Source organism: Lissotriton vulgaris, chromosome 2_1, assembly GCF_964263255.1.
Source record: "Lissotriton vulgaris chromosome 2_1, aLisVul1.2, whole genome shotgun sequence".
Classification (NCBI taxonomy): Eukaryota; Metazoa; Chordata; class Amphibia; order Caudata; family Salamandridae; genus Lissotriton; species Lissotriton vulgaris.
In genome coordinates, this window is record NC_141687.1 from 2,035,147,898 (window position 1) to 2,035,292,076 (window position 144,179).

Consider the following 144,179-nt stretch of genomic DNA (forward strand, 5'->3'; position numbering starts at 1 on the left):
TTGTTGTGTACTGGTTGCCCAACCTTGATATCACGAGATACATATGCAGTTTTGAAGCACATGGCGGGCGGGGACGGGTACTGATTGAACATTTGGACTTCCCTATTGATATTAAGTTCTGATGTGTTATTGATTACTGTACTATTGAAAGTTCAAATTAACGTCACCCATGGTACTTGCCCGCAAATGTATATCTAGATAATTTTATTGTAACTGGCCCTGTCGTACTTTAATTATAAAATGTACGTCCATCGATTCCGCAACTGTTTGACACCTTACTTCTTGCAACTTAATGGCCCGCCCATTACGTTCTTCTACAGTGTAAATGTCCCCTCATCATATACGATTCCAGTTTGCTCCGTGGCCGGCCCACGTGGTTATAGGCCCGTATTTGTATACTGACATTTTCACAATAATGGTTTTTAAAACAAAACATGGTAGTAGTACCTTTTTTGGTAAAGTTTTGAATAATAGCCACTGTTTTCGAATCAGTAAAAGGCAAGTGCAATAAAGCAGCCCGATTACATGACGGTTTAAAAGGTATAATACGCAGGAACGCAGAAAAGATAAATGGTCAAGGGCTGTTGTGTTTTCCACTCCTGAAACATAAAGTGATCGATAAGAATCCGATATTCATGCCTATCAGCGACTAAGACAGCAGGCCGAGCCTCTTTTGCTCAACGGCTCCCTCATGGGACGAAGAAACGCCCTTTTTCTCGAAATAGGAATATTTTACTTGCAGGACAGTTGTAAATTTCCCGGGAAAATACATTAGCCTGGAACATTGTTAGTGATAAACTGTAAATGCATCTGGGTCCTTTGCTTTACAAGTCAGAGTGAGAAAAAAAAAGGTGGGGCTTTCATCATTTGGAAAAAAAAAATGTTCGAAAGCAATGAAAAGCGTTATTTTTAGGTCATATAATCAAGCCTTTCATCATTAGAATAACAAAAGTAAAATGAACCAATGAAAAGTTTTATTAACAAGCCACATGACCTGTTATGCTTACGTTACGCGCTGCGCGCCGCGCTCTGGATCGTTTCCGGGAAGCTGCGCCTTGCGCACCGGAGCACTTCCGAGTGCGCTAACGCGGAGCGTCATATGACGCATTACGCGACAACGCAGGTCCAGAATATAGTCAAAATGTCTCCACCAACCAGCGGTCGGACCAGAACCCCTTTCGGCAGTCCAAAAAGGTTCCGTTAAATGGATGGTGGGCGAGACGCTGTAGCCGCAAGAGCGGGTGCAACTCAGCTGGTTGCGTGAAGCGCTGGGGTGTACCTGAGAAACCTCCACCTGGGGAGGTGGGGGAGGCTCGTTCGCGCCGCCTCTCCCTTCTAGTGCATCCCACGCCGTCTCCCGTCTCCTGGCGCAGGAATATGTGATGGTCGGACTAGGGCACCGCTGGACGTGTCTTCAGGTCAAACGGATTGTGGGACAATGTTCAGAATGGAAGAGTCACCAAAAGGCAAGAAGTTCCGCTTGACCCCGGGAGCCGGCCGCCTATGTCGGGGGCGATCTCAGGCCACACCAGGGCAACAAGACTTGGGGAGGGGGTCACCACCATTACACCGCCCCTCGGGGGCCTCCGTCAAGCGGTTCAGGGAGGCACCACATCACATTGATTTCCAATGCAGTCATGTCCACAAACAGCCCCCACTTACTTTGAGAATAGTGAAGCTACAGCAGGTGCAAATAAACTGCAGACAGTGTTACAAGCGCTGCTCGGAACCCTCAACTATGGCACCCAACATCCAGGACTTATGCCATTTATGCAAGGCAGTACATCGAAGTAACTCAGGGACCAAGGAACATACCATATCCAGAGTCCTTCCCACAGCGTCTGCCTTCCTTGTTACCTAATTATTGTTCTTTCACTCCCACTCCAGGCTTTTAGTCTGTGGATGGAAAACCATGAATCTACACTCACATATGAAAATGTTACTATTGATGCTTGACTGAGGCCAAGGAGATCAGAGTGCATGAGTCTCATGCTCGATCGATTGAGCTAGCCGGATCAGGCAACAAAAAGGTGGTGGTGGGGGTGGCGGCATCAGCAAGGCATCCTCACACACAACTTGTCGGACATCAGCTCTGAATGTACTGGGGACGAGTCTTGATGCATTGTGTCGTCCCAGGGTAATTTGCACAACGGTTCTCCACCCCTAGGCCGCCAGCTATGGTACCTCGACAGGAATAGTGATGGATGTTGCAGCAGGCTGCCATGTAAATAGATATTTAATAAAACGTTTTACCCTGTTACTTTCCTGGTGTGTTGTATATATTAATAATATTTGCATAGGGTTTGTCGTTATTTTGGGCGGGGTGGGTGGCGGAGCCGAGCTGTCTTGCAGCCATCATGGTGTCGAGCTCAGTTCATGTCACTAATTTCGTATTTCTCATGAGGGGTTGTTCCTAATGTTTCTATTTTAGCGAGGTCAAAAAGAGATCCCATTAGTGGCCTACTGATTTTGCTTGATTCCTTTTGTTTTTTTAAACGATTTTTCACTATCTGCAAAGACTAAACAGAGTATTGCGACTCTGTGTTTGTTTGTAAATAGAGAATGAACCAAAGAGAACCAATTCTAAAACAGTAAATGCTTGGATAACAATTAATGAAATGGAGAGAGAAGCAGGCACGACGGATTACAACGGGGGCAAAGGCCTGCGTTACCTACCCTTCACTATCTGCAAAGAGAGAATAATCCTAAAAGAAAAGAGGGGGGGATAGCGTTCAAAGCACATCAGCGTGCATAAACACGAAAATGTTTTTACCTACCACGTACTTGACATTTTAAAGCTTTTCATAGTTGCCATTAAAAAACCATTGAAATTCACTGAAAAAACCATAGGTTATAGACCATATATAGTTAGGAATTAGCCTTTACAAAACCTTGAAAATTCACTGAAAAAAACATAGGTTATAGACCATATATAGTTAGGGATTAGCATTTACAAAACCTTAATTTACTCGCACAAAACCATTGAAATTCGCATATATAGTTAGTTGCACTAACTATATATTGCGCAACTGCAATCCACTGCTGATGATGTCACATATTACATCATTCATGACATGGTCAGTGACATCACTGATGACATCACTGATGACAACTCAAATGACATCACTGATGACAACATCACTGATGACATCATTCATGTGATAATACGATGAACCTCTTCAGACTCTAATATAACCTTAGATTCACTCAGTGTAAACAGACACTCACAGACTGTCACTCATCCATGGAGTTACTCATACACCTAGTCAGTCATGCAAAGAATCAATCACACCTCCATTTCCTCAACTATACAGTTATACACACCTTATTTATTCAAACATATTGTAACACATATTTACTCTCTTATACAATCACTGATACAAGTTTACAATGATCCATACAGTCACTCACACATTCATTGGCTCTTATGCACAGTTATTTATATATGTCAATCTCACATGTACTGTGTTTTACATATGTACTTACTTTCACATGTAGCACTGAGATATCCATTCACTCACCAATACATTTATGCACACAATCAACCACCCATACAGCTGTTCCACATGCACTTTTGAACCCATACATCTAGTGAATCAACTGCTCACACATCTATGCACAGTCACACACCTCCCAGCCACCCACACACACACACTCACTCTCCCATACAAATACTTGGGCAACCAATCAATAACCCATATAGTTACTCATATAGCTACTGATCAACACATGCAGCATTTTACAGAACAACAGACATAATGATGCACAAATTAAGACAGTTTAGTCACTAACCCATGCACTCAGTGAGACACATTTAATCACTCTCTTATACAGTCAGTCATGCACCTACTAAATCCTTCATCCAGACACTTATACATCCACTCATTCTTCAATATGTTAGACTTATTTTTACTTTACAGAAACATACAGTCACTGGATGTTGTTATCAGTGATGTAATTTGAGTTGTCATCAGTGATGTCATCAGTGATGTCACTGACCATGTCATGAATGATGTAATATGTGACATCATCAGCAGTGGATTGCGGTTGCGCAATGTATAGTTAGTGCAACTAACTATATATGCGAATTTCAATGGTTTTGTGCGAGTAAATTAAGGTTTTGTAAATGCTAATCCTTAACTATATATGGTCTATAACCTATGGTTTTTTCAGTGATATATATATATATATATATATATATATGCATGCAAATTCGCCAACAACTGAAGCAGCCGCCTCAGAACAACAATCCAGGAATGACAAAAGAACAGACCCAATTTATGGTGCTTAATCGAGGTGATTTATTCTTGCCAGCAAGCCTGCCGCCGCCATTACGCGTTTCGCCTTTACAAAGCTTGGTCACATGGCGAGTTGCTGAGAGCCAATGCCGAACCTTTAAAGTGACAATGCGCGCGCAATTTCATAAATGGGTTCAATCAACATGAAAGAAATACTGCATTTTCATGTGCCAACATTTGTATGCATTTTACAAAAATACAATGTTGTATGTACAAGTGGCTTAATTAATAAAATATATAAATATATATATACACATTTAAAAAACCACTATTCTTGATAACTGTATAAATACAGGTTAATCAGTGCGTGAACGTGATCAAATGGCATATCCTATTTAACCACAAAATATTACTGTTCACATTGTTTATGTCTCTTCCCAATTGTACAAAGCACTGTGCAGAAGAAATAAAGCCCAAGTGGGCAATAACCCTGAGAAAATTGTGTACAAGTACTTCAAGCATTGTCCTATCATCGGCAACAAAGAAGTGCAGAATTTAAATAGTTTTCTAAAGTGCTAGTGCTGAGTGTTATAACTAAAATGAAAATTGATTCAAAGAAAACAGATTACGTTTTTTTTTTTTAAAACCCATATTTTGTCAATCCCCTGGCTGTTACGCCATGGGGTTACCTCTCCTTACTTGTAAAAAAGCTCTTAGATCAGATTATGAGGAGACAATGGTAATTCAGGTAATGCATCAACATTGCTTATTATATTAAAAACCAAGTACCCTCAAAACAGCACAGTTATATTATATTCCATGAGTTCTAAATTCATTTGATATCTTATGCTAATGAGGAATGAATATACATATGTCCCAACCTCCTATAGACAAGTGTATAGATCCTCCGTCGCATTGAGTCCCTGCGGTTGCTTGCTGTCTAACTCTAGGATGTATCTCGTCTCTAAGAGACGTAATTTTGCCTCACGATTTCCTCCTCTCTTCATTGGCCATACTGCATCGATGACAAAATAAGAAAGATGCACCGGATTGGAACTATGCTCCTGTTCAAAATGCCTGGCAACAGGATAGGCTTGGTCTTTATTAGAAAGAGCTCTAATGTGCTGGAGCACACGCTTGTGGACCGGCAGGCGGGTACTACCCACATACCTGAGTCCACACGTGCACTCCAGCACATAGACCGCATAGTCAGTCTTGCAAGTGAGGCGTTTTGTAATGTTCTTGGATATTCGTGAAAATGGGACACCATAGTTGTTCTTGTTGACCCCATATTTGCACGCCTTACACTGTGTGCATTTCTTGAATCCACTTCCTAAGGCCTTCCACGTAGTTGACATTTGAGGTTCCAAGGTATTATGGACCAAAGCATTGGCCATAGACTTAGATTTCCTAAACGTGAGGAGTGGTTTTTTCAATATCTTGTTGCCAATGACCGGATCCCCCAGTATGAGGTTCCAGTTTTGATTGAAAATCTTTCTTATGGCTGAGTGTTGTCGGCTATATGTGGCAATCATGCGCGGTCTGATAACATCCCCAGCAGGGGGGATCTCTGCCTCTCTATTTCTTGGGACCAGGGCAGTTTCAGGGGATATCAGTTGAGTCCTTTTCTGTGCAGACTCAACTAAGGATCTAGAATATCCCCTGGCAAGGAATCTACTCTTGCATGCCTCCTGAGCTAACTCGCATTCCTCATCACTGCTGCAAATACGCTTGATACGCAACATTTCCCCATAGGGAATGCTGCGTATCAAGTGGCCAGGATGGTGACTAGCCGCATGCAGGATGGTGTTGCCTGCTGTGGGCTTTCTGTATAATCTCGTTTGTATGCGGTTCTCAGCAATGTAGACTTCCATATCCAGAAAATTAACAGTTTTAGCATGAATGCATGATGTAAAACAAAGGTTCAAACCATTGACATTTAGCCTCTCAACAAATTGAATTGCCGCCTCCTCCGTCCCTCTCCAGACAAAAAATAAGTCATCAATATAACGTAAATAGGTGACCACATGCTGTTCCATGGTTGGTTGCAGATCCCCCGCCAGGACCTGTTCCTCCCACAGCCCCATGTGCAAACATGTGTAGCTGGGGGAGAAACAGGCCCCCATGGCGACACCTCTAATTTGTTGGAAAATTTGATTGTTAAACAAAAAGAAATTCTGCTCCAAACACATTTGGACCATGGATAACAGCATCCTATTATGCACCCCATAATATATGGGACGTTTGTTGAGGAAATGTTCAATTGCCTTGAGACCATCTCGGTGGGAAATTGAGGTGTATAACGATGACACATCCAGGGTCATAAGCAAAAAGTCTGGACCCCATACCAACTGTTCTGTTTTGCGAATGAAATCCGTAGAGTCTTGAACATATGACCCCAATCCCTTCACCAAATCCTGTAAAAAGAAGTCTATGTATTTCGATACATTTTCCAAGGAGCTATCTATTGCGGAGATTATGGGGCGCCCAGGGGGTTTGTTACAGTGCTTGTGGATTTTGGGGATTAGATAAAACGAAGGAACCACAGGGTGGTCTTTTTTCATGAATCAGAACTCGTCCTCCGTGATGATACCCCCACTTCTCCATGCTTGAAGTTTGGCTATTTGGTCCCCCCATGATGCTCTGAGGGTTGGCCAATTACTTTTTCTATAGCATGCAGAGTCATTAAGTTGTTTTTCCGCCTCCTCCAGGTCAAGTCAAGTCAAGTCAAGTCATACCATTTATATAGCGCACTACATACCCAGAGGGTTTCAAGGCGCTTAGGAAGGGGAGGTGGATTATTTGTCAAATATCCACGTTTTAAGCTGCTTTCTGAACGCAAGGTGATTCTGGGTGAGGCGAAGGTAAGCGGGGAGTGAGTTCCATGTTTTGGCAGCCAGGTATGAGAAGGATCTGCCTCCCATGGTGGTCTTGTTGATGCGAGGTACAGTGGCGAAGGCTTGGCTGGAAGAGCGAAGTTGGCGGGAGGGGGAGTAGAAGGAAAGTCGAGAGTTGAGGCAATCGGGTCCGATGTCGTAGAGTGATTTGTGTGCGTGGGTAAGCAGTCGGAAAGTGATCCTCTTATTGACGGGTAGCCAGTGGAGGTCTTTAAGGTGACCAGAGATGTGTTCGTTGCGTGGGATGTCTAATATGAGCCTGGCTGAGGCGTTTTGGATTCGTTGTAGTTTCTTCTGGAGTTTAGCGGTGGTACCTGCGTAGAGGGTGTTTCCGTAGTCCAGTCGGCTCGTGACTAGACCGTGGGTGACTGTTTTCCTTGTTTCGGAGGGGATCCAGCGAAATGTTTTTCTGAGCATGCGAAGAATGTTAAAGCAGGAAGAGGATACGGCGCTGACTTGTCTGTTCATTGAGAGTGAAGAATCCAGGATGACGCCAAGGTTCCGTGCGTGGTCTGTCGGGATGGGTGCATTTCCGAGGGCTTCCGGCCACCAGGAGTCGTCCCATGCAGAGGGGGATTTACCTAAGATGAGGACTTCTGTTTTATCTGAGTTCAGTTTCAGACGGCTTTGTTTCATCCATTCGGCGACTTCTTTCATTCCTTCGTGTAGGTTAGTTTTAGCGGTGCTGGGGTCCTTTGGTGAGAGATAGGATCAGTTGAGTGTCATCCGCGTAGGAGATGATGTTGAGGCAATTTGTCCACCAATTGCATGTAGCTCCAATTCCGTTTGGTGATTGTATGACGTTTACTGTTTGTGGCAATATGTAATTGTTTCAGCTCTTTTGTTACTAGGTCATGGTAAACGTCTATGTTATCATGTAGCATTGTGGGTTGAAACGTTGACTTGGGTTTAAAAGATGTTAAACCCGCCGCTGCATTTCCCCTCTCCAAATTACAATCACCCCCTTCATTGCCGATAGTTTCATTTTGCAGGGACCATATTGAATTCACGTCCTCTTGGTCCCCTACTGTTAGCAAAGTGGGGCTGTAGGTCTCAACAGGATTTTGTTTCTTGGATTGAAGACAATGAAATTTGTTCAGTTTTAACTTACGGATAAATCTATAAGTATCCATTCGTGCATCCGCGTAGTTGAAATTGTTAGGTGGGCAATATGACAGGCCCAGAGACAATACAGCTTCCTCTTGTTTGGTAAGTACAGTCTGCGTGAGATTGACTATTGAGTTGATGTTTCCGCTTGCGTCTGATTGCGTTTTTGGGATCGATTCCACCGTCCCCTTGGGGGACCCTTTGCTTTGCCTTTGGCGGCTCCTGCATTTTTTGCGGCGTTGGTTCCGCCTGTAGTTGCGCCTGGTGTTTGTTTTGTTCTTGAACGCAACGTGTCCCTCCGGTCCAGGCATAGGCAATCGACTTCCTCCGCCATGGTAAGCTTGGTAAACCCCAATGCCTGGTCCATTCTGTTGTCTCCCTCCGGTTCACTTTCGACGTTGGAACTTAACTCCGAACTTGAGATGGAGTTATCACGTGTGGCAGGCGCTTTATTTTGTGCCCCCTTTACTCTCGCTTTAACACCATCGTAACGTCTAGCAAACGTGAACATTTGGCCATTTAAATAGTCTAATCGGTCTCTTTCAAACTTATAGGCCTTTCTTTTCTTAATTGTTTCCTCTTCCTTATTCAAACGGACCATCATTTCCTCACGCAATTTTTTGACTTGGTCATTCATACTCAATCCTGTAATTTCTTCTTCCAATTTGTCAATCTCACCCTGTAATTTTACACGGTCACTCTGAGCGAACTTCACCAGAATTTTTAATAACTTGGCAGATGACTCCAAATTGTGTAAGAGCGGTTAGATAATAGGATTCGTGATTCTACATGCAATAAAGTCAAAAGAATCGACGTCTTAAAATCTCAATGCAAGAATGCCGTGATGGATATAATACGCACTCTGTGATAGGGTCGCAATAGGTCACGTGATCGGACGTCTGAAAGTAAACAAACACTCATAAAGAAGGCTATCGGGGATAAGAAACATTCGTACCAAAATCACTAATCCTATTATCTATCCGCTCTTACATAACATTCCTTATTTAGACCCACATTTATTACTACAGTCCTTGTTCGTTCAATCACATGACCATAGCGTAGGTCTATAACCTGCCATCTGATTGGTCCCCCTCAAACCTAACCGGTTCCGCGTTTGGAACTGCGAGAGCACCGCGCGTTACCTCCTCGGTAAGTCCCGCTGGGTTCACCTTATTCCGGTTTCTCTCATCCGTGTATCTTTACTTTTCATTCACGCACCCGAACGGGTTTTAGTTTTCAGTGCATTTGTCCCACGCTGCAGCGTAATTTACGTAGATGGCATGCTGCTTTCTCACATTCGTTTAGCACTTTCTTCAACACACACTCCACCTTGTTGCTCGCTACCCTAGCCATATCTTATGTTCTAGATTGTTTATCATTGTGAGAATATCTAATCAATGTTTTTATACCTTGCATGCAAGTGTTTCTATGCCACAATGTACTATAGTCTAATGATGCATCACTGTTTTGAATTATTTGAAGGTTCATTTTCTGAAAGCTAAGGTCCTGTATGTTTACATTCTAGGCCCCTGACGAAGGGTTACCCAAATTAACCCGAAATGCATTGGGCGAGCATGAAGTAATGCAATTATTCATTCATGATTGAAATTAATTTCGACTATAATTTGATCAAGGAATATCCTTTTGGAATGAAATAAATTCTAAATGATGAGTTCAAGGAAGATTTGAGTGTTTTCTTTGAAAAAAAGACTGAAGCATCACGAAATGTTTGAAGAAACTTGTTAGTTTCATGTAAAATAAGCGCGCCTTCCAGTGATTTCCCAATCACATTTTGGAACCATGAAACATTAGTAACACATGGGAAGGGTAGGCTAAACAATTGAATGAAAGTGAACACATTTCCTTAACTTCCTTGTGTTGCAGTGATACAAGTCTCACAAATACGCACTGAGATCACTTATTCGTGAGTATGGTTTAGTTTGCCAACTGGTTTCTTGGTTCATCTTGGCTTTTAATTGAAGCAAACTGTAAAGAAATATAATTTTAGTTTTTATTTTATGTGGCTACAAATTCCCGAAAACAACTAAATAGGCTAACAGGTTCATATAAATTATTGCTTTATTTAGTGTGATGCATGCTATGAGTGAAGTAGATGCAGGGATACCGCACAAGTTCATCTTTATTATCAAGTTCTTGTATAGTGCACGGCTACCCATCCAGGGTTTCCCAGCGTTTGGAAAACTGGTAGATCAACCTAGGGGGAACTAAAACAACCAGGCTTTCAGTTCCATACGAAAGGTGAAGCGGGAGGCACAGCTTCCTAATGTCGCTGGAAGAGGGTTCCATAACCTAGGACCAAGCAAAGAAAAAGATTGCCCACCCTAGTGAGCGTACCGACTCTCAGAACAACAAACGGGAACCATTACTAGAGCGCAGACCAGATAGTATGGATTGACTCATTTTTGCAAGTACCGTGGTAGCAAGAACGGATCTTATGCATATACCATAGTGCTTTGAATTTAATGCGCTTGGTTACTGGTAGCCAGTGGATTTGATGGAGAAGCCCTGATGATGAAGAGTTTTTTGGAAGGTGGAACAAAATCCTGGAAGAGGAGTTTTGAACCACCTGCAGGTACCTTAGGGTGACCTTCTCAGTCCCTAGGTATAGCCATAATCAAGCCTAGAAAGTATCATGGCCTGGATGACTGTTCTTTGCACAGAGAATGGGAGTAGCTACAGTATCTTCCTTAGCCATTTCATGGTTATGAAGCACATAGAAGCCACTTTTGTGGTTTGTAGCTTCATGGAGATGGTAGAGTTCAGCAAGAAACCGAGGTTCTTTACTTTATTGGTGGGGGTAGGTGGAGTTCCCAGCATGGCAGGCCAGTATTGGGGGCCCCAGAGTCGGTGGTTCTTGCTCAGTACCATTACCTTGGTCTTGTCGCCATTTGACCTCAGGGAGTTGGTGTTCATCCAGGAGATGACCAGGCTGAGGCAGGAGTTCAGATCTTCAGAATGAACTGCCTGTCCTGATGACTAGAAAAATATGATCTGGGTGTCATGTGCGTACAAGAACAGAGCCAATCCAGAGCTTTTCAACAGGTCTGATAATGGGCAGACAAAGAGCAAAGGGTGAGGGAGGAAACCTGGGGAACCCCCGAGGTCAAAGGGAGAGATTTTGATTCTGTATTGGTTGAGAAGACCTGGAAGAGGAAGGAGCCATGCCCAATTGGATCCATCTTTCTACAAGAACAGCAGAATGCTGCACTGAGATCCAATAGGATCAGCACGGCTCTGCAGCCTGAATCCACAAGTTCTTTTATATGTTCAGTGACTACCAGAGAGTGGTTTCAGAACAGTGCTCTGCCCCGAAACCTGGACTGGGAGAAGTGGAGAGCATTCTGGGTTTCCAAAAATGAGGTGAGCTGCGAATTTACCTGTTTCTTAAGTAATTTACAGATGATAGGTAGTAGTGAGAGCAGTCTGAAATTAGACAAATTGGCAGGATCCAGATGAGGCTTTTTAGGCAAGGGGAGGACCATAGGGTACGTCCAGGCCTGGGGCAGCAGCCCAAGGTGAAGGGGGATGTTCAGAAGTTCTAGCACCGGCTACAAAGCTTGCAGGCTTAGGGTGCTTAGTTTAGCAAGGGAAAGAGGGTCTAGAGGTGAGCCTGATTCGATAGAAGCCAAAAAGTCTGTCAGACGGGGGTGGTTCAGTGGGAGTAGGGCCTGCATCCCTACGGGTGACTTGCATGTCCCTAGGGTGAGTATGTCCCTAGAGCAGGGTGGGATAAGAAGGGGACTGGGTCTCTCAAGCTTTAGATTAATGTTGTCGGCTCTAGTGGCAGTAAGACTGACCTAAATATCTGTTATCTTATTAATAATAAAGTCAGCAATCTCCTTGCATTGAACTTGGGACAATCGGGGGGAGATAAGACTTGAATCGGATACGTTTTGGACCACTTTGAAGAGGGTTTTCGAGCAGTTTTGAGCTTGAGAGACTTTTTCAGAGGAAAACAAGGCAAGTGCCTTCCTGCACTGCAACTGGTACTGACTCAGGGCGGTTTTGTATTTGGTTTTCAAGTCAGTCAATAAGCTTGCTCCAAATCCTTTTTAATCTCTTGCTGAACTTTTTTCCTGGTTGTAGGGACTCGCTCAATCACGGGGTGGGTGGGTAGTGTCGGGATGAAGATTTCAGTTTGGCTGGTAGTGTAGTGCTTAAGGAGGCTCAGAACCAGTTATCAATCATGGGTTGATCCATTTCGGCCTTGTGAGTTAGTTGGGGAAGTGTCCTTAGTAGGCATGCAATGAGCGTGGAATGTCCAGTTTGGGTCAGTTTCTGATCGGAGTCTTGGGCCTGCTTGTTGTTGAGGACGTGAGGGGGGAAAGACTCTAAGGAAGGGCACAGACCACAACAGCGGGAGAGAGGAGTATGTTGGTAGACCAGGCTTGTTAGAAAAAATAGGGTCTGGCAGCAGGGCCGGACTGGCCATAGCGGGCACCTGGCATTTCCCCGGTAGGCCGCTCTGGTGGGGGCCAGTTTTGAGCCCCTGGGGGCCATTTTTATTACCGGGGCTTGCAATATCAGCCCCCTGTAACAAAATCGGCCTAAACCAGCCCACGCAAACTGCTCAGCTTCACTCCCCCTCATCCGGGAGGGGGGGCGGATGAGCAGTTTGCCAGGGCCAGTTTCTATTCCCAGTCTGGCCCTGTCCAGCAGGTGACTTGCTTTATGAGTCAGGGCAGATTGATTAGATTGAGATTCATGGCACCAAAGTCCTCAATGAGGGTTTGACTAAGGATAAAGGTGACATCCTCTTGATGCATGTTGAAGCCTCCGAGTAGAGTAAAATTGGTGCTTTTTAGCATATGGGAGGAGATTGTGTCCAGAATAGTGAGGCACCAAGTATCTAGAAGGGTGGTAGATTAGGATCCTGGAGAAAGTAAGTTTGGGTGTAAGTTTGAGGGAGAGGAGTAGGGCTTTGCCTGCTGGGAAAGGGAGCTCCTCGAATGTACACAAAAAAGTCTTTATAGATAATTGATATTCTACCTCCTTTCTTATCTTCACGGTCTCTTCTAAGGATGTGATAGTTGGAGGGAAGAGCTGTGAAAATGTCTGGTGAGGAAGCCTCTTGTAGTCAGGTCTCTGTTGGAAATTTGGCATCTGGGGCCGTATGCACTAGAAGGTTTCAGATGTGTAACTTATTGCTGACCTGAGAGCAGCAGTTAATATTTAAAAAGTGAAAGAAGTCACTGTAGTACTGGTTCTTTCACAGAGCCATTCAAGGTGGCAGCTGTTAGGGAACACCAGAACAGCAGGGCGTGTCCCAGCTCCCTCTGCTCAATCAGGATACCTGTGACAGATCTGGGAGGTGGGGAATGCTGATTTGAGACAGTGAAGTGCTGAATGGGAAAAAAGGTGGCCAAAAAGATGCAATCTGCAAAATAAAACTTGTATTGGGAGCAGTTCAATCTCCCAGTAGCTCCAGAGATAGCGGCCCCCCTCAGTTTCACCCCAAAGAAGGACGTTGACCCATTATTACATATTAGGCTGAAATATGTAGCCAAGATTTGAGTGGTTGGATGGTTAATTATATCTCATTTAACATCCGTGTGCTATACATTTTTTATCATATCTGAGAATCTCTACCAATAAAATATCGCATAGGGGTATACCCCAAGGTATTTCAATAGCAATCTGTTGAATCCACCAAGGTGATATGTATCTACCTTGGTGCAGATATGTCACTAATAATGAAGCATGCTTCCATAATAAGTGGGAGGGGGGATCTATCTGTATTTTTTGAAAACCTCCTGTTCACCTAAGGAGTGAACCAGTGGTCCACTCCATTGACCCAAACATGTTTTGTGTGTTCAATTCTTCCAAGAGAGGCTGTGCTTGTGTAATATTAACTCTCATTCTCTTTATGTAATTATAGGTTCCCAGGGCTCACCATCAGCAAGGGCAAGTCCTCGTTGGATTGTCCCTGTGCTGATTTAGCATTGATCAGGGCCCTACAGATGTTAAGGGGCAGCTTTAGGGACCTCAGCATCTACATGACAGGAAATTCATAGAGGGCATGGGATCAGGACATCCATCCTCAGTTGGATCGCCTAGCTCATGACCTTGGGTTCTGGACAGCATTTCCATTCAGAAAAGAGTGTAAAAGAGCGGAGCGCACATGGCGGAAAGACTGGGCACCTATTAATAAATCTGCATATAAAGCTGCCCTTAAACTCTACAAATTAGCACGGCAAAAATCCAAAGCTGCCTTTTTTGAAGAAAAAATCCGTCTTTCCTCTAATTCTGCCAGAGAAACATTTAAAATTGTTAACCAGCTCCTTAAAGTCCCAGCCCCCACTCTGGTCCATAATGACCCAGTACTGAAATGCAATCAGTTAGCAGAATTCTTCGACACCAAAATTCGGAAAATTCTAGACAGCCTCCCTCAATCCTCGGCCACTGGACCCACCGAGACCCCTTCTCCTGACCCTGTCGGCCCCCAATTTGAGGCATTCAGTCTTATATCTAAGGAAGACTTTTGTAACATCTTCTCCTCTATAAAAAGTGGCTCGCCCTCAGACCCAGCCCCGATGCACATTTTAAAACAAACTCTGAACACCATTGCCCCTGTAGCCACCGAGCTACTCAACACGTCACTATCTTCGGGTATAGTGCCCCCTAGCTGGAAGCAGGCCAGAGTCAAAACGCTTCTGAAGAAGCCGGGATTAGACACCTCTGATCTGGCTAACTTTCGCCCTATCTCTCTGCTACCTGGATTGAGCAAAGTAGCCGAAAAAGTGGTGAATAGACAGATTTCAGAGTATCTGGAGTCTAACCACCTCCTCAGTGATTCTCAGACAGGCTTTCGCCCGGGTCAGGGCACAGACACCGCCCTTTTGGCGATGACTGAAGAGGTGAGATGCATCTTGGATTCAGGGGGATCGGTAGCTCTGATCCTCCTGGATCTAAGCGCTGCATTCGATACCGTAGATCACGCAGTCCTGGCCCAGCGTTTGGCCCGGCTGGGCATTACAGGATCAGCCCTCAAATGGTTGCAGTCTTACCTGGAGGAGAGATCATTCAGGATCTGGGAAAATGGGTCCATGTCTAAGGCCATCCCTCTCCAGTGTGGGGTGCCGCAGGGCTCCTCCCTCAGCCCCACACTGTTTAATGTCTACATGGCCCCGTTAGAGAAGGTGGTAGCCCCATTCGGGATTAAATCCATTAGCTACGCAGACGACACCCAGCTTGTCGTCTCGCTGTCACAACAAGAGGGCCGCTCAGCCGACCTCCCGGATTGTCTCACAGCCATTTCCTCCTGGATGTCTAGCTCGAAACTCAAGCTAAATGGAACTAAGACTGAGATCATGTTCTTAGGCAATCAATTCACCTCTCTGCCCCCTGAGATGTGGCCCGCCTGTATGGGAGATCTTCCTCCCCCCAAGCAACAAATCAAAAGCCTAGGGATCTGGTTCGAACCCCAACTAACCTTCAAGACCCATGCGCAGAAGGTGGCAGGAGGGTGCTTCGGCCTGTTACGGGCAGCCCGGAAGGTCCTCCCCCTCCTTCCGTTTCAATCCAGAAAGCTGCTGATTCAGGGTCTGATCCTGTCCAAACTGGATTACGGCAACTCCCTTTTCCTCGCTGCTCCCCTTGCCACTATTAATACTCTTCAGCGAGCCCAGAACGCTGCAGCTAGGTTGCTGATGGGGGCGCCGAGACGGGCCTCAGCCAAACCATTGCTGAGAGCCCTGCACTGGCTCCCCATCCAAGAGCGGATCACTTTTAAGTCACTCTGCATTGCCCATAAAACTCTGCAGGGCAAAGGCCCTCCGGCCTTGAGAGGACTGATCCGCCCCTACAAGTCGACCAGGGCCCTTCGCTCAGATAGAGAAAATCTGGCCATCATCCCGAGAGTGAGGAAGGCACGTACAGGAGGCCACCGGTTCTCACTGAATGTGTCAAACAAATGGAATGCCCTTCCTAGAGAACTTCGAATGGAATCGGGTCACCTGAAATTCAGAAAAGCACTCAAAACCTTTCTCTTCCCTACCATCCCTTAATTCTGCCTTCGCTTGAGTTCATTGGGTTCAGATAAGGATTAGCGCTGGGACGCTTCAGGGCAGCCATGCGCTCTATAAGTCCAAAATCAAATCAAATCAAATCAAATCAAATTGTGCATTATAGAACACTTCTCCATCTATAAGATGGTCATCCTGCTGCACCATTTGTAACAACTCCAGAATTACCCTTTCTCCCTACCACATTCCTTTTTTCAGGATATTAGACTTTCTCTTGCAGGACGTCCTGTGAAACCACCATTCCTTCAGAATTTCCCTATCTAAATGCTATAAATCGACATATGATGGGGGCATTGCTACTTTGTTTTTTACTACAGGACATTTCACCTAATAATCATTAATGAATGATGGTTTGATAACACAGAAGACCCTGATTTTTCCACGGAGAACTGGGCAATGAAGAAAACGCCTCTCTTATACTTGCTTTATGGAGGGGCTCCTCAAGGTCTCTTTCCTGACAAAAATGGTAGCACTTCAAGTTTGGCGAGACACTCACAGAACTTTAGGGTAGTTGGGGTGTTGAACAAAGAGACTTCCCTGTGATTAGATATACAATGATTCAAGTTTTGGGACACTATTGCTATCTTGAAGCTGGGAGCTGTCCTGTCCAGTTTAGTCAAACAATTATTTGCAGACCTGGGAATATTATCTACAGCATAGTCAGATTTTTTAAATATCTGCAGTTCCGGCATGCTTGTTTGCACTACATAGCAGTCCTGGAATAATTACTGGACCATAGCCCCATAGGGGCTAAGATCCAACTCGGCAATCTGATTCTCCGTGAGATATCCCATGTTTACTGTTCATTGGTGACTAATTTGAAAGACACATTTGCCCAATTACAGGTGGTGCGGTCTGGGGACTTGGGATCGTTAACATATGAAGATTGGAGGGAAGCTCGGGCCTCTCCTCGAGAAGCAACAACTGACTTACACTTTACACTCATCATATTGAAATACTTACATAGAGGCTTCTATATGTGGGAAAGGTTGTGGAGGATGAGGGCGATTGCTTAGCTGAACTGTCTGAGATGTGGGGCTCAGATGCACACTGTTGGGGCATGTGTTCTTCTGGTAGACGGTACTTACTAGTCTATAGCAAGTGCTGGGATGCAGACTTCCCAGAGATCCCAAGTTCACTCTCTTGAAAAAAACTGAATTATTTGCTACTTACAAAAACAATTACTATATACGTGTTGTCTTCGGTGAATCAGATGGGATCATTACTATTTCTCAGTCCTTAAGTAAAATAAAGTTGGCATTCCTGCCTTCTTGCCTTCAATTATCTTTTTATGCAACATTCTCCTCAGTTTTTATTCTATCTGTCTCTCTCCGTCCTTATCTTATTCTTTCTCTTTCTTGCTCTTTCTCTCGCTCTTCCTCTTGGTCCCTACATGCCTTTGATTATTTGGTGTTGTTTCCCTCATTGGTGTGCTTCTTTACCATAAACTTATTTTTTAAAGTTGTATATGTTTATTTGGGAATACAAGTGTACATGCGATAAGCACGTCAATTCACAGAAAACATTTTACGTAGGATGATCAAATAACATAACAGTAGTAATACAAATATATAGCAATCTCGAAATGATATGGAACTGTAAGACAACTAGGGACAGATGTACGACCCTTTTTGCGTCCGCAAATGGGAGATCCTCCCATTTGCGACAGCAAAAAAGGGTAATGGCATGTACAAATGCTATTTTGCGAGTCACTGAGTCGCAAAATAGCATTTTTGACTCTTGCTCTTAGGAAGGGGCATCTATACCTTATAGCGAGTCACCATGCCATGAACAATTGTTTTGTGACAGCGAGAAAATATTTTTAAGAGCAGGCAGTGGTCCCAGGGACGACTGCCTGCCCTTAAAAAATGAAACTGAAAAGTTTAATTTATCTTTTTTTAAATGCATCCCGCTTTCCTTTAAGGAAAACGGGCTGCATTTTTTTTTAAAAAAGACTCATTTATTTAAAAGCAGTCCAAGACCTGGTGGTCTGCTGACCCCAGCAGGCCCTATCCATGGGAGTGCTAGCCATCCCTAATGGGGGTAGCAAATTGCATCTGCCTCATTAATATTCATGAGGCATGCAATTTGCGATCCCATTAGGAATCGCAAATGTGATGCAATTTGCAACTCGTAAAGTGGTGGGTCGTACATCTGGCCCCTAGAGAAGTGCATATATTGAGAAGAAAAAAGAAAAGAGAGATATATAGAAAGAGAAGAAGTGGAAAGAATGTTTACAGAATAACCTTCACATAACAGTAGCTGTGAATTCATATAGGTTATTACAACCATATCATAAATAAGCAAAACCTTAGTATTATTTATTATAAAGAAGACAACATTATTTTTAAGGGAAGTCATGGAGAAAACGGAATTACAACTTTTGAGATAGGTAGTGAGAGGAGTCCATAAAATACCTTGTTTACCAGAGAACGGATAAGAGCGTATATCACATCTAGGAAGTCTATGACTGTGACACATCACTGTTAAATGTTGTCCGTAGATTTCCAGTTGGTTATAATCACCTGTAAATCGATTGCTAATAAAAGATCTACTATTGCTAATTCACTCACTAAAATAACACTCAATTATAAACCAATCACTAATCCAACCAAATACTCATCTAACTTCCTTCCTCCAAATCATCTAATAATATTCCCCTCAGTTGTTTGATAAGAACAGATAACAGCTGATTCTAACTATAAAATCATCCCAATTTGTTAAGATTCCCATTCTGCTAAAATGATTGCCCATGCATCACGTGATAAGTGAGGCGGGCGTGGCCTAAATGTAAAGTATTATGTTTATTTTTAATTTGTGTCCATTTGTTTAAACATCCATTTCTTTATGTTTTATTGTTTTGTTTGTTTAGTTGGAGGCTTCAAGATTGGTCTGCGGACGCGACCTCCTCTGAAGACTCCCACCATCAATAACTACTAAAAAAGCTCCTGGAAGCTCCAATGTGAGTCTGCATATGTGACGATCAGCAGAGGCTCCCTCTGTCTTGCTCACAATTCCGGCAAGAGTGAACACTGCCGACCATGTGCTACTTCACACGGCTAGGTCCCTCAGCTCGTGAGGAACTCATTCATCCTAGAGCATGTGGCCTACTCCGCATCCCCCAATGGCTACCCTCAACAGTAATTTCTATTAAATAACTTTCCTCAAAAACAAATCGGCACCCAAAATAATCAATAAAAACAAAATGTTGAATTTTTTAACATTGACCGCGTTTCATTGCAGCCACAAATTAACCAAAACAGTCTAGTAGACCGTGTTCCCCCAAATCCCATACAAATCACACCAAACTCAATTATATATATTAATATGGCTGAGATACCCGCCACCCCCTCTCAACACAATCCCCAAGAATGGGAAAACGGAAACGGTTCTGAACTTTTGGAAGGCGGGAGGGAGTTACCCTCCTGGCCGTATTTATTAAAATATGAAACAAAATTAAAACATTAAAATAACAGTTTCATATCATGTACAATTTCATTTACACATTACGATGTTCTTGGCTGACCTTAACACATCTCTAATACAAAGGTTCTCCTAGCCGATACTAAACATCCTGTAAATGCATTTCTCAAAATTGAAATTGTACATCCTAACATTACGGGCCAACGGCAAGGTCGTAACCGGTGTCAGATCCCTAATACCAGAACTCCACCCTCACTTGTGAGGGGCGGGCGCACAGAGGACTGTACCTCTGTGCCAACTTCCAATTTCCCTTGTCTTAGCGGGGGCCCCTGTTAACTCGACGCCATCTTAATGGTCGTCCGAGGACTCGTGTGAGGTGTCTAGAAGGTAGCGTAGACCCCCCTCCCACCCCACACAACTTACCACATCTGCCGTCGCAGATGTCCTGGCCCCGGGAAATTCCCAGGAGGGGCCCGTAGGCCCTCCTCCCCAGGGAGGGGCCTATGACCGCCTTCCCTTTCGGCGTCCCCATCCTTAGAGGGGACCGCCTCCCCGTTTGAGGGGCCAATGGCCGCCTCCCCCCGGGCGCTCTCATCCATAATGGGTGACGCCCCACCTCTAGGGATCTTCCAATTACTGCTCACCGATCATGACCTTACCGCCCGACCAAAAATAAATACGACAATTTAAGCTAAAGAGGAGAAAAGGCAATTATACTAAGCATTCAAAGTATAACTTCTACCAAGCATCACTGTTCAACTCTGGTGCAACTACTTAGCTGAAACAACATGCTGAAAAAGTAACCACTTTATTACATACCAATTACACTTTTACTCACAACTACCTGTAAAAGAAACAAAATCACGTCACTCGACTTTATTCAAACAAATCGCTGTCATCAGGGGCTGGTGGGTCAAAATTGGCTCTTCGTTCCGTCTCGAGCTCACGTGCAACGGGGAGGTGCAGCTTCAGAGCACAGGAACAAGAGGATGCTTCCTTGGCTTGTTGCTCCTTTTATCCTTCTTCGGGCGGGCGTGGACCCTCTTCCAATCCGCCTAAGGGGCGTGGCCAGCGGTGTAGGTGTCTAGGACAACCCCCTCTTGGGCGGGAAAAGGCGCGCCCCGGCTACGCCGCTTCGGGCATACCAGCCGAGACTCGCCTCCCGCCCAAAATGGCTTCCCGGGGGGATCGGGGCACTCCACCATACGTTCGGGGGGACCGAGTGGTCGCCCCTTTCCATATGGCTGAGATACCCGCCACCCCCTCTCAACACAATCCCCATGAATGGGAAAACGGAAACGGTTCTGAACTTTTGGAAGGCGGGAGGGAGTTACCCTCCCGGCCGTATTTATTAAAATATGAAACAAAATTAAAACATTAAAATAACAGTTTCATATCATGTACAATTTCATTTACACATTACGATGTTCTTGGCTGACCTTAACACATCTCTAATACAAAGGTTCTCCTAGCCGATACTAAACATCCTGTAAATGCATTTCTCAAAATTGAAATTGTACATCCTAACATTACGGGCCAACGGCAAGGTCGTAACCGGTGTCAGATCCCTAATACCAGAACTCCACCCTCACTTGTGAGGGGCGGGCGCACAGAGGACTGTACCTCTGTGCCAACTTCCAATTTCCCTTGTCTTAGCGGGGGCCCCTGTTAACTCGACGCCATCTTAATGGTCGTCCGAGGACTCGTGTGAGGTGTCTAGAAGGTAGCGTAGACCCCCCTCCCACCCCACACAACTTACCACATCTGCCGTCGCAGATGTCCTGGCCCCGGGAAATTCCCAGGAGGGGCCCGTAGCCCCTCCTCCCCAGGGAGGGGCCTATGACCGCCTTCCCTTTCGGCGTCCCCATCCTTAGAGGGGACCGCCTCCCCGTTTGAGGGGCCAATGGCCGCCTCCCCCCGGGCGCTCTCATCCATAATGGGTGACGCCCCACCTCTAGGGATCTTCCAATTACTGCTCACCGATCATGACCTTACCGCCCGACCAAAAATAAATACGACAATTTAAGCTAAAGAGGAGAAAAGGCAATTATACTAAGCATTCAAAGTATAACTTCTACCAAGCATCACTGTTGAACTCTGGTGCAACTACTTAGCTGAAACAACATGCTGAAAAAGTAACCACTTTATTACATACCAATTACACTTTTACTCACAACAACCTGTAAAAGAAACAAAATCACGTCACTCGACTTTATTCAAACAAATCGCTGTCATCAGGGGCTGGTGGGTCAAAATTGGCTCTTCGTTCCGTCTCGAGCTCACGTGCAACGGGGAGGTGCAGCTTCAGAGCACAGGAACAAGAGGATGCTTCCTTGGCTTGTTGCTCCTTTTATCCTTCTTCGGGCGGGCGTGGACCCTCTTCCAATCCGCCTAAGGGGCGTGGCCAGCGGTGTAGGTGTCTAGGACAACCCCCTCTTGGGCGGGAAAAGGCGCGCCCCGGCTACGCCGCTTCGGGCATACCAGCCGAGACTCGCCTCCCGCCCAAAATGGCTTCCCGGGGGGATCGGGGCACTCCACCATACGTTCGGGGGGACCGAGTGGTCGCCCCTTTCCATATGGCTGAGATACCCGCCACCCCCTCTCAACACAATCCCCATGAATGGGAAAACGGAAACGGTTCTGAACTTTTGGAAGGCGGGAGGGAGTTACCCTCCCGGCCGTATTTATTAAAATATGAAACAAAATTAAAACATTAAAATAACAGTTTCATATCATGTACAATTTCATTTACACATTACGATGTTCTTGGCTGACCTTAACACATCTCTAATACAAAGGTTCTCCTAGCCGATACTAAACATCCTGTAAATGCATTTCTCAAAATTGAAATTGTACATCCTAACATTACGGGCCAACGGCAAGGTCGTAACCGGTGTCAGATCCCTAATACCAGAACTCCACCCTCACTTGTGAGGGGCGGGCGCACAGAGGACTGTACCTCTGTGCCAACTTCCAATTTCCCTTGTCTTAGCGGGGGCCCCTGTTAACTCGACGCCATCTTAATGGTCGTCCGAGGACTCGTGTGAGGTGTCTAGAAGGTAGCGTAGACCCCCCTCCCACCCCACACAACTTACCACATCTGCCGTCGCAGATGTCCTGGCCCCGGGAAATTCCCAGGAGGGGCCCGTAGCCCCTCCTCCCCAGGGAGGGGCCTATGACCGCCTTCCCTTTCGGCGTCCCCATCCTTAGAGGGGACCGCCTCCCCGTTTGAGGGGCCAATGGCCGCCTCCCCCCGGGCGCTCCCATCCATAATGGGTGACGCCCCACCTCTAGGGATCTTCCAATTACTGCTCACCGATCATGACCTTACCACCACAGGCAGGATAGTTGACCGGCTATCCGGACCCCCACAAAACTCCTACTTAAAGGTCTTGGCTGCACAAACTCTTTAACCAAGCTACAAAGTCTCCTATGAGTAAAGTATTCCCCACCCGGGACAAATGGACCCCATCCTCCAGATACATCTGGTCCCCCTTGATACATCCATGAGGAATAGAATGCAATGTACTTGTACGGAACAACCTACCAAGTTTGTTATTCACCTTCTTCACCGAATGGTTTAAAGCTGACACAGAATTAGCCCCCCGCCATACCTTCCGCGGAATCATATGGGACCATGCAATCGTGCACCCCGGGACCCTTCTCGCCAACCAACTTACTGTGGATAATATCAATTCGAGAAGTACTCGTCGACCAGTGGTCACCAAATCATTGCCCCCAAGATGCACTATGATTACAGATGGCGGTGACCTTGTCCGCCCTAACAAACCCTCCATAAAAGTTTGAAACTGTTCAATACAGAGCCCGCCCCTTCCGTGGAAGGTCACCCTGTACCCGTATTCCCCAGCCATGTGAACCATGTCACCTGCTTTGAATACGTCCGCGGCACGCCTCACGTATGAGTGGCCCACGACCCACACCACTCTTTCCTCAGCCGGTGATCTTTGACCGCTGGTTCCCAGGTGTCGGGTCGACTGCACAGTCCGCCCCGCCTCGTAAGCTCGCGAAACTGTAAACCAAAGAAAAGACAAGAAGCGTGAGTGCATGACATTAGCTTCACAACATGTGCAACCGCACATACCTTTTATAACAATTTGAGGACCAACGTCCCAACCGTTTCACTTTTTCCACACTCAAACCCCTGGCTGTAGCCTCTGTAGCAGCCCCTATCCGGAAAGAGTGGGTCCCAAAATCGCACGGGTTCAAGCCCGCAGCTGCGATTGCCATTGTTAGCACCCGCTGGAACTGAAACCTAGTCAGTGGGGTGGCGTCGGTGTGCCTCAGCAAGCTTCCCCCCCATGATGCCGACCTCAGCGCTAAATACTCCTCAACGCATGTTACCGGGCACATGGGGGATCCTGGAATCCGCTGGACAACCACACTGTCCCCGATCGCACCCTGATCGGTCTTGGACCTGGCAAATGAGACTACCATTGTCTCCCCCTTAATTTGAATGTGCTCTCGGCACAGACCTCCCCCCGTATCCTGCTTGTTCCTTGCTACCAGTTCGCTAACCCGCATAGCCCCATGGAATGCTAATGCGAAAGCGGCCCGGAATAGCACTGTCTCTGATTGAGATGAACATGTCGCAGGGAGTACGGACAGTAACAGGGCCAACCTTTCCAGACCTATCGGGTGCCTCTCATCCACTCTGCTACCCTCAAGGCGTTGCCACCCACGCAGCGCCTTCTGTACCAGAAAAGACGCTGTGGGGTCCTGGATGCCATGGGCCCGTGCCATGAACGAAAGGGCGGCCCGGTGCCTATTGGCCGTAGCCACTGATTTGCCTGCCTGATGTAATGATAACAAGAATTTCAGGACATACTCCTCTTGGCCCCAAAGCTCCCCCCTAGCTGAAGCCAAAAAGGACCAATAAGAGCGGAACGCCCCTTCATATGCCTTCCTTGTCCTGGGTGCTAGACTCTCTCCCACGAGGTCTTGTAGTCCGGGGCACCGAGAGACCAGAGAGCTTCGGGAAATGGTGCCGCCACTGGGTCCGCTGAGGGCAGAAAACCCCAGAAGGCCTGCATACGGGAACGAGAAAGCGCATCAGCTGCATGATTTAACACCCCTGGCACATGTCTTGCCCTAAAGTGGACGTTTAATCTCATACACAGCAGGACAATTTCCTTCAGCAATCTCAAGATCCATTTGCAGCGGGCTGCCTGACTATTGATACACTCAACCACGGTCATATTATCAGACCAGAACACCACAGAGCGATCACGAAACCCCTCAGGCCATGTTTTTAAGGCCACCAGAATAGGGAACAGTTCGAGAAACCCAATGTTACCTGTCAGCCCACTCTCATGCCACCATGCCGGCCAGGTTCGTGCTGACCAATGATCACCAAAGATGGCGCCAAAGCCCCCACTCCCTGCCGAGTCAGTCCACAACCCCAGCTCCTCGGAGGAAACCGCTGGTTTGTTCCACACGACACGACCGTTGAAATCCACCAGGAATGCCAACCATATGCGCATGTCCTGGCGAACCTCTGCCGAGAGCCTTGTGCGGTGGTGCCCTTCCTTAAGGCCAACCATGGCTTGAGCAATAGAGCGGGAAAAGGGGCGAGCCATCGGTATCACTCTAAGGGCAAAGTTCAGCTGACCCACAACCTGCTGCAACTGATGCAAATTTACTTTCGTCTCGCTAATACATGTTTCAAGCGATGCTTTAAATTTCGTTACCTTTTCCTTATGCAAACGGAAGCACCCCTCTTCGGAATCGAGCTCTATTCAAAGAAACTCGAGCGAAGTAGCCGGGCCCACTGTCTTACCTGGTGCCAATGGCACGCCAAAGCGCCTCATGAGATCACAAAATGCATTTAAAGCCTGTGCACATTCTATGTCCCCGGCTGCCCCCAGGAATAGAAAATCGTCAAGATAATGCATAACATGTGTAAACCCCGTTGTTCTTGTGAACGCCCACTGCAAAAAACTACTGAATTTCTCAAAATACGCATAAGATATGGAGCAACCCATTGGCATACATTTATCCATGTAATAGCGTCCCTGAAACATGAAACCAAGGAGACGCTGATCATCTGGGTGTACCGGGAGCAACCGGAACGCTGACTCAATGTCTGATTTGGCCATCAGCGCTCCGGGCCCCAGGCAATTCAAATTGGCGACGGCCTCATCAAAAGATGCGTACCGCACCGAACAAACTCCCGGGTCAATCGCATCGTTCACCGAAAGACCCCTTGGAGCTGACAAATTATGTATCAACCTGAATTCCCCTGGATCCTTTTTGGGGACCACTCCCAGAGGCGAACAAACAAAATTAGCAACTGGCGGCATGTCATATGGTCCAGCAACCCGACCTCGGGCCACCTCTTTCCCAATCTTTGCTTGTACCACCGCCGTATTCTGCTGAACCGATAGTTGGTTCCTACATTGTGCTTTACCCTGAAAATCCCCCGCCGGGATGCGGAAACCATACGTAAAAACCATCTCGCAACACCCCAGCGGAGATAAGATCCGGGTATTCGTTCAGCCAAGGGATCAGTGCCATGATATCAACCGGGGTAGGTAGAGGCGCCCCTCGGACTATTTCAGACCTGTTTGGCGCCTCCTCTACCTCCCGTATCACCAGTCTTGGCTCTGCACATAGTCTCGGGGTGCGAGGAATGCCCGCACCCTGCACATTCATGCCTGAACCTGCAAGACCCCTGTGGCCTAGTACATTTGCCTCTGTTAAAGCTCCAGCAGACCCCTTTTTTACCTGAGTTGCCATTATTCCTTGTGTTCTGATCATTGCTTGATCCCGCCCGAAAGGGCGCCCCTGACGAATGGCGGGAAGACTCGACCCCGTTTCCCCCCAAAGATGGCGACTTCGCCGTGCCTGACTTCTCCATTTTCTGCCAGGAAATGGAGTCGAAACAATCCCACGTCAGGGATGAGTCGTGCTCCTTGGACTTTCGAAAAATGCTATCATAACAAAACCATTGACTTCCCCCATATGTTTCATAAAATTCCATGATACGTGTCTGATACACGGCTAATTCCACCAATAATTCGGGCCTACGTTCCCCCATAATTGCAGTGAACATTCCAAACGCTCTGCCCCAATTACCTATCGATTCATCGTCTCTGAAACCGGCCATCTTGGCGCGCCATACACTCGGATGCAAAAACTCTTTTTGATTTTTTACATGCTCAATCTCATAGTGATCGGTCAACAAGGAAAACATGTTTACATATTTATCCGCCCATATCCTTTCTTTTACCTCAAACAGGATATGCTGAACAACTTTTTCCCTCCTCGAAGGTACCGATCCCTCCCCTGCCATCGGCAATGGCTGCTTACCTGAACCGGTAACTGTGACCGTAGTCCCTGCCGAACCAACGCCCGATACTGGTTGTTCCACGGGAGCCTGCGGGGAAACAAAAGGACACGGTGCCTTCGAAGCATCTTTCGATTGCCGCAACTGCTTCATTATCGCCCTGGCTTCTTCAGCCGTGGCCCCTTCGTTCTCTTTGCCCAACCATGCCGCCAACTGGGCAGCCAGCTCAGGAGGCATATCCTCCCCGTTCATAGGAGTGACCACCACAGGGATTGGTTGCCCCGCGTTCGGGACCGGAATCGGGGCCTCGATCGGGGTGACCGGGTGCGTCGGAGGTGCTTCGGGAACCGGGGCCTCCCCACCCGACGCTCCCCTCTTGGCCCTTCTACCTCTCCCGTTAGGGACCACTCCCGGCAATGCTGGTCCGATGACTCTCTTTGGTCCCCCCGCACCATTCATTGCCGCCATCTGCTTTTTCATGTCCGCCATGTCCTTCATCAGCATACGAAGCATCTGGTCGGTCCCGACCCTCTTTCCGACCTTCTTGCTAGGCATCGTCCACGTATACTCCTCAAGGTCCTAGGCCAGGAAGGTCCGAACTCACTGAAAGAAGAAACACAAAATTAAATTCTCAAAATTGGCTCTTCGTCCGTCTCGAGCTCACGTGCAACGGGGAGGTGCAGCTTCAGAGCACAGGAACAAGAGGATGCTTCCTTGGCTTGTTGCTCCTTTTATCCTTCTTCGGGCGGGCGTGGACCCTCCTCCAATCCGCCTCCGGGGCGTGGCCAGCGGTGTAGGTGTCTAGGACAACCCCCTCTTGGGCGGGAAAAGGCGCGCCTCGGCTACGCCGCTTCGGGCATACCAGCCGAGACTCGCCTCCCGCCCAAAATGGCTTCCCGGGGGGATCGGGGCACTCCACCATACGTTCGGGGGGACCGAGTGGTCGCCCCTTTCCAATAATTGGAGAACAGTACTTTCATCTTAATCAAAATCACCAAGTTGTATAAACACTCATCAAAGTTTCCACAATGAAAGCCATACTTATCTGCATGGAGCATCAGCAAAAAGGAAGGAAGATGGCTGGAGGTTCAAGCCTTTTATATTGTTGGAACTTTGTTGTTATTGTTCTAAGGTCCCTATGTATGACCATTGGCTTTTGCGACTCGCAAATTGGGAAAAATTGCGAGTCGCAAAAGCCAATGTACAATAGAGTCAAAGACACTGTTAGCGATTCCCAAAGGGGTCGCAAAATGCGAGGCTCATGGATATTAATAAGACACTCGCAATTTGCAACCCCTTTGAGAATGGCTGACCCTCCCAGGGATGGTGGCCTGCTGAGCTCCGCAGACCTCCATGTCTGGGACTGCTTTTAAATTAAGCAGGTTTTTTTATTGCAGCCTGTTCTCTTTAAAGAAAAACAGGATGTAGGTAAAAAAAATGAAACGTTTTTGTTTCATTTTTTAAGGGCAAGCAGTGGTGCCTGGGACCACTGCCTGCCCTTAAGAAATATTTTCCCATGCATACTTAAAGTAGGTGGTAAATTGAGATTGTTTTGCGACGGCAATTGTGGTTGCAAAACAGTCATACATAGGGCTCAGACTCGCGTTTTGGAAGAGACGCCCTTGAAACTCCCCTACCTAATAGCAAGTGCAAATCCTAATTAATGAGTGCATATAAATTGTGAGTCGCTAATTAGGGTTTGTACATGGCCTTTAGGTATTATTGCTTGCCCAAACTGGTCACAAACCCGTTTGCACATGCAAAAATACATCGTACATCTGGCCCTTAGAGGCTGCTCTGAGTGGTGGCAATACAGTAATGGTGCCAATAGAGGAGATTGCAATGATGTTAGCTTCCAGTCTTGCAATGAAATTAAAGATAGAATTCAACAGTGAAGCCATCAGAAACAGTCGCCTTACACTTTGCACACTTTTGACAACTGATTTTAGCTCATCTATTGTCAAGGCGGATTCAAGAAGAGAAGCATCAAAAGTAGTGCAACTTCTGGGCTTGAAATTTTGAAAAGTAGAAGTCTATAAGTACTTCAGAAGGACTGGTTTCCAGATCAAGGTTTGGGGCTATATACAATTTATAGTGTGTAAGGGATATCACCTACCTTCAGTTTAACTAATACCCACTGGCCTTCGGTGTCACAATCCTGGGATAGAAGTGTAGTATCTAAGTTTTTGTGACAGAGAATAACCACTGCATTGTTGCGAAGAACAGATGGGGAGAAGAAAATATCACCCACCCAACATTTTTATAACATGACAATTTCCTTTGAAGTAAGATGAGTTTCTTATAGTAATACCACTTGAAATTTTAATCTAGACTGTGACAATACATGTTGACGTTTCAACGTGGTTTCTCAAGCATGCTACATTCCATGCTATAACTTGATCATGAAATAGCTAAAACACATCACCATATACAAAGGTATAGACACAGGGCATGAAAGGAAGAGAGAATAAAAATGAGAAGAATAAAGAAAAGAGAGAGGACAGCAAGAGAGAAAGGAGATAGTGAAGAAAAAACTACATAAATCATTTAAAAACAAGAGAAGGAAATAAAGGGAAAAATCCTTCATTGTGAATTAAAGAAAAAAGACTAGAGTGAACATGCTGGAGGATAAAGAGGGTACAGAACACCTAACGAAGATGTGCCAATCCTAGATCCGATGAACAAGAATGGGAACAAAACCATTGTAAAGGATACTAAAAGCAATGCACTTAAACAAGTATGGAGAGCAAGAATAAAGGAGCCAAACTAGTCCAACTTAGGCAGTAACATAACAAGGAAAAATAAAAAACAGGACTATAGACTTACCACAGGTGAAAAAGAAAAAGGTAATGATAATGGACAAGACAAGGCAGGGATAATGAGGACAAAAGAGAGAATCCAATGTACAGCCTGTTATTTAAACAACATCGAAAAAAGAAGACAAGAAGGGTCATTAAGGGGAATCAAAGAAATTCAACCTAAAATAAACTAAAGAACCCTGTTAGAAAAAAAAATGAGAAAGGTAAGCAAAAGTAAATGAGAACACAATCAGGATTAAGCATTGGGGACAGTCTCCATATCCTCATGACTATGTTGATGTATGGGGTTTGTATGAGGTTTTGTAAACACCCTGGGTCTTTGAAGGTATAAGATTTGTCTTTATAGGCAATTTTGAGGAAGCACAGATATACTAAACCAAACCATAGCTAATGTTCAACAGAGGACACATCTCGAGAAAATGCTTCCTTCTTGCTGCAGTTCTATTGAAGCTATCCTGTGAAAGAATACCCTATTCCCTAACCAGTGCATGGTACAAAGTTTCTGGCTGTTTATAATATTTGCACCAGATCTGTGTATTGTGGAGAAATAACAATGATCCCCAAGGGCATGAATGAAAGGACATAAATGGTTTAGGACCTATGCAGTGCCCTCTTTGAATGCTAAGGGAACCTCAGTCTTGTAGGTGAACAATTGAAGGAATGGCCTTTTGCAAGAAAGCAATCATATTAGAGCCTACTGAATTTTCTGGTAAGCTGCAAAACCTGAGGTTATGTCTCCAAGTCCTTGTCTCAAAATCCTCTGTGATTTTCTGAAGAGGTACAATTTTGTTTGCCAAATGAGAAACATCATGAATAAAGTCCTCCACATTGCTGACACATTGTTCAATAGCAAACATGTGTTGCTTGTGAGAGGACCATTTGGTTTCAATACGCTGAAGGGATGCATTAGTCTCCTTAACAAAAGTCTTTAAGGTTCTAATATCCTCCATTATGTCCTCCAAAGTGAAAGGTTTAGGTAACTTTAAAGGAGAGTCTCAGGGCCTTATTATGAGTTTGGCGTTGCAGGAGCAGGACCTATCGGCTCCCGCACTGCCGAAGCCATGTTTGAACCACCCGCCAGATTAGGAGTGTTCTCATGTCTGGTGGGCTGTTCTTTGGCATTTCCAAGGAAGTGTTTATCAAATAGGCACCACAATGGGAAAATCAAAGACAGCACCTACACAGCTTGGACTGTTGCATTCCATGCTGTGCAGATACTGGTGTGCATTCAACATGTGCCCTTTCATGTGCATCCACGTGGAGTGATAGGCAAACAAATGATGGTCGGAATGCTGAGTAAATCATATATTCACCCCCAGTCAAGAGATCTGGGTTAAATCCATCATTCTTTTGCTCACCATGCCCCCCAGTTAAGACACAACCATATGCAAATCAGTGCTGACCCTGTGCCTCAAGGGAACAGTTCAGACTGAACTGCCAAGCCAGGTCATCCCTGGATCGGAAACAAGCATCCTGGGACTGATTTCTGGGTATTACCCTTCATCAGCCAGGCTAGCTTGAATCCAGTGGCACCGTGAGCAAGGGACCCACTACTGGGTATACCCATCCCACTTAGGGTGAAAAGTGCTATGCAAACAAATGATGGACGGAATGCTGAATAAATCATACATTCACCCCAGTCAAGAGATCTGGGTAAAATCCATTGTTCTTTTGCTCACCACGCCACCCCAGTTTAGACCCAGCCATATGCAAATCAGTCTTGACCCTTGCCTCATGGGAACAGTCCAGATCAAACTGCCAAGCCAGGTCCTCCCTGGACCGGAAACAAGCATCCTGGGACCGGTTTCTGGGTATTATCCCTCATCAGCCAGGCAAGCTTGAATCCAGTGGCACCGTGATCAAGGGACCCACATCTAGACATACCAATCCTACTTAGGGTGAAAAGTGCTACGCAAACAAATGGTCCCCCAAAATAATATCATGAGTTTCATATTGCCTCATTAACAGAAAGTAGAATGTAATCTGGATCCATCCAGACCGTCAAAGATCCCCAGCAGCATCCGCAGTGGGTCATGGGCAACTTCCCATTCCAGGGCTTGTATGAGTTCCCACTCCACCCCTTCCAGAACCTCCCTATCACCGGGCAAAGCCAATCAGCGGGTGTTGAGCCGCATTTCAGGCAGTATGGGGAGGGTCGCAAGCGGGCACGGAAGAATCGCTCTGGGGTGATGTAAACCGCGTTTAGGTAGTAAATCTGCGCTAGGCGTAGCCTGGAGGACGTGGTCAGGGTTCTGGGCGCCATAAGGGCATCTATCCAATCCGCCTCCTCCAGGGGGCCCACCCAGTCCTCCCACCGAGCGCGCAATTTATCTAAGGATGCGGGGCCATTATTCACTAGGGAGCGATAGATGCGGGACACTCCTCCCTTGCCTAGGTTCCCCATCATCACCTGGGCCTCCAGCGACTGAACTCTGGAAGGGAGGTTGGCGAGGGGAGATGTGCGTGGATGGCATGGCGCAGCTGCAGATATTGGAAGTGCTGGGCGTGGGGAAGGGCATGGCGCTGCTGTAGGTCTGCAAAGGCATGGATTTGGTCCCCCACCCAGACATCTCTGAGGACCGAGATGCCAATCAGATCCCAGCGGCGGAATCCATTCAGGGACGAAACCTCTCGGAGCCAGGTGCCATGCCAAAGCGGTGTCTGACAAGTGAGTTTACGATCCCACCCCACGTGGCGCAGGGCGGCACGCCAGGCCAGGAGGACCGTCTTAGTGATTGGTGCTATGGTCTGCGGCACCGGGCTGCTGTATAGGAACGCCTGGATTTGTGGAAAGTCCGTATGATCAAGCTCTACACGGTATGCTGGGTCAGACCAGTCGCCCAGATACCAGTCGTGGATGACTATCAGTTTAGTGGCAAGGTAGTAGAGATAGAGGTGGGTCACCCCTAAGTCCCCATCGAAGGGGGGGATACGGCGCCAGGAATATACGCTGTTGTCCGCCTCCCTAGAGGATTCGGGACAAGGTCCCATCAAGTTCGTGGAACCAAGTGCGGGAGAGGGGGACGGAGATGTTTTGTAGGATGTAAAGGAAGCGGGGGAGGACCATCATTTTGAAAAGGGTGCTTCTCCCTAGGGGGTTGAGGGTAAGGGTTTGCCATTTTTTAAGATTCGCCTTCATCCGGACAACCAGGGGCGTGATATTCAGTGCGCTTGTGTTGAGTTTAGTGCCTTTTTTCGCTTCATCACCTTCCTTGCTGTTTAGAACTCAGAGTTTTTTGTCCAAGGGAGTCCCCAGGTATCATCCCCTTTCCACCCTCTGGGTTTCTCACATGCTTAGGACGGGTTGGTTTTCTCCATCCTCCTCCTCACTAACCCACACTTGATCAGATGTATTTTGTACACAACCATTTATAGTAGGAATAATAGGAATGGGAATAGTTTATGTCCCCGTTGTAACCTGGGTGCTCTCTGTTAGATTTTCTCCTCTGGCTTCAGCATTCAGTGTCTCTTCCACAGTGCTTATCTGTTTCTCTATTGCCCCCACCGCACCCGTCAAACAGTTCAGTAATAAGGAGCGAGTGCGCGTGGCCTTCTGGGAATCCATCTTCCTACATAGTCCTTCGCTGGATTCTGCCTTTCTTTTCCTCATATTGGTGGATAGTAAAATATATAGCCAAGTTCGTCAAAAGTCACCGGGTAGTAATAATATCCCGCTGTTTACCGTGGTTATAAGATTACAAAGCCTACTAAAATTTGACGATTTAGTATATAAGGCAACTTGGGTGCTTGGGTAGTGTCAAACAACTCCTTCAAAGATAGCCAACAAGCAAAGTTAATACGATAGCCGAATTAGGATAGCTGCATCGGGTACTCACCACGCCAACAGAGCATCAGAGCCAAGGGAGCTGGCCCAGCCTGGCCTCCTCTGGTCTCTGACGGGCTTTACCCGGGCACGCCCGCGCATGTCCTGCGCTGCGGGAGCCGCAGCATGCTTTTAAAGTGCCTGCTGGCGTAAAGCACTCTTTGGCTTCTGTGCGACAGCACTGGAAGTCGCTGAGCTGGCTGGGAGATGTGGATCCTCTGCTCTCCTGGTCCGCTTCCCCTCTCTTCTTTTTTTGACCCCCAACGAGGGGCTAAACAGCAGTGGCAGTTTTATTTAGAGTCAATTGTTGGACATGGGTGTCTGGGACAGCTTTAAACAGGGATTCAATATGTTTTCAATTCTTGGCTCCGCAGTTTAAAGGGATCAGGAAGGGAAGAGCGTTGGTCTAGTGACAGGATAATTAAGGGCAACCTCAAACAACACCAAACAGGGGTGTTATGTTCCTGAAGGTCCGCCCCCGATGTCCTGAGGGACGGACAAGTTGGTCATGTGACCGCCCTATAATAAAAAGAGGTCGAGCACGTGCGAGGGCGTTCAGATAGAGACGCGCTGACCGAGCAAGCAACTATATTCCCAGTGTCTGGCTGAGTTTATTCTAGGGCCACGTGTTAGGCCTAGTCAGGGTTAGATGCCCCTTGAGTGTAGGTCCCAGAGAGATCTCCCTAGGGCTATCCTGTTCCCCCATCACCCGACACAACAATTGGCGACGAGGGTGGTTGTCGATCCCCCGCTCGGGGTGCGTGTGTGTGTCCCTCTTGGGGTGAGGCGGCTGCGGGCACTCCCACGTGTCCGCGGTGCTCGTGCCTTGCCACCACACACCCCCCACTCTGCCTGCCTGGTGGAAAGACTCTGATCCCTGGCTCTCATCAGGTGAGCGGCGTTGGCTTGCATCTTCCTGCGGCGCACAGGAATCTGATTGGTCGCGCGAGGCGCTCCCTCCGTGGACCCTCCACGCCTAAGTGCCACGCCGCGCTGGGCTGCATGGGTGTAAACCGCACCGAGATACGCCTGGCCAGGCGCTCCGGTTGCCGCCGGATCATCTCCCGGCTGCCCACGGACATCCTCCAGGGCGTCTAAAGCGATGGCTAACATTCCGCCCATTGAGCCGTTTGTGGTGGAGGGTGCGCCCTCCACTCTCGCACTGAAGTGGAAAGAATGGGTGGACAGGCTCTTCATATTCTTCGAGGCCACCAAGGTCCACAAGGAGCAGAAGCGTGCCATGATTCTCCATCTTGGTGGCAAGGACATTCATTCTATTGCCCGCACCCTTACGGAGGCAACTCCCAAAACCCACCACACACTAATAAACGCACTCAATGCGCACTTCGAACCTATGGCCAACCAAGACTATGAACGCTTCATTTTTAGACAAGCGCGGCAACTGCCCGATGAATCACTGGACGCTTACCACTCCCGGCTAAAGAAACTGGCACTAACGTGTGGATTTCAGGACGTCACAGAGGAAATCAGAGGCCAGATAATTCAGGGTTGCACCTCTGCTAAACTACGCGAGAGAATTCTCGAGGAGTCGGGGAAACCCCTCCCAGACATTCTCATGCTGGGCCGCACGAAGGAGCTGTCCAAGGCCAGGGCAGCCCACATGGAAGCTGCTCTACAGGCCAACATGAAAGTGGAACCGATTAACAAACTACAAGTCCGCCCACAGCCCAAATGGGTGAAGCGAACAATAACTTCGCAGGGCGGAGCTTCGGCGCAATCATGTGGGTACTGTGGAGGCCCGAGACACCCGGCGCCAGAATGTCCAGCACGGGGCAAGATATGCTCCGGGTGCGGAAAAATGAATCACTTTGAAAAGGTGTGCCGGTCCAAAAAGTTCAGCAAGCCCCGACAGACCATACATACGGTGGCGGAGCCTGAAGGCGCGGAAGGAGGACCCAGCAACAGTGATATGGACGACGACGAGGAGGAGCGGTCCGTACACAAGGTGCACATGATTGGCACGGCCACCCGACGCACCAGGACACTACCACAGTGTGCAATACAAGTGGCTGATCAGGATATCATGGCAACTGTGGACACGGGCGCCTCGATAAATCTCATGAGTGCGTCCCTCTACGGAGACATGGCTACCCCTCCCAGCCTCCGCTCCACTCCGATCACCGTTTTTGCCTACGGCCAGGACGTTCCCCTCCGCATTCGGGGTAAGTTTAAAGCAGCAGTCCGGCACGGAGACAAGATCACGCGTGCCAACATCTTCGTGTCGGAAGAAGGTCAAGGCATGCTCCTGAGTTATCGGACGGCAGAAGACTTGGGAGTGGTCTCTTTTGCGTTTGGGGTGCATGAGGAATCGGTGCAACAACTGATTGCAGACTTTTCTGACCTGTTTGAAGGGATTGGCTGTTTCAAGGGTCGGGAAATACACCTGCATGTGGACCCCACTGTTCAACCGGTGGCCCTGCGACACCGGCGGGTTGCGTTTCATTTGAGGCCACTGGTCGAGGAAGAACTACAGAAGCTGGAAGCAGCGGGTATCATTGAGAAGGTGTCCGGACCCACCCCCTGGGTATCACCCATCGTGGTCACAAGGAAACCAAAACAGCCTGGAGCGGTCCGGATATGCGTGGACATGCGCCTCCCCAATGCGGCCATCAAAAGGGAACGACACATCACCCCTACGATCGACGACCTGGTCGGAGAGATGGCCGGACCCCGGTGGTTCTCCAAGTTGGATCTCCGGGCGGGGTACCATCAGCTCGTGCTGGATAAAGAATCCCGGAACATTACGACGTTCTCCACCCACATCGGACTGCGCAGGTACACCAGGTTGAGCTTTAGGATATCTAGCGCTGCCGAGGTGTTCCAGAATGTTATCCAAGAGCTCATTACTGGTATACCGGGGGTAATCAATGTCAGTGATGACATCATGGTGCATGCAAGAACAATTCCCGAACACAACCAACGCTTGGCGCAGGTGTTCCGCAGGCTCCGCAGCGCTGGACTCACTCTGCACAGAGACAAATGCGAATTTCTTCAGACCAAACTAGGGTTCTTCGGGTACGTGTTTTCAGCTGATGGCGTCAACCCTGATCCCGACAAGGTCAAGGACATCAAGGATGCACCTCCGCCTACCACTGTCACGGAAGTCCGAAGTTTTCTCGGGATGGTAAATTACTGTGGTCGCTTCATAAGAGACTTAGCCAACCTGACCCTCCCTCTGCGTGACCTAACCAAAGACTCCACACCATGGAACTGGGGACCTGAGCAGGAAAGGGCATTTCAGAACATCAAGAGTGCGCTGTCCAGCAACACCACATTGGCATTTTTTGACCCAAGACACTCCACTCTCATTGCGGTAGATGCCGGACCGGCGGGATTGGGGGCTGTTCTAATGCAGAGAGCCCGAGACGAGATAGACTGGGCCCCTGTTGCTTTTGCCAGCCGGTCCCTCACGGACACAGAACAAAGGTATTCCCAAATCGAAAAGGAGGCCATTGCGATACATTGGGGATGCCGGCACTTCCACTTGTATGTATATATCAAGCCTTTCACAGTAGTGACGGACCACAAGCCGTTGCTGTCGCTGTTTTCAGGTACCTCCTCCAAGCCACCCCCCAGAATTGAAAAGTGGATATTGCAATTGCAAGAATACAACTGTGCAATCGAGTACCAGCCAGGGGCAAAGAATCCTGCGGACTACCTGTCACGACACCCCAGGGCGGCCACCCCAGAGGAGATGGAGGAAGCAGAAGAGACGGAGGCCTATGTGCAATGGGTCGTGGCCAGATCATGCCCGCGCCCCATATCCCTGGAAGAGGTTGTGAGCGCCACGGCTCAGGATGCCTGCATACAGCGGGCCAAGGATCTGCTCCGAACGGCCAACTGGCAGAAAGCCAAGGAGAGCTGGAAAGTACTCACACCAGAGGCCCAGAAAATCATGGACAGTCTGTACCACGTGAGGGCTGAACTGAATGAAGACGCGGCGGGGTGCCTCCTGCGAGGGCATCGCCTGGTGATCCCGACGGCTCTGACAGGACGGGTAGTTCAACTGGCACACGTGGGGCACCAGGGGATGGTCAAGACAAAGGCCCGGCTGCGGACAAAGGTATGGTTCCCGCTCATGGACGATATGGTGGAGAATGTGGTGCGAACATGCACGGCCTGCCAAACCACGGGCGACAGCCCCCGCGAAGCCCCCATCATTGTGGAACCCAGGCCCCGAGGTCCCTGGGAAAGGGTCAGCATGGATTTTGGTAGCCTTCCGGATGGAAGACGCACGCTAGTAATGATTGACGACCACTCTAAGTATCCTGAGGTCGAAATTGTCACCGGCACCAGTGCAGACTGTGTGATCCCCAAGATAGAAAAAATTATTGCCACCCATGGAGCCATGAGAGAACTCCGAACGGACAATGGACCGCCCTTCCAGGGTCAAGACTTCGCGGAATATCTCTCGTCCCTAGGAACGCGTCACCGGCGCATCACACCGAGGTGGCCTCAAGCCAATGGGGAGGCCGAGAGATTCATGAGGACTTTAAACAAGGTCATCCGCATTGCGCATGATAAGGGACAGTCAGTGGAAATGGCCATTTTCACGTTCCTCCGAAGTTACCGACAGACCCCGCACTCCACAACTGGGGTAGCTCCCGCACACCTCCTCCTAGGACGGGTAATAACTGACTCCATTCCCCATCACCCCCAGTGGGCACCTGAAATGATAGATGAACATACAGTGGAGAAGAAGAGACGTTCCGCATGTGACAAGATCAGCAAGAAACGCCGGGCTGTGGCCCCCCACTTCAAAAGAGGTGACCTAGTGCTCATCAAAAATCGGGCAACTGGTGGCAAATTCAAACTCAGTTACGAAAAACGACCATGGCGAGTCAGTGGTGTGAAGGGCACCCGCATCACAGCCACTCGAGGACGAGACAGGGTGACTCGCAACGTGTCTCACTTTAAACTCTATCACCCTTCGAGCAGCGAGCCAAGGCGCCAGCAAGGCGGCGGACAAACCGAAACTGCAACTACGTTGCCGTCTGGTGAATCAACATCTCAGCCCGAAGTCAGGCCACGTGACGAGCATCAGGTTTCGAGTGAAGAAGTGGGCGGTGACACGGAGGCCCTGGATGAGGCCCCAGATCCGGAGGGGGCCGACAGCGAGGCGCCAAGACCCGAGGTGGAAGTTGGAACAGAGCTGATGACTCATCGGGGGTCCCAACGCCAGCTACGTGACAATCCCACCCCCTCCGGCTAGCTGAGAGATTACTTTACGTAAGACTGTTCTCATTTACATATATGCACGTGATGTTTGAACTGAATGCACTGGCATTTGAAAGACGCTGAAGGCCTCGGTCCTGATGTTACTCAAACAAAGATTATGGTTAAAATGTATTTAATGTTTGCAGTTTGTTCTTTGGTTTTTTTTGTTTCCTTATTTTAGGAGGAATGTTATGTTCCTGAAGGTCCGCCCCCGATGTCCCGAGGGACGGACAAGTTGGTCATGTGACCGCCCTATAATAAAAAGAGGTCGAGCACGTGCGAGGGCGTTCAGATAGAGACGCGCTGACCGAGCAAGCAACTATATTCCCAGTGTCTGGCTGAGTTTATTCTAGGGCCACGTGTTAGGCCTAGTCAGGGTTAGATGCCCCTTGAGTGTAGGTCCCAGAGAGATCTCCCTAGGGCTATCCTGTTCCCCCATCACCCGACACAACAAGGGGTGCAACAAGAACTGGAATGATGGCTTCTCTTTCTTTTGCGAACATTTTTTTGTAATAAATTGGAGTCCACACAATTTGCCGTTATATTCAGTGAACGATCCTGAGAATAATTTTAGTCATGAAAATGATTTATTTTAAATTCTGTTTTCCGTTATAATTTTCTTTCTTTCATTCAGTTACACATTAATTACAAAACATTTGGTTGTTATAGTCGCTCTGCGTAGTACCTTGTACACAAGTGCACGATATACAGCTGCATGTAGGATATATTAGTTCACTCAGCTTAGCCAGTCACATTGCACTGATGGGATTTGTGTAACCTTTATCTTTATTATCTGACTTTCAAACCCTCAAAATAAAAGAACAGCAAGTACTGTTCATAAACACGATTGTCTTGTATAACAGTCCAAACCAGACCAATAAAATGTTGTAGTGGCCGAGTTGTGCATGGACTGTTTATGCAAAAAGACAGATATGAGCAATTCTTCAAAACGGAACAGTAAAACACGGAAAAAAAATTAAACAGAAATGGAAAATATTATTTAAACCCCAGGACTATAATGTACAGAAAGAGTAGTTTCGTAGCTTGACCAAAGAAATGAGCCCTTCAGAACTTTTTGAGCACCATATTCGAGCCAGATTTATCAGAGCATTGTGTTGGTGTAATGCCACAAAAAGTGAAACAAATGCATTTGTGCCAATGGCCACATCTATCCCCAGAGGAGGATGCCAGGATTTAGTTTAGTCTCTAGTAACTCAAAGATTTGGATTGACTTGTGGTCTCATTTACTCTGGCACTGAAACATAACCCTACAGAGTTAAAGAAGTAGTTGGGGGAGCATGAAGAAAAACCCTTGAAGCGCGATCAGCTGGACTGGCCAATACCAGTGAATTCCCCAACGGACAAGACATTTATCTGATTGATGGGGCATTGTCATAAAGTGGTTGAGGTAGTCTGGTTTCGTTCACATTGTTTTCTTTTATTAATTTTAAATGTCACCTTGTTCTATACTTACATTGTCCAAACATATGATTGTGATTGAAGCTGATGCAAGGAAAGAAAATATAAACTATACCTGATAAGCAGTATCATACTGAGCAAAGCTTCAATATCATCAGTGCAGCTAAAAATGGATGCTGTGCGATTCCTCGTGAAAGTGCCAAGCCACGGTAGGGGTAGTTCCCTTCTTTCGTTGAATATCTCTGTGGTTGCTCGTTATTCGTTTATTGCCCTTACCCACGGGTCTATTAGCTCATGTCTTTGTCAGTGCACTATAATCTTTCTTGGATGCATACATATTCTGCATATGGAGATGGCTGTTCAAGGCTTGATGAACAAACCACTGCATACTTATGCACCCATTGCTGACTGTAGGACATAAGTGTTCCAAGGCTTTCCTTTAGCTTAAAGGTGGCCCACGTTACTAAACCTTCCTGCAGGCTGGGCACCCAGCCTCGAGACCTTTATGTTCTTCCTGACAAGGTCTGAGGTTCAGGTGTGGTGCTGTTTACGGAGTCATTGTAAAGAAAGGGGTTTGATGAAAAAGCCTAATTAAGTCAAGGAGGGTGCCTATACATAGTTATCACCAGGACTTAAACTGTAGATTCTTCTGGTAATAGGCACATTGGTGTGCATAAACTGTAGGACCCTTATTTCCTCCAGGTCTCGTGGTAAAAACACACGAAAACAATCTATTACGAAATCACCAACGTGATTACGCATATAAATAATGTTGTGCAGTAGCAATAATTCTGAATGTGGTAAAAGCATGTGTTGTAAGGGCATGTGCAAGAATCGCACAGAGATTTTGCGAATGCACTCGAAAGGTTTGATCTAATTGCATGAGAAAAAGGCCTGTGATGCTCAAAAGACAAAAAACGACGGCCCGGATTTGTAAAGAATTTGCATAGGATTTGTGTTACTTCTTTAACTGAAACCTGGGCAAAATGTTGTTTAGGGATTTGCATGTGACGCAAATCTCAATTTGCATTGGATTGTAACCAAAAGTAACACAAAGCTGCCAAGGGGGTGTTCCATGGGTGGTACTTGGGAATTCCCAAGTAAACACCAATAGGTGTTGATGCAAATCTCTAGCTACAAAGAATTGTAGACAGGGATTTATGCCACAATCCTAGCCTCTTTGTATTTGTGCTGTATTTCTCCAGCACACCTACAATAGAGGAAAACACCTTAAGCATAGTTTTTGTACAGGAGGGACCCCTTCCTTTACATAAACTAAGCTTACTACAACACAGGCAGCCTTGCTCAATGGTGTTACCGTGTCTGCATTCGCGCATGGCAGCAAAAGTGCACGGAGAGAGCAGAACAGCATCTCTCTTTGTATATATGGCACTGCTTTGCTCTCCCCATGCATGCAGCACAACTTTACTTGCTGAGCTGCGTTGTGTGATTTCTTAGTAAATGTGGCCCACAATTTTTAAGTCTGTGGGAATGTAAAAGTGTGCAGGAGGCCCAGAGCACACACAGAGACACAATGACTACCTAGGGAGCTCTATTTTGAAATTTGCTGAAATTTACAACAACAGTGCAAACCTTGAGACCTGTAGGTGTTTAAATACCAGCCAAAATTGAGATTACAATTTAGTGTGTTCCTGCTCCTACAGACGCCCAAACATCCATCTTGAGCTTGAGATGGTTATCGTTGACTGCTCACAATGGCTGCCATATCTACCAATCTGGAAACAACTATTTAAATATTTAAACGAGGAGCTAGCCTTACTTGAGAGGAAGATGTCAAGTAAGTGCCATGTTAAGGATTTTGGGGCAAACTAAATATTTTTGTAGTGTGGAGTGGCAGCTGGTAACTTTCAGTAATAGCGAGGCGGGCACAGATGTGCACACTCACTTCCACCCATCCACAAGCAGGTAACAGAAGTTCCTGCTTCCTCTCTGTAGAATGCCACAGGCACGTGATCATGCTGGTGATGATCTTTCTAACGCAGGCATGATCACGCACAATGTTTTTCTTTAAATATGCAATTTGTCTCAAGTATCACAGCTGTGTTCCTTCACCATGGTTTCCATGTCCGCACGGTAGATGCAGTTGTGGTCTTCATTAAGATGGACTGCGGCTGGAGGGACTCCTACCTTATTTAATAAATCTTTAAGAAACTTACCTTTCAAGACTGAAATTTTCGTACTTTACATTTGGTGACGAGCGTGAACCGGCAGCAGCTCACCGCACCTTTCCAGTTTCACATACCCGAATATTTAAAATCTTAAACCTCAACCTCAATTCAACAATTCCAGCTTGGATTGTACTTTGTTGCACCTGACGACGAGCGGAGACCATCAATCCACACAAAGAAGCTGCGCAAGAATTTTGTAAATGTTCCTCACTTCACATTCCTCATCTCGTTAGATGTGCATGTCACACATGATGTTATGTGGCAGCCATTTTGAAATGGTCAATTGAACACTCTGCAGCATAAAGCCACGTATAAGCTTACGTCAATGTGGCAGCCATCTTAATTTGGTTAATTCGATACAGCAGCCATTTTAAAGGAATTTTCATTAAGTAAATGGTGGAGGCCATTTTGGATTGTGAACCTCTTCTTTTCTTAACAAATGTAGTCAGACATCTTGCTGTGCAAAGGTTTTTTTATTGTTTCATTAATATTATTCATACATTCAATAGAATAAAAAAAAAGAAAATCTGCAAAATTTAAAGACCTCAATCAGTAAAAAAAAAAATGTCTAACCTTCAAACGTTTGTGTAGATTCATCTGTTTTTACAGAACCCAGGCAAACCTGCACAGCTATGTGACAAATGGTATAATTCCTTTGAAAACCTTCTTGTTGCTATTGACGCAGATAAATTCAACGCAAAAAGGAAGAGGGACGTTTTATATAGCAATCTTGGCCTTGAGGGATAAGACGTTTTTAACAGTCTTCCTTTAACATCTTCAGGAAGGACAGGGTGAAAGATGGAATGAATACCTGGAAGCAGTAACTAGACAAAAGAACAAATTCTCTGAACAACCTAGCATTTTATTGGAAAGGTTCAATTTCAATAAAATAAATCAATTAATGGATGAGCCTGTGAAAGGATATATTTCAGCGCTCAGGATCTTTGCAACAAAATGCAATTTTGGCTCATCTATTGAAATCTCTATTAGGGATCAATTTGTCTTTGGGTGTGACTCAAAGGAAATTGAAAAACGTTTACTTTCCTATAGAGATCCAACACTTTGAGAAGGATTTGACATGCTGAAAACCATTGAGAGCTCAACTTTTCCAGCAAATTTATTTCTTCTGATGTAAACTGTCAACTTATTAACAATGTTGAAATGCCAAAGTCCATTGATGCTTTATCTTACGGATCTAAGACTAATAAGTCTATGAACAAAAAAAGTACTTTTTGTTACAGGTGTGAATCCAAAATCCATTTGAGTAATAATCCTGTTTGCCCTGCTAATGGTACAAAATACACCAAATGCCATGAGAGGGGTCACTTTTCAGGGGTGTGTAGAAGTCCAGGGAATGTCACCAGGGTTGGTTCTGTTGATATTTCATCTGTTTCTGAGGAATGTTCTTTGCCACATGATTTCACTAAAGTACTCCTGACCCCTGAAGTAGACACAATTGATTCCACTCCAATTAAGGGTCCCATTTGTGACGGTTACATTGGTAACATAAAACTCGACATGATGGGCTCCCATCGCAATAATTTCAGATACATTTTCTGAACAAGTTTGGTCAACTTCTAAACCTTTGGACACTCCTGATGTCTTTCCAAAAGCTCATTGAGATACGGACATTGATATGCTTGGCTTCTTCATGGAGAAAGTAAGATGTTTGGGCAGAGAAGCGTTTACCAAGATATATCTTGCAAGGAAAGGGAAATTAATTTTAAGCTGGCGTGATTTAGCTAAATTGGGACTAAAGTTGATTCCAGGTTCACCTACTCCTGTCAGGGTTTGGGATTTTAACTTAGCATGACTCTGAATATGAAGCTCTTACAGAAAAGGTTACACATTTTCCAGATGTATTTACAAATAAGATAGGTATAACTGATAAATTTGAGCATACGATTAAGTTAAAAAAGATGCGTGTCCTACGAACTCAGACCTGTTCCTCTATCCGATAGAGCTGATCTCAAAACCTTGCTGGACACCCTGGTTAGAGATAAGGTAATCTCCCAGAATGACTCATCTGAATGGGTCAGTCCCATAGTTATATTTCAGAAGAAAGATCATGCAATTAGGCTATGCACCGACTTAGCACTTTAAATAAGAGTATCCTCATTGATTGTCATCCTTTGCCTAAGATTAGTGACCTTCTCTCAAACATTTTTGGAGCCAGATTTTTTTCGCTTTTGGATCTTCGTTCTGCCTATCAACATATTCCACTCTCTGCAGAATCTAAAGATCACACAACATTTATCACTCCATTTGGACCTTATACATTTTTGAGACTTCCCTTTAGTTTGGCTTCTGCAGCGAGTGTGTTTCAGAAATTCATGGACTCCATATTGTCTGGAATCTCGGGGACACAAGCATATCAAGACGACGTTCTAATCTTTTCAAAAATATTAGCACAAGTCTATTTTAAGAAAAGTTTGGAAATCTTCAATAAGGTGGGATTAACTCTCAACCCTTACAAATGTAAAATGCGTAAGACAGAACTGGATTATCTTGGTCATTGTGTGTCTGATACTGGAATACATCCAAAATATTCTTTAGTAATGGCAATTCAAGATGTTCCTCCTCCCAAAGACAGAGATTCTCTCATATCTTTCTTGCCTTGGGGATGAGTGAATATTATTCCAAGTTTATTCAAGGATACTCAATCATTGTTCAACCTCTTAAAAATCTTTTTTAAATAAATGTTGTCTTCATTTGGGATGATGTTGCTGAAAATGCTTTAACTTCTGTTAAAAATTTCATCACTAATGCCCCAGCTGGATCAGCCTTTAAGCTGGGTGCAAGATGTTTGGTGACTGTGGATGCTAGTCAAAAGGGCACAGGAGCTGTACTTTCACAGTCATTCAATAATTGTGATTACACCGTGGCTTTTACCTCTAGTTCTTTAAAATTAGAATGCCAGTACAGCACAATTGAAAGAGAGGCTTTGGTCTGTTCGGGCCATTGAGAAATTTAAAACGTATCTCTGAGGAATGAGATTTTACCTCTTTACTGACCCTAAACCGCTTATTCATCTGCTTAATGGTGATGGATCTGGAAAAGCCTCTTCTAGATTGGTGAGATTGTTATCTCGTTTACATGAATATAATATTAAAATTAAATTCACCCCAGGTAGCAGGAATATCAGAGCTGACTTCTTGTCAAGAATGCCTATTCAAGATGATGGTACAGATTGTGAACACAAGGAAATTGAGTCAGTGGTTGCATCTTTAGATTACATTTTGCATGCACATTGCCTAATTTTTCGTGATGAGTGAATTACTGCTGTTGCAGAAGATAACAATTTGTGTCAAGATAGGAAATTTATCACTCAAGGATGGCCAAAAGAGAGGTGTCTTCCTTCTCCCATGAAACCCTTTTCTCAAGTCTCCAGTGAACTATCCATAGTGAATTGTCTACAGCCTCGTAATGATTTGGTTGTTCCCCCAATGTCAATCAGATCTAAACTTTTCCAAGCAGCTCATTCTGGTCACTTAGAGGTGGGAAACTCCTCCAAAAATCTCAAACAATATTTTTGGTGGCCCTCAATGGACTCTCAAATCGCTGCATGGATATCATCATGCAGTACATGTTTATTATTTGACAAACATTGGCTTACTCGTAAAACACCATTGCAGACAGTACCCTTTCCAGAAGAACCGTGGTCCAAGGTTGCCCTTGAGTTTTTAGGTCTATTTCACTAATTACCACCCGATAAGTGATTTTTGAAAGTCTAAGTTGACTATTTCTCAAAATAGATTTTTCTTTAGTTTGTTTCCAGTGCAAACGCTGCTTCAGTGAATAAAATCTTCACTTGTGAAGGTGAATGAATGAATGAATGACTACACATTTGTATAGCGCATGGCTACCCGGAGGCATCCCAGCGCTTCACTGACCCATTCATTCTGGTGGTTTAGGAAAACAGAAAGGTTTTTAGCAGCTTCCTAAACATGAGATGGTTCGCTTCCAGTCGTATGGTGTCGGGAAGCTTATTCCAGAGCTTTGCTGCCTGTAGGGAAAAGCGGCTGCCGCCCATGCAGGTTCTCTTTATCCTGGGAATCGCCAGTAAGTTCTTATTACTGGATCTTAGGGTTCGGGAGGTTTGGTAAGGGCAAAACATAGGTTGGATCAAGGCAGGACCAGCCTTGGTCATGGCTTTGTGTAAATTGGTCATGGCCTTGAACTCAAGCCTCTGTTGTACTGGCAACCAGTGAAGTTGGCGCAGCGCAGGTTTGGCCGAGGTCCTTTGCGGGATGTCCAGTAACATCCGGGCCGCACAATTCTGTACCGTCTGTAGGACCTTGACTGTCCCCTGTGGGGCCCCTAGGGAAACCGCATTGGAGTAGTCAAGGCGTGATAAGATCAGGGCCTGTACTAGGATCCGCCTCGCCTCGAACGGAAGGTGCCTAAGGATTTTCCTGAGTAATCTAATCAAGGCATAGCAGGTAGCTGCAACCTACCGGGCTTGCACCAAGAAATTCAGAGCTGGATCCAACCAGACTCCCAAACTCTTAATCTTTTCTTTTGGAAGAGGAGGTTGGCCGAGGCTACCCGACCACCATACCTCCACCGAGGAGGGAGCATTGTGTCTCAGCATCATGACCTCCGTTTTTGCTTCATTGAGTTTTAGGAAGGAATTATCCATCCACTCACAGACTCTGCTAAGACAAGAGGAGAGGTTGTCATAGGTTGAGTCCTGCCCTGAGAGGGTGATGACTAGCTGGGTGTCATCACCGTAAGTAACCAGTTGCACCCCCCAAGGAAGCACCACCTCAGTCAATGGTTTCATATAGATGTTAAATAAGGAAGGTCCTCCAAGAGAACTCGTAACAGATAATGGTACACACTTTGCTTCCACACAAATGAAAGATTTTGTTGTCAAACACCATATTAAACACCTCAAGGTAGCATTGTATTCCCCTACAGCAAACGGTCTGGTTGAAAGGGTTAATACATTTTTGAAGGAAGTGGTCCAAACAGCAATTGCCATTGGGGCTCAAGTTGATGTTTTCCTTTAAACAAAAAGTTTGGAACTATCACCATACTCCACACTCCCTTTAGTTTATTGAGAGAGAGAAATCCCAGAGCACAGCGCTGTCCAGATTGGTTAAGGGACACCCTATCTAAGGATAATCATTGCTTTTGTACTATTTCTGTGCTGATGAAAGAGAGCAGGAAACAGGCACAAATCAAACAAAAGTCACATTATGATGCATACCATGCTATAAAATGTATTGATTTTCAAGTGAACAATTAGGTTTTGCTTAAACTTCCTCACAAAGTCAAGAAGGGAGAATCTAGATATTCAAACCCAATCTGGATAGAAAACGTTGCAAAGGGTGTACTCTTTTTACATGGCAAGGGGTGGTGGTATAAAGTGACCTTGTCAAATTATACCAGGAGCAAGCATGTCACATTGGTACACAAGAGGAGTTAAGCTAGGAATTGGTTGGATTTGGGAAATGACTTTACTTCTCCAGACATGTCTTCTACAAGCAGTTTGCAGTACTTGGTGCAAGGATCCTTCCACTGCTGATAATTTAGCAGATTTGTCTGGTACTGACTTTAGTCAAGTGTTTCTCAAAATAATCACACACACTCTAATGCTACTAATGTGGTTGAACAAATTGTAACAAGATCCATGCACAATGTTTCAATGCCTGCTAAGGTTTAAAGATTTTTATGTTCATAAAAAAATTTTTATTATAAAAATGAAGATTATGTAGAATGCCACATGTGCTTGATCATGCTGGTGGTGATCTTTCTATCGCAGGCATGATCACGCACAATGTTTTTCTTTAAACATGCATTTGGTCTCAAGTCTCCCGGCTGTATTCCTTCACCATGGTTTCCACGGCCAGAAGGTAAATGCGGTTGTGGTCTTCATGGAGTTGGATTTCGGCCGGAGGGGCTCCTGCTTTATTTAATAAATATTTAAGAAACTTACCTTTCAAGACTGAAAGTTTCATTCTTTACACTTTCATTTGCTAACCTTGTTGAAGATCTTCCCTAAAATGTCACTGAGTCGGAGGGGGTCAGTGAGACTTGCTGATCCCACTCCATAACAAATTATGGAAGGGTAATGTGTGGTGTCACTGATAGGCAGTTAGTCCTGGGCACTTAGGGGCCTACACCTGAAGTGCACAGGGCTGATTCAGTGATATTCAACCTTGCCATGAGGGAAAGATCCTTAAAGGGCTTTGCCTGGATAAAGATGTCACTCCCCTCAGGGCTTTTAAATTCTTCAGACTGGCAAAACTTGGCTCAGTCTGCCAGGTGACTACGCATTTACGCATGTAAAGCGCCTGGCTGCCTTTCAATGACATGGTGATTGTTTGTTAGGCTGAGCTTTTCCTCAACCTGACTGGCACTCATGCTTTGAAAAAGGGGGTGAGTTGGGGTGTAGTGGGTTAGGGTACCCACGGCTCCCTTAATGACAGGCAGCCTCTGCCTTTCATGAAACAACTTGAACTTATTTTAGATTTTCAGCTACTTCAAACCGACATAATGTTGAACTATATTGAATTATATGTTAAATTGGGGGTACACATAAAAACCTGAATGCTCTAGCAGCTCGGCATCTGTCAGACATGTAGTGCTAAAAGAAATCCTGAGCAAGCACGGACACAGTTATTCCTTTTTGCGCTTGACTCTAGACTTTATTTTTGCAACAAGACTTTCCTGAAGAATATTCAGCATTCAACCAGTCTGTTCCTCCCATTATAAGAAAGGCAAGGTAAGGTTGTTTGACTGACTATCCTTACCTAGGTCTATTATTTGGCATACAATCACACAGAAGCTCACCACAATGCCCAATTACCTACAAGAAGTGTATTATGTTAAAACACCTCAAGGTATATGAAGGTGAGTTCAGCAAAATACTAGTAAGGCAGTCTGACCACCAGTGGCGACTCCACACCCCAACTACGCCTCTGACCCTTGAAGAGAGAGTAATGTTAATCTTTGACTTCTCAATCTGTTCAAGATCGTAAGAGGTATTTAGGCTGGACTCCTAGAGACATACATGACATACACAGCAGTGAGTTGGGTGCATTTTCCTAAAACATAACAGAATCATTATGCAGATGTGACATAGTAATGGGGCAGTAATTGTGGAATCGCGTACAAACAGTGTTTGAGAACTGTTCCACATTCATAGTCTTGTGCAAATTGCGCTTGCACCAGGGGATTTTCCTCATGTGTGTACCTCCAGATGTTATAGGGAGGAAATTCTGTGGTGAAAACTGTGATATAATATAGTTTAACTTTTTAGTAAGGCCTACACTGCACAGTATCTCCCCTTCTGATAAACAAAATGTGGTGCAGATTAATACCCCCCCCCCAAGGTTTAACACCATAATTTTATAATATTGCCTTTTCCCCCAAATTGTTTTAGGCCAATTTTCCTGCATGACTCAGGGAGAAGTTGAGTTGGGTGAATGAACCACCCACTTATCACCACATTTTCCTAGGGATGATGCACAGCATTACAAATTGTAGGACCCTCAAGTGTGCATCCCTCTGCATGTGCTGCCTGTGCAAGTAACCCCACCACTACCACCAATGCCATCACAATCCCTAAAGTGACTGCACTGATGTTGGAATGGAGGCCTTGACTTAGCAGCTACTGGATTATAATGGCCAACCCCTCTCCAGGCCATTGCAGACAGTGTTTACAGTCATTGACATTTGAGTGATAACCCAATTCATTCTGGAAGTTGTAATCTCATTTTGCTTTAAAACACCAGAAATCAATTATTTTCAGATGAAAAACTCAGGACTGGAGACAGTTTTAACAATGATCTGAAACCAGGTGGTCACACCAATCAGCGAACATCCTACCCATAATACAGAGGAGGCTTCAAAGGCTAACTCAACTAGTCCTAAGTTAGTCATCAATAAAGGGAATCAGAGTTCCAGTTACTTCCCCTGCTGTAAACTCTACGGCACAAGTGAATGGGCTACCGCCTATATCTGTCCATGATGCCATTCAGGAAATGTCCAGGAGAATTCACTCCATGGAAGCAGGCAAGTTGTCATTGGTGGTCAAATCCTTGGAGAGTGCAACTCTCCGTATGTCCACAGCGAGGAAACCATGACTAACTGTGCAGTGCTAAAAAGCAAAAAGCAAGTGGCAAAGATTGGCACTATGTCACTATGATGCCATGACTTCGAATCCAGTGCCAGATGGCATAGGAATATGGCTTTATTTGCGGTAGGTTTAAAAAAACTGATAAAGATCCAGGAAAAGAGCAAAATGACCATATTCAAGATGTTATTGTTCAATTGAAGAGATCTCACACCATCTACTGTCCCCTCTTCTCATCCATATATTCATGACAGATATCACAGCCAAGGAAATGATCAGCCCATGGTTCACAAGCTTCTAACACACCAAGGGGTCGATTCGGATCCTGGGAAAAAATCGTCCCTATGAATCGTATCCGGAGCCCTTTCCGTATGAATCGTACCCGTCCGTCCAAGTCGCGTAGTACGATCCGCATTCCGTGAATCCGTCCGAATCGTCGCAATCTGTACGTATTGCAAGGCTGAAACCTTGAACCGTACGACTCGTACACACGCAGTACGACCCGACGAGTATGATCCGGACCAGGGAATCAGGACGCGATTCATACGGTCCACGTCAGGTAAGGGTGATTCGTACGGAAAAGCGCACAACCATATACACACCGTACGGTGCGTACCCCCCATGATCGCAGGGGTACGGCGTGTACCCCTCCGATCATGGGGGATACGCGCCGTACCCCCGCGATAACAGGGTGTACGCACCATACACCCAGCGAACATGGGGTATGGTGCGTACACCCCGAGATCGTGGGGTACGGCGCGTACCCCCCATGATCGCAGGGATACACGCCATACCTCTGCGATCATGGGGGGTACGCGCCGTACCCGGGGGGGCGTTCGTTACTGTTTCGGGGCGAACTCTGCTTTTACGGCTATTTTCAGCTCTCGTAGGAAAAGGGTCGTACGGTGCGTACCCGATACGAATCGCACTTGCCGGGTCGGAAAAAGCAGCCGCGATCCGTACAGATGTCACGTACAGCGGGTTCAGAGGGAGAATCGTGCGGAGAATCGAGTCGTACGGTCTTTGTACGATTCGTATGGAGTCCTGCTCCTGGTACCAATCGTACTTCGTTGTACGTACGGGGACATTGCAGGGTACGATTCGTACGGGAAAAACGCTCCGTACGGCTAATCAGATCGCTTTTTCCAGGATTGGAATCAGCCCCTAAGTTAACAGCCAAGAAATTGTATTTGGGCAATGTGAAATGGCTGCCAAGACAAAGGAGCTTGGGGTTTGAGTAGGGATAGGATAATGCAGCAAGATGATGGGTATGTTGGAGTTAGGGTGTGCATTTAATGGAGCTACCAAGTTATGGGGGCTATTGGCTATAGAGAAGTGGTAGAACATTGCATCCATGGAATGGGTCTTGTTGGGTTATGTTGAGGATAGGATAAAGCTACTCCAACAAAGGTGGATAGGTGGTCAATATTTGCTTTTGTATTACATGTTCAACTCACTTTCGAGTTGTACTTAGTTTTATTTACAATTAGGTATTATTTTCCATATGTCATTATGTTCAGAAATAATTTATGATACTGTTGTGCCCAAAGCAAGTGGATTGTTGATGTGCACCATTTTCCTTCTGGCTCCTTCTGCTCTTCATTACTTGTATTTACTTTCTACTCCTCTTCAGACATTTTTGTACACCCCCTCACAAAACACATTATTTTTCATTCAACAATCTGGCAGTTCTTTAGTTATCCACCAGTGCAGTAAAGGCACATGAATTAAGAACATGCCTTTTAAAGTCAAAATGCAGGTTCTATTGTTTTGCATTCCTTCATGTATGTTATGCAGGCATGTACATTCAAAGTAATTGGTGCTTTCTGAGGGCTTTTAACCATAGCATCATAATTGTTTTCAGTCATCCGCAATGGATGCACAGATGTGTTCTCTAAAAATGTATATTTGCAATATGCCCAAAAGTAGTGAAGAGATCACTATTCAAATAACATCATTATGATAAATCAAAAACTTATTCTGAAATGCCTACATCATAGGAATTAAAAGTTATGCCTCATTACAATTGGATAGTAAGTTCATTTAAAAATCTAGACAGGATGATGAGAGTCCACTGCTGTGTGCACTGGCAAGCTATCTGTTAGTAATCCACAGCTTCTTAGTATTACGGTGATCACGCTCAACTTCCTAGTGGTTCATCGTCCCCAACCACTAATCACTAAATACACACTAAATACAGAAGGAGCGTTTTAGTATTCAAAACAAATTATTTATCTCATATTTCAAACTTCTATATGAAAAAGTCCCCCCCAAAAATCCTCAGGTCGAGTGATGTGTCGTTGGTTTTCTCAATTCAGATAATTCATCAATGGCAGCCAACTCCTCACAAATTTAATACAATTAAAAGCATATGCGTTTCGTCCCCATCTGGAACATCATCAGGGCTCCAACTAATTAGAATCCGCAGGTCAATATTTGACCTAGAATCTTGAATGATGTTGCAACACTAGTTCACCAGTGTGAGAACTTTTCTCAGTAAGTGATTGTTATCTTTCCAACACTTAAACTGTCTCTCTGCTCCAAGAAATCCTTCTTAATGCCCAATTCTGCTATCCATCTTTATCATAGCCACAATTCGTACTATTCAATGATTATTATTCAGATATCCATGGAGAATTCCATAATTGTGTGAGCTGTCTTCTTAAAGCGTATGAACAAAACTACTTCTCAGGTCCTCCAATCATTAACTGAATTCAATATATCCACGTTGTTTTCCAAAGTTGCACCGCATTTCTCGCTTCCGGCACGATAAATCGGTTCCTTTAACTAGGTGGGATTTTGATAAACATGTCCTCAATTATTTGATGGTAAACTGAATGTTTTCTAAAATAAAAAGCCTGAGTAACTAGATATAATATAATAAATATATACTCTTTAAATAATTATTGAATCGATTAACTTACTAACAGTACCTAAATGTGGCTCACATTACTGTTTTTATTTTTATTGGGTACAGTCTACTTAGTGTTTTTTTATATTTAACGTGAAAGCTCTCCATCATGATTAATAGTTTAGCAATTGACTCAATTTAATCACTACAAGGGCAGGAAAAATGTGATTATAGTTTGATATCAACAGGGAAGAACAATAAAAGATTGATTGGTAGAGTTGCAGACAAAATCTTAAATCAAATCAAGAAAATGGTCTCTTGGTCTGCTGGATGAATGTAGGTCCTTTTGTATTATGTATGAACCCAATATGTATAACAAATATAAACATTTTGTCCCTATAGTCTCATATTTCCCTTTTTTCTTCTAGATCTCATCTCTTACTACTGATCCATATTTTTCTTCTTTGAGACCCCTTATTACAATTGCCAGTGGAAGCCAGAACCATTGCTCCACATTCCGATAGCTGAAACTCTCTCACCCAAGATCTCAATTGTATTTGTTGTCAGCTCACACTGGAACAACAGAATGAAGGGGTAGGTCCTTGTATATGTCAAGTTCCCTGGTGCAGCTTGACTGTCATTGTTTCCGGACAAAGACGTTCTCTCTAGACTGAACTCTTGAGAAACCGATAAGGATTTCTTATGGAAATACATTGCGCCTTCTTTCGCTTCCTGCAGCTGAAACATTGTTTCTTTTTTTTCTTGTAAAATTGTGCGTTCAATGAGACATTTTAGGAGTAGTGCAAAAACACAATTACCAAATCAATAAATTTAAGCCTGAAGCTCAATGGATTTATTGCCACCCCATCCACCGCAACAGGATAACTGCCTTTCACTCCCTTTAAGACACATTACAGTTCTTGAACCAAGCACCCACAAGCAATGAAGTGTAAAGGCACAGGCCCTCTGAGGCAAATGCCACACACCTCTCCCCTTTAAACAAAAATGTAATCAATAAGCATAAATTACACAACAAAAAAGCTATTCCCAAATTGCAAATGTTGCATATTGACAACAGAAAACTAATTATGAAATCATAAGAAAACATATTGCATTCAATATATAACAACCATAAACTTAAAATTGCTTTTAAAGTGCAATCAATTTCTCAAATAGCCATGTTGATAGTTGGGTATCTGGAGACATCTTATTGTCTTAGTCCCAGTCGATGTTATGGTTTTTTCTCCTGAAAATCAGTTCTTTTTATTGCTAGCTTAAATGCAATCCACCATCAGAATGTTTGTTTGACACTACACACTCAGAACCCTACTCCTTCAAAAGAACTACTCTATTGAAATTCCAAATTCTGCCATCCTTTATAATGATGGTATTCTTAAACAACTTAATAGTTTTCCTCTGTGCATTATATTTTAAACCAGGTTGGGCTCCCACAAGAGTTTGAATTTGTATCCAGTCGCCTACCTTCACATTCAATTTTCTCACGATCTCTAGCCTCAAACTTACATTTTTGTTTGTTTAATCATCTTTTTTTTTGCTCTCCAGTTATCATCTACAGAGACATTCACTGAGCCTTTGTTCTAATCCATTCATACTGGAACTAATTTTGAATTGGGGTTTCTCATCTTAAAAGTTAAAAAAAAGGTGACATTCCAGTTGTCCTGTATCATTTGGGAAAAAAGATTATATGAATCCAAGTAACTCTGTAATTCTTTTTTCCAATCCAGACCTCTGTTTCTGGCTAACTGATTTCCCTCTTTAATGCCCTATTGAATCTTTCCACCATCTCTTTATGATCAGGATGATATAAAGCAGATTTCCTGTGTTTGATTCCATATAACTCTGAGAAATTCTCAAATTATTTGGAGCACAATTGTACCCCGCTGTCAGTTAGTGTGCTACTCAGTACACCCTCTTTCCTGTAGAGTCCTTCTAAAAAACAGACCACAGCTCCTCCACAGACACACACCACAATTCAGTCCATCTTGAGAAAAGATCAACAAAAACAAGCATAAATAAGGTATCGATATCTCTTCCTTCAATGGGCCACTAAAATCCAATTCCAGACCAATTTCTTGCCTGGGTCCTTTAGGAGGTTCTCTGCCAACCATGGGCTCATATCTTCTCTTATAAATCGTGTCACTCGCTTTGCATTCAAGATGTTCTTACATTTTTCTCTCCAATTCAATGACCAAGCTAAACCACCAAACATTCAATCTAATCCTTTCTTTAGTTTTGATAAGACCCTCATGGACCATAGTAGTTATTATGTTTCTAATACCAACAGGAGCTACAAGACTACCACTTCTTCTCAGGAGGGGAGAACATGGCGGCAGTCGGCTGACTGCAGCAGTGCTCCGCTCCGTCTCGCTCCCGGATGCCTGACCGGTAGCAGTTCTGACTCCGACTCGCTCATTTCTTTAAGGATACGCAGCAACATTAAGCATTAAGCACCTTTTGTAAACTTAAGTCTTTACTTTGTGAAATCAATTACGCGATCTCCTCGCTCTTACCTCGATGTGCCGGGTTCCCAGCGCAAGTCTCAGCGCTCAGGAGGGAGGACGCAGCGGACCGACCAGCTGCAGCGGAGACGAACGAGGAGGTGAACGCCCTTCTCGTGCCGAGCCCTCACCTGCGCGGTTACGGTGGAAACAACCCGCCCTGGAGCTCAGCAGAGCTAGGCGGATTCAAGGTCTTCTCAGGGTTTCCAGTACTAACGGAGCCTCTCGCATAAACAAGCTGACATCTGGAGTTAGCGTTTTACCAGTCATTAAATCAGACGGCGGTTTTGTTTTCCCGTGCACAAGTGCTTCACAAAAGGGCGATTCCAATGAATTTTCTACAGTTGAAAACAGCGTTAATGAGGAGATAATCAGCAGAAATAATCGCATATCCACAAGCCCAACTTTGGCACACATGAGCGCTGCAGAGTCTGCTAGGAAGCTAAGAGGTAAGAGCGCAGCAAAGGGTTTGGTGGGGACCAGCATATCCCGTAAAAAGAAAGTAAAAAGCGCGTTGCAAGCTTTTGAAGAAGAGGCTGGCAGGGAGGCTTTTGAGCTAGGAAAAAGCCCCCAATCTGGCGCAAAATTAAATCCAGATCAGGAAACATCCTCTTACCTTTCGACTGAGGTTAAAGCAAAAAGGGGAAGGAAACGGTGCAAAGCGAAACCCCCTCCAGCTCCCGTTCCTAAAATCACCCCATCTTTGCGCTCATATTTCAAGGTGGTCCCTCAAATCTTGAATATTGGAAAAGATCACTCCCAATCTAGCAACAACATTTCCAAACCCGGTTCAGAGACCATGGAAACCAATGTGCAAGTTCTGTCCCCTGAGACCTCAGCCAATTTAGTAGACAATCAGCTTCAAACAGATAGTTTTGACTTATCTCATACATTACGATCAGAGGAGAGTACATTTAATGAGGTTGAGGCAGAGAGTTCAGTGCTTAAAAATACAGCGGACCAAGCTACAATAAACTCTGATATGTTAAAGGCAGTGGATGAAACAACATTACCCTTTGTACCAGCTGATGGCTGTAATGATCCCATCAGTATCCTTACTGTTAACATTGAAGAGAACTTTGAGGCTGGAATATTTTCTGAAACCCCTTTGAAAACACCTCAAGAATTAAGCGATGCTGTCGGATCATGTTTAGAAACTATCTCTGTAGCCTCAGTACAAACAATGTTTGCGGCATTATCAGCGGAGATTAAGCAAGGCTTTGCCGAGTCTGCCTCTAATCAGAGAGAGATTTTGCGAGTCTCTTGATGAGAGATTAGGCACTCTGACGCTGAGAACCCAAGCATTGGAGGAAACTGTGGGCCAAATTTCGATGAGGGCCGAGGGCACCACGGAAGATATCGCAAGATTAAAAAAAGAAGATCTAGCCCTCTCGGAGAGAATGGAGATCTTAGAAAACAACGCAAGGCGTAGTAATATACGTATCTTGAATGTTCCTGAGGGAAGCGAAGGTTCGGATATTAAGAGTTACATAATCACTCTACTAAAAGAAACTCTAAACCTTTCCCAATCTATTGAGAAGTTAGCAACGGACATTCAACGTATACATCGGGATCCCTTTAGACGTAACCCCCAGCGGACTAAGCCTAGGAAAATCCTCGTAAACTTTCACACCTACTCATTGAAGGAGCATATCTTGAATCAAGCACTTAAGCTTAAGTCACAAACATTCAAAGGCTATAACTTTCAGATTTGCTCAGATTTGTCTCGCTTCACCTTGGATAAACAGTGGGAGCTGGGCCAAAGGATGGACGCTTTTCGTAAACTGGGCGCTACAGTGCAGATGGGTTTCCCTGCTTCTCTTAAGATTATGCTAGACAACAAAATGTACAACATTAGATCAGTGCAGGCTGCAGATGATCTTTTATAATCCTTTGGCAGCAGGAGACAAAGGGAGTAATACTAAGATGTGTTGAAACAACCAAAAACGAACTAAAGGAACGTCATTAACTCTTAATCTCTGAATCCCCATATGCCCGAATGCCCAAATACCTAATGCCTAAACGCCTAAAATGCATTGATTTAGGTAATGTTGATAAACCATACCATGAGTAAATGTAGACGTGAATTTACCTTGGGTAGTTTAAAAGAAAAAAGCGAAATGCTGAGGAAGAGGGAAAGGGTAATAAAAGGAGATTACAAAGAGTAAAGGAAAGGAAAAAAAAAAGGAATAAAAGGGATAAAGTTAAGGATAAAGTTAGGGAGGGAAATAAAAAAAAATTAAAAAAAAGGGTGAAAAAATAAAGAAAAAACAAAACAAAAAAACCCCCACAAAATACTCGTACTTAAGATAACCATAAAGTCTAAAGGCGAGTCACACTATAAATACTAAAGGCACATGGGGGCGAGATGGGGAAGAGCTAGGGGCACTTACTTCCGGAAATTTTCCGGTTGGTGAGTACAGGGTTTTCCCAGGGTGGGGAGGGGGGAGGGGAGGGCATGGGGGGTTTGGGGGGCACAACCACACTTCTAAAAATGAGCTCCAATCTTTTTGTGTAAATAAGTTTTTGAAAACTATGTTCTTCACTCATCTTAAGCCAAATAGCATTATTCTGCACGAATTGTCACCTAATCTTTTCTTTTTATTGTCAGTCCTATATAACTTAAACTTACAACATAATGAGTAAACTCAGAATATTATCCTGGAATGTTAATGGTCTCCGCACCAAGCCTCGTGCTAATAAAATCATGCAATATCTTCGAGATATCAATGCGGGAATCATTATCCTCCAGGAGACTCACTTAATTGAGAGTGAGATACTCGAATTGGTTCGAAGGAATAGATGGATAGAATCCTCGATTTCAACAACACAAGGTTCTAATACACGGGGGGTCTCGATTATTTTCAAAAAAATCTGTTACGTTTAAGATAAAACAGCCGAAAGTAGACACTGGAGGGAGATGGGCTATCGTAGCAATAGAATTAGGAGACATCAAGTTAACACTTGTGGGATATTATGGTCCAAATATTGATGATCCCTCAGCACTGAAAACCCTCTTTAACCACTTGCTTAGTTTCCCGTACCCGGTGATTATTGCAGGGGATTTTAACATTACTTTGAACCCGCTTCTGGACAAATCCCCTAACAGCAGACAGAAAATCGTTTCTAAATCCAGAAATTGTCTTTTAGGTTTAATGAACCAATATGACTACATTGACATCTGGCGGTTCAGAGAGGGTCAAAGGCAAGATTTTTCATTCAGGAACTCGAAATATAGACATAGATCTAGAATTGACTTTATTCTCACTAGTAGAGCTCTAGCTGAAGACACTACTTCAATACAATACACTCCAATGCATCTCTCTGACCATTCTGCAGTTGAGTTAGAACTAAAACTGGCTACGACACCTCTTAAAAGAATATGGTCCTTTGATAGATCTCTACTCTCATCAAGAGAGGATATCGAATTCTTACAATTAGAAACAAGATACTTCTTTAGTACCAATAAAGATACAGCCTCAATAGGAATAATTTGGGATGCATTCAAGTGTACATTAAGAGGTCTTATTAAAAACAAAGTAGCCTATCGTAGAAGACAGTATACAGACGAAATTACCTCCATTGAAAGTAATATTTTGGCAGTTCAGAACGATATAGACAACACCGTTCCTATAGATAATCACAACCTTGCCGCAAAACACGCAGAATTGGATAGGCTAAAGTTTTCATTGTCTGTAATTCTGGAGAAACGTGTCATGCAGAGATGGGAGGCAAGTAAACTCTCGCATTTCCAATATGGGGAGGGGGCAGGGAAATTACTTGCCTGGAAAACAAAATCTGACCGGGTCCGTAACAACATATCTTCTGTTACATCAGCGGGGGGCACCTTTTCTAGGGACGATGAAATCAGGGCAGCTTTCAGAAATGTTTTTCAATCCATATATCAGGACGACCTTAATCCTACTCAGAATGATATAATTAGTTGGCTCGAAGGTATTTCTCTTCCGTCTTTAACAACAGAACAGTCCTGTTCTTTGGAGGGGGAAATAACCATAACGGAGGTATAGGAGGCTATAAGGAAAGCAAAGAGTGGAAAGGCTGCAGGCACTGATGGTTTACCATGTGAAATTTACAAAAAACTCATCTCAGAGGTTTCTCTAGTCCTGGTTACTCTTTTTAACCAAATTCTTAGAGATGGCGAGTTACCACCAGAATCATGGAATAATGCCTCTATAACCCTCATCCTAAAGCCTGGTAAACCCTCCTCAGATTGTGGTTCATACCGGCCTATCTCTATATTTAATGCCGACTACAAAATTTTTACATCTATATTAGCTAATCGGTTGGGCCGGGTAGCTCCTGATATTATAGCTCCGAACCAAAAAGGGTTTATAAAAGGGAGACAGCTTTGTGAGCTTACGTATGAATTGATTGGTTCGATAGATATTGCTATAAAGGAGGCAATCCCTCTGGTTGTCCTCACGTTGGATGCCACCAAGGCTTTCGACAGGGTGAATTGGCTGTACCTGTCGGAGGCCTTGAGGAGGTTCAACGTGGGGGACAGATTTCGGAGAACGATAAATCTTCTATATCGAAGCCCATCTGCTTCACTGTTGATTAATGGAGGCTTGACGGAGCCCTTCATGGTCATGAGAGGAACCAGACAGGGTTGTCCCCTGTCTCCCCTCCTCTTTGATGTATATATCGAACCTTTCGCTCAAACCCTAAGAGACAGTATACTCATTAAACCTTTTTTTTATGGCGGCTGGGATAAGACGGTGGCACTTTATGCAGACGATATTATGATTTTTTTACGAGCTACGACGAAGCATACCCAGAGATAATCGAACAGGCCCTTAAATTTGGCAAAGTGTCAGGATATGAAATTAACGCCCTAAAGACAGAGTCAATGTCCTGGAATAGTAATACAACTGACAATAACGGGACATCCAAAAACCAAATTCGTTATCTGGGGGTGAACATAGTTAAGGATATTAACGCGATTGCTTCTCTTAACTTTAACAAAGTAGCTGCAGAGTGTCGGAAACTTATGAGAGACTGGTCTCATCTTCCGCTCTCTGTTTTGGGTAAGGTTAATTTGGTGAAGATGAGTATCCTACCGAAAGTTTCTTTTTTGTTTAACTCAATTCCACTTTTTTTTGATCCAAAACTAATCTCAAAACTACAGAGCGCGATCACTAGCTTTATTTGGAACAGTAAAAGTCCCAGAATCTCGTGGAAAAAAATTAGGCGTCGCAGGGAGAAGGGAGGGCTGGCTGGACCAGACCTTCAAATATACGCATGGGCGTTTCAGCTATCGCACACGCGTATGTTGCTTAAAACCCCTACATCTACAGGGATGGGCCCTCTTTTTTCCACATTATTGGAATGCGAAGGAGTAAATCAAGCTGGTTTTTTGTTTAAATTTGGCGACCCTAAATTCTTTAAGAAGATAAAATTTAAAGTTTTACAAGGGATTGTATCTACTTGGTACAAAGTTAGGCAAGCGATAAAGGTTGGTTACTAGTCTGCGAAGGCTCCGATATGGAACCTACCCGCTCCCCCCTTATGGACAATAGATGCTCTTAATAATCAGCTAATAGAAGCTGGTATTAATAGTTGGGATGACTTGTTTATGGATGGGTCCTTACTTCCATGGGACTATCTAATTAATAAAGTAGGCCCAAGTCTGTCGAGATTTAAATATATCCAGATCTCCAGCTGGTCACAGTCATATAAAGAGCAGCCAACACGAAGTAGCAAGCAGCCTATAGGTGGTTATAGCGATTTGGTAACTTGCCTTTTAGACAGCCCAGTGGCAAAGAAAGAAATTTCGCGTTGGTACAATAAAATATTAGATGAAATAGATGTCAACTTCCATTTACCGACAACACTGTGGGCTGAACTAATGCCAGGCTTAGATGTGGAAGAGCTTTGAACCGCTTCTTGTTCAATGCTTTGGGACCTAGTTAAACCCTCGTGGCTTCGTAGGAATCACCTCTTTACCATACATAGGGCATACTATTCTCCCCATAGGTTAACTAAGTTCTCATTAACAGGCCCAGTTCTATGTCCTAGATGCGGGTCAATCGCAGCCTCGGATATACACATGTTTTTAGAATGTCCAAATCTATCGGATTATTGGGACGCCATAAGGAATAAGCTATCACAATCTTTGGGTGAACATGTCTCTATAGGCCTCGCTCTTGTAATCTTTGGTCTGACAAGTAAAACCCGTAACGCAGCAACTAATTTGATATTTTATTCCATTCTAGCGGCACGTAGGGAGATATGTAGACATTGGAAAGATGCTCAACCGCCTACAGTACATGAATGGCGAACGTCACTCCTTCAAATCTCCAAACTAGATCTAGCCAGAGTAGGAAATCCCAATAGGAGAGCGTTCTGGGCCATGCTTGGATAGTAGTGAAAATACCTGTTTTTTTTTTTTTTTTTTTCTTTTTCTTTTTCCCCAGGTCCTATGATTAATGTGCGCATAGCCTATCCTAGTTATCAAGTCTAACAGTCTTGGTGCTAAAGGGGCCTCGATAATTCGGGCACTATCAACTAAGGTACCGCCTGAAGCAAGTTCATGCTTGGTCAGTTTATATGGTGCTGATGGGAATTGGTCTCCCTACTCATCGTATGAATTCCCCTACCAGCTATAAGCTGAGATAGCACAGTACACAACCAGTCGTCTCATTGCTCTGTGGTGGTTTTTTCTTGGTTTTGATAGATTGGAGCTATGCACGCAAATGAGGATAAAAAAAAAAAAAAAATTTTTAAAAAAACAAACAAAAAAAAAACAAAAGACTACCACTTCTAAAAATCAATCCGACATGAACAGCAAGCTTGTTTCTGATCATCCAAAATGCATATAATTTTCATTGAGTTTAGCTTTTGGAGGCCAACCTTTTAAGACATAGGGATTTATAGATAGTAAAATGTCATCCTTCTTTCACTTTTCTTCACCAATGGCACCTTCAGTCACAACACATACTTTTATCAGCCCATATTGTGTCATCAAAACAATCACAATCTGTATTTTGTTCTGAAACTAAACAAGTTATACAATACTCAGTACAATTCCGTACTCCAGGTACAGATTCAACAAAGAAAGTGTATTCCTGTATTTCCACAACACATTTGCGTACCTGGCTGAACACTATCCAACCCTTTCTTATTGAAAATTTCCTTTAAGACTTTTGATCTGTCACCACAGTAAAGATCCAGACCCATAGGAAATACTTGAATTTTTTATGGACCAGGAAACTAATAGGGATTTTTTTTATTCCAATTTGTATTTGTGACATGGTCGCAATAGTATATTCTTCCCCATTTTCGATATGTAACCAACTGCACCAACCCTTTCTTACTGGATTTTGTGACTACTTTAGTTGCCTATGTGCTCTACAAGCATTGAGATTAGGTGCCTTACGTAACTCATGTTTAGCATCTTCAAATTCATTCTGACATCCACTATTCCACTCAAATTTCACATCTCTCTTGTGTTATTGGAAAGATTATTTATAAATGTACTATAAAATTCCAACAAGCCCAGGAGTGATATAAGTTTATCTTTGTTTTCCAGCACACTGAGGTTATACCGATTCAGATTTTGATGTAACTCGTGGTGTGATTGTGTGTCCAGATAAAAGAATGAAATTCTTACTAAAGAAGCATTTGTCTACATTGAAATTCAAACCCATATCTTTAAATTTCTTCAAAACAGTGCAAACTCTTCTATTATATTCCTTCCAATGGTTCCCATGAATTCAAACATCTTGCTAACATTGTATTCCTTCCAACTTCCCAAGAATAAACATTTTAATCTCTGGAAAACTAAGGCCACTAAAACAAGACTGAAAGGCATCCTCAAAAACTTAAATGCTCCCATGGAAGTTATAAATGGTTTAAGACCTTATGAGTTAGGATGCAACTTGATCTGATGATATGCAGATGCAAGATCAAGGGTAGTACACAATTTAGCACCACAAATGGTAGATATAATTTCAGATGTGTTTGGTAGAGGGTACTCATCCACCACCACCTTCGTATTCAATCCCCTCAGATCCACACGCAATTGAACACCTGCTTAAAGTTTCTTTGTGGCTACTCTGGATGCCAACCATTTTGTTGCTTACACCAGTGTTATATTATCTTTGGAATCTGATCTTTCCAACTCCTTGTACACTTCTTGTACACTTCTTGATGCACACTCAACTTGACCTTGTAGGAGTACTGCATAGGTCCTGGTTTAAGTTTAATGTAATGAAGCTAATCCTTAACACATCCCAGTTCTTAGAAAATACCTCATGGAATGTATTTGCAAAATCAGCACACCCATTCTCAATTTCTCTACCCCCTACTTGAGTCTGTACATTAGGATCAAGAAATATGCCCAAATATTTTTGATGAGGCCACGCTGAGATATTATTTCCTTTGTAAGCCACATACATCTTTGAAAGAATGATATATTCTTTATATTTACTGTGCTCATAAAATAAGCTTGCATCCTTATTTCATGACCTCCATAACCCCCGGTTTAATAGTCATGCGGCAAGGGAGTTGTGTTGGGATACATTTTTTCAGAACACTACATTGTTAATAATCGTGAGCCTTGAGCATGAGTCAAACAACATATTAACATTTGCATCACCCACCATAACACTGGCAGTAGGATTATCAGGTGCATGAGTTTTTTTCCTCTTTAATATGTAACACTACCTCCTCCCCATCTCCTTTACTCTACTACTCTTACTTATTCTTTCTCCACTTTGCCAGCCTTATCAGAACAACAACACTTAATGAAATGACCTCTGACTACACAGATTACACACAGTTTTTGAGGCTTGACATCCACTTATATTCACCATGTGACCCACCTGTCCACATCTAAAGGATTTACCCTTCAAACCTTTAATGAGCTTAGAAACAGAATCTACAGACTTCAAAGTTCTTCTACAGAGTCCCATTTTCTTAATTCATCAACACATTTCAGCAGGTGTTCAACTCTCTTGGCTTTGGCTAATATATCCTCCAAAGGTGGTTCATCTTTGAGGTATACCTCTTCTATTATAATGTCGCTCTTATAGTTTAGAATTCATTCATCCCTGATACGTTCTTCTACTAGTGCTGCAAACTTGCAGGTACACCCATGTTTTCTCAGATATGTTACAAATTCCTATACAGTTTCATCGTCTTTCTGTATGTGCATGTTAGTGAGTGGTAAATAATGGTTATCCAATTTTTCCCCCCAGATTTTTGAGTGTGAAGTCTGTTTATTGAATATAAGACAAACAACACAAACCAAACAAATTGACGACTCATGTCCCTGTAAAGAAAGCATCGAATATGCCCACATACCATGGTACATGGCATACATATTGAGATCTAATCCATGCAAAATGCTATCCGGTTTTACAAAGTAACCTTATACCACAGTGGGAGGTAATCAAGCTCGCTTGAACCCCATCTCCATTTATCTAGACAATAGACCCATTGCAGGGAAAGCAGAAAAGGACAAGTCTAGAAGCGAAAAAACGAAGCTCCCAGTAACTTCAATGTTAAACATAAGCTGATCCATAGTGATGCAATGGAAGCATTGAGATGCTCTGTGCATGACAACGCAATGTCTACATTCTTCCCTTTAACTATGGGGGCCATTTAATTAGGCAAGCAACAGGGAGCTGTCATCAAATATATATATAAAGAATAAAACAAAAAATGGGCCAATTGTACGATTCACACAAAGAAGAAGAGGGGAAAGGGAGGATGCGCTGAAAAGGACCAAACTCTTGGCCAGGAGCAGGGGGGTCATCAGAATGTAGAAAGTCAGGTCGTCTAAATTAGATGGATCATTCTGGGGAGTCCGGTTTCTGGCCCCTACAGTATGATATAAGGGAGTCTTCAAACAGCTGCAAAGCCCGATGTCTGGGGGGTACCAACCGGGAATGCCTGATCATAGTTAAGTAGTGTATAAGGGGCTGCAAAATGCGGATCAAATGTGTATCCATATGATTAATGTGGGTGGTAAGCAGTACAAGGGCTAAGACCTTCCACAGTCATAGAAACCAGGTGGCAATAGGGGGGATGTGGTTTCTTCCAGAATAAGGCTATCGACTGTCTGGCCATTCCTGGCAAGTGGAGAATCAAACGCCAATCTGTGTATGTCATAGCATTTAGTGTTGAGGGTTTAATGCCTAAAAGCGTGACTGACAGGGAAGAAGGAATAGGAAATCCCACTACCTCTTTGATATGGCTCAGGACCTCTTTCCAAAACATCGTGAGATTAGTGCATGACCAGCAGATGTGAATAAAATCACCTCTATCCTTCTGGCACAGGTTGGAGGGGAGTTTGGGAACATTTGGTGTAAACGGGTTGGGGTATAATAACACCATATCATTAACGTATATGCTGACTCGTGTTGCGGTGTGCTCTGGTATATCTTTGTAATATCATTCCATAGACTCCTCCACCCTTCAGGAGATATCTCCCCTTCTAAGTCTGAAGCCCACCCCGTCTGAGACGTGGGCCAGTGTGAATGCTGTAAGACAGTATAGGTATTAGAAATAGGACCCTTTGATCCCTTGAAGTTACAAACCAGGGATTCGAAGGCGGTAAGTTGTCCAGTGGCTTCCTGGATGTAGGGTTGGGAGCTAAGCCAGTGACATATCTGTCAGTATTGCATTCGTGTCCCCCCTGTGAGTTGAAACTTTTGCCTACTATGGTCGAACGTGAGGAAGTCACCGTCCTGTAGGAGATCCTGAATAGCCCGGCATTCACCATCTGTCCATGTACTAAATGCCTGAGGCTGCAATGCTGGGGGGAACATAGGATTATGGGCTGTAGGCGTATTAGGGGATAGGAATGTCGTCCGACCTCGGTAAATGCTAACTTGTCCCAAATCTCTAGTACTTTTTTTTTTTAATAAATATTTTTATTGTTTTTTTTCTGCATTGTGCATAACAAACCATAAACAATCAAGGTGTACATTAAAGTCAGTCAATTGCGCTTTATACATTACATCACCATCCTTCCGCCGCCATACAATAGGAGTTCCATTTAATGATCGTCCATCATTACCCTTTCCTGTCTCACTCGTCACCTCATTCGTGTCTTGGTCCCGCCACCCCACTCGCCGGTCAGTACAGCTTGTCTCTATCTCGCCCCAGATTCTCACGGCGCCTGTCTGTCTCCCTGCGACTGGTGGTCTATGTCCCCATTCATGCCGTAATACGTTCTCCATTTACCCCACACTTTAAAAAAAAATTTGGGGCAGCCCCTAGCTTTATACGTGACCCTCTCCGCTGCCATGTATAAGTCCATCCCCGTCTTCCACTCCTCAATTCGTGGACCCTGTGTAGCGCCCCACTTCCTGGGAACGTCTCTTTTAGCTACCACTTAGGCCAGGGCTGTGAAGATGAAGTGGGGACAGCCCAGATCCACATCCACCGGTATACCTAGAAGGATACATTTTGGGTCCAGTGGCAGGGTTGTGTTCAGTACCTTTCCCAATTCCATCCTCACCTTCTCCCAGTATGTCTGAATCTGGGGGCAGGCCCACATAGTATGATAGAAGTCTCCCCGTTCATGCCCACATCTTAAACAACACGGGTCCCCTGCTCTACCCATCTTGTGCAGCCGGGTCCTGTCATAGTAGACCCGATGGAGGATTTTATATTGTATAAGTCTGAGTCTGGACTTGATTGCCACTTCCCGGGGATGCATAAGTGCTGATTCCCAGTTTGTGGTGTCAAAGGTTCCCACATCATTTTCCCAGGCCTCCCTCAATTTTGTCAAGCGGTCCGGGGCATTATTAATCAGGGTTCTATAGGTGTATGACACCGCCTGTGCTTGTAGGTGTTCCTGTAACAAACGTCCCTCTCGTGGCGCATATTCTTGCAAAGGGGAAGGGAAGGGGCCCTCCGCATTCCAAGCGTGTTTCAATTGTAGGTACTTATAATGTTGTGTGGTGCTGAGTCCGAAATCTGATTGTAGCGTTTGAAACGTTTTGAGGGAGGTGGCTGTCATTACATCCCCCAGGGTTGATATGCCCAGATTATCCCATGCTTGAAAGCCGCGGAGTTTGTGTAGCTCACGCAGCCACGTACAGTGCCATAGTGTGGTCTGTCTCGTGGGTGTATGGTGCCAACCCATGGTCCTGTGCGCACTGTGCCACAGTGCAATAGTCGTCTGGGTGGCCGGGGGCAATCCCGTGTGCGTCTTTCCCCCATACAGGTAATACAGTGGAGTGTGCTTCCCCATTTTATATCTTTCAAGCCTATAGGTGGGGTGAGCTCCGTCTGCGTGGAGCCAATCTGAAATTGGGGTGAGATGCGTTGCTCGATAGTACGCCTCCATGTCTGGCAGCGATATTCCCCCATTGTACTGATTGCGGCACAGTGTAGTGAGGGCAACTCTGGGCTGATTGCCCAACCACAATAAAGACCTCAGTTCCGCATTGATTGCTCGGAATACCTGCTGCGCGGGGGGGAAATGCTCATTTTGGAGAGCGTATAGGAATTTCGGGAGCGTGATCATTTTGAACATGGCCGCTCGGCCGAGTATGGTTAGGGGTAGTGTCCTACAGCGTTGGGCGTCTTCCTTAAAGGACAGAAGGATACGGTATATATTTTCTTTATACAACCGTTGTTTGTCTGGTGTCAAGTAGACCCCTAGGCACCGAAAGCCATGGGTTACTACTTGTAGGGCGTGGGGCAGGGAGGGCCAATTGTATCCCGACCTGGGACTGAAGATTACCGATTTGTGCCAATTGATGGTGTATCTTGAGTGCGTGCCGTACGTGCTCAGTGCCTCAAAAAGAGCGGGGAGGGTAGATTCGGGGTCAGTAACGTATAGGAGTATGTCATCCGCATTCAGGGAAATTTTTTCCTCTGCCGCGTCTGCCTCCGACAGACGGAATCCTCGTATGTCCGGATGTTGCCGCACCACGCAAGCTATCATTTCAATAGTGAGAGCGAAGAGGAGCGGGGAGAGTGGGAAACCCTGTCGGGTTCCCCTCTGTATTGGGAACTCCCGGGACAGCTGACCGTTCACCCTCACGCGCGCCATCGGGGCCGTGTATAGCAAGCGCACCCATTTCCTAAACTCCGGGCCAAATCCAAATCTCGTCAGTGTGGCCTCAAGAAACGGCCAGTGGACCGCGTCAAATGCCTTTTGGGCGTCTAGTGAAAGGAGGAGATGGGGTTGCTCACGAGATACCGCCTCCATCATCCAATCATGGGTTCTGCGCAGATTCATCCGGGTCGCCCTTCCGGGCATGAAACCCGTTTGATCCATGTCTATCACCTCAGTGATGACCTGTCTCACACGCAGGGACAGTACCGTCGCTAGGATTGTTGCTTCTATATTTAGGAGGGAAATAGGGCGGGGTGAGGTGCAGTCCTCTGGCGGCCTCCCAGCTTTGTAAATGGGGACTATGGTTGCCCTGCGCAGATCTGGGGGAAGAGTCCCCTCCTCCAACACGCCCTTAAAAAGAGACAGGAGGTGCGGGGCCAGCAAGTCTGTTTTACCGGGTTTCAGCCTTGTTATAGCCTGACTGATTTCTTTGAGTGAAAGGTCGCTTTCTAGACTGTCCCTGCTCTCCTCTGACAGTTCAGGCACTTCCACTGCCTCCAGATATTCCATTATGTCTGGGGTCTCCCGCTGGTCCCGAACTTTATAAAAGGCGCCATAATAGGCGGTAAATGCCTCTGCTATCCTCTCGTCTTGGCACACCTGCTCGCCTGTCTCGTCCGTAACGGATGCGACCCAGCGGGCTTCCACTTCCCTGTGGCTAAGCCATGCCAGCAGTTTCCCTGACTTGTCACTAACATCATACAACCTGTAGAGCGTGGCCAATCTATGCGTCTTTGCTTCTTGGGTCGCCAGGCTCTATAGTTAAGTTGGGCGTCTCTCAGGCGACGCTTACATTGGTCAGTCTGTTGGGTCAGGCACATCTTTTCAAGGGCAAGGATCTGGGCTTCGCATTCGTCCATCTCTTCCCTTTCCTTTTTCTTGGCCCATGATAGTCTGTTTTGTGCCCGGTCCCTGAGGACTGTTTTGTATGCTTCCCAAACTACCACCCCTGATTGGACCGAACCCGTGTTTTCCGTTAAGTAAATTTTAGTATCAGCCCTCAGGCCCTGACGCAATTCTGCATTTTGCAATTCCCATGCCGGGAGGCGCCACTCCCCTCTAGGTCCAGCTCCATTTCTCCCTATACTAACTTCTAGCGGTGAGTGATCGGATAGACCACGGGCTCGATACTCCACCCTCCTAATCTGTCCCTTGAGACCCAGCGTCAAGAAAATGTAGTCTAATCTAGAATACACCTGATGTGCCCCTGAGAAGTAGGAGAAACAGGCATCCTGTGGGTGCGCTGCCGTCCAGACATCCACAAGGCCCAGGGAGGGAGCGAATCTTGTGGAGTTCCCGGTCCTGTCAACCTCTGGGCACATTACGTCATTAAAGTCACCACCTACCACTAGTGTAGCATTCAGGGTTTCAAGCATTATGTCGGTGACACCCTTTAAGGTCCTGGCTTGTAGCTGAGGTGGTGCATATACTGAAACAATTATGAGTTCAGTTCTTGGCCACCTCCCATTAACTCCTACATACGTGCCCTGCTCATCTGCCCATGTACGTAGAATTTGAAAGGGTGGGGACCGCTTTATTAAAATGACCACCCCTCTGGACCCCGACGTGTATCCCGCGTGCGCCAGAATAGTGTAGGGTTTTCTTCCCAGGAAACCACACCTATTCCCACGGAGATGGGTCTACTGTAGGAGCACTATATCAGGGTGGATCCTTTTAATGTGTGCCTGTACCAAACTCCTCTTGATGCGGTCTCCCAGGCCATTCACATTCCAAGTGTATACCGTATAAGGGGCCACCAGGTGTTGTCCTTCAAGTGATGTCTGGGGGGGCATTTGTACTCTGGCTGTGTCGGTAGCAGTCTTCCAGCAACCCATGCATGTACAGCTGTTAACATGACTTCACTTTTTGCAAACCCATAGAACATTTCAACATTTCTGGACAAACTAACCATATCCCACCCCGGATCCCTCCCCGCCCCACCCCCCTTCCGTTGGGACTCAAGCTCCAGCCAGCGTCGGTCCCTCACAGTGGCAGGTGTGGCCTGTCGCCCACCCATGGTCCCGGTCCTTCACACTACAGTGTCAACAAGACTCCTGCCGTGTGCCCCCAAACTTTATAAAACCAAAGTCCTGTAAAACGGGGACCAGTTCAAGCGGTGTTGGATAGCCGACAAGAGCGTAGAGGAAGAGAGGAAGTGGAATATGAAGTAAAGGCAATAGAAGGTGCGAGGCGTAAAGAGAAAGGGGGAGAATCAGAAAAAAAGAAAGGAAGAGGGGGTGTGTGTCACACCTTGATCAGCGTGGCGCCGTGCCCGGAGGGGGTCTTACTTGCAGTGCCCTGTGCGCCCGTTCTATCACGAAACAGTCAGAGAACTTTTCCAAAGGGAAGGTGGTACGGAGCCACTTGTACAAGAAGGTCGCCATGTTTGGCCCCTCAATTCCCTCTCTAAATCCCACAAAGCGGAGGTTGTTTCTTAGCGCCCTGTTTTCGTCATCATCCACCCTCCATTGCAGGTCTTTGGTGGTGGCATGGAGCGTCGTGAGGTTTCCCTTGAGTTCTCGCATTCCGTCTTCTGCCTCGCTAATTCTTGTCTCAGTTTCAGTCACCCTCGCCGCCATATTTCTCATGTTGTGACGCAGGAGCGACACCTCCGTGCTGACCTCCCCTATTTTCCCCTCCAGGGCCTGTCGCGAATCCCTGATAGCGTGCAGGAGGGTCTCCATGTCCCCGCTACGCAGCTGGGTGTCCAGGGCCGGTGGGTGGTGCTGCGTGATAAATTTGTCCATTTTGGCCTGCCTAGGCGGTTTAGGTGCTTTGTCTCTGGTCATTGTCGGGTTGGTTAGGTACTGGAGGCGGACCCAGGCACCAGCGGTCAGGATGGTTTATCCCTGCGTTCCAGGGGCCCCGGCGTCAGGCTGAATGAGCCCCAGAATATTTCCTCCAGCATGCGGGCCTCTCTACAGTGGTGGATCATGCTTTGTCCGATGATGGGAGCACCGCGATGTACCTCCGAGGGTCAGACCACGGGTGCCCTGTGTGCTTCCCCTCTACTCGGGCCGTCTCCCAGGGTGGACTGGAGGGGATAATGGAGGGGAGCCGCCCATGCAGCGACTAGGCCGCTAGCGCCACAGGGCCCCACGTCCAGGTCACTTCCCCGCGTCCCCCAGCCCGCAGCTCAGGCCACTCACTCCGCCCACCGGCGAGGGAGCCAGGGGCCCTGGCTCACAGCAGCGGATCCCTGCAGCTTCTGCGTGCGTGCTCTTGTTCCCCTCATAGTGCGGGCCTTCCCGGGTGTAGCATCCAGCTCAGGGTATTGCCGTCACACAGTGCCTCCAGCCGCTCCCCCAGTCGCTCTCACCTTCCGGCCCGCACTTGGGCCCTCCAGGAACGCTACAGGACCACCGACCAAGACCCTCCTCAGACCTCCAAAGCGGCGCACCCCCGCCGGTCCCTGGTCTCTCCGCTCGGCCTCACACTGCTGCCGCTCCGGAGCCCTCCCGGTCGAGATCGGGTCGGCTCACCTGGACGATCGGGAAAGGTCATCTGCACCCCCTGCTGGCGCAACTGCACCCCGCCGTCCGGCAGCCCAAGCGGCGGTTCGGGCCCGTCTCCTCTTCTCCTCCGGCCGCCTCTCCAGGGCCTTATTCCGGATTTCGGACAGAGACGGCTGCCGCCATCTTGGATCCTCCGCGGTCTTCTAGACTCTGGACCGTTTTGGCCCGAAAGGACGGAGTTTGGCAGGATTTTTGCAGCCCGCGTTCTGCCGGAGGGATTCCGGATCTCAGGAGCAACAGATTACGATCAGAACAAGCCCTTATGGCCCAGGATTATAGCAGGATCACTGGCACTCGCTGGAGCCGATGTCGGGCACGTCTTACGCAGTCACGCTCTTGGCCACGCCCCCTCAAATCCCTAGTACTGTCTTTGAAGGGGTAGCTATATAGGCACCCCTAGCAGGAGCCAAGCCAGGTCCCACAAAGGTCTGCAGGATACCACTCAGTCTAGGTGGAACCAATGTTTTTCGATTTCGGGAAACACCCACTCCGATATATATTGACAGTGACAGGCCCAGTAATAGTCCAAAAGGTTGGGGCATGCTAATCCACCCCGGTCACGAGGCAGCATTAAAATCTTGTTAGAAAAGATTGGTTTGGATTTCCCCAATATAAATTTAGTAAAGTCACGTTGTAAGGCAAGAATATCAGCCTGTGGCATTGGAGAGTGCAGGGTCTGGAATCTTAGGTAGAAGGGGCATTTTAATGGTATTGATACGTCCTAACCAAGCAAGAGGGTGGCCCTTCCATCTGTGCAATTCCTCTCGTACAGCCGTCCTATATCTAGGCCAGTTGTCGAAAGTGTAGGGGTCAGGTCTAGGCCCAAGTACCAAATTGATACGTCTGTCTCTGTACCGAAATCAGATCTCGCAAGTCCTGGACCTACAAGGCCGAGCGAGTAAGATTACGGGCATGGGATTTATCAAGATAGATCTGGTACCTCGATGCGTCCTCAAAGGCCCTTAGGAGAGAGCCACAGCTGGGAGGGACATAGAAAGGGAAGATAATGAAAGGAGGGGCATTGAAGGTGAGAAGGAATTTGAAACAAACAGAACTGAATCCTAAGAGTGTTTAGTTAAAAAAGAGGAAAGAGAAAGGGAAAGCCAAAAACTAGTGCTGACCAACAAGTAAAACACCCAAAACCCATGTACACATAATCACTTTGAATTTGTAACATTTATTATCAAAAAATTATACATAAAACGATAATAGCTCTCACAAGGTTATACAAACCATGTTACAATTATAAACAGTGACTGTCACAACATAAAAGCCATATCAGATGTAAAAATGTACATGCGCCTTTGGTAGCCCACTTCATTGAACACAATCACAGACCTTCTGATTTACATCAGCAGGTGATCGAAATGATCGAGAAGCCGCCCAGGGGTGGCGACATTGCAATGTTATTGAACAGAACGTAATGCGGCTGGATTTTCCGGTGCAAATCTAATAACAATGATTTGAACACTTTAGAGGAGTGCCCTGCTATAGTATATAGTTAAAATCTGTCCTCCAACACTTCTGGTTCCCTTCCAATCTACCTTGTCACATGACTATAGTTTGAATGTGACATGGTCATGTGGATGGTTGTTATATTGTTTGTCACTGATTCATGTTCATCATATCAGTCAGTAGTTGTGATAATTTCTCTAACCAAACTCTTATGCATTTCATTATGTTTTGTGACCCCTATACCGATATCAGGAAACAGTTTTTGGTACCGCTGCTGAGAGAGGTGGGGTTTTTTCAAGTAAAGCCCGCACTCATGTATTTACAATCCATAGGCAGCACCCGGGTGATCTTCGGGGTTGCCTGTTTCCGGGTGGCTGCTGTGCGTAATAGAGCTAAAAGAATAGCGGCAATTGTTTCCAAGGCTGATTGAATATCTCCTGTTACTGATTTTAAATTTATATTTTGCTATTTTAACTTTTTTTTTAAATGTATGTACTTTTATGATGAATTTGGTTTAATGTGCTTTTATCTAGAGAAATGAAATGCTATAATCGCTTTTATGATTTTAATTAATCGAATAAAGTGTTTCTTGACTGACTGACATGTTCATCATAATTATGATTCTATTCTGTATATATTGATTTTGGAATCACAATATGTTCTCCACTATATTCTCTTTTATATTCATTTGCATTAATAATAATAATTAAGGGGATGTATTACATTTACATGTATACCAATTGCGGTGGTTCAAGATCATATTTACCTGACTAAATGGGAAATCCTGAATGGGCAAGTTATGCTTTCATTCTTATTATTGCTCTCATAAATGAGATAAATATATGAAGCCTACGTTCGACTGGCATACTATGGACATGTCTGTGCAAGTTAATAAATCTTGTATGAACTGTACATGGAATTTTCATTATTTAAAAGCATGTTGTATTCATCATTTAGTCATGCATTATTTACAGTTTAACTTTGTTTATTGAATTGATTCACTTCAGCTGAGTTTTTTAATTTCTACCCTTTTTCCTTTGGGCTTTATTTATTATATTTTTTCACTCTCCATGTTATCTAATTTACTCAATCCTTCACTCCTTTTTTCTTTCTGGCTTTCATCTATATGTTTGCCTTTTGACATTTTCTAATTCACTAATTGCTATTCCATTGTATGTAAGCCATGATGCCACTACTGTGACCTTTGCAGGAGTGAGCCTTGACCTTCCTCATCAGGTTTTTTTTCAGTTCCGATTTATTCCCTACAGTTTCTTTTGATGTTGGGCTGTCACTGTTTTTTCCCCAGTTAAGTTCTTTACCTCCACTACTAGGTTAATATGGCTGATGCGGTTTTATATATTTTTGACTATTCCAATATGCCACAGCACTTTTCAATATTATTTAGCTTTGTCCCTGCTAGTGGCGCTTTTCTTCTAATCAGATGTGATTTCTCGATGGTTGACTTTTCTGTATGTTTTAAGTCCTAGTTATGACTTATCTTAAAATTTTCTATAATGGTTTGTATGTCTTGTTAAAGATACTCGTGCGCAGTACTCTTTCTATGGCAATGCGTGGGACGCTATAATTGCGTTGTGCCGGTGCCGTCTCCCACCTTCCGATTTCAGTGGAGACGGCTATACAGACTGGGATGCTGGTGGAACAAAGCTGTGCTAATTTGTTAGTAAGTGTCTTTCCCTTTTTGCCTCCCCGGGTATTTTCCTATTGCAATCCCCCTTATAATTGTTTTAGTCCATGGCAAACTTATAGCTGGTAACGTTATGTTTATCTCTTCACTTAATATATTTCCCCATTAGTTTAGCTTCTTTCGAATGATGGGTGTTACACTATGGCTTGATACAGTCTATTTAATATGTACTGGCTTGATACAGTCTATTTAATATATCATGTGTCACACCAGTTATTAGCAGCATTACTACCATGCACGCTTCTTTGAGTGAGTTTAAATCTCCTTCAATCTTAGTTATATTCCAAGTCGCTAAGGCTTTCCTTTATCCAGGAATATATTTTGCACAGTTCATTACCCTGTAATGTTAAAGCCATTCACCCTATTGCTGCACTATGTTGCTTTGCACATAGTTGCTTTATTTAGATAGAATGTTCGATATTAGTCACTCTCATTTAGTCACTTTCATTGCTTGACTTTGTTAGCTGGCTACCACATATGCTGCTTTGGTTGTGTGTGGGATTTGCTTTGATTTTCACTTCCCCTTTTGTACATTTACAGTTTATATGAGCACACCGACTGGTTTTCCATTACCAGCATGACCGGTGGACTTTCTGACTTTGCGATATGGCACAGTATGAATTTTTATATTTTTTTAATATTTGATGCATCTATTAACAGACAATTTTCCATATTTTAATTCTTTTCACTCCTTTCCAATTGTGTTTTTGTCCCCATTAGATCCAAACCCTTTTTATAAACCTGGAAATTAAGGCTTCGTGGATCAGTATCAATTACTTCATATTTGGCACTGATATTACTTATAGGTAGGTCCATATACAGCTGATTCTATCCTTCCCTCTTTCATACATTGAATTATGAGTTTGTATTCATTGTTTCCTTTCCCTTTACATTTCGCCAGACTTCTCTGATTCATGGTTGCGGCACTGGCGGTTGCGTGTTTGATGAACCTCTCTATTGGAGGACTTACTTTTATCAATACAGGTTAATTCCCTTTACCAAAAACTCTTTGGTCTTACCTTGAACTACAACTATTGCACTCATCTCTTATTTCTTATTGCACTCTTTGGTGATATGCTCCCTTTATTACTGCCTCTTCTTTTCGTTTTTCTTTGGGTATATCAAATATGCAGCTGTTCACGGTTTCGGGCCATATAAGTGACTCCTTTTCTTACTTATGGTCATGAAAAAATCAGTTTTCTGATACCCATATATATATTTTATTAGAGATATTTTTTTGATATCCAGTGGACGCTCTTCTGTCTGATATTTTTTCCTGATGATGACCCTCTAATTAATTACAGGTCGAAACGCCATTGACACTAAAATGTGACCTTAAATGAAGAGGATACATTTTTTGTTGTGTGTTTCTATTTTGTTTTGGACCATGTCTTTGTAGTTTCCTTCAGCCACATCCTGTTTTTTTACACAAGTCACTGTTTATAATTGTAACATTGTTTGTGTAACCTTGTGAGCGCTATTGTTTTATGTATAATTTTTTTATATAAATGTAACAAATTCAAAGTGATTATTTGTACATGGGTTTTGGTTGTTTACTAGTTCGTCAGCACTAGTTTTTGGTCTTTCCCTTTCTCCTTCCTCTTTTTTAACTAAACGCTTTTAGGATTCAGTACCTTTTGTTTCAAATTCCTTCTCACCTTTAATTCTGTACTTGAACCACTGTTTGGATTCTAGTATTATTTAACCCCTGGTTCAGGTTCTAGGGTTTCTCATGTTGTTCGTAACTAATGAAAGAAGGAGGTCATCAGCAACAAGGAAAGCTTTATGTTCATATCCACCCATGCGTATACCCCGTATATTCAGATCCTGACGAATGACGATAGCTAGGGTCTCCACAACCAGAGCAAAGAACAGAGGGGAGAGCGGGCACCCCTGTCTGGTGCCCCGGTAGATGCGAATAGGGTCAGTGAGATGGCCGTTAAAGTGCATGTGGGTAGGAGGTTTCGCATAACGTGCCAATAATTTGGAGATCCTCGCCGGACCCAGTCCCATCCTCTGCAGTACTTCTCTAAGGAATCCCCAGTCCACTCGATAGAAAGCTTTTTACGCATCGAGGGATACCAAACAGACAGGGATATTTCTATAGTGTACATTTTCCACGAGGTGGGCTATCCAACGGATATTGTCCGCTCCTTGTCGATGGCGAATAAACCCCACTTCATCGGGGTCAATGAGACCCGGAACGTGTGGCTTCAGGCGGTTGGCTAAGATTTTTGTATAGAGTTTTGAATCTGTATTTAATAGAGCAATAGGGCGGTAGGGTATGGGAAAAAAAGGAATGTCCGGGTATAGATGCATCCAGGCATCGACCATGCCTAAGTCTGTGATGGTATTCCTCAGTGCTGTCGACATGGTCAGTGTGATCCCACTCTGGATCCCAAACCAAGTTAAAATCACCCCAGAGGATAACTGGGGTTGTAACCAACTGTAGGAGCTCCCTAAAGTGTAGGCACAGAAAAGCATCCTGGTTTTGGTTAGGGGCATCTATGTTGACAACAGTTAGAGACCATCCACCCCAAGCCATATGTACCTTAATTAATCTCCCGCCCTCATCTGTCATAACTTTGGGATTCATCACATACCAGCCTGGTTTAAAAAGAATCGCAACTCCGCCATTTTAGAAGAGGAACAGTCCCAATATTGAATGGGATATTTGCGATGGGACATAAGGCGAGTGTCACCAGGGAGCAAGTGAGACTCCTGAATAAAAATGACGTCAGGATCATGATGGAGGAGATTTCACCAAACCTGACACCATTTGTTAGGGGAGTTCATTCCCCTTACATTTAGAGAGAGAAACTTAATGGGGCTAGTAATAATATATCTGAAGGAGGAATATGACCACTGCAGCCCTCATAGTGACACCATAAGCCCAGGTCTCATCCCTCCAAACCCAATGCCCACCCAGTAGAATTAAGCACCCATCGCAAAGCATCAGCATAGCAGCACCATCCCAGGCATTACCCAGCAAATCACTAATATCGACTCTCATCCACCAGCCCCTAAGAACAGCACATCCATGAGGAGTAGGCCAACTGTTAAGAAAAAGTAAAAAAAAGATACAACAACTAATGGCCAACTGGGCCAAGCATTGTCAGAGTCCATCAAAAACAGCCCAAAGTCACACGAATGGGCCATTCCGGGAAAGTCACTCTCCTACAGGACTCTGAAGACCCATGCCTTGAGATGTCTTCCCAGGGGTCGCGTCAGTATTCATGGGCTTCTCCCGCGCCCGGCATCCGACGAGCTTCAGAGTGACCAGCTTGGAAACTTCTCCAGCTGACTCACTTTGCGCCAATGGCGTTCCGGGCTGGATGCAGTGTTCATCCGGGAAGACCAGGCCCACCCTCTAAATGGCAGCTGTAAAGATCGATAGAGGGGCCGGCCAGCCTCACGAGTTGTCAGTCTTCGCGGGCCCAGCATCCACTGCTCAGGGGGTCCTCGATGCTATGGAGCCCCTCTAGACAGGCTCACCACCTTCCGGGTATCACACCTGAATCACCAATCGACCACCCAGGGCTCAGCTGCCAGTCCAAGGGCTCAGGGAAGAGCGCAGGGCGTCTCTCGGCACTCCACAGCAGCCGATCCACCCTCAGGGACCGCTGCAGGCACCCAATGTATTAGTTCAGGGGCCAGAGGGCTCTGCCCAACTGCGGATCCGTGTCCACAAGATGGCAGCCGTGAAGTGCGCCGCATAGGACTCTCGGACATCCGCACTCTCAGGCGTCACTGTTCAAGGGGTCCCCACAGCAGCACAGCAGCGGGACAGTCACCTCTGCTCGGGACAGCAGTCCCAGCGGCAGGGAACAGCAGCGATAATGGGACTCAGTGGAGCGAAGACCCTTGCTTGCACATCCTACTCTATTTATGTCCTGGCTACACCCCCCCTTATCCAATTGTTTAATAACCTCTTCAAATTCATTCAAACCATGTCCTTCCTCTTGACTGAGCTCAGGACAGTTATCCAACACATCCGTGCCATCTGTTCCAAAGGTGTGTAATAATAGAGCAAATTTGCATTCCAAGATCAAACTGGTGCCACAAACTCTGGTATAGTTTTGTCTTCAAACACAACACCGATTTATTGGGGCCAAAGGGACTTTTTAAGACCAGGCTCTGACACGTTCCCTAATCAAACTTAACTACACAAAAGTGTCAAAGGGTCTCGAACGAAGTATACGCAAAGTGTGAAATAAACAAGAACACCTGAACACACCTCCCACGTGTATCTCTATCTTGGGTCACCCCGTCTAAAACCCATATAATGGTCAAATGAGCATGCCCATCAGTCACCACACAGAACCGCCCTACAACATTTGGGGTTCCTTCATGACCATTTATAAAAGAGCACCTAACTTTCACGGAGGAGGACCCAGATGGTAACAGCCCTCGCTCGGTCAGACATGTCTCACTATGGTCTTGCTACTCTGTTATGAGGGTGTTAGTGAAATAGAGTGACTGATGTGGCAGTGCAGAAAATGTGTATAAAACAAGAAAAAAGTGTAATAAAATTGGATGAGGGAGTACTGAAAACAATTTTTATTCTGGTGCTACTCACTCCTCCTACATTAAAAAGTAGTCAGTGACAGTTTTAATAAAATAACTGCCCAGATGTAGTATAAGGTCAACATGTTTCAGCAATTCTCGACATAATATGTCCTTGCTTTCTTCAGGACCTATGCGACTGATAGCTACTGCAACAAGGTGAAAAATGAACATAAAAGATGTGATCAAAACAATGATAATAAAGAGACGATGTTAGAACTGGCTGTCTCTAGTTGGCAGAGGTATACACTTCTGACAAATAGGGACACACCTTTTCTAGTCAGGGCAAGGGGATCACACCCTTCGATAACCCCTGCTCACCCCCTTGGTAGCTTGGCAGAGCAGAACAGGCTTATCTCAGAGGCTGTGTGTTAAGCAATTATGACCACATACAGTAATACAGTGAATACACTACAAATGGACACGACACAGTAGTATTATAAAAATAAGTATTTTTATATAAGGCTTAGCACAAGACCAAATAACGACAAACCTGTACACAATCGTAATAAATACTCTGGGAAGGGAAAAAGGATAGTTCAAAGGTAGTTTCTTCTTTAGCACAAAAGTCTTTAGTAGCAAGCAAATCTTCTTCTTGGCAATACAGTTCTTAGCAACGGTGTAACCCACACGGGGGCTACACGACGTCGAGGCAAAGTTAATCCAAAGGTTCGGCGTCGACCGCGAGGAGCGCTACGTCGAGCCCGGAGTCACACGGACCCCCAACAACACAGTACCTTTAGGAAAATGAAGCACACGATGATCAGCGGCGTCGAGCAATCCGGCATCGCGTCTTCGGTGTCGATCAGGCCTCAGCAGGCGTCGTCGGTGGTGCGGTTGCACAGAGTGAGCAGCGCTCACGGCGTCGAGAGGGCACACAGTTGATGCGATCAGCAGCGGTGCAGACACGAGGTCCTTCTGGAGCTAGAGCCGTACTCCCACTCACTGGCGTTGCTGCTGGCGTCGGTCGGGCCCGGCGGCCGGTCGGGCCCGGCGGCCGGTCGTCGAGGAAGCGGGACACTGGGGCCGTTACCCACTGCGTCGAGCTGGATTCGGCGACGTCCGTCGGCGTCGAGATTGCTGGTTCTTTCAGAGGTGCTGGATTCACGATTCCAGCAAATGGCACTTTAGCAGATGAAGTCTTTTAGCCCTGTGACTTCAGCAGGAGACTGGCACTCTTCCAGTCCTTGGAGATTTTCTTAGCAAGCGTGAGAGTACACACCTAGTTCCTCTCTCCTGGTTCCTTGGCAAAAATAAAGAAGCACTGCAGGATTCCCCCAACAACAGCACACTGGCAGAAGGGGTAAGCAGTCCTTAGATCAGCAGGCCTCTTGTCCTTGGTTACAGGGTTCCTTGTCAGAAGTGATCTAAATTCTTGGTTCAGGGGTCCTTCTCTTATACCCCTTTCCGGCTTTGATCCCTTTGTCCATGCCGGGGATTTCCCAACATCCTGGGTCTGGTGTGTGCGGAGCCAGGTAGAAGCACCTGGCCTATTCACTGAGCAGGGTTGGGTCCTCAGACGCCCCGCAGGAGGTGGAGCCAACATTGACACTGGCAGGAGCAGAGCCATCGGCCTACTGGCAGGAGGTGGGGCTAGGATCGTCCATGGCAGGCACAGAGCCATCAGCCGCTTGGCAGGAGGTGGAGCCAGCATTGTATCAGGCCGGGCCGGCTATCAACAACTACTCTCCCCCTACTCTCGACGTAATGTCCCACTCATCCCACACTGACTCATCCAGACCTGTGGAGCCACCCAGCTCCTGTCACACACACGCAAGACCAGCAGAAACCAGATATGGTTAGACAAGAAAATAGACACTTTCTAAAAGTGCTATTTTCAAACCCAGAGTCCAAAAACCATCCACACCAACGGATGCGTAATTAAACCCCGAGTTCAGGGATACCAAACTCGACATTGCACCATGCTCCCCGAGCCAGCTAGGATCATAGCATTAATAATCCCGGCGGCCCATTCTAACTAATGGAGAGCAGGCTACCTCGCAATAGTGAAGAACGAAGATGGCGGTAATTCACTATCAGGACATGCCAACTTGGTCAGGCGTGTCCTACCTTACACTTACAGTGCACCCTGCCCGTAGGCCTACCATAGGGGTGACTAACATGAAGTCAAGGGAAGGTTTGAGGGGCTGGCAAGTAGGTATACTTGCGCAGCCTGCCCGACAGCACTAGGCTGCACGTGGGTCTCGCAATGACCGACCCGTAGACATTCTTTTACGAGGCCGCTCCTGTGGGTGGCACAACACGTGCTGCAAGCCCACGAGCGGCATTTGTATTTACAAGCCCCGGCACTCCTGGTGCACTAGACGAGGGACTGACAGTAAACCAAATAAGCCAAACATGGATACAATAGATACATCAATTTAACCTAGGGAGCACTTGCGCTGTGGCACTGATCAGCAGTGACACCGCGCCCAAAGTATATACCAGCAAAACATCGTAAAACAGTCGAGGCAAACAGAAAAAATGGAGGAGAGACTCAAGCCAATGATGTCAGGTCTAACAGACGAGTAAAGAGATCACCTGAATTCACTAGGTGTCCACGTCATATCTTGTCTCTCGAATCGTGCATATTACTACAGATATAGAAAAAAGGAGATAAATGTGGATACCTGTCAACCAACATCGCGTATACATACAGACAATACAAGATTCCTGTGCATGAACCCTAATATTATGTACCAATCTTATGTACATTAAGCACACATTAGCATAGTGCGCTGCTGTCTCATCACTGGATCAATTTTCATATTCCAGAAATAGAGAAAGAAACATCCATCTTACCAGATTCTTAAGAGGTAGAGGCCTCACCCCAACTGGCCACGGCTCAGGAAAAGAGGGAAGCACCGCTCTGCAGAAAGGGGGGCAAGTAGACAGAGAATATGAGAACAAGCCCCTCCCCGTTTTCGGAAGAAACCGCTCAGCGCTAACTGCGAAGACATCCGCTTTGAATACCCTCGTTCTGACCATGCCCCTTGCCTCAGAAGGCTCACGACCGATGTTTAAGAAAAGTGGCTCAAATTAGAGAGACCATAGCTGTTTCAAACATTGGTGCTCTGTGTTTGGCCAGGGCAAAATGCTAAAATTGCCTTCCGGTCACAGAGATTCGGAGTTTTAATCTCAGACCGCATTCGTACACATGAAACTCACCTATCCGTCGGTACTTCAAAGCCGGCGTCCGAGCCGACTGGGGTGGTACCGGGACCAGCAGTCGCTCCAGTATATGACAGCGTGCGCCATTGATAGGAGCCGATCCCGTGACCCATTACGAATGGATAACCGTAACAACATTGCTGATTGGCTGTTGTTCTAGGGACCAGCCTATCATCAGTAACCCAAAGCGCAGTGCTGCCAATAGTGTAAGCGCTCTAGTCGAGAAAGCAAGATGCCAATTCCGACCATGTGACAAGTTGCCTAGGAAACCTAATGCAACAACCACCCATAGTTCACACGGCGTCTTGTGTCAATAAAGATTCTTATCTTATCGTCCCTTAGATATTGATCCGACAGAAGAACTGAAGAAAACCATCCAGTGTATGACTGAAGAATCTCTATCCGAAGGATGGATCACGCCACAAGAAGCGGTTTTCCTGTGTACAGAACATCCAGTAACCCCATATTTTTATGCCCTGCCGAAGGTGCATAAGAAGCAAAGACCGCCTCCGGGTCGCCCCATAATTTCGGGCATAGGGTCAATTCTGGAGCCCTTATCAACTTTTGTTGATCATTTTTTGCGCCCTATGGTACAAGAGATGTCTACCTATCTCAAGGATACTACCGATGTACTCCACCTACTACCCAAAATTGATTTTGACATCACCACTGATCTTTTTATTTCATCCGATGTGGAATCATTGTACACATTGTAGCAAGACCATAGTGAGACCTGTCTGACCGGGCGAGGGCTGTTACCATCTGGGCCCTCGTCCGTGAAAGTTAGGGGCTCTTTTATAAATGGTCATGAAGGGACCCCAAATGATGAAGGGCGGTTCCGTGTGGTGACTGATGGGCATCCTCATTTGACCATTATATGGGTTTTAAACTGGGTGACCCAAGATAGAGATACACGTAGGAGGTGTGTTCAGGTGTTCTTGTTTATTTCACACTTTGCGTATACTTCTTTCTAGACCCTTTGACACTTTTGTGTAGTTAAGTAGTTATGTCTTCCACTTGGCCCCCTTCATTGGAGGTTCACCAGGACTATCTAAGGAAGAATGATGGAGGTGTTACATTCTGCATGGTGTCAAAATGGTAAGTGTGGATAACGCATCATTTTTAGTGAAACATATGTCTCAAAATGAGAATTTTTTTTTGTTTATTTTTGCTTTCTTTTTTCCACACTATGGTCAAAATTGTTTTCCTCTACGATGGGAAGTGGTACACATTAAAGTAATAGGATTATTTTGTGATCACATTTGATGGAAAATGTTTCGGAAAAAGACAAACTTGTACACCACATTGACTTAAAATGAGCTTTGCAGTTAAATACTGGAATGAAGAGTTTGTTAAATAATCAATCAATACACCACTGACGTTTGTTCACAATAGGTTTGCCAATACTTAAGATGGCTGCCGGAAATGTTCTATTGTGTGAAACTCCCATCACTTAAAAATGCAGCCACTCATTTCCATGAATTGGGATATGCGAGACAACCTCCAATTGTACTGGAACATACTGCAGCTGCAAGAAATAACCTAATCACTTAGAATGGCAGCCAATCATGCATATTCAAGCTACAGTTGCTAAGAATAATTTTTCCCAAACACAGAAAAGGGTCGCCACACATGCGATTAGTGTGTCAGAACGCCCTTCACTCCAGATGTGGTATGATGTGCCCCATTCACAGAATATGGCCATCATTCATGTGCTTAGCACTCCCTCCATATGCCCTTCACTCCAGACATGGTGAGGACTGTGCCACGCTGAAACTCTCTCCCTGTAACTGATTTGAGTACTAATTGGGTAATGTTCTTTCCAGATAAATGGACAGGAAAAAATGTGCTTTACTAATCCTGTGGGGGATGGATTCCAGCTCTCACTCTACAGCCATCTAAAATGCTGCTATGGACTTCTGAAACTCAGCCACTGAATCCAGGATATTCAGCACATTGTGTTGAGGTAGAAAGTTGCTTGTTGGCAGTGTAACATACACACTTTACCAAAGAGGAAGGCAAGAAAGAGGCTCAGTCGATTTATTGCTATCCAATCCATAGCTCCAGACCAAATGTCTTTCCCACAATTCAAAACTCAGCAAAGGTCTAGAAACAAAAACCCAGAAACAATGAGGTGTAAAGGGACAGGACCTCTGAGGTAAATGCCACAAGTAGCGTCTTCATTCTTTAAATGAAAGCTATCTGATGAATTAGGTTGACCACGATTCATTAGGCTTTCAGGCTTTAGATTGTGCATATTATTCCTTATATCATCAGCTTCAGTCTCATAAAAGAGGCCTCATACACTTATGTTGTCTCTTTTACTTTCTTTTGTTGTGTTAATCTGAATATTTTGGCAGCAAAGTGACAGCAATCTCTTAAATGTGGTTCAATTTGTTGGTAGTTTTCCTCAGAGATTATGCTAGTTCTTCAATATAATTTTGTTTCTCTGAAGCGTTTTATGATGTTGTATGAGAAACTGATGTGTATACTTGTTTTTTCCAACCTTAAATCCAAATTTGGACTGGCCAGGCATGGAATAAGGCCCTTAATGCAAAAAGAGAGGTGTTTGGTTAATGCTACGACATGTCTAGTTTACTTTGTGTATCATGCACACACAAGATCTGGAGCCATTAGTTTGTGTTGTTAGTTGCAGGATTTTTCCATTTCATTTTAGATGCATTCATACTTAGGTCTACTCTTGTTACATTCCATGATTTTTACTGACTGGGAGGAAACCTCCTAATCTACCAGTTTTCCCTCCATGCATCACTTGTGTTCTTACTTGTACTTCTTTCCGGCATCTCCCTGCAAATATCTGCATACCACAAACTGTAATGTTGTTTCAAAATGTGTCAAATGTACATAAGCATATATTCATCTAGTCACTGACAGTCCCTGCTGCTACTTCACTGATCCCTCTTTATGACTCAGCTGGGATCTTTGTTCATTTGCACCTTCATTCATGGCTTACCCATCATGGTTCACTAATGCATCATGTGTTATTTGGCCTACAGAATGTCTGTTAAGACTTATACATCTTAAACTGCAGAGTGTGATGACATTCCTCCCCACTCCTCCCAACGTAATTCTGTTCATACATAAGTAGGCACCAATAGCAGGACCAATCTCTTGGTTGAAGCAGGAATAGAAGTGAGGGAGAAAAGAGACAACTAGGGTGCCACAGTCTTGTCTTGGGTGTATCTCTCAAACTTCAACATAGTGTTCTTACAGGTTAATGTCAAGCATTTACTGCAGAGGCGAGAAGTAGGCAAAGATTTACTACGGCACACAATCACAAGCAATGTCATACCAATTGTGATATTCATTATTATGCTTACTGGCTTCAAAATGGTGGGTTTCAGGGTACCTAGAACAATGTGGAGGAGGCTGGTATTGGAAATTGTGAGCTTTAGTTTGAAAGGCAATCCAGGAAGAAAGGTAGGGGTATATAATAGAAAAACAAAAGAAGCCAAATCATTATCCGAAAACAGATTACAGTTTAGGCAGTTTATTAGGGAACTGAGGAAATCGTACAATGGGTAAAACAACAAAAGTGAGGGATTTTTGTTATAGTGAACAAACTAGAGTGACAGCAAAGTCGCTAATGCTACGTAGAAACATGCCACGTAAATTCCCAATAGAAGTGAACCTTTTTTACAGCACTACTGCCACTCATAATCTATAAGCCTTGGCCCTTGATTTGACTAGGCTAGTAGTCCTGGCATCCCAGCTACCAAGGCCTGTCTGCCACAGTCTCAGAGAGATTCTTGTGCAGATACTGTTGCGTCTCCATCACAAAGCAAGTCCCAGTTTCGCATACCCCGCTTCTTCCTGCGAGTGCCAAACATTGTCCTTACCTTTTTTCCCCAGGTGAGCAATACTGCAAATATGTTCAATTTATGACTGAATCCTTTGCCAGGTGACATGGATTACTGTTTATGGCTCAGCTGGCAAGGGGTCGAGATGCCTAGACATGGCTGTGAATTCTTTGTAGAAGATAAAATACTAGAATAATTGGATAAGTAAATGTGTTGCTCTAAAGCAAACACTAATCTACCAGAACTTTCTGAAATTGGATTTATTAGTTGCATGCATTATATGTTAATATCCCTATCTATCCACAGGTAGCTTTCAAATTTTCACCAATGGCAGCATATATTTTTTCACTGTGAACTTAACTTTAAAAAAAAGTTGGCTGGACGGCGATGGAGTGAGCAGCTCAGAGACCTGCTCGGCTGATCACCATCCAATGCCATCCTACAAAAATATAACCAGTAGCCCTATCTACTCACTGAGGACAACACTGCACGGAGGAGACTGACTGTGCTCCTGCCTACTCTGGCTGCAGCCGATAATCCACAGTTTGAATTGCTGCACAATGGAACCGCGAGGCCACGATTCGAGATGGAGGCGGTCTCACGCTGCAGAGCACTGAAGGTGCAGCAAGCCTGCTGATGATACACTTTGGAGGCCTGCCTGAAAAGAGTGGGCGAAGGTGATGCCATTCATCCCGCCTCCCAAACCTGGTAGATACATTGCCAGCCCTGTGGTGTCCTGACCCATACAACAGGGACCTACGGAGGAGGTGACTCCATCCCAGGGCTGGCTTTTGGGCGGTGCGAGCGGTGCCACTGTACTGGGTCCCAAGGTCAGGGGGCGCCATTTGTGCTCTGAAATCAGTGCCAGTCACAATACCTAAAAGCCTGCAGTATTAAACACTGTTGTCCCTCGTTCTTTTCAACGATGTTAATCTTCGTAGAAATTAAAGAGAGATAACCGTGTTTAAACAAATCAGGAGACACGCTTTTGCCCACCGATGCTTTGCTGTAAAGTATATTGCTTTGCTGAGGAATCGGATTGTATCAACATTCGGCAATTTTTCATGTATTTGATCTCTTGGGCAGCATATGAAAGGTCAGAGTAGGTCAACTTTGTATCCTAAGCAAAAATTGTCCTGTTAAAAATAATATAGATGATAATGTGCAACTTTCTTTTTAAAAAATGTGTTCAGACCTTGCCTGTTAATTTCTTTCTTCTTCTGGGTCCTCCTGTGCATATTGTGTTCTATAATGTTAGTGGAACTTCAATTTGTGATTTATTAACACTCACTCAAAATAGTTATATATACAAAGCATTGACAAACCATCAGGATTTGCTGTTTAAGTGCATGCACAAAGAGGCAAAAATCAGTGCAACATGCTATGGTACACGGACCCAGGAAAACACACCTACAACGAACATTTTCTCCCAAGTCCAACAGATGACCATGCACACAAATCACCAAACATACAGTTATCAAAAAGTGAAAATACACCAACATTTATACACAAACGTGTCCAACTGGTTGCATAGGGGAGTGTGCATCAGTGGCACAAAGTAAGCTGCACAACAGAAAGCTGAGCGTGATGTGTATTAGTGAGGACAGGGTGAAGCATAGCAGTAGAACACTCAGATTTGCATTATAGTGATATGCCTGTGGGGAGGAGCAATGGGTAATAGGCATAAAAGTAGCACTAGTGTCTCAACTTAGGAGAGGACAAGGGCCCTTATTTATGAGGCATTGCGTCAGTTTTGCGCCGCCGGTGCGTCACTTTTTGTGACGCACCAGCGGCGTAAATATGCGCCTTGTTGCGCCATATTTAAAAAGTGACGCATCTAGGTAGATGCGTCACTTTTTAAACTCCTGCGCCACATTATACCTGCGTCAGGTATAATGTATGCAGAGGGGGCGTTCCCCCGCAAAAAGCCTCGTAATAGTGACGCAGTGAAATCTATGAGATTTCACTGCGTCACTTTTAGGACGCTGTTGCGTCAAAATCTTGCGCCTGCCTCACAGCAGGCGTAAGACTGACGCAAGCCCTTTCACATGGGGCTTTCCCCATGTGAAAGGACGCATTGCTGGAGTTGCATCACTTTTGTGACACACTCCAGCAATGCGTCACTTTTGCGCTTACAGATACGTCAGAAATACTGACGTATCTGTAAGTCCTTGCGACATGATGCGTCATACATTAAATATGACGCATCAGGAATGTCGCAAGGAGTGCGCAGTGAAAAGTGACGCATCGCTGTTTTCACGCAGCGATGCGTCACTTTTCATAAATGAGGCCCCAGGTGCTCAGCCTCACCGGAAGACTCATTGATGTGCCTTATGAAAGCACTGAGTGCTGCACATCAAAGGAGCACAAAGGACTGTGTTGTAATATCTGTTCGCCATCTAATACTTATTTTTTTACATGATATTTGAGCATACATTTTATATGCTCTAAAATGTATCCTGTATATTTTTAATATGCGGGTGAGAAACCATACAACTCAACACAAAAAATAATGTTTGTTTGTGGTGGGGGGTGCCAACAAAGATTGTCGCAAAGGGCGTCACAAACTCTAAAGCCAGCCCTGCTCAGAGGTATGACCTCCGGGTACGGGCGGTATGGGCCACCAAGACCAGGATAAACTTCCTGCCCCGGGCTGTCTTGGGGTCCAAAGGCCCCACAATGTCAACATCCACCCTCTCAAATATGGGTGTCCATGAAAGTAAGAAGAATCAGTGACCCTTTTGCTTTCCCTATCTTCCCACTGACCTGGCATGTAGGAGAGGATCTGCAGAATGTATCTGAGTTAAATCTCATCTGGGGCTACTAGAACTTGGTGACCAGCCTTGCAAAGGTCTGGGCTTGCCCCATATGTTCTGCCAGTGATCATGAGCCAGTCCCAGTAGGAAGGCCCTGTAACGCTGGGAACTGGCAAGAAATGGGATGCCCCAGGCTCAGGAACCTTAGGCTCAAAATATAGAAGATTATTCAGTAGATGCGATGAGCACCAAAGTTGTCTCCATTTGTCTGGACCTCAGCCTGGTCTCAAACGCCTAACGAGTAGGGTACTCTTTCTGTGCTTGGCAGAACACCACCCTGGAGAGGGCCCTTCAACTTGCCACCTGGCTAGATCAGGTAGTTCTACCAGGTCCTCAATATACTCTCCGGTAGGTTCCAGAGCATCACTTTCTGGATCTGCTTCCTACCAGTCTTCTAGAATCCCTGGGGCTGGGTTCATGTGTCTCCTGCCACTCCTCTTCTTGGCAGGTGCCTGGGCATTTGTTCCAGGCTCCAGAACCTTTTGGCTCTCATTTAGGCTGCCATGAACTGTGTGGTCAGGCCGGCTCACTCAGGCATTCCTAGCATCTCCAGGTGTGATCGAAGCTCCATCTCCTTCCAGATGGTGTACTCCATGTCATTACCAAGCAAACAATTCACAGGTATGGCTGAACTGATAGCTAACAGTAAGGAATCCTGAGCCCACCCCCATTCACAGGGAACCACTGGTTAGGGACCCTCGTCAGCAGTTACAACCTGATGGACTACATTGGGAAGTCTCTCTTCCGAGGACACCAGATGACACCTAACAGTAGTCATGTTAGATCCTGTGTCTCTCAGAGCCGTCCCCCTGCCAAATGATGGGGCCTACTGTTTATTATTTTTGGTGTACTGTTATAAGGTATGTAAGTCTTTGGTACCATCTCTCTGCCATCCAGAGACACTAGGGTAACCTATGCACTTTCTGCCATACTAACTGGCGCAACCTCCTCCCCAAGTACTACACAGGCTATCTCCTATGTCAACCCAACAGTAGGGGCTGTCGCCTTTTTGGAAAGCGGGGGTCCTCCTTAACGAAAATTAACCTGACACACTCGTAGCACTTATGGGAATAATTTCCTGAGGATTTCTTCTCAAGATAACCACCTTTCTTTTGGTCAGGATAAGAAGGGAATCCTTTCCCAAAGGACTGTTCTCGGGGCCTTTTGAGAACTCTTCATTTTTTTGTCTCGCCCTCTTTCTTCTGGTGGGAATCCTGTGCACTCTTTCAGTGATCCACCCAGATATCTTCTTGTGTACCCTGGTGCTGAGCCTGCAGTCCGCCTCCTTGGCAAGCTCCATAGAACCAGTTTGCTTCCTATCTATCAGGTGTTGGAGTTGCTCTGGAAAACAATGACTGAACATGTACTCTCCTGAAAACAGATTGTTCAACTCCTCATAAGTGTTTCCCCAACCATCCAGTGCCTTACTGAAATACTCAACAAAATCTACCCAAGACTGGTGGGATAGCTTCTGGCTGTCCCTAAACCTCAACCTGTACTTCTCAGTGGTATGTCCATATAGTCTAATAAGGGCTGCCTTCATCAGGGGTTATTTCATCTTGTCACCATTCCCTAAGTCCAACAAAGAATACCTCCCCTCTGTGGCTCCCTAATCCTCATGGACCCCAAGCCCCTCTAGGGCTAACTCATAGGCCTCAAACCATTTGTCTATGTCATCCACCACCACAAAGTAAGGCACCAAGTCGTTAGGTATGTGAACTCTCTTTTCTCTATGGCACACTGTAAGGTCGCTGCCACCATTGATGCTGGACCGTGTGAGTTGTTTGGCTTTCATGAGCCGCAAAAGTTTATTCTCTAAGGACCTTTCTGCCTCAGCCTTTTCTACAGCCAAGGCAAACTCTGCCCGAACCTTTCTCTCCTTCAGGGCTAGCTTTCTTTCCTCAAGGCCCTCTTGGTAGCTCCCTCTTCCTTGGCAGCCTCCAGTTTCAATTTGTCTAGCTGCACCTTCAGCTCCCCTCTGCTCTCTTGTCCTCCAGTTCCTCAGGGGACAGGTTGTTAGAGTAAACACTGCTCCTGGCAGGGGACATTGCTCCTGCGGGTAATGAGTTTTCCTTCCCAGGTTGCTGTAGCTCAGGGACTGAGGCCAGGTCACTTCCTTCCTCATTCTTCACCATGCCCACCTCCTCATTCTGAGGGTTTAAACCTCCTGCTAACCTTTTTCAGCCTGCATCCTTCTGACTTCCTTAAATGCTTTGATTGTAATTTGAAAGTCCAATTTGGGGGCTCATTTCCCACATTTAGCACTCTCTACTTGCAGAGCTTCGTCATCTTTGTCTTCCTGAAGATGTTAGTGTTGTTCAGCTCCAACTACTTTGTAGCAAAAAAGATGCTTATTCTCTTTTTGACCTGTGCTTTTGGAAATGAAAAAATAACATTCTGTGGTTACTGACATTTACATTTATACATCACTTGCTAAGAACTCGTAGTGCCTTTCTCTTAATCATTTATACATATCCTGTGTAGCATTATCTTGACAAGAGAATCATTTTTGTTCTGTCACAGTATCAACACAGAGTCCAGTGCAGCAACTTCTAAATGTGTAGAAATGCCCAAAGTCAAATTTTGCACACAAAGGCTTCCAAAACTTAACCCGATTTACAAATATATTTCTCTGTATTCACAAATATTTTCTAACAAATTCCCAAAGAAACAAAAATTCTTTGCGAAAACAAATACTGTATCTAAGTGGCAAGGTCCTAGCAGCAGCAATATTGAAGCAATATTACCTGGCAAGGATCACATGAAACACGAGGAAAGTTATACCAAATAATCCAAGATGGCCATTGCTGGGTACCAGCAATTTGAGAGTTCAGAAATTGCTGGGACATGTAGTTTGTCATTTCAGACAGTGTCAACTGAAACGAAGTAGGGGCAAGTCGATTTGGAGCATAGCACCAACATCCACTGTGCCTTCTCTGTTAAGCCATGTCTCCTGACATGCCTCCTCACAGAAATTGTTTTTAGTGTGATCTCCAGAGTAAAGCCAAGGAGAGTTTCAGCAAATGCTTGGTTGTGAGCTGAAAGTATAGTAGATTGGGTGTCATGCTGATGTTGGGTATGCAGGGCACTGGACCAATGTAGATTCCCATCTTAGGTCTGTATACTCTATGGTAGATTTGGCTGGGTAGGAGGTTTTGAGAGCAATAACTGAACCTCCACCAATTTCTTGGTCATTACATGTATAAGTAATTTGTAACTTTGGGTATGACATCATGTAATATCTGTGCTGCATTATCAGCACAGGCTTCAGTGATAAACAGCAGGTTAGTGTAGGAATCCACCATAAGTATTTAGGTGATCCTTGTTCATTTATCTAGTACTTAGAATTATGCATGAGCAGCTATGACTATCTTAGAGAAGTAGATTGGAGTGTGCTGTGGATACATTAAGAAGTTCGAGCTTGCCGGGGAAGGCAGATTAAGTTAATGTGTAACTCAATCAAGCTCAATAGAGATTTTACAGGATTTGGAACTTGATGGGTTGATTCATATGAGCCAAAGGTAGGTTGAAGGTTAGGGGAATGAGACAAGGTGCATGTTGAAAAAAATGGAACAGAAGGATGAGAAAGTGAGTAGAGGAGAGTATAAAGAAGTGCTTGCTGTAGTTTGAAAAAATTGGACTTGACAGGAATCCAGACTAGTGGCATGGAAATCTTTAATATTGGAATCGGCAGGTAGATGAGTGGGATGATTGGTAAGGGGAGGAGGAAAGTAAATATAAGTAGAGAAGACTTATTTGTGTACAAGAATCAAAGCAAAGTATGTACAAACTGTGATAGAGTGATGGGAAGAGGAGGCGGCATTGGGGGTACACAGACAGAACATCGAGTTTTAAATGTCAACATATACAAATATGGAGCTGGAAATATCGTAATGCAGGAATATCGACAGCAAGAATATTGTGGTCAAGAATATTGACTTGGAGGAAAGACTTATCGTTTTTTGAAAATATTGAAGTCATTAATATCGGTTGCAAAAATATAGTTGTTTAAAATATAGATGTGTTAATTAGTGTTATGTATTTTAGTATGTATTTCAAAAGCATGTGTTACATTTTTAGTAGTTATTCACTTTATTTTAATCAAATGTTCTGTAGCGGGTTGTAGGTTTAGAGTGGAATAGGGTGGGAAGTAATTTAATTATAATACATTAATTATATTTTTTATTGATTAGTATTTATTATATTTATATTTTATAGTGTTAATTGTAGGAATTAATGTAATATTTATTATTTATTATTTGGTTGTTCTTTATTATTAATGTATCAATTGGTAATTATGTTAATGGTGTCATTTTTTAGGAGAGGGTTGTGGGTTTATAGGGGAATAGGGTGGGAAGTAATTTAATTATAATAAAGGTATTAATATTTGTATTTATTAATATTTTTGTAATGTATATTTTATAGTGTTAATTGTGGGGATTCGTTGATTAATAACTGTTTATTAATTGCTGGTTAAATATTAATACTTAATTAATTGGTAATTAATTATGTTAATTGGGTTATGTTTTTTAGGAGCGGTGGTGGGTTTTACAAGGGAATAGGGTGGGAAGTAATTTATTTATAATTAATTCATAATTATTTGTTAATTAATGCTGAATAATTAATCACAAAGTAAATATTGCAATTGTGTAATTAAGTTTAGATGTGAGTTGTGGGGTTTATAGTGGTAAAGGGTGGGAAATAATATATTTTAAATTAATTATTAAGTTGTTGTTAATTGATACCTGTGGTTGCCTGTGGAAATGGGCTTACCACCCACCCCAGCAGGTACTGCCAAAAATTTGGGAGTAAAGTGGGAGGCTGACCTATTCTTTTTGGTTCAAATTCAGCAGGTGACAGCTGCCTGCTTCTGCAGATTGAGAAATCTGTGAAAATGTTGACATCTGCTGCCGGAGAATTGTGGTCATTGTCCATGCCACAGTGACTTCTCGACTGGACTACGCGAATGGCCTCTACTTGGGCTTGCCTGCCTACCTTGTTAAGAAACTCCAAATGGTTCAAAATGCGGCTGCGAGATTGATCAGACGGGTTCCATTTCGGCATTATATATCCCCGCATATCAAGGAACTGCATTGGTTGCCGGTAGCCAAAAGAATCACATTTAAGGCTTTAACCCTAGCTTTCTGGTCAATCCATGGAACTTGCCCCAGCTACTTGAAACAGCGGCTATGCGCCTACAAGTGGACTCGCTCATTGAAGTCTAATTCTCAGAACCTTCTCTGCATCCCACGAGTTAGGAAAGCTTGGCTGGGTGGCAGATCTTTTACGGTTGGAGAATCCATTTTATGGAACTCTTTGCCTAATATTTTGCGCCAGAGTGTCTCTGAATCGTAATTCAGGAAAGCAGCAAAAACATGGCTTTTTAGCCTAGACTAACTCCCTATGAGACTTGGCTGCTGCGCGACTCATGCCTGCCACCTGCTGCTATAGCGCCGCGACACCTCCATTGAGGTAGTTGTTCGCGCTCTATAAATGGCTGTATTATTATTATTATTATTATTATTATTATTATTATTATTATTACTACTGTTAAATTAGTTATGGAAATTGTTTAATGATTTTTCGGTGTGGGTTGTGGTGTTTATTGGGGTAGAGGCTGGAAAGTTACTTATGTTTAATTAATTAATAATTAGTTGATCATTAGTAATTCATCAATTCATATATATTTATGGTAATTGTTTTTTATTTTGTGTGTGGGTTTCGGTTTTATAGAGGTAAGGTTTTGGGTGTAAATTATTTTTTTTATTAATTACATTTCTTTAATTGATAATTATGTCAATTATGGAGGTACATTTCTTTTTAAATTTAGATGTTTGTTGTGAATTGTGTGGTGTTATAGGGTAGGAAATAAAAAAAGATTACATTTGTGCAATAATTATTGGTTTTGATTATAAATAATTTCTATTAAAATAGTTATTTAAAAATATATATATATATATTTTAAGGTATTTGTTAGATCTTTGTAACATTATATGTTTTTATTTTTTGTAATTTTTTTATATTTTAATATATTTTTTTGTTTTATAAAATCTTTAGTTGATATTTTGTATGTTTTTGATTTTGAACTGACTCCAATGGGAATATTAATTGCTATCTAACACTTTCCCTACTGTTGCACTCACTGGAATGGGAATAGTAATGTTTACCCCTCCGCTATCCAACACTTTCCCTACTGTTGCACTCACTGGACTGGGAATAGTAATTTTATTCCTCCGCTATCCAACTATTTCCTTACTGTTGCACTCACTGGAGTGGAAATAGTAATTTTTACCCCTCCGCTATGCAACTCTTTCCCTACTGTTGCCTTCACTGGAGTGGGAATAGTAAGTTTTAACCCTCCTTTATCCAACACTTTCTCTACTGTTGCACTTACTGGAGTGGGAACAGTAAGGGCTCGATTCCGATCCGGTGAAAAAAATCCCCCGTACGAATCGTATTCGTAGCCGAATCCGTACGACTCGTAAACACACCGTACGACCCGGCGAGTACGATCCGGACCGGGTGATCAGGATGCCATTCGTACGGTCTGCGTCAGGTAAGGGCGATTCGTACGGAAAAGCCCTTAATCACATACACACCGTACGCCGCGTACCCCCCATGATCGCTGGGATACGCGCCGTACCCCTGCAATCATGTGGGGTACGCGGTGTACACCCAGCGTACATGGTGTGCGCACCGTACACCCACCGTACATGGGGTACGGTGCGTACCCCATGTACGCTGGGTGTACGCCACGTACCCCACATGATCGCAGGGGTACAGTGCGTACCCCGGCGATCATGGGGGGTACGCGGCGTCCCCGGGGGGGGGGCCTTCTGTACTTGTTTCGGCCCGAACTATGCGTTTACGGCTGTTTCCAGCTCCCGTAAAAAAAGGGTCGTACGTTGCGTACCTGACACGAATCGTACTTGCTGGGTCATAAAAACAAGCCGCGAACCATTGCGATGTCACGTACAGTGGGTTCCGAGTGCGACTCGTACGGATATTTTAGTCGTACGGAGTCCTGTACGACTCGTACGGTCTTTGGCTCCTGGTACGGATCGTACTTCGTCGTGTACGGGTACGATTCGTACGGGGAAAATTGCTCCGTACGACGATCCGGAGCGCATTTTACCGGATCGTAATCGAGCCCTCTTTGTAACCCCTTCACTATCCAACACTTTCCCTACTGTTGCACTCACTGGAATGGGAATAGTATTTTTTACCCCTTCAATATTAAACATTTTCCCTACTGTTGTACTCACTGTAGAGGAAATTGTTATTTGTACCCCTCTGCTATCCAACACTTTCCCTACTGTTGCACTCAAAGAAGTTAAAAATGTAAGTGTAAAGACTAATACATATTTTAATGTTTTAATTTATAATATAATGTTTTTTATTAGATTTTATGTTATAGGTGTATGTATGTATATATATATATATAAACAAAAGAAGAGGGAGAAGGAGGTTAAACCAGACCAGGTCGTCCTCCGGTCTGTGTACGAAATACAGGAACCCTATGTCAAGGGTCCAGAGACCTGGTAGGTGTTCGTATGGTCACTGCTTATTGAGTCAGTGTGTACCAAAAATGTGTAAAAAAGAAAAATTTCTTTTTAGAGTCCCCTCACTCACCGGGGTTGCCCCACGGTGACATGCTTCATCATTGGGGCCATCCCAGTTCTCTACGAAAAGGGGCGTGCTGCGACAAGGCGACTACGCAGGAGCACTAGTTTTGTGAGATGACTATGTGTGGTGCATGTGTAATGATGATGGAGTGGGTGTGGAATTAAAATATACCGTGCTAGTGGGCCTCAACAATTTATTTTCGCTCCTAGTGTGGTATAAAAAATTAAAAAGGGGTAACACTGTCTTCTAACTTTTACTGAGTTAGATCAGTGTTAAAGGTCAACATGTTTCAAGCTCCCCTAAGCTTTTCTTCAGGACCATACAGGGTCCAGCCCTGTATTGCCACTCCTGTTTTTCAAATGAAAAAGTATTGCTAAAAAATACTTATTTACAGTGAACGCTGTTGTCAATAAACATATATATTACGAGCAGGTTTCTCCTTCCACTTCCACCAGAAAACCTCGGCGGCGAAGAAAGAGACACGAACCACTTCTGATCTCAGGCAAGATGTTTAATGTAACCAAACAGCAGTCGACAGATGACGCGTTTCGGGCTCAGGCGCCCTTGTTCACATATATATATATAGTTAGGATTTTTTCTCTATGCAACTTTTGAAAATTCTATGTCTAATAACTTTAGCGTTTGTGGACGGAATCGGCTGAAATTTTCAGGAAAATGGCACATTTTGTTTCTGAGCAGCCCCTCAAAATTTGGGGGGGGTTCTGTTAAGGGGGGGGCCGAGAAAAAAGGGGGGTCCCAAAACTCATTTTTCCCATTCATTTTTCCATAGGGCCTTTGGCCTCACTTTTAGCTCGAACGGCTGAATGGATTTACACGAAACTTGGCAAAATTATAGGGACTGTTAGCCCGATGTGCCTTTGCTGGGTCTCAATATATGTGCTCCAGTGGATTTTGAGAAATTAACATTTAAAAAAACAGATATATCTGTGACAGCGTCCCAGATAGCGCTCCAGATCGCGTACTTTTCGCGTAACGGAGCTTTGCGTAGCGAAGCTGATTGGCTCTCCGGTGTCTGTCAACATTCTAAACAGTCCGGTGCGGCCGCCATCTTGTCTCTCGGTAGGATCGAGAGACAAGAGGAGGAGAAAAACGAAGGGGGAATTTAATGAAAGGGGGCAAGGTAGACCCCTCTTGACCCCCTAGGAATGATGTTGTGGTTATTAAAGGGTTCCGTGGGGCAAATAATAAAAATTTGATTTTTCGCAGTAGAAGCGCTTCTCGGTTTGCGAACCGGGTCGCAAACTGGTAGCGAAACGTGAATTTGCCATTTTGTGTTTCGATTTAATTAAATTACTAGATGGAGGAAAAGCAATGTGAGTATTGGGTATAAGGGGGTATGGGAGACGTATCCTGACCCCCTATGTTTTCTGAGGGTGGTTGAGGAGGCTCATATATGTTGATACTTGTCTTCCAGCGGTTGCGCGTGAGCGTTTTTTTTTTTTTTTTTTTGCCGCTTGACTACTGTTAACGTTCGATTCGAAGGAAATTAGGAAGTGTTGATCGCCATTTTGACACTGCGAGTAAATATATTGTTAAAAATAATTATTATAAATTAATCCGTATTGATAAACATTGTGTGCGCCATCTTGCTTTTTTTCCAATGCCACACTTTTGTCGTGCACGGCAGCCATTTTAGATGCCTTGACCAGACCCACTCTCTGCACGCCGCCGATCCTCAGCATGGCTCCCCACCCTCGCAAGCATCTCCCCCACGCACTGGTCACCCCTGCTCTCTCTCATATGCATGGGCCATAAACCTCCCCCCATCTGCGCTGCTCTTCCCTGAGTATCACACCCTGTGCCAGCCGACACCTCCCTTTCACCCTATTCACTACCGCACCCTCTGACACTCCTCTTCCTCTGTGTCCGATTGTCCAGGCCGGTCCCAGGCTATCACCTAGCCCTGCAGATGTAGTTTATGGCCCCAGCTGTAGAGAATCACTCCTTTTTAAAGGAGTTACAGTAGATCAAGGCCCCCACCCGATGAGATCCGTCACACCACACGCGTTCCTACTATCTGATAACCATCCTGTATTGTGCTTGGGGAGGAGATTCTGACTGTGAGGGTGTGTGGGTCCGAGCCTGAAGCGGAAGATTCCAGGGATGCCTCTTTGTACATCAAAGTTTTTACAATTATGTGTCACATTAAAAATATATAGCACTCCAACAAAGTAGTAGGATTATAACACTTTAATAACTTATAAATATATACAACGCAACAAAAACAGTAAATACATTTAAACATTTTTTTGAAAAAAGAAGCAACAATGGTCAGTAGCTGTGTTTTGTGCGAATAGTCCCAAGGCAGCACAACGTGCTGAGTTCTGGACGGCACCCAGGTGATGTTACCTGGGTGCCGCACTGGTTTTGGTATCCTACAATGCTGCTCCGAAAAACGGCGTGGGGCGCCCCGGGGGGGGGGGAGGCCTCGTCAGTAGCGGTCTGTTGTGCGAATAGTCCCAAGGCAGCAGAACGCGCTGAGATGTGGATGGCACCCAGGTGATGTCCAGTAAGTTGCCGCACTGGTTTTGGTATCCTACAATGCTGCTCCGAAAAACGGCGTGGGGCGCCCTGGGGGGGGTGGAGGCGGCGTGAAGGGGCCTCCCCAGGTGGAGGCTCGTCTGCTGTAGTGGGGCGCCCCTTTACCGTTTCAGTTGCCATTCCGCCCGCTTTTGCTACACTGAGCCTCATCCGCCATTCAGCTGTTTATCTCCCGCTCTTGCGGCTACAGCGTCTCGCTCACCATGTAGTTGAGTTGCGCCCACTCTTGCGGTGCAGCGATAGGCGGCTGCCACAGGACTCTTAAAATGGCGGACGGCTCTTCGGATTTGGGCCTGGTCCACTAAAATGGCCCTGGGACACCTTGGAACTCGGACGCTTGTCTGCTAGGTCTTGGACCCCATTCTCGAAAGCGTCCCCTGAGCCTTGAAGATTCTACAAAAGTCTTGGGGGCCCCCGACTCTTGCAGGCTTCCGGTGGGGAGCGGCTGCCATGATTGCTCGCGGAATGACCACGACGGAGCCACGAGATGGTGGTGCTCTCATGCTGACACCAGCTTCAGTCTGAAACATCCAGAAACAAGGAGGGGCTTTCATCGTTTGGGAAAAAAAAATCTTTTAATCCAATGAAAAGTGTTATTTTTAGGTCATATGATCAAGCTTTCCATCATTAGGAAACCAAAAGTAAAATGAACCAATGAAAAGTTTTATAAACAAGTCACATGACCTGTTAGGCGGCATAGGGCTATAAAAAGCGTAGAAAATCCGTTGGCACGTGAGGCGGCGTCAGTAGCGGACCGATGTGAGAATAGGCCGAAGGCAGCACAACGCGCCAAGATCCGGATGGCAACGAGGTGGTGTCCAGCAAGTTGCCGCACTGGTGTGGCCATCCTACAATGCTGCGCCGAAAGTCGGCGTGGGGCGCCCCATTGGCCTGTGAGGTCGCGTCAGTCAGTGGGGGATGTTTGAGGATCTGACTGCATTGGAAAGCAATGTGATGCTGTGCGCCGCCCCCAAGATGGAGGCTCCTCGGCTGCAGTGGGGCGCCCCTTGGTGTTTCACTCGCTATCCAGCTGAGTTGCGTCCGCACTTGTGGCTGCAGTAGGCCGAAGGAAGCACAACGCGCCGAGATCTGGATGACACCGAGGTGGTGTGCGTCGCCCCCAAGATGGAGGCTCCTCGGCTGCAGGGGGTCACCACTTGGTGTTTCTCTCGCTATCCAGCTGAGTTGCCCCACGCCGACTTGTGGCTACAGTAGGCTGAAGGCAGCACAACGCGCCGAGATCTGGATGGCACCTAGGTGGTGTCCAGCAAGTTGCCGCACTGGTGTGGCCAACCTACAATGCTGCGCCGAAAGTCGGCGTGGGGTGCCCCGTTGGCCTGTGAGGTGGTGTCAGTAGCGGACCGATGTGTGAATAGGCCGGAACCAGCACAAGGCGCCAAGATCCGGATGGCACCGAGGTGGTGTCATAGTTGAGAGTTCTGAGCAGCGCTTGTAACACTGTCTGAAGCTTATTTGCACCTGCTGCAGTTTCACTATTGCCCTGGTGTGGCCAAATATCGCCCATGACATAGGCGGCCGGCTCCCGGGGTCCGGCGGAACTTTTTTCCTTTTCCTTTCTGCATCTTGTCCCACAATCCGTTTGACCTGAAGACACGACCAGGTCCCTGAATGTGTGTAGGGGGATGCTATTGATTGAATCAAAATGGCGGCTTCACACAAAGCTGACTTAAGCGTTGCTGCTGATGCTATACAGACAAAAACTGGTTTTCAGTTTGTACATTCTTCAGGATTTTTCCATCCAAGGCTGGTTGAGAGTTTGTAGAACAATGGCTTCAGATCTTGCCCTCCCCTCTTTTGACTGATGGTTCTTGTTGCCTAACTCTTCTGTTGTCATTTAACTGAACCTTTTTTGACTGCCGAAAGGGGTTCTGGTCCGACCGCTGGTTGGTGGAGACATTTTGACTATATCCTGGACCTGCCCGGCCTCGCCCAAAATGGCGCCGGTATAAATGGGACTCGTAACTCCTTGTCGTGTACTGGTTGCACAACCTTGATATCACGAGATACGTATGCAGTTTTGAAGCACATGGCGGGCGGGGACGAGAATTGATTGAATATTTCGACATCCCTATTGATATTAAGTTCTGATGTGTTATTGATTACTGTACTATTGAAAGTTCGAATTAACGTCACCCATGGTACTTGCCCACAAATGTATATCTAGATAATTTTATTGTAAGTGGCCCTGTCGTATTTTAATTACAAAATGTACGTCCACCGATTCCGCAACTGTTAGACACCTTAGTTCTTGCAACCTAATGGCCCGCTCGTTACGTTCCTCTACAGTGTAAATGTCTTCTCATCATATACGATTCCAGTTTGCTCCGTGGCCGGCCCACGTGGTTATAGGCCCGTATTTGTATACTGACATTTTCACAATAAAGGTTTTTAAAACAAAACATGGTAGTAGTATTTACATTGGTAAAGTTTTTAATTTTAGTCACTGTTTTCGAATCAGTAAAAGGCAAGTGAAATAAAGCAGTCCAATTACATGACGGATAAAAGGTATAATACGCAGGGACGCAGTAAAGATAAATGGTCAAGGGCTGTTGTGTTTTCTACTCCTGCAACATAAAGTGATCGATAAGAATCTGATATTCAGGCGTATCAGCGACTAAGACAGCAGGCCGAGCCTCTTTTGCTCAACGGCTCCATCATGGGACGAAGAAACGCCCTTTTTCTAGAAAAGGAATATATTTTTCTTGCAGGACAGTTGTAAATATTCCGGGAAAGTACATTAGCCTGGAACATTATAACATATATGTTTAAGAAAAAATAATGTTCGAAAGCAATAAAAAGCGTAATTTTTAGGTCATATGACCAAGCCTTTCATCATTAGAATAACAAAAGTAAAATGAACCAATGAAAAGTTTTAATAACAAGTCACATGACCTGTTATGCTTACGTTACGCGCTGCATGCCGCGCCCCGGATCGCTACCGGGAAGCTGCGCTTCGCGCACCGGAGCACTTCCGGGTGCGCTAACGCGGCGTGTCATATAACGCATTACGCGACAACGTAGGTCCAGAATATAGTCAAAATGTCTCCACCAACCAGCGGTTGGAACACAACCCCTTTCAGCAGTCTAAAAAGTTCTGTTAAATGACAACAGAAGGGACAGGCAACAAGAACCATCAGTCAAAGAGGGGAGGGCAAGTTCTTCTCTACCGGGTCACGTTGGCGCGCTACCGGAACTGATCGAATTGGTAGTCTACAGTGTTTCTGGATGTTTCAGACTGAAGCTGGCGTCAGCATGAGAGCACCACCATCTCGTAGCTCAGTCGTGGCCATTCCACGAGCAATCATGGCAGCCGCTCCCCACCAGAAGCATGCGGGAGTCGGGGGCCCCCAAGACTTTTGTAGAATCTTCAAGGCTGAGGGGACGCTTTCGAGAATGGGGCCTAAGCCCTAGCAGACAAGCGTCCGAGTTCCAAGGTGTCCCAGGGCCATTTTAGTGGACCACGCCCAAATCTGAAGAGCCGGCCGCCATTTTGAGAGTCCTGTGGCAGCCGCCTATCGCTGCATCGCAAGAGCGGGAGCAACTCAACTACATGGTGAGCGAGACGCTGTAGTCGCAAGAGCGGGCGGTAAACAGCTGAATGGCGGAAGAGGCACAGTGTAGCAAAAGCGGGCGGAATGGCAACTGAAACGGTAAAGGGGCGCCCCACTACAGCGTGTCTTCAGGTCAAACGGATTGTGGGACAAGGTCCAGAATGGAAGAGTCATCAAAAGGCAAAAAGTTCCGCCGGACCTCGGGAGCCGGCCGCCTATGTCGGGGGCGATCTTAGGCCACACCAGGGCAACACGACTTGGGGTGGGGGCAGGAGCCAAGCGCCCCCTCCCAGTCCGCGCCACCACACCGTATGTTGAAAATCTGAAGCCATTGTTCTACAAACTCTCAACCAGCCTTGGATGGAAAAATCTTGAAGAATGTACAAACTGAAAACCAGTTTTTGTCTGCATAGCATCAGCAGCAACGCTTGCTATCAGAGTGCATGAGTTTCATGCTCGATCGATTGAGCTAGCCGGATCAGGCAACAAAAAGTATAAAATAGTTATGTAAATAGTTATTTAATAAAATGTTTTACCCTGTTACTTTGCTGGTGTGTTGTATATATTTATAATATTTGCATTGAGTTTATCGTTATTTTGGGCGGGGTGGGTGGCGGGGCCGAGCTGTCTTGCAGCCATCATGGTGTGGAGCTCAGTTCATCTCACTAGTTTCGTATTTCTCATGAAGGGTTGTTCCTAATGTTTCTATTTTAGCGAGGTCAAAAAGAGATCCCATTAGTGGCCTACTGATTTTGCTCGATTACTTTTGTTTTTTTACACGATTTTTCACTATCTGCAAAGACTAAACAGAGTATTGCGACTCTGTGCTTGTTTGTAAATAGAGAATGAACCAAAGAGAATCAATTCTAAAACAGTAAATGCTTGGATAACAATCAATCAAATGGAGAGACAAGCAGGCACGACGGATTACAACGGGGGCAAAGGCCTGCGTTAACTACCCTTCACTATCTGCAAAGAGAGAGTACTACTAAGAGAAAAGAGGGGGGGGGGCAGCGTTCAAAGCACATCAGCGTGCATAAACACGAAAATGTTTTTACCTATCACGTACTTCACATTTGACAGCTTTTGATATTTGCTATTAAAAAACCATTGAAATTCACTGAAAAAACCATAGGTTATAGACCATATATAGTTAGGAATTAGCATTTACAAAACCCTGAAAATTCACTGAAAAAACCATAGGTTTTAGGCCATATATAGTTAGGGATTAGCATTTACAAAACCTAAATTTACTCGCACAAAACCATAGAAATTCGCATATATAGTTAGATGCAATAACTATATATCGCGCACCCCCAACCCACTGCTGATGATGTCACATATTACATCATTCATGACATGGTCAGTGACATCACTGATGCCATCACTGATGACATCTCAAATGACATCACTGATGACATCACTGATGACATCTCAAATGACATCACTGATGACATCACTGATGATATCTCAAATGACATTACTGATGACATCACTGATGACATCTCAATTGACATCACTGATCACATCACTGATGACATCTCATTTGATATCAATAATCACGTCACTGATGATATAATTGATGTGATAATACAATGCACCTCCTCACACTCTAAAATAACCTCTGTTACACCCAGTGTTAAATACAGAGTTTCATTTTTTGAACCATTGACACACCAATACCAGTTACTACATACGCACTCACTGATTCCTATGTCTACACACACATTCACTCATTCACCCATACAATCACTCATACATACAGTCACTCATTATTACAACACTATCATATGCACTCATACACCTATGCAGACACTCAAACACTGCCACTCATCCATAGAGTTACTCACACACCTAGTCAGTCCTGTAAATAATCAATCACACTTCGATTTCCTCATCTATACAGTTAAACACAGAACACCTTATTTATTCAAACATATACTAACACATACTTACTCTCTTATACAATTACTGATACAAGTACACATTGATGTGCACAGAGTCACACACCTCCCAGCCAGCCACACACACACTCAGTCTTCCATACAAATACTTGGGCAACCAATCAATATCCCATATAGCCACTCATATAGCTACTGATCAAACCATGCAGCAGTTTGCACAACAACAGACATATTGATGCACACTTTCAGACAGTTTATTCACTAATCCATGCATTCAGTAAGACACATTTATTCACTAACTCAGTCAGTCACGCACCTACTAAATCCTTCATCCAGACACTTATACATCCACTCATTCTTCAATATGTAAGACATATTTTAATTTTACAGAAAGATACAGTCACTGGATGTTGTCATCAGTGATGTCATCAGTGATGTCATTTGAGATGTCATCAGTGATGTCATCAGTGATGTCACTGACCATGTCATGAATGATGTAATATGTGACATCATCAGCAGTGGGTTGCGGGTGCGCGATATATAGTTATTGCATCTAACTATATATGCGAATTTCTATGGTTTTGTGCGAGTAAATTAAGGTTTTGTAAATGCTAATCCCTAACTATATATGGCCTAAAACCTATGGTTTTTTCAGTGAATTTTCAAGGTTTTGTAAATGCTAATTCCTAACTATATATGGTCTATAACCTATGGTTTTTTCAGTGAATATATATATATATATATATATATATGAAACAACGGAATTCCAGTAAGTCCAACAGAATTCAGACGAGCCTGTAATCCTTTTAGATATTTATTTCGGCACAGCAAGCGATCGAGGATAACGTGTTTCGAACAACCCTGGTTGTATGTATATATATATATATAAAAATATATATTTGTAAATTGTTAAATATTTATATAATTTAAAAATAAATTTAAATGAATAGTTTATTACTTGTTTTAAAGTAAATGTATATATTAAATTTTATATATGTATGTTTAAATGTATTTAAATTAAATATATTTCTTATATTTGTTACAATGTATATTAAATCTAAATGATGTCTGTAAGTTAATTTTATTATTTATTATATGTAACATTATTTTTTACATTTATGAAAAATCCATATTTTGGCCACCAATATTTCTTACATCGATATTTTTCTCTCGATATTTTTATACTTACAATTATAAATATCAGATGTTGATTTTTTTTACATCAATATTTATGACTCGATATTTGTGTAAGCGGATATTTTGGGCGTCGAAATTTCATCAGTGAACCGGTATTGGGGTCTTGTAAGATACAGCAGGAAATGGGTGATGGAGAGCATTGGTGAGAAGGGAGAGGGAGGAGAGTAGTTTGTCCATCATGGAGGAGACTTTTTTTTGTTGTTTAAAAAAAATGTGTTTATTGAATTTTGTCAAAGATACAGTATAATAAAATCAAGAATACTTGTGCTTACAATTAAAAAAAAAGTCCCTATCTGGGGGAACAAAAGAAACTCTGCCTTGCATTTCGTAAATAGTCCGATTAAACGTGTTCTAAGTTACATAGCGTACCTATACATTCTGAAAGATATACATTACAAAGTAGTGTTAGACTAACGTATATCCGGGGATCTTATATTTCAGTGGGTTAGCCCGAGTATCACTGAGCTTACTGCAATGAAGATATATATTACAACACCTGTTAACTGACTACTGCGGATATCATTTGCTTGTTTCTATGTTAGTATGCTGAGTGATGGTGTTCCGTCCATTATCCTGAAGGCGGGTGGTCTCACGGGTATCGGTACCTTCTTGTGCCTCTGTGTCAGTGTCTGTAGAGTCTGTTATGGAAAGGAGGTATGTTGTTAGTGGGCCCATATATCTCTGGGCCTAGAGGTGAGTGGGAGTAATTTAGCATAGCTGAGTGATTGCTCCTGCCATGTGGTGAGATCCTGTACCCCTTCTTTGAATTTGGGGGCTCAGCCTCTTCCCCACCGGCATGCTACCTTTCGTTTTGCGATGAGGAGGCCCAGGGCTATAAACTTGTTATGTACAGTGTCAACATTGGGTATGCATCCTAGTAAGGCTATGGCCGGTGATGATTGCAATGGCGTATTTATCATTTGTGCCATCCCCGAAAAGACCTGTTGCCAATACTCCTGGATGGTCGGGCTCAACCAGGCCAGGTGGAGAAAATCCACTCCCTCCCCCTACATCAAAGCACATCTGTCATCCTCCCTAAGCTTATACTTATTGAGCTTGGTTGGGGTGTAATATAGCCTGTGTAGAAACTTATAATGGATGAGTCACAAACGGCTGCTTGCCATTAGATCCTCTGTCTGCTTACAGCTACATTACCATTGTTCGTCCGTTAGTTGTCCCCCTAAGTCGTTTCGGTGTTTTTTGCGTATGTGGTAGTTGAGAGAGGTGACATGTTGGGGTGGTTCTGCGGTAGAAGTACGTGAAGCGGTGATAGTGTGGGTGGCTCTAGGGGAAAATGCTAGTGTAGTAGCTTTCAAGGAGCTGCAAAAATATAAACAGTTACATGGTGGTGGGTATGTCTGCGCTGAAAAACTGTTCCCTGTACCGTAAGGTACCCTCCATATGCAGGTCCCCCCACGTAATAAACTGCAGTCTTTCTAGCATTGAACATTGCCTCTTGTATGTGACCTGTAGAGATGGTTGGTAGATCAGTGGCATTTTGTATAACATAGGCGCATCCAGCCTAGCTGCTATTTTCCTCCTGGCTGAGATAGTGCATGCAACTGTGGTGGGGTCATGAGGTGCTCCCGTTGTGTCGTGTACAGGGATTTGTAACATGTCAAAAAGGGGTGCAGCTGCTTGGGGAGGTCCCTGTGCATCATGCCCTCTGAATCTTGGATTTCCGTTACATAACTTGAGAACCTTGGCTGGCTGAGAAGACCTACCAGTACCTTACCGGGGAGGTCCCCCTCTCCATATATGCATGCCTAATGATATTTGCCACAGAATTTGTATTCATGCTCAGCCGCATCTTTGTACTCTATCAGCTTCTCTCGTAACTTTGCCCTTCGCCTGTCGTGTCGCAGAGGTCCAATGCCTTTATGTCTGTTTCTAGGCAGTTAAGATCATTTTGGATATCTTTTAAGATACCTCGCCCTTAGAGATGCAGGATCCCCTTATTGTTACTTTGAAGGCCACCCAGACAGTGGTGAGGTTCAGTACGAAGTCCACATTCCGCTCGAAGTACTCTTGTATTTCTTGATAAAGCTTGGTTCTGAATACAGTATCGAGGAGGTGCAGTGGGTTGAGTTGCCAATAACCCTGGGCATAGTTAGCGTAGTAGCGCTATGTGTAGCTACGCAAAGTGCACTTGGCAATATGCACATTACCCGAACTGCGTAGTGTGGTAGGGAAATGCTGTTCACACTGATTTGCACAGTGCCGGATGCTTGTCCGCACTATGCAATCATTGCAATCGGCATCTTGCATAGTGTGAGCAGTCATTTTCTTCCGCTCGAGTAGATTTGTACTCGAGCTGCATCTTTCTCAATGCGGACTGGTAGTTTCTCATCACGAGTGGTAGCGAGCATACGCAACCACTCGCAATTAGAAACCTGACCTCCCCGCGTTGAGAATCTTGCCGGTAGATTTATTTTCCATGCTCGCGATCGGCAACTTGATGTTGCTGATCGCGAACAAGGAAAAAGTCTCGCCGGGATGTTGATATAGCTCGCTCGTGGTCGCCAACTTGACTTTGAGGACCGCAAGCAAGATAAAAATGCCAGCTTCGCTACGCATTTTTGCACTGTGCTACGTGCAATTCGCGTAGTGTGTAGTAGTGCGAACTACACACACTCAGTGAGTGTAGTGTAGTACTACACCCAGGGTTAGTCACCACCGGACATAGGGGGACTGATCCACAGGGGGCATCAATATCATCTCCACTGGGAAGTGGTTGGGATATGTTCTCGCCAGGTGGGTAACTATGTCCACCCAGCCAGCCATGCCCATGGACACAAACCAATAGTCCAACCTTGACCAGGATGAGTGTACAGCGGAATAGTGTGTACCCTCCTTGGTTGTGAGTGTCGGCATGTGTACAGGAGACAATTTTCTGAGACAATACCTGTTAACTGCTTCTGCATGACTTTGTAGTGCAGGGGGTATGATGGGATCTGTCCATAGCCGGAAACATGACCCTGTTGAAGTCACCGCCTCAGAGTAAGTAGGGAGGCGTGGCAGGTTTCTGGATCAGGGTCAGCGGACTCGATAATTCTCTCGCCTCGGTGCCCACTCTCATCAGCGATCACACTCGGCAACTCTGGGCATTAGCTTGCCTCATCTTCACTAACGGCCCCACCAGACCACCGGGGATGCCTGGTCTCACCCTGGAGACACCCATTAAGGGACCATCTCTCAGGGAAGCCAGGAAGGGTTTCGCAGCGGTCGAAGCGCCTTGGGACCCTACGGGTAAGTAGTGCGCTATATAAATGCCTATACATACATACATACATACATACATGGATACGATTTTTCTCTATAGGGTATTAAGGAATAAGAGATCATCTATGTTGGGGCCATAGCAGTTGGCAATGGTTATATCGTGGGAGGCAAGGCTTCCCCACATCAGACAGTAGCGACCCTGTGGATCAGTGAAGGTGCCAACTAGGATGAAGGGTGTGTTCCTTTTAGTGATGGGAAGCCCATTTAAATGCAAAGGTGGGGGATATGGTCAGGTCAAGGTGAGTTTCCTGAAGTAAGGCAACATGTATGTGGTGTATCTCCAGATATCCTAAAATCTGTCGCTTTTTACGTGGGTTATTTAATCCCCGGATATTCCATGTCATGCAATGGAGGTTATGCTGCGTTTTGGAAGTTACGGATGTTGAGTCTACTACTGTAGCCTAAGCTAGCTAGTACTTCTAGGTGACATACTCGTCGGACTAGCTTATACTTTGAAACATTGAACAAGGCAACAAGGCTCTCCCCCACCAACTCTGACATCCCCAACTTGTCGGGTATGTGTTCCCTCCCTGTCACAACTTCATAAATAGCAAAAAACAAACGGTACATAAGTGGGGTGTTCGCCCGTGTGGGTAAACCTAGGGGCCCACGACTTGCTGTTACCCCCCCCAAAATCCCACTCTTCCACTGCCTCGCTCTGGCCAGGCTGGCACCGGTTGCAGGAGGGGGCTAGGCGACCGGGCATTACAGTTCTTTCAGTCTCTTAAGTCGGTGAGTTCATGGCCGGAAGCTTGAGATTTTTTAAATTACCTGCTCGATGCAGTAATCTGGGGATGCAGGTTTAGTCCTGTGTCGACAGTGGGGACGTGGATCTAGAGCAAGATCTGTTGGAGTTTGTGGCCAGTGATGATTTACGGCAGCCTTTTAGGTAATCTTCCGCCTGTTGAGGGTTGAGAAACACAAGTTGCTTCCCCTGGTGCGTGATGCGGAGCTGTGCCGGGTATACCAAGGTGTAGAGGATACTCTGGGTTTGTAGTTTCTTCTTTACGCTATTAAATTTTCTTCTTGCGTCCTGTACGTTTTGTGTAAAGTCCAGGTAGAATGCTAATATAGTATTTCCGTATTCAACCTTCTTCTTTTCTCGCGCCAGACAAAGTACTGTATCCCTGTTGTGGTAGTTGAAGAATCGGACTATTACTGGGCGTGGAGGCGCCCCCCGAGGCAGGTGCGCATTCAGGGATCTGTGTGCTCTCCCCATGATTAGGTGCTTAGAGAAGGCTTCTGCTCCGAACAGGTCAATAATGAGAGTCTCTGTGAAGTCCTCCAGTCCGCCCGTATTGGTTGTTTCTGCCAGGCCAAGTATGCACACGTTGTTCCTCCTGGAGCATGCCTTCCGGTCCTCATTTTTATCCACAATGATTTTGAGCAGTCTGTCCATCTGCGATATTTGCTCTCTGCCACTCGTGGCACCATCCTCCAGCTCGGAAATTCTGTTTTCGCCTCCGTGATGCGGTTATCGTGTTGTTCTAGTTTGTACACCACAGAGTCTATTCGTGCGATCATGGCGACTAAATTAGTATCTATGGATATTAGGCTGTTTTTCATGGTGATCAGCAGTGTTTTCCAGTCCTCCTCCTGGCACTCGCCTGTCTCGGTCTCTGGCTGCAGGTGTGAGAAAAAATCCTAGGCCATCAAAAGACTTAGGTGAACAATGAAGCCAAACCAGTGGTCTAAGGAATAATCGAAAAAATGGCAGTTTATATAAAACATATATTTTTAATAAGTATATTAAAAATCATATAGTGGATGACCAAAGGTCAGACCGTATGATTGTCAGGATTTGGAGACAATATCGCGCCTGCCCAATGTTAAAACTACATCGCCCAGAATACCCTGTACTTTCTAGTGGGATAAAAGAGGGGGCATGGCCTTTAGACATTGCACGTAATTTGTTTTCTAGTGTGTTCCTGGAGGCGTCCTTGTTGCTGGATCCAGAGCGACTTCAGAGTAAAATAGGAAAAAAAGGGTAGGAGTTTCCACAGGCTGTGGGAACGGAGTTCTGCCGGTTGCTGTGAGGAAACACGGGCGGATTGTGAGTTGAACAGTTGGCGCCATGCAGTTAATTGGCGTTTTCGTTCTTCCCCGAGCTAGAGGGGAGAAACCTCGGAGGAGAGATACAGCAAGCTCGTTTGGGAAGTGCGAGACAAATCAATTCGAGTCGCGCAGGTGGACACGGTAAGCGTTGCTGTTTAAACGCGATACTCCATGGACATAGGCTGGAGTTGTTGAACCCTCGAAAAGAAAGCCTGTTTGAATATTAGAGGCAAGTCCCCTTTTTTATTAGACACGGGGAGTTAGAGGTAACAAAGGTGAAATTAGGAGCCTGGACATTTGATCGATAGCACTTCCGTGTAAGCTGCTTTATTTTAGTTGCATCAAAGGAAACGGGGAGGATTCACTAAGTGCCAGAGCGGAGGATAGTGGGGTAGCTCCCTACATTCTACCGTATCTGGAGGGTTGTCAATTTGTTTGATGCAAAAAAGAACATTGTAAATATTGCAACTGGATACAGAGCGGAGGATTGTAGTGGGTCGCTACATCATACCGTGTTGAGAGCATTGCAGCTTGGATTGAATACTGAAGTTATCCAAACAGTTTTCTTTGGAGACAGTCGTTTTGGGAGAATCACTTATCAGTTTTGAAGAACGTTTTTATTCTGGGTGGAACTCAGTTGTGGATATGATTAAGAGTCTTCATTTAAAACAGGTAGGGAACAGCTTCCTCGTGATAATACTTGATGCTAGTCAAAGAGGGGAGCAGTGCTTTCAATGAGACAGGTGATTATTTCACAAAGGGAGGGTAGCGAGAATGAAATGAGAATCGGATTAATGTATGTGTTGTAAACTTGTGTGTTTTCTCGTTTCAGCAATCCCTTCCCAGCTGTCCCCTTCCTTCCCCTCCTGGTTATTATTTTGCTATCTTTTTTCCCTCACTTGATCACTCGAACACCCATTGCTGCCATTAATCAAAAAACGCTGTAAAGCCAGCTCAGGCCGGAGCCACCAGAATATATGAATGGAGTCACCATTGTTTAATTGTAGCGTTGTTTATGGCAGCCTAATGTCCAGTTCATTGCAGGCTAAGGTGAGTTCAAAAAGATTATGAGAGTCTGATTAAATATCAGATGCTGGCACTTCTTTAACAACTATTAAATATCAAAAAGGAGAGCCAGGAAATAAGAGCTACTTGTTCCTTTCCCCTGTGGCAAATCTATATCAGTCAAAGAGAGCATGCTCATATAGACAGTTTTTAAACCATTCGATTACCAGTTTGTGTGGGAAAAAAACGATTGTTTTATTTTAAAAGAACCCTCACCCACCAACATAGTTGGTGGCATGCTTCATCATTGGGTTCCCACCCAGGGTGCCGAGTGCATCCCGGGTGTGCTGCAATGCCTGAATTACAGCGATGCCGGGTTTTTTTTTGTGGCAAATGAAGTGAAGTGATTTGACACCTTAAATAGGGAAAAAAGTTTTATTTTTTTTATTGATAATGGGGCCCTATGACAGGAATAAAAGAAAGGGCAAATACTTTCAGAGACTTTGGGGCCCATTAGGATGGCGGGCGGATTGCCCCCTCCGGGCCTGCGGTGGTCACAGCCGGCCCGGCTGGGGCAATCCGCCCGCTATCCCTTTAGGTAAGACCCCCCCGCCATATTATTTTGGCTGGGGGGACCGCGGCAGACGGAAAGACTGTCCGCCGCATTTCCATCCCAGTCGACTTGCGACCGGGCAGAAAAGCCTGCAATATGGTGGCGGTGTCTGTTTGACACCGCCAGCCATATTACAATGTGGTTTGAGGAATGCCTTTCCATGGCGGCATTGCCGCCACGGAAAGGCATGCAGAGTCTGCTAGGGGGGCCTGTTGCGGGCCCCCAGGGACTCTGGGTGGGTGGGGGTGCACATGGGGGGTACCTATGGTACCCCCCAGCAGTTCCATGCACAACATGGCAGGGACTGCGCGGTGCCTGCCATGTTGTGCATGGAAGTGCAGAACATGCCTCCCTAACATTGTAAATGTAAATGTAGTATACTTGTAAAGCGCACAGCTGCCCCATCTCGGGGCGTCCCGGTGCTGTATAACACTGTGGAACCCTTCCGTATTTTTTTATTGATAATGGGGCCCTATGACAGGATTAAAAGAAAGGGCGAATACTTTTAGAGACTTTGGGGCCCATTAGGATGGCGGGCGGATTGCCCCCGCCGGGCCTGCGGTGGTCACCGCCGGCCCGGCTGGGGCAATCTGCCCGCTATCCCTTTAGGTAAGACCCCCCCGCCATATTATTTTGGCTGGGGGGTCCGCGGCAGACGGAAAGACTGTCCGCCGCATTTCCATCCCAGTCGACTTGCGACCGGGCAGAAAAGCCTGCAATATGGTGGCGGTGTCTGTTTGACACCGCCAGCCATATTACAATGTGGTTTGAGGAATGCCTTTCCATGGCGGCATTGCCGCCACGGAAAGGCATGCAGAGTCTGCTAGGGGGGCCTGTTGCGGGCCCCCAGGGACTCCGGGTGGGTGGGGGTGCACATGGGGGGTACCTATGGTACCCCCCAGCAGTTCCATGCACAACATGGCAGGGACCGTGCGGTGCCTGCCATGTTGTGCATGGAAGTGCAGAACATGCCTCCCTAACATTGTAAATGTAAATGTAGTATACTTGTAAAGCGCACAGCTGCCCCATCTCGGGGCGTCCCGGTGCTGTATAACGCTGTGGAACCCTTCCTGGCTCTCCCTGTGAGATGCCCCTCCTGGGCACCCCCAAGGTGAAGCCTGGCATCCCAGTGTTGTTGGGACCGTTGTGGAGATTAAGCAAGTTATTGCCCAGAGTTGCAGCGTGGGACCCATGATTAGAGTAGGCGACGAGGCAAGAATTATCAAGTCCGCGGACATTGAGCCCTAGACCTTGCCGCGTCGGGACTTGAACCCTGGTCCCGGGCCTGATCTCTGCTTCCGTGTCTGCCGCTTCTAACCAGTGAGCCACACTTCTCCACACTGTGGCGGGCGGTGCTGAGTGCACCACCTGCCACAATGTTAGGGATGCAGGATGCTCCCGACACTGTGGCGGGCGCAGCCTAATAGCACCCACGGGACCCCCGGCCTTATGGCGGGCGGTCCATTTACACGGCGGGATTGTCCTAATGGGCCCCTTTGACTCCTATATCCTGTAATTAGTCTACATGTTTCAGCCAGACATTTGCATATGCTGCTGGCTTTCGTCAGGGCCCAAAAAGTGAAGAAAGATTGGGCTGTTGCCACAGTCTTGTGTGAATCTAAGGCGCACATGCTAAAGTGTCATAGGGCCCCGGTATCAATACTTTTTTCCCCTTATTCAGGGGGACCCTATAGATAGTTTTAACCCCTTTGGGGCATTATCTTTGAATATCCCTACCTGCGAGCTGACAAACTGGTTTCCCTGGTCTCCCTGTGACTACCGCCTGCAGCCTTTCTGCCGCCGCAGCCGCCACCATTACTGCTGCCGCTGAGGGTCTACAATCCCCATCATCCCTAGCATCGGGAGCCGCCCACCAGACTTCCCACGTCCGGCGGCGCTTAAAAACCATGCACAGCCTCTGCATCGCGGCAACACGCGCTGGACTTGCCGGGCTGAGCCCGGGCAGAGGGCGGGCCGTCTGTCTGCAACCTCAGGTGATTAAGACATGGTAAGAACCCTTTGGAGGACTGAGAGGATTTTAAGCTTTAAGTTTTCTATTCTCCCCTGTTTTTCTTCATCTCTGGTTACTTAGCCTGTGCCTGTACCTTACACCTAGTCATACCCACAAAATCAGACAAAGGGGGGAACCTACATTTGAAAGCTAACGGGGGGGGTATTTTAGGAACTCTAGATAACTTTATTATTAGGGCAGCTGCAGCCCTTAAAAGAGAGATCGACCTCACTGTTAAAAGTCTCTCAACTGGATCACTTAGCTCAAAAAGATCCTCATTGGGCGCCATACAGAGCTGCATCACCCCCGAAAACAGAACCAGCCAGTGCCTCGTTGACCTAGGACTACCAGAGAGTAGTATTGAATCAGGCAGACAAAGTACCATCTCCCTCGGAAATTACACTCAGGACAGCATTGATACTCATGAGGAAAGTGACAATCCTGACCCAAAGCCTGCTATAAATACCTCCACAGCTACAAGGGCAGCCTCTAGCACAAAATGTACTGGGAAACGGAAGCAGTGTGGTGGAGGGAAAAATGGGAGGCGGTCAGAGATGCCCAAATTTGGGAACAATACCCCCCGGGTACCCCCAGCAATTTTCAACCCAGAGACCCGGTCATGGTAAAAAGGGTGTAATCCCCTCCAATGAAGGGTCATCAGTCAGCTACAATCCTAGCGCCTGAACAGGGAATGGGTGGGCTAATAGCACAGATAGAACAGATTGTTAAGTTATTAGTGTTGCCCCTTGTCGAGAGTATCTCTTGCTTAATTCCCTAGCAGATAGTAAGTGGACAGGGGATCAAGTTAACCAGCAATGTAAACAGACTGTCCCTGAGCATCCCCCGGTCTCCACAGCTGGACAAATTGGCACAGTATAGGAGAGAGGGCCACGAACAACTGTAGATACCAGATTAGCACCGATGAGGGTTACACCCAAGGAAATGGAGGGATGTCACGAGCAACCGGGGACCTCAGTATTAACTCAGAAAGAGGGAAATCAAGTAAGTCCAAAAGCTGATAGACTTAATCAGACCAATCATCGGACACAAGGTGAGGGCAGTCGCTCTTTCTTACATCTACCACCACAGAGCACCCCTTTAGTAATAGTTTTAGGAAACGTCCCACCCCTTCTTCCAGGAGTGGTGGAGGACTTCACGCAGATCAAAAACAAGGTCTCACACTGGTTATCTAAGAACACAGAGGCAGGCCAAACGGTTGGACACAACATAATCATGGCAAGGAGAGTAGCCTGGCTGGGTCGCTCCAGGAAAACTTTAACTGGAGACTGAATAGTAATACATTTTAACAGTCCAGTCCCAGTAGAAAGAATCCTCAGTGAGGTGGCAGTGGATACTTCCCGAAGGGGACAGGGTATAGAGATATTACCACTTGGGTTCTTCTACAAACTTGGACAGTGGGGTGTCACCTACTATAGCTCATACAGAAATAGGCTGCCCCATCCTATGAGACATTTTGGGTGGGATTCTATTACAGTGAGACATACTAGAGCCCCTATAAGGGGCAGCCCCGGTTATCTCAGGCACCTGGATGTCACCAACAGATTCAATGCTCTATCAGGTCTCAACGATTGCGACTGACTGCACGATTACTCACATAGTCTATCGCCATCATTTGGACCCTGGCATATGTCGATATGCTCCCCAGTGAAGACTAGTGCAGAGAAAGCTTCCTTTAATCAAGCGTCGAATCCAGGACTCAAGGCCAGAACGGTAAAAGAAGGTTCCAGGGAGGGTTACCAGTTGGGAACATCATCCCCTGTTTCCAATGTAGAGAGAGCTCCCATAGGTACCGTAGTAAACTCAGATTTCAATGTTCTATCTCTGAACATTGCGGGACTAATGGGAAAGGTCTCCGACCCCCTATGGATTCAGTTTATCAGTCACTATTCCATTATCTGTCTTCAGGAGACATGGGCAACTAACGGTAACATTACATTAAATGGATTTAGATCCTTCTGGGTTCCGGCTATTAGTTCTAAAAGCGATCGAGCTTCAGGAGGACTGGCCATTTTTACCTCCATTGCTCTGAAATGAAGCATAAGGGACTTTTCTTCACCTAGCAGTAATCATCAGGCCATTGTCTTAGGGAATAAGGAAAATAGCCTGTGTGTGATTAATTATTATAATGACTCCCATGGTAAGGGATGTGACATCTCTGACCTGCATAATTTTATTATTCAGTGTTGTGGTTCCATAAGAAGGAACCTGCTACTCGCAGGGGACTTCAATGTCCATCTTTGTGGTGATCCCATGTTAAACACCCTAACGACCATGGGATGCCCGTTGACAAACAGCTTACATTTTGAACACTCATATCAGGGTAGCGCCCTAAACCTCATGTTAGATGAGCTTGACCTAATGTTCACCTTGAGTGTGGCTCCACCGCTATCCAAACAAAAAGAACCGACCTTCAAGGGCAGAAACCGTGGAACCTTCATAGATTTTATCCTGGTTACCAGAAATATCATGCCCCTGCTCCTGGGTTTCTGCATAACTCCGAGTGCAGCGACCATAATCCAGTCTGTGTGCTGTTGGGAGGGAACCTTATGAACAAAAATGATGAATCAGTGGGAAAAAATGCGTTATTACCTGTTAATGGTGGACGGCGTATTAAATGGAACCAGGTCATACCATCAGCCTTTCTTGTTAAACTGAAAATGAATTGTGCCACCGAACTCTCACTGTGCCTAAGCGAGGACTCAATGGGTGAGGGAATCCTCAAAGCTTTTGAGAGTTTGGCTTCCACTGTGGGAAATATGCTACAGGCCCCAGGGGGTAAGACCACACACGGGGAGCACACATGGTTCTGCTCTAACTGTTCTAAAGTTGCCAGAAACTTGAAGAGGGCTCTTAAACTATCTCCCCAGAATAGACCTCTTATTCGCTCATTGCGAACTATCTATAAGAAAGCAATGGGGAAAAGGAAAAAGGAGCTGAAAGAAGAGCTCTGGAGGGAACTATTATTGACCCGGAAACTCTAGCCAGCAGCTCCAGATTTTGGGCCACTATCAACCGTTCCCCCTTAACAGCTTTAGGGGTCAGGAAGCGGGCTCTAACATCACAGAGGATGAGTGGGTTGCCTACTTTGAATTTTTAAGGGCACGGATATATCCTCTGTTACACCTTAAGAAAGATTGGGTTTAGACGCTATGATGTTCTCAGAAATAGAAATGGTCGAGGGAATTAACAAACTTACCAATAAAAAGGCGCCTTGCCCAGACGGCATCCCTCCCGATTTATTTAAATCCAGCCCGCTATTTTGTACCCCAATTTTGACCGCAGTGGGTAACGGTGTGGCCGAAAAGGGTTGCCCAACCTCCTGGGGAGAATCAACTATAGTCCCAGTCTTCAAGAAGGGTGACCACAGTTGTACCTTAAACTATAGGCCCATCTTCCTAATCGATTCTATCGTCAACGTTTTAGGGGGAGTAATATTGAAAAGGCTGACGACCTAGGCTGAGGCCAACAAGATTATCTCTGATACCCAATACGGATTTCGGTCAGGACACTCAAGCACGGCCCAATGCCTTAAGCTCTATATGATCCTGAGTAAGTACACACTTTCACGCCCAGGGACCATCTATATGGCCTTCATGGATCTTTCCTCTGCTTTCGACTGTGTCAACCGGGGAAAGTTGTGGCAGTTCATGGAGGCCATAGGGGTGGATCAACATCTGGTGAACTTTCTTAAGGATCTCCACAGAGATACAAAGGCAATTGTTAGATATTCAATGGACCTCAAGGTTACAAGAAATTTCAATACTAGACGTGGGGTCAGGCAAGGGGGCATCCTGGCCCCCTTTCTATTTAACTTATACATTAATGGCCTTGAAAGTCACTTGGTTGGGACAGGGACCGACTATCCGTACCCGGGCCAGCGAGGACTGCCCGTCCTGCTGTATGCGGACGACGCAGTCCTCCTGGCCCACACCCCGAAAGGGCTTCAGACTCCTTCCGTGAGTTCATGATCAGCCGAGACCTGCACATAAATAACACAAAATCGTACGTAATGCAGGTGGGGAAAGGAGCAAAAAATCACCACCCCTTCTTGGTAAATGAGAACAGGGTACTAACTTGCACCTCCTTTTCATACTTAGGTGTTCTTTTTGATAATCAGCTAAATTGGAACACCTTGCTGGCCAGAAAAAAGGGAGAAGTTACCAGGGCCAATGCAGCATTATTTGACTTTGTCTCAAGAATGGGTAACAGACCAGTGGCTGCTATGCTGAAAGTATTCCGTGCCAAGAGCATTGCGATAGCCAGCTATGGTAGCGAGCTATGGGGACACTGTAATCTAGAGGTTCTTCAAGTGGCCGAATTTTTTTTTTCAAACAGCTTCTGTATGTCCCACAGGGGACCCCAAATATGGCGTTGCACGAAGAAACTGGCACGCCATTCATTAGTGATTCACTGCCCTTACGGCACCTTCTATTTTGGCTGCAATGCTGGCTGACCTAAATAGGAGCTTAGAGGGAACACCTTAGGCCAAGGTTGCAGGAGCACTGCTAGGGTAAGCAAGGATAAAGCCAGTGGTCACAGGAGCATTGCCAAGGACGCAAGGGGAAAGCCAGGGGTCACAGGAGCACTGCTATCGGAAGCAAGGGGAAAGCCAGAGGTCACAGGAGCACTGCTAGGGGAAGCAAGGGGAAGCCAGGGGTCGCAGGAGCACTGCCAGAGACGCAAAGGGAAAGCCAGCGATCACAGGACCACTGCTAGGGAAAGCAAGGGGAAGCCAGGGGTCACAGGAGCACTGCCAGGGGACACAAGGGGAAAGCAAGGGGTCACAAGGGCACTGCTAGGGGAAGCAAAGGGAAGCCAGGGGTCAAGGGAGCACTGCCAGGAACGAAAGGGGAAATCCAGGGGTCACCAGAGCACTGTTAGGGGAAGCAAGGGGAAGCCAGGGGTCACAAAAGCAGGGGTCCCAGGAGTACTGCCAGGGACGCAAGGGGTAAGCCAAATATCACAGGAGCGCTGCTAGGGGAAGCTAGGGGTCACAGGAGCACTGCCAGGGGACACAAGGGGAAAGCCAGGGGTCACAGGAGTACTGCCAGGGAAATCAATGGGAAGCCAGAGGTCACAGGAGCACTGCCAGGGATGCAAGGGGAAAGCCGGGGGTGACAGGAACACTGCTATGGGAAGCAAGGGGAAGCCAGGGGTCACAGGAGCACTGCCAGGGGACGCTAGGGGAAAGCCAGGGGTCAGAAGGACACTGCTAGGGAAAGCAAAGGGAAGCCAGGGGTCAGAGGAGCACTGCCAGGGATGCAAGGGGAAGCCAGGGGTCACAGGAGCACTGCTAGGGGAAGCCAGAGGTCACAGGAGCACTTCCAGGGAAACAAGGGGAAATCCTGGGGTCACAGGAGTACTGCCAGGGGACACAAGGGGAAAGCCAGAGGTCATCGGAGCGCTGCTAGGGGAAGGAGGGGGAAGCCAAGGGTCACAGGAGCACTGACAGGGACGAAAGGGGAAATCCAGGGGTCACAGGGGCACTGCTAGGGGAAGCCAGAGGTCACAGAAGCACTGCCAGGGGACCCACGAGGAAAGTAAGGGGTCATAGGAGCACTGCTATGGGAAGCAAGGGGAAGCCAGTTGTCACAGGAGCACTGCCAGGGGGCACAAGGGGAAATCCAGGGGTCACAGGAGCACTGCCAGGGGATGCAATGGGGAAAGAAAGGGGTCACAGTCGCACTGCCAGGGGACGGCAGGGGAAAGCCAGTGGTCGCAAAAGCACTGCCAGGGGACTTTCCTTCGGGTGGGGGGGGAGAGGACCTTTTAGGGAGCCCCTTTCAGGCCAAGTCTAATGAATTAATGTGAGATATGGAGGACTCCTAGAAGTCTGAAGGGGGTCTCCATCATTTTGTGTTACGCCACTGGCTCAGTGATTAAAATAGGAAGCTTTAGCCGTTCACAGGAAAGTGTTCACAGAAAAGAAGGCTGCAACGCACACGCAGAATAACCATGTCTTGTCAAGCAGTCAGTTATGCATAAACATGTTAACACGTAAACAGTTTTTATTTCATGTTGTAAATATAAACCTTATGCAAATGGATACCGTTCCAACCCACCTAACAATCACAAACTGAAAGTCAAACAAGTGGTGAACTTGTTTTTCTTGGAGCAGCAGAAAGTTCACGCATTGCTCTCTGCCTGTGAGCTGAAAAGGCAAACACATGTGACCGGTCCCTCCTCTCCGCCCACCAGCTCGAATTCCTGCAGCATTATTGTCTCTTGGACATTCAAAAGACATTCCCCAGGATTTACTGAAGTCCGTGGTGTTTTCCCAGTTGCTGCTTATGTAAACCAAATTAAAAACTGCAAATCATTCATTATTGCTCATTCTTCCAGTATCGCTGCCTCATAAATCATACTTTTCTCTAAAGGGTTGTTTTTGGAAAAAAAAACGGTCTCATTCTTGGAAAGTAAGTGAAATGTGTCCTCAAAGGTTGTAGAAATTCTAAATGAGCATGGGGAAAATAATCCGGTGATGTGAATGGATGGATAGCAATATATATCTCAAATGCGTAACGTATGTATTATTTCATAGTATATCCATGATATGTAACACAAAGTAACACTGCCTAATTAAGAAACATTCTCAAATGTAAAGATTGCCATCCAATGCATCTAAGTAAAAGTTCAGTGACGTTTGCATTCTGAAAGGGAGCAATACCAAGCATTTGCAATGTAAAAGGTCTCTCATTTATTAGAGTCGAGCAGGAGTGTAAAGCGCAGTGATGCCCAGCTGCTACCCCAGCTCAGGGAAACATAAAGTGCGCAGCTTGGGCCAGTCCCTTGTAGCAGTAGCGGGTTCTGGAATTACCCCTACAGTGAAAGTAAGCAGCGTTATGATATTGATACCACTGAGAGGTTGAATAACAGCTCCAGCAACTATAGCAAATTCCCGCTTACCCAGTACATCAATGAAGTGAGGTAACCGTTTAAGGAAAAAAACATAGGAGCAAGGGGGGTGGGCAATCCTGTCTCAGTCAGGTGCACCAATGCAATGCCCAGGTTCATCCCACATGGCTGGCGCTAAATAGTGCTCTATAAGCTGTGTCCCTGTGTAAGGGAGGGGTCTACTTTAATATCTTTGAATACCAAAGATTTATTTGGGAGTAAATTCTTCCTAGAACATGAGCCACACTTTTCTTTCTTCAATAAGTCCAGTTGCTCTTGCATGTGAATAGATTTTCTACAGACTATGTACTGACTCAAAGTGTTGATAAATCAGGAAATTATGGGATTTGTTTCAGAACATTCAAGGCTGCGTATTGGTGCAAACTGTGCATCAGTATTCCATTGAACCTGAAGATGTAAAGAAAAATGTGGAGATATTTTGATTTATTTTTTATTCATTTGTTCATTTGCGCAAATAGACAGGAGGTAAACCCGGAACGCTAACCAAGAAAATGTTGCCCTGAATGTCTGGCTTCCACCAACACCAAGTGAGTATGGGATTTTCTGGGAAATGTAGTATGTACAATATTAGTATAATTTAAAATATTGGGGCAGGATCACTGTTTTGGTGCACTGTTCATTTGATGACAGATTCAAGCTCAACACTATATAAAATTATTCAACCTATGTATTTTCAAATTCTGTAAGACATAATGAACCTATTAGTGCAGGTCAGACCTCCCTTGCCCTAAGTGGTTTGACAGTAGACTACTCTAAATATGGCATTGAACAGATTTTGGCTCCTGTTTTCCTTACACAGGAAGATATCCATGCCAAAGCCTAGCACACAGCTTTGTTCCTCAGTGCAAGGGGGTACCAGACTTGCATGGGTTTTCTGTGGGTCTGGAAGCCCACAGGTGATAAACTGGGTAGATATAATTTCAGAAATTTGAAAAACAGTTGCCTGTTTATGGTACCTGTGTTTGGTCATAAATATCTCCCTTGGGTTGTATACCTCAATCATATTTTTTTTTTAACTACATATACTGTGTTTTGTACGCGGGGTGCTAGACCTTCCTCAACCTGATTGGATGGGTGTGAGATCACGCTGAACATAAAGTCTGTCAGAATTTTTAAATTTTTTCCAAAACATGGTAATTCTCTCCAGTCTCGCTTGAGCAAGAACATAGCCCTGCCAAAGCTTAACCCTCCCAACCTTGCTCTCTGGGTCTCCTGAGCACCGGGGTACAATGCATGAATGGATCTTCTATGGATTCAGAGAGCCTACAGGCAATGCAGCAGTCGTAGTGCGTTTGAGAACTATTGAAAGTGAAATGCCAGTTTACTCTACCTGTCTTTTGGTCACAGGGATCAACAGCGGGCTGTTGAAAACCTACAAAAACAATTCTTTTTACCATCTACATATAAGGTTTCATAAAGGTTTTATCACTGGGTGCCAGGCCACTCTCACTTGGTTAGCTAGTCGGGACAATGCACTGAACAAGGCACTATTCAGATTTTCAGGATTTTGTTCCATAATAATGGTGGTTTCCTCCAGTCTTCCTCACACAGGACCATCGCACTTCCAAGGTATGATCCAGATCTTTGTTACCTAGGTCTTTTGAGTGTGAGGTTATCGGACGTGTAGGTTTTCCATGGGTTTAAACAGCAACCCACTAGACACCAGGAAATCTTTTGATGTGGATTATTCTCAGGCCCAGGTCAGCCGTCATCCAGGGGAAACTACCAACCCCAGATATTTCAGAAAATTACAGATATAGAAACATTCTCAGTTATGTGACTTGCAGGAGTGAATTGTTACCTAGAATCTCTTGCAAATATCAAATTATCAGTAAAAGAAGCATCATTTCTTCCATGTTTTCAGACAGAAACTCCAGAGCGCCAGGCAAATGGCAAAATTCTTCCCATCCAATTTTTCTACAATTCTCTTGATAAAACAGTTCTTCACATATTTAGTTGGGCCCATTGTGTGGTACAGGAATAGCCCACAACTAGGATCAAGTGCAGACCACATTAACTCTAGATGAACTTTGCACAATCACTTATTTGGACTGTTACTGTCACTTACGACGGACTGCCAAATCATGGAGGGTACTGTTTTTATTGGTAGTAGTACGGAAACAGTGGATGGTGAGTGTTTTGTGGTTCTCCACACATCGTAGAATTTTTCTTTACAGAAATGTGGGAAATCAATTTTTAACCAATGTTTGACTTGTGTAGAGAATTCTGGGTAACAAAAAGTGGAGTCATTCTCACAAGCCACATACACAGGAGTCTTACAGATATTTTATGATCATTAATGTCTTGGCAGGATGTTTTAGATGATACAAAAGGGGATGATGGACGGAGCATTTAAGCAAATCAAACACTCACCCCCAGTCAACTGATCTGGGTTTAATTCATCACCATTCTTTAGCTCACTCAGCCACCCCAGTTCAGACATGGCCATGGGCAAATCAGTCTGACCCTGTGCCTCATGGGAACAGTCCAGCCCAAACTGCCAAGCCATGTCTTCCCTGGACCCGAAACAAGAATCCTGGGACCAGTTTCGGATTCATAATCCTCATCAGCCAGATTATCTTGAATCCAGTGAGCAAGGGACTCACGTCTGAGCATACCCTGCCAACTTAGGGCGAACAAAGCATTAAAAAAAGGGAATGATGGACGGAGCATTTGAGCAAATCAAACACTCACCCCCAGTCAACTGATCTGGGTTTAATCCATCACCATTCTTTAGCTCACTCAGCCACCCCTGTTCAGACATGGCCATATGCAAATCAGTCTGACCCTGTGCCTCATGGGAACAGTCCAGCCCGAACTGCCAAGCCATGTCTTCCCTGGACCGGAAACAAGCATCCTGGGACCAGTTTTGGATTCATAATCCTCATCAGCCAGGTTATCTTGAATCCAGTGGCCAAGTGAGCAAGGGACTCACGTCTGAGCATACCCTGCCACCTTAGGGCGAACAAAGCGATACAAAAGGGGATGATGGACGGAGCGTTTGAGCAAATCAAACACTCACCCCCAGTCAACTGATCTGGGTTTAATCCATCACCATTCTTTAGCTCACTCAGCCACCCCAGTTCAGACATGGCCATATGCAAATCAGTCTGACCCTGTGCCTCATGGGAACAGTCTAGCCCGAACTGCCAAGCCATGTCTTTCCTGGACCGGAAACAAGCATCCTGGGACCGGTTTCAGATTCATAATCCTCATCAGCCAGGTTACCTTGAATCCAGTGGCCAAGTGAGCAAGGGACTCACGTCTAAGCATACCCTGCCAACTTAGGGCGACTAAAGCGATACAAAAGGGGATGATGGACATTCCAGCAAGCAGGGCTGAAGACGCTGAAATGCCAGAAACCGGTCCTCTGTAGCTTGTTTCCGGTCCAGAGAAGGCATGGCTTGGCATTTCGGGCTGGACTGTTCCCATGAGGCACAGGGTCAGACTGATTTGCATATGGCCATATCTGAACTGGGGTGGCAGAGTGGGCTAAAGAACTGTTATGGATTAAACTCAGATCAGTTGACTGGGGGTGAGTACTTGTATTGTCAACACTCCGTCCATCATTTCCTTTGGTTTTTCTTTAGGATGTTTTAGGTGCCAAAAAGACCCAAGCTCAGACTTGTGTTCTATGACCCTGCAAGAGCCAAATGTTTGGATATTATTATTTCGGCTAAAAAAATCCAAATTGCATCTGGGTTCATTGCAGGGACCTACAGTTGCATGTCAGTTCCCCAGTAGGGGTTCGGGTACTGTTTTGGACTTTATCGTAGGATAAGAAGAAATTGTAGGGGTCCAGACTACTTGCCGGGGTGCATTATTTTATTTTTGTGCCCCAGCAAGGATCTGGATACTATTTGGACTTTTTCGTATGATAAGACAAAATTAAAACAGCACCTGGCTCATTGCTGTGGTACATAACTGTATGGTTCCTACCTTGAAAAAAGTCAGCCACTTTATTTTTTATTTAATTATGTAAAGAAAGTCCAAACGGTCCTTGTTCCTGGCTGAGGCATAGTCACACAGTTCCTTCCTTTCCTCTCTCATCTGTCCTCAGCAACAGAAAAAGTCACTCAATTAATATACAGTAATAGCTGGTGGTAACTCTCATTCAGACTCATCTGCCAGCTTGATCTTAGAATGGAGCTGGGGGAGGGGTGGTTAGAGAATAATTTGCAGACCCATCAAATATGTGTGCTTCATCACCAGTAATATCACACGTATATAAATGAAGCAGCCCAGAATGCACATCAGGTTTCTCATTCAGAAATTTGCTGGTGCCCATAGTTTATGAGCACCACAAACTCCTTCCTCCACCCTAGGACTAAGGTGCTGTTGAGCACCCTCTGGAGGGGGGAATTTTATATAAAATAGCCACTCATTCATGACATTTATACATCAAAAAGAGAGCAAGTAGGTTAACTTGACCTAAATTTATAATGTGAGTGAGAGATTCCTCAGCATTTTCGAAGGGCCAAGGAAACACTTTTGGCGAGCCAGGTCATTGAAAGGTGAGATGTAGACATGTATGTGAGATCTAAAGATGTGGTCATCTCCTGTTGATTAATGTATCTATTTTATATATGAAAGACTTTTTATGACATCATCTTTTTGCCATTCAAAATACTCACCACACATTTTTAGAACAATCTTGATAAAATACTTCCATGAAACCACTTTGAAAATTGACAAGTAAAAAACTGTAAAAAAGACTGTATTTTATAAATTATCTTCTACTAAACTCCTGAAATGCATCCCTCCTATGGCATAAAAAGGATTTATTATAAATAGGACAGTCACTCTTTATATAGTTCCCTACTTAAGTGCTCCTTTTTCAGTCTCTAATTTTATCGTTATTGTCAGAGAAGCTGATAAATGTAGTTAAGAAATGTAAAGAGACAGTCATGTTTTCCATCCTTCAAATATTGTTATTGCACACAGTTGAAATAACCAGACAAGACTTTACATTTCTATCACTCTTTAAATCTCCATCATAAATAAAATATTTAAATTCAACAATTTCTTCCAATCGGGTCTATGCTGCCTAGTTTGCTGAAATAATGCACACATAAGTATAACAATTAACCATGACCAGTATGCCCTCATGCTCAAGGATTCTTTTATAGTTCCCTTTTTTGCCTACAAAAAGCATAGCTTGGATTGTATCGGTGACGTCATGGCATACAAACATCTCTTGCAAAAGAGAAGTCACAGGTGATAGCCATCTTTGTATGATTTTCCTCTTTGTTCGAGAAAAATCATTGCAAGATGGCTGCAGAGCCTACATGTCTTCACCTTCCTGGCACCTATATAGTGAAATAAGTTGGCAAAGCCAATAGTTTTCGAGTGAGAGACCAATTAGCTTTGCAGACTCTTGCCTTCTTTGCCAGTCTTGAATATGCCCCGATGAAGGCATAGATCCATGCATGCCTTTCGAGGTTCCATATGGAAATTTTCTATACCAAAGTTGTCCAATGTACAAGGAGAGACATTGAATAGGAAGGAGTGAGAGATGCACAAACTCAGTATCACTGTTTGTAAGTAGCCAGAGGAGATCAATTCATATCTAGAAAACACTTCTAAAATCTTACCTAACTACTGACATAAATACCATTAAAGAATAAATCTCACCACACCATGTAAAAACTCCAAACTATGATCTTTCACAACCATAAATTACATTGCAACCAATGAAAAGTCTCACATTCAAAATTAAAAACATTGGCTAAATCCCCTCTAACTGTGGACAAACTCCACCAGATGTTTCCCAACCTTTAATTATTTTTTTTAGCCAGGACAGCCACCCCTCTGGTTGTAGTCCCTTGCGATGTACAAGCCAGTAGCTCATACCCTAATTCTGTGAGTACCTTATTTTTAGCCCTGGGGATGTGGGTCTCCTGGAGACCTATCACATCGGGAGACACATTTTTGATTTCCTGTGCTACCCTTTGTCGTTTAGACCTCCCATTAAGGCCCGGACATTAAAAGAACATATTGAGAACGAGCTCAGCATTGACTTTCTTCATATTCAAAGAAGCACCACCCTCTCTCCCAAAATAACAAATAATTTCTTCTCATTTGTGTAACCTCATTTATTGGCTTTTTTACCCCTTTTTAAACCTACCATTAAAGAATAAATCTCACCACACCATACCATGTAAAAACTCCAAACTATGATCTTTCACAACCATAAATTACATTGCAACCAATGAAAAGTCTCACATTCAAAATTAAAAACATTGGCTAAATCCCCTCTAACTGTGGACAAACTCCACCAGATGTTTCCCAACCTTTAATTATTTTTTTTAGCCAGGACAGCCACCCCTCTGGTTGTAGTCCCTTGCGATGTACAAGCCAGTAGCTCATACCCTAATTCTGTGAGTACCTTATTTTTAGCCCTGGGGATGTGGGTCTCCTGGAGACCTATCACATCGGGAGACACATTTTTGATTTCCTGTGCTACCCTTTGTCGTTTAGACCTCCCATTAAGGCTCGGACATTAAAAGAACATATTGAGAACGAGCTCAGCATTGACTTTCTTCATATTCAAAGAAGCACCACCCTCTCTCCCAAAATAACAAATAATTTCTTCTCATTTGTGTAACCTCATTTATTGGCTTTTTTACCCCTTTTTAAACCCCTGTGCCCTTCCAGCAGCTTCCCACCCTCCTACTACCTCACCCTTCCCCACCCCTTGGTCTCTTCTGCCAGCAGAGATTCCCCTTACCCACCAAACCATGGAGGCTGCAAGACCCAAGTCTTGAGTGATGGAAAACCCTGTCCCAGCACTGGCCGTTCTCCCCTCCCCCCAGTTCCACTACCATTGTGATCAATACTCATCAAATATATACAGAGACAGAGAAAATAAAAAGAGAAAAAGAGAATGAGAAAAAAGACATAATCCAAAACCCACACTCATGCTGACAGTTATATTATACAAACTGGCTACTAGAGTAACTTCAAAATGCAACTTTCGAGTTAGGACACAATATTCTGGAGATCCTCTTTAGCCTTTTTTGCAGATGTGAAAAACCTTCGGCTGTCCTTGTATATGACCTTGAGTTTGGCAATATTCAATAAGAATACTTGGGCACCTTTGACTTGAAAGGGTGACATTAACTGCCGACGCTGCCACCTCTTTTCAACTGTTTGATGACAATAATGAGGGAGCACAAAAAACTCAAACCCATCCCTCCTTCTCATCCTATCTAGCCTGGACAAATTGTACAAAGCTTGCCTAGATAGAAAGTTAGATAAAGCAATGAGAATTGCCATAGGTTGAGTAGATTTACTGGCTTCATAAGTCTTTTGTTGAAAGGGGAATCAATGGCCTCATTATCCCATATCCACTATGGCAGCTCTTGAAAAGCTCCTGTAAGGAGCCCTACCACGAATTTCCGTGGATCAGACCCCTCTCCTCCTTCAGGTATATTCCATATCTTCGAGTTTCCAGGCCAGGTCACTGTGCTGTGCTGTTAAGTTCTCTGCTACTGCCTTCTGAGCAATCATCTGATCCTCAAGAGTGGAGTTCCGATTCTCAGTTTCCATTATCCATTTAGCAAACTCCGAACAAGTCTTGGCCACCCGTTGAAGTGAATTTTGCAGTTTTCGGCACGCCTCCTGTGTTTTCTGACTTTGAGCCTGTGTTTCCTCTCTATGTGACATTTTTGACTCGTAGATGAAAGCCAGAGAGATTTCTTCCGTGCCACCTGATAAATTAGGCTGGTCTCATCACAGCTCCTCTGATGACTCGGTTTGTATCTCATTAGCTAAGGACATAGACCTGTCCTCCTCTCTGGGTTTTGCTGTTGTTTATTTAGGTATTGTGTCTAACCCGGATGTCTTAGTCCAGCTCCCTGGGGTATCATCTTGATGTAAACTGCTTGTCTCACTCCATTGCCCACCAGGGGAGCTCAAAGGACCATCAGACAGCTGTATGGACTCATCCCCGATGAGTTAGAGTGATCAGAGAGTTCCCCAGAGTCCATTTCAGGTAGCTCATGGGGTTTACTCTGATCTGCCTGTTTGCTCATGTGCTGCACATCACTGACTTTTTCAATCATCTCTAAATTGTCGCCCTTTCCAGCCACATTTGTGCCATGCTCTGCCCCCTCCAAGATGGGATTAGCAGTACACTGCCCCACTGGCCTATCGTGAACCACTGGGCTATGGATAGTAAGGGCAACATCAGTGACATCAACATCCCCTTGCCTTCCTTGTCTTAGCCCATTTTCTGTCTGCACATTACATTTGTGGAACTGTGTCCCCACCCTGCTCAGCTCATCCTGATGTACATCTACAACTGACTCTTTCATCACAGTCATAGTCCCAGTCTCTTCTGAGCTGAAATTCTTTCCTTTCATACCAGTGAGGAAAATGGCAGGGGTGAATTTCTTTGAGGATCGAATATTCCCAGGTTGCAGGTTACTTCCTGGATCTTGTGTAGCCGCTCCTTACCTTTGTTTTTCTTAGGCATTTTCTAGCAGCTTAACCGATGCTACAGCAGCGTCTCCACTGTGCTTAGCTCCTCGGGCAACTTTCGGTGGCATCTCCACCTCCACAGCCCCACGTCAACTGTCCAATACAGCGCACCCAGTTCCCCGTGACAGGGACCAAAGCAGGCGCACAAGCGGGATCCGGAGACCAGGGAGCCAAATGCCGGTATGTAAATATGCTCCAGAGCATTTTACTTCCCCCTGATCAGCGTCAGTAGCCCTGCATCTGCATCAAAATCTGCATCAAATCGATAGTATTCATGGGGATCAGCTACAGGAGTTCACTCGGCCACAGTAGCGGCCGCAAAATAAAGTTTGGGAAACATCTGGTGGATAAATATGGGCGCTGGGTAATTCTTGAATGTGCTGTAGCTAGTAAAAAGTTTACAATATGTTCAGTATATGGATCCAATCATGACGAAGCTCAAATATTGGAATATCTAAATATGGAATTGGCCTCTTGGGCATCTCCTTTGATATTTTGTGGGGATCTTAATATCCAGCTAGAAGAGATTATTAAGGGCCCTTCTGGAGAAAAATATATCTGTCAAAAAACCAAGGTTTACAAGACACTACAGCAAATCCTATATGAGCATGGGCTGGAGGATGCTTGGCCCAGATTAAATCATTCAGAACCCGGATACACTTATTTTTCATGCCCATTTCAGAAGCTAGCAAGACTCAAGTTTTTGGGGTTTACCAAGACATTTTTATTGGAAGCACAAATACAGGTCTTCCAGAGAATCACCTCGGATCACAATCCATTATTATTAACAATTAAAATGCAGGAGTAGTCCGAACCCGGGGGAATTGTTCTTTTTATCGAAAATTCTTGTTAGACAATCAGTTTGTCAGTCACATACGACAATGGCTAAAAGAATTTCTTATAATAAATCGGAACTCAACCACCAGTTGTATTATGTGGGACGCATTAAAGTCTGCACTAAGAGGGGAAATTCTTAGCTTCGGACTGTATGCTCAAAAACTGCAGAGGCAGCTTATGCAGGGACTGTATGATAACCTTAAGCAAGCAGAATATACATTAGTACATACTCTAAGAGAGAAGCTAGATAGCTCTCAGGCACAAACCAAGATAGCACGATGCAAGCCGAAGAAAATCGAGAAATGGGCTAAAGATAATGCCAGTAAATATCAAACATTAGAAGAGAGGGCTATGAGTACGAAGAGATGACTGGCAAATGCCTGGCTAAAAAAATTAGGAGGGGAGAGATAAAATATGCTATTAACACAGTTAAAGATGCTAACGGAAAGACGGTAGAAACATCTGTAGAGATTCTCGAATTTTTCAAGGACCCTCATAGGAAGATATTAAGCGCATATGACAATGAATATTTAGAAAAGCCTATAATTGTGGAAAAAATAGAAGAGGCAGTTAGATCACTAGCAACAGGAAAAGCTGATGCGCCTGATAAGATCCCACTTCAATTCTACAAAACATTTTTAACCGAGTTACAAGCAGACATGCTGATGGTTTTTCGAGAGGCTCAGAAAGGATATCCCCCGGCGTCATGGGACGAAGCGAGTATAGTTATCTTTTAAAAAAAGATAAGCCATCTCTACTGCCGGCACGGTCAACCATGTTAGTCGGGTGGTCACCACAATGGATGTCGCTACTGTATTGTAAGCACTGTGCGGTGTGGTACTACTCAACGCAGAGATAGCATTTGACCGTGTCTCTTGGGAGTTCTTATGGGCAACGATGTGATGGCCAGGCTTTGGACCAGGTTTTATACAAGCTCTACAGACTATGTATCACTCACCCAAGGCAAAAATGTGTGCGCTGGGACTGGAGTCTAGCCCTGTTATAATATCAAGAGGTACCCGACAAGGGTGTTCCTGCTCTCCCTTATTATTTGCCCTATATATAAATCTGTTTCTGAATTTACTAGAACATAGGTTAAACAATGTGACAGTGAGACCTGGGTTGGAGGTTACTACACTAGCATATGCAGATGACATTGCGGTTATATTGTCGGATCCAATTTCAACGGTTAAAGAGATTGAATGATTAATAGCTCAATTTGGGGAAGGATCAGGATTTAAATTAAATACTACAAAAACGCAAATAATCTGCACTGAACAAGTTTGCAGCAATGAATCCAGGGTTGCAGAGGAGGCCATATACTTGGGGATCCGTATTAATGCCTGTCTGGACAAAATGGTATTATCAAATTGGGAACCGCTGATGCGGAAAATTAAGAAAGACCTGGATAGAGAGTTTACATTTATCGATAGTCGGGAGATGTAATGGATATTTTGCCCAAAGTGATGTACTATTTTAGATGTGTCCACCTGGAACTTACGGTGAAGCCACTTCAAAAATTGCAATCCATTTGTGGTAGTTTCGCATGGGCGCAAGGCAAACCTCTGTGAGCAATGAGGTCTATGATCCTGCCTAGATATCGAGGGGGCTGGGCTGTTCCGAATTTTTTGTTCTAATATTGGGTATGTATGCTGCAACAAATGGGCATTCTGTTGATTGGGGAAAGAGAGGGAAAGGTGGAAGAACTTCAGAATGTTTTTCAGCTGTTGTTGGGCTCAAGAACACAGAGGCACTTATTTTTAAACTTGGAACCTAGCTATTATAAAAAAAAACTTGCTTTAAGGTGCTCCAAGCCGCTTATAAAGTGTGGAAACAGGTTCGGAAATACTAGCAGCATGATAAACTTAATTATTGTACACCCACTTCATCTTTAGCACTACCCCCCTTATTTTTTCTGATCATGTTTTGGCTAGATGGAGACGGAAAGGACTGATGACTTTGATAGATTTAATTGACTGTAGTGGCTTCATTAATATCTGAATATGATCTCCCTAAAACTAATTTTTTTAAATACTTCCAAATTTGCAACTATTTACAAAAGAGAGTAGATGTATCAAACCTGGCCATAAAAAGTAATTTTCTGGAAACACTTAGGAAGGATGGGAGGATTGGTATTTTTTATACCAGAATCTCGAGGAACTGCAAGGGGATGATCTTGAAAAACAGAATTCCAAATGGAACGATAGATTAAATCATGCAGGGAATTTTTTACAACAGTCAATAGCACTGTCAGAAAAGCTTTTGGTCTCCTCCAGTCTTAAGTCGCAACGTTACAAAACTATATATGATTTGTATTATATGGCTACCAAAATTGCACAAGGGGGGTCAAAATGAAGGTAAATGCACGTGCTGTGCATCAGATCAAGCGGATAACCTCCGTATATTTTTTGAATGTCCAGATCTGAGACAATTTATAAATAAGATGGTGATCTTTCTGATAAAGGTGACAGGGGTGCGGATAAAGATTACACCCACTGGGATGATGCTGGGAGTGGTGGAGGAATTAGTAGATCCACATGGAATGTATGAACTTAGGTATTTTGGATTTATAGCTGTGGCAATAGCAAGATTATGTATAGCATCATTATGGAGGAAGAAAGGGCCACCATCTTTCGAAATGTGGGGGGGTAAACTTTATTCTATATGCACTCTGGAATATAGCCTATATGCTCTCAAGGGTTCTCAGAAACGCCGGTGCTGTACTAAGATCTGGGGATAGCTAGTAGAGTATCTGCAATAATACCTTTCTTCTTTCTCAACTTATATGTCAACATGCCCAACCTATGCTTATTCTTCCTCTGATGCTCCTTGTTTTAGTTTGAAAGTACAATGTGATGAAAAATGTGTAATGATCCCTCTCAGACTATTTTGCTTTTCTGTTTCTATGATTGAAATTCAAATGTATGTCGATTTTATTGGCTAAGAAAAAAAAAGAAAAAAAAATAACTGTGGACAAACTCAACCACAAACCAGCTTTAGCTAGCATTTATTTATCCATTAATTTGTTTATGAATTTGGGAAACAAATAGTATTTTGGCAAAGAGAGAGTAGGGTGGGGGAACAGATGTACATCATACCAAAAGTGCAGTACTTAAAATCAAATTACAGTTTGGGAGGAAAGCATGTTGGTTAAGGTGGATTTGAATTATGCATATTTTGTGGTACATGGAAGCACAATAAAGTATACAAAGTGTGAACATAAGAATAAAGGTAGATTGAGGGTTGGGACATTTGAGATGAGAGCAATAGTTATTTTCTGCCCAAATGTTGAAACGTTACACTTTATTGCAATTCATAAGCTGAGAGAAAAGAGAAGATTGAGCAAGGCTCACATGATAGCTGGTTCCACCATTATTTGTCTTGCTCATTCAGATAAAAACTCTAAAGACAACTCCCCTGTTTGTGTGGTCACCTTCACATTTGTTGATAAATGTTAATGCTGTTTTTTATACTCAGCGTTCTGGTACACCGCTGTCTAGTGCCCAGTGCATGTGTTATGACACCCAAAGCTTGCCATCCAGATGGGCTGCAAGAAGAACATGGCGTCAGGCCTACCATAGTAATCTGACTGCATCCCTCTTCCCTCCCCACCCCTGCATATGCCTCTAAAATTGAAACCTCACTCATTGAGACCATGCTACTTCAAACCTAGAGATCTGATTTTAGAGGGGCCCATGAATTAAATTGCAGTTTCATGTCACAGAGGCTAGATTAATCAGAGCTAGAGGAGAAGAGACACTCTTATTTGCTCACAAATATCCCTCTATCCTCCAGCCTTTCAGGGTGTAAAACACAGTCAAAAGGGATATAAAGCTATTCTGGGCAACCTTGAGAGATGATCCCAAAATAAGAAGAGAGAGTGGCATTCCTGCAAACGCAAGCTGGGAGACCGAGGGCCACCAACAGAAAGATAGATGAATATTGTATGACAACCTTGCTCTACATTACCATTTTTCAGGTACTCTTAGGCAGCTAGTGTAACGCCAACTCAGATAAATTACCATATAGCTATATAGCTTCTCTCCACAGCAGACTGAAGACATTAAAGGGACAGACACAAAGGGCATTGTAACCTCTTAAAGTCTGCTGCATGTGGACAGAGGGGTGATGAAGGGTGATGGTGTGAGCATTTATTATAGGGATAAAATACCCTCTGCCATACATTAAACGGATATCAGCTCAGACTTTGATGACCTTATGAAGGGAATTAGCCTTCAGCCTCTTTCAATAAGGTCATGAAACTCCTCAGTGACTTGCAATGTCCCTATAATGTACAGGAGTGGGTACTTTATCCCATATATAATATATTGTGTTGTATGCTTATGAATGTACTATTAAACTGAAAGTTTCAATAAAGAATTACCTACAAAAAAACAGCTAGAAAAAGAAAATAGGAAGGAGATCATGAGTGTTTCATGTTTCCATTAATGCACATTAAAATGCAATTCATCAGCATATTCAGTGAAATGGCTTTGCAACCACAAAATTTTAATTCTCAATGCCCAAAATGCCATTTTAATTCATAGTGGGGATTAAAAATCACAATGGAAGCTGTGTAATCCCTTTCAAGTTGTAAGGCAAAGGGGTCAGCCAAGCAGTGTCTCTCTGCTTGTGTGATTCTCAAGGGCGGCACAAATGCTTTGTAACTGTTTTTGCAGAGAAAAGCATAACATGGTTAATGCCTATCTAGAGCAGGCATTAACTGTTCTCAAAATGTAAGGTGGCAGAAATTTACACTTTACCCTTTGCTTATGTAGGGTTTTCACATCGGGAGGTGAAGGATGTGATCCCACAGAATACTAACTGGATTCCAACATGTCACATTCACAATGTGTCACTGGTTGGAGCTTTGTAACCCTTTCCAGTTTGAGGGATCTGTATAGAGTAATTATTTTTCTGATTTGTGTCGTGTCAAGTAGGAGTCTCTGCAACTAAGGATTCTGGATCCTTCCAAGACTTTGAGGTTTCTGTTATGTACATTGCCATTGACGGGCTACGCTTCTTTTAAAGGCAGGTAGGGCTTGGTTCAACTCACATGCTTAGTCAGAGTCTGGGTGCATCCCCAAGGACATCCTGCTCAGGAAAGGAACGCATCTTCCCACAACCAAAGCCCTTTGTCCATTGTCAATACACATATACATACCACTCCAAATGAGTCATCAGGAGTCAAGTGACACTGGACACTGGGAGAAAGGCTTATTTGGCTTAGGCAGAATAATGACAGCTTTGTAAATGGTATTTCCAATCCAGCAATATAAACTCTGACTTTACCACTGAGTTGGATTTTAAAACACTTTTGAAATGAGTTTTTTAATCATGTTTCTGCCTGCTCCCAAACTGAAGCTAAGCATTGTAAATTCTTATAATGTAACCCAGTGTTTTTCTATGGGAGAGCCAGTCTTGCCACAGTGAAAAACTACTTTGTGGTTTTTTGACTGCCAAGACATGTAAAACGTTAATTATACATGTCCTACTTTTTAACTTCCATGCACCCTGACCTATCGGCATTTAGGGCATACCTTATGGGTGTCATATGAGGATTCAAAATTAATGATTAGGCCTGCTAAAAACATATTTGCCAGACCGTAATGGCAGTTAAAAACGGCAGACAGATGCTCTCAGGGCAGGTCTGGAGACATGTTCTATAGTTCTACTTTAGTGGATGCTGCAGACTTGGGTCCTGGGCTCACTGTGCCACTAGAATCAAAATATCCTGGCTGAAGAGGGATGAAACCCCGAACCCGGTCCTAGGATGCTTGTTTCCGGTCCAGGGAGGACCTGGCTTGGCAGTTCGGGCTGGACTGTTCCCACGAGGCACAGGATCAAGAATGATTTGCATATGGCCAGGTCTAAACTAAGGTGGCATGGTGAGCAAAAGAATGATGGATTTAACCTAGATGTCTTGACTGGGGGTGAATGTTTTGATTGGTCTGCATTCCGTCCATCAATTGTGTGTCTTTTGCAGCCCACTTGTAGCATTTAATTTACAGGCCCTAGATACATGTAGCATCAAATGTAAGGGACCTATTTATAAATTAACAATCAGGTTTTGTAAAAGGTCGTCTATCATCTGATAACTCCAGAGTCTTTTTTAACATTCTTAGTAAAGCTTCCTCTCTTGATTACCCCATTGCAGCTATAGCATTAGACGCAGAAAAAGTGGTTGATAGGTTTGGATGGGATTTCATGTTTTAGGCACTAAAATGGATAGGGCTCCCTCCTAAATTAATATCTCTTATTTCACTATTATATTCAGGCCCTAGACCTTCTATTTTTGTTAACGGCAAAACTTCAGACTACTTTCCTCTCTTCAGAAGAGTACGTCGAGATTGTCCCCTCTCTTTTCTTTTATTTATAATAGCATTAGAGCCATTTCTAACCAAAATTCGGTTAGATGCTAAGCTTACTGGTTTCCAGCGTGATACCTCTCATATCAAAATGTCCAGATGGCATTCTTCTATATTGTTCCAATCCATCTATGTCCATCCCCTCTTTTAATGAGATCTGATATTTCTTATGACACAGAATAGAGACTCAATTTTTGTTACCTAGAGCTGGGGGAGAAAAAACATTACCTACCCAACCTCGTTTCAATTTAGATGCTTCGGATCAGATAAGTGGGTCTCTTGAATCAATGCAATGTCAGCATTTAATCTAGCTAAATGGGTTAATACCCATTGTCTTTTTATAGGATTATTTACTCATTTAATATTCCATGTTATAACTCTAAAAATACCCAATCAAATTGAACATGAACAGTTACTATTGAAACAGTAAAAGAACTAAATTAATTGCTGAAAGAGAGAGAAAAAAGATAGATGAGAGAAGATTGAAAAAGATTTTCAGGAATAGAAAGAGAAAAGAGAGATGCACCAGAAAGCTAATGCAAAGTATAAAATACAGAAAAGAAAAGAGAAGGAAAGGAAAGGAAAGAAAAGGAAAAAGGAGGAAAGAAAAAGGGAGAACAAAACACTGAAGAGAGATACAATACAAATCACAGTTGATAGTAAAGAAAAATGTCAAAAAGACATACCACAAAAAGACAATGTGAATGGGGATGGTGGAGACACATAAGGGAGGTACCACACCTGATGGAAGACTCTAGGAGGACGCGTCAAAGGGAAACGATCTCCAGGTACAAACGAAGGAAGCAAAAAATCAAGGGACCACAAAACCGCACCTAATAAACAAAAAAGAGGACATATTATCAGAGGATCTCACATCATAAAAAAATACAGCAGGGACGAGGATAAATACAAATAACGACAATTATAATCGAGGGATGTCCATGAATTCAGCTCTGCGTGAGTTCAGGAATTGGTGAAGAAGCACCGGGTCTTCATAATTTGTCGTTTTATTATTGTTAGTCACCTTGAAGAGTCAAGGATAGAACAGGCCATATCGAGCATTCAGGGTGCTAAGAGCAGGTGTCCTACCTAGAAACTTCTTCCCACGATCTGCAGTAGCTTTGGCGTAGTCCTGAGCAAAGAAAAGATAAAAAAGTCATTCCAAATAATTTTCCCTTTCTGTTTGGCAACTTAGATTACTTTAAGCAGATCTGTGTATTCTAGAAAATACATGGTAACACCTCTAGGTTTCATTGAAGGGTAGGAAGCAATGGAAGAACGAGAAATTTGACCTAAGCGATGAGCTCATTGAATATTCAATGTGGGAGAGACTGGAATTCCAAGAAGCGTCGGAAGAAAGGATTGGAAGAAGGAAATGGGATTAGAACCTTTGAGACCTTCTGCAAGCCCATACATCCGTAGGTTATTACGCCTATTACGATTTTCAAAATTCTCAACCTGTTGCGTAAGATGTTGTATTTCTCTGTGTATGCATGGAATCTGTGACTACTTGAACTGAAGCAACTCTCCTCTTAAGATCTTCAACTTTTTGTTCAGTGTGAGACCAGTTATCCTCAAGGCTTTGAAGACAAGAGTTTGTTTCTGCCATGTAAGGTTTGAGTGAGCGAATTTCTTCAAGTGAAGGTTCCATAGATATGGAAGATGAAGAGTTGGCAGGGGAAGAAGGATTCGTCACATCCAAGATGTTCGCACTCCTGTGAGGCTCCGGAGTCCCAGTGATATGATCCATAAAAAAACGGCATCTCTATCAGATTTTTCCACTTCTAATGCAACCTACCTACAAACCAGACTGTGCTGTCATGCTGGGCGAAAGATGATGACTCCTGTGTGACCTGGTGTACTCCGGCAAGACTGTTTGTGGTGCAGGCACAGAGGTGGGTGCTTGGGCTGGAGACCTGATCCGCCGCTGCCTATAAACTAGTCTCCTGGGTCCCACCAGGGACTAGGTCCATAACTTCCCGAGATTGGCCTGGGGTCTGCCGCTATGCGCCGTTCTCCTCTGCGGGCACCTGCCGCGCTGGCATACGCCCTCCATCATCTATGCCGGTGACCATCTGCCTGACGGAGAACGAGGTGAGCCGCACGCCTGCTGCGATCGCTCCAGATTGGTGGGGAGGTGTGGACCGCACCATTTCCCCGGCCCACCCTCCATGATCGCAGCACCTCTATACTAGCGGTCGGTCAGCAACATCTAGCTCGGTGACACCACACAACCGAAGAAATGCCAGAACCAGAATACCCCCTGCACAGGCCTAGTGCAACTCACAGACATGGACCGGAGATCCCACACCTTCCCACTCCCTCTACAGAGTCCCCATACTTCCAGCTGGCAAAGCCACGCTTGATCCATCCACCAGGGAGCACCCGCATCCACGTGTTCCACCCGCCATTACGCCACTGGGCCCCATAGCGAGGCTTCGCCTTTACACTAACCGTCGGCCAGCAACATTCACTCCGGTGGGGACATGCTACAGAGGATGGGCCCAGAATCTGACTATCCCCCCGCACAGGCTTGGCGCATCTAGCATATGCACACCGGCAAGCTGCACCTTTCCACTCCACTTACGAAGTCATCATACCTCCGTCCGGTAAGGCCACGAGGGGCCCATTATGTGCGGCCTACTATTACGCCGCATGGCCACATCGCGAGAATCTGCCTGCAAGCCACACTTCGCTCCCACATGCCTAACGGGGGGAAATGGTCCTCAAGTGCCACTGCAGATTCGAAGATTGACCCCCTTCTTCTACCTGCCACCTCAGCAAACGACATTCTTCCGCACAGTGCTCGTGGCCTCCCTGCCTACGCGAGGCCTATACTGTTCCACTACCTGTTACCAGCCAGAGGCCGAGGTCGCTCTAAACTTCCATAAGACTGCCGAACACTGTAACTTCTCCTAAGGGGCCGAATCCTGAGGGCCTTTTACTGGCGTGCTGACGACTAAGACATTTTTTGCCCTAATTCCTTGGCCAGATGCACTTCACTCTGCCTCTGACACGCCAACTGGTCTAGAGTCTATATCCTCCCGCGCACTGGCAGTCTCTGCCATATACTTGCTCAAACTTACCACACAGTGCTATTACATTCTTCTAAAAAGCCTGGGGGGCACCTGTCAACACTACTGTTTCCACACTGCCTGGACGTGAGACGCTACACTATGGGGAAACCCGACAACCGGCAGCCCAGACTGACATTCGAGGCCAAAAAAGCTGCGACACGTTCAACTTCAGTAGACTCTGAATCGGCCGATATGGATCAAAGCCAAAGATCCTCCCAACTTCCTGGGGACGACGTCAAGATGCTGCTTTTAGCTATCCAGCATAGTCTATGTAACCTGTCCGGAAAGATGGACAAAAGGGACAATTGCCTCAACTTCCTAGTACACAAAGTTGACAAACACGATGAGCAGCTTAAGGAAGCCAAACGCCGCATCTTTAAGAACGTAGATAACACCTCTCAGTTGCAAGACCAGGTAACACAAATGGACAAACTATTAAAATTTATCACGGCCAAAAATGAGGCTATCGAAGCCTGAAGCCTCCGCAACAACATCCATCTGATAGGCATTCCGGAAATTATCAATACAGGAGGCATGTAGGATTACATTGAACGCTTCCTGAAAGGATCACTGGCTCCATCTTGCTGTGGAGCACACACACCCATTCCTGGGGCCATGTCCTCCGCCTGGTGCCTCCCCAAGGCCCATTATTGCCAGACTTCTTAATTACAGGGACCGCAACATTGTGCTACAAAAGGACTGTGAATTAAAACTGCTGCAATTTGAAGGCAATACGTTTTCCATTTACCCTGACTTTACCCTTGCAGTTCAGGAGGTGCACTGGAAATTCCTCCCTGTAAAGCAGAAACTCTGCAAGGCCAACACAGAATACGCTCTTGTATACCCCGCAAAGCTCCGGATTACTCATGAGGACAAACACATAATTTGCACAAATCCTCAACAGGTAGAAGACTTTTTGAAGACTGCTACAAGACGAATGTCGCGTTGAGACCACGCTTCCAGATCCCGGGATTGTACATGGCAGATCGTTCACTGCTCCCTTTTCTGGTTCCTCAGTTGACCACGCCAGGGCACCATGAGATGCGAACTTCCTATTGGTCTCTGCTGCTTATGCTGTAGATCTTTCTTTGGTGCGCTGGTAGAGGGTCCATCGCTACTGCTGACTGATCTTGGACAGATAAGTGCCCTAGTGGCCTTGAATATTGTATTTGTTATCGTTGCATATCTAAAACTGCATTTATGTATAACTGGTAGACGTCATTGATGCATCACTGAGCACCCCTCTCCCCCATATTGCTCTGTCCCCCTGATTGGGTTGTCACCCAAGGGACTGCTTTGCAGTAGAGTAGGGACATGGGAAAGGACTAGTGCCCACTTGACACCCCCCCTATGGGAGATTCCCCCTTGTTTTTCTGTGTTTTGAATTGTTGTGTGTTGGCCCTTCTTGGTTTTTTCCCGGTTTTATGGGCTAGGGGACAATGGTTGACACACTGGGAATCATTGGGTGGGTGGCTGTATATTGGCACAATTGGGGTGCAGTTGTGGGAGGGGGAGTTAATGAAGCTTGACATGTATTCTAATGTCAGCTTGACAGGGTTTTCTTCCTGTTGGAGGGTGGGAAGTGTTGGGAAGGTTTCTTATTGTTCCGTCATATACACGATAACTTGTTCAGCACGCCAAATATTACATGATTAGTGGCAATACATTTCGACGACCACACACACACCGACTGCACCCCCCATCTATTATGACTGTGCAAACTAATCGCCTAAGCATCAGATTGCTCACGTGGAATGTAAGGGGACTTTGTGAATCCCGTAAAAGGTGGCTAATCCTAGCGTATCTGGATAGACATCACGTACAAATTGACCTGCTCCAGGATACCCATTTGGACCCCTGCGGTCCCTCGTGCTATGGTAGTAGATGGGCCTCCACACGTGCATTCTCATACTACTCAACGTACTCTGGTAGCACGCTCATATTAGTTTATAAAAATACATTGGTACTAGGTAGCACAACCACAACCAGTGACTCGTCTGGTCGCAGTTGGATGATGTGGGGTACTTTGGGCACACAATCGGTCACCCTAGCTTGCAGCTATGGCCCTAATCAAGATGATCCCGACTATTTTATCTCTCTTTGGGGACGCATATTGAAAATAGGCTCCAAGCATGTGTTGTGGGGGGAGATTTCAACACGACTCTGCGCCCAGCCTCTGACCAGTCTAACCCCTTACCACACCACTACACCGACATGCGTGAGGCTCTCTTAGGAATAATTAAAGAACATGGTATTGTAGATGCATGGCAATACACACACCTCACTAATAGAGAAGGCACGTTTTATACAGCAGGCCATACCACATGGTCTCGGTTAGATTATTGGCTCTGCTCGTGTGGAGTGACCCCCTGGATTCACTCTGTTACTCACCTGGCCCATACATATTCGGACCACGCTCCTGTGTGTCTTGAAGTAACCCTGCCACCAACCTTGTAAGCACCCCGCATTGCTGGCGATTATTGTCCGAGACACTCCTAGACACGTTTTTTCTAGGCCGATTGAGGGGAGGAGATCACAG